This window comes from Pogona vitticeps, chromosome 2 (assembly GCF_051106095.1).
Source record: "Pogona vitticeps strain Pit_001003342236 chromosome 2, PviZW2.1, whole genome shotgun sequence".
Lineage (NCBI taxonomy): Eukaryota > Metazoa > Chordata > Lepidosauria > Squamata > Agamidae > Pogona > Pogona vitticeps.
The window spans coordinates 294,825,035-294,969,213 of NC_135784.1; the positions used below are offsets into that span (position 1 = coordinate 294,825,035).

A 144,179-nucleotide genomic window follows, 5' to 3' on the forward strand; every position below is an offset into this window, starting at 1 on the left:
TTGTTTTCTGTGTATTTACTTGGTGAAGAAATGGTTGACCTATACTCTAGAGTCTAAAAACTAAGAATGTGGAAACATTATGTAAACTTACATAGTTATGTTGGCAAAGGGAATAATTTTTCTCCATACAAAGGCCTAGTTGATATTGAAGTGAAAAGTAATGAAACGGGCACCATGTAACATCCAAATATAAACGGATTTTCCCCACTCCCCAAATCAGAACTCGGCACCCCCACACGAAGACATTTTGACACCGCAAATTGATATTGATGTTCACACCAGGCATTCTTGCATCTCTGCCCACATGGATGATCGTAAGTCTCTGTGCTGGAAGCATTTTGACAGATGTTTCAACAAAAGTATTTGATGTGGAACATGACCGTGTCATTCCCGTGACAGGGCAACTGATGTGGCCTGCCTGTCCTGTGTTCCAGCTGAAGGGTTCAGGAAGGCCAGTGGCAGGCGTTACATACTAGAGGTAGCTATGTACAAGAACCACCGTTGACTTTGTTTTGACTGCCCTTGTTACCACTGCCAACATCAGAGAGCTGGGGCAGGATGGAACCCTCAAGGACAATAAGGAGAAATAAACAGCTTGGCTGTGTTTCTTGAACCCACATATATATCTGTGATTAAAAACTGACAGCACAGGACACTTCTCTACAACTTACAAACTGTGCCAGTAGGATGGCCAGGAAGCCTAGAATGGGGGCATAGAGAGAAGCTTACGTCAGTTGAGGGTTATTTTTGTTTTGTTTTGGTCTCCATTTCTGTCCTGTTTTTAACTTTAGACCTTTAGCGGTTGGATGTACATAAGGCCTGCAAAATTAAACAACAACAACAACAACAACCTAGCAATGCATTTCTAGAATTTCTGGGCAATACCCTGGTTCTGTCACTTGAACCAGCTTTAGTCTCTGTAACCTGGTCTAGAAGACAAGACTAAGGTCTCATCCAGGTACCTATTAAATTGACCTTCCACAACACAGCACTCTCCAGATGAGACAGACTGCAGCAAAGCCAGTTGGGATCATATGGCTTGCAATTCAGCATATCTGAAGGATACTAGGCTCTGAAAGGCTCATGTAAAGTTTCTGCCAACTATTGCATCACTGTCCACATTTGAGATGCAAGGCCAATAACTGCTCCACCCTTTCCATATTGCAGTTTACAAAACCTGAATGTGGATGCCCATGAAACAGACAAACTCATCTATCCATAGGGCTATGGGTGCTTAGAGAATCAGATTTTTTTTTTAAAAAAGAGGCTCCACTAGCCCAGACTTTGATTCCATGTGTAGAAGCAGTGCACCATTTCAAGGAAACGAGGACCAGTTTATTCTAACAAGAGCTTCTCTTGTTTGTTAGACATTTGGCAAATGAGCTTGTTCCTGTTTTATAATGAGGCCAACTGGGGAATTGTATAACACAGTTTGCACGGCTATCACATTAAAATATTTGCATTCTGTGGTGGAATAACTTTATAAGAAGAACAAGTACCCCTTTTCCTTTAGTGTGTGGTCTTTTCCTAAAGGTGCAATCAGACAGTGATGTAAGGGCCATGTCTCTGGATACCATCTTAAAAGCAAGCCTTTAAAGTGACCCTTCAATCCATGTCCACTCTGGTCCTGATTGCGGCAGACGAGTTCCTAAGAAAGAGCAACCCTGTCACTGGACTAAAAACGTCCAGATCAGGCATGGAGCAGGCATCTGAACATGTGCCCTGAGCACTCCAGAAGTGCAGCCAAAATTGCCATCTGATCAAACCCTAAAGCAGGGGATGCAGCAGAGCTGCTGAAGCTAAATAAGTGGACCTCTAGTCAAGTGTCTTGTGAAAAGAACCACTTGGGAAATGTATGCATGCTACCAAATTCCACAGAGGATGGGATGCTTTTAAAACCCATTAACTCAAAATGTACTTGAGCATCTGGAGTGAATAAAATGTTACATTGTGAACCACATGGTGCCATTAGTGTTCATTCACATGAATAGTTTATATGCATAACTAGAGATAAAATGCTCCTTACTCAGCCATGCTTGGGAATGCAACTTCTAAAGATTCTGGAGACTGAAGGCTGACCACTTTAGCAACTCACATAAACAGAATTTTAACAAGGTATTCCCAGAAGGTAAAACCAGGGACAGTATTTTAAGAAGCATTTTTTTGAAAAAGGAAGGAGCCTGTCCCATATAAACGGGGACAGTTGGAGCAAATACACCAGGTTCCTTTCCCTATAGATCTTTCATAGCACAGTTCTGCTATATTCAGCAAATTTGTTGGAATGTATTGGCAGATATTAGTGTCTTCTCTCTCTTTTCACTGACAAAAGCTAACATGGCATCTATGTTTGGCTCATCCTGCTGAGCCACTGCATTCTCTACTACATGTTCTTGAATCAATTGCTATCTTTCAGCCTGATCTCACCACAGGGTTGCTGTGAAGACCGCATAATAAGTAAATTGCAACAAAACGCAAACTCGCAGAAGAAATACAATAACAATAATAATCATGTGCTGTCAAGCCAATTCTGGCTTGTGGTGATGCTTTTTCAGGATTTTCCAGGTACGATTCTTTAAAGAATTGGTTTACCATTCCCTTCTTCTGGGGGCATCCTGGAATTGTGCAGCTTGCCAAAGCCACACAGACTGGCTCTACTCACAGAAGGCACAGAATTAGACTCCCAACCTGTGGCTCTGCATTCAGACACCTAAACCACTGAACTTCTCCAGCCAGTATGAGAAGAAAAGTATGGTGAAACTCAAAGGTTGATACACTCCCAGTTTCTTCTGGTTAAAAAGGCATCACCCTAACCCTAGTTTGTAATAACATTCTAATCCAGGATGCTTTTATAAAGCATGCTAGTTATAAATTCTTTCCTTCCACCCCCTTCCAATTTAGAGCAGTACTTCGTTTCTGCATATTTATTTTAATATATTTGGTTTTCTGAGTAGAGGCCCCTTAGAAACTCTCCCGCATCCCACCCCCTGCAGAAAAGCATTTTAAATTAAGACTCAAACAATAAAGAGAATGGGAAGAAAATATTTGTTTACTGGAACACATCTGTTTGTCTTTAAAATAATGTAAAACTTTACAGAGGACTGCTAAGCAATGCCTTCTGTATTTATAGTTCTACTTGATTTTCCATTCACATATATAACATTACAGATTCCATGACTAACCCCACAACTGTGTTTGCAAATGAAGCTTGTTTTCACTCTGACCTAAATTTTGCAAGAATTAAAAAAAAATCTAAAGAAAACAAGTACAGAATGGCACATCTGTTGAGGCTGCCTGAGGACACATTGCCTGATAAATGCCTATATTTTTTAAGACGTGGGAACTCTTGAGCAAAGTGGGATGCCTGGCATGACTCAGCATGCCAGTGCCCTGTGTGCTTTTTCAGTTCGCAGCCATTAGATTTTTTCTGTCTGAATTCAAGAGGATGAAGCAAAAAGGTCAAGCTTGTTTGTGCAACATGGACAGAGAATGCTTTTCAGGTGCACCACTCAAACCAACAATGTCTTGCATCATTACAGAATCACAAGCTGAAAAAGGCCTGTAAGACCATCAAGGCCAACCCCCTGCTCAAAGCCACCTTATTGGAGTGGTATTCAGGGTAGTAGTGGTGCCTGTTTCAGCAACAACAAATACAAGGTGAAAACAAAAACAAAAATATTGTGGTGCTTGAAGACTGAACAATTTTATTTGAATGTGAATTTTTGTGGATTGCAATCAGCTTCTTTGGATACATTGGCCACAAACTGAGGCATCGCTATTGTCTCTAATTCTGTCCTGTCTTTCAGTCCATCATACTTGGGGATGCTTCCTTGTGGGAGCTGCAAACATGTTCTGTTTCCGCCCCGTGCGCCTTGTGCATTGTTACTGCAGAGTCATTTTTGTGAAGGGAAAACAGAATACTAAGGCTAGGGTGGGCACATATCTTGCTGTAAGGAAAACAGTCCTCTGTCTGAAGGATTGTCAGAAGACCATTCTCTGTTTAAAGATGTTTTCTGATCAAAGAGCTGTCTAGATTATAATAACTGTGTGTTGTCAAATCAACTCTGACCTGTGGTGATCCTTCTCAGCATTTTCTAGATATAAAATACTTAAAAGTATTTTATGAATCCACTTCTTCTGGAGATGGTCTGGGACTGTGCAGCTTTCCAAGGCCACACGGCTGGCTTTTCTCCTGGGTGGCATGCTGGGGAATTGAATTCCCTGCTTCCTTGTTGATGATGCATTCCTTATTTATTTGGTGATTCACCCTAATTAGGGCTGGAATAAATAGTGATGTATGGTCTATTCAGCAGCACACCATGCTCCTATCATATAATAACATGCTGTCTAACTCAAAACCTCACAGAACGTACAAAACCTTCACCTAGAACAAAATACCAAGACATGATGGTAAAAGTAGTAAATGGACTGTAAATGTTGAAGAGGTTTTAAAGGAATCAGCTTGTCAGTAAAAAATAACACACATAGTTTGCCCTATCAAGCTATTGGATGAAAAGGGGGCAAAGTATGAAGCACATTATGTGTTTTCTAACATCTTACTTCCATTATCTTCACATAACAAATCTGAGTCAGATTGAATACTTCCCCCCAAAACTTAAATTCTTTCAGATGTTTTAAAAACTATTCTGTCCCCCACACCTCCACAGATCCATCCCATCCTGCTAAGCCCTCGCTCCAAAACATCCTGAGATCACCAAATGTTGGTGAGGCTGCAGCAGTATGACTTATCTACATTAGAAAGGATATTTTAATATTGTACACTGTATAAATAGTAACATCTATGAGCACAAATGCACAGACAGGAAGAATGTGTGTGTGTGTGTGTGTGTGTGTGTGTGTGTGTGTGTGTGTGTGTGTGTGTGTGTGTGTGTGTGTGTGTGTGTGTGTGTGTGTGTATGCGTGCACACCTATGCATGCACATAGAATGCTCAAAAAAGTAGTAACAATATAAGTCGTCTTGGTCTCTCCATTTTGGCTTTCCTTCCCATCAGCCTGCAGATGGCACTCTGTCCTCAGTAACTTCTTTCCTTTAACCTCCAATAAGCTTTGCAAATCACTTGCCAACATTAACTGGAGAATACTGCAAAATCAAGAAATAAAGGGTACAGGCCTTATCGCTCTACAGCCATTGTCAGTATCCCCCATGGTTTTAGAACATTCAAATTGTACTTACTGAACTTCAGAGTAAAAGAATGTCTTGCATGCCAACATCTACCTTTGTTTGCAACCTGCAGCTGGACAGACCTGAAGAACCTGGCTGTGATATTTTGGCTTGACAGTGACTGACATCAGTTTACCTTATATTAGCCAAATGTTGGGGGGAGCACTTTGGCTTCAAGCAAGAAGTGAAGATTAAATGTTACTTTTGAAAGCAAAGAGTTTAGACCAGAACTCGACCCTGCTCTCTCACTTGTAACATGAGTAACATGAGCACATGGATACACCCTTTTTGTACCTTATATTCCACCCACCAAATACCATTGCATGATATCACTAGTCATGGTGATCCTTAAGTAAGTACATCATGGTAGTACTGAAGAGTTCAAATGAAACACAGGCTTTGAAACATCAACAAATAGGCAGTATCTTTGCTTTCAAAGGTAACATTTAATCATGTCTGACTCTTAAGTCATGTCTGACTCTTTGTGACCCCATGGACCAGAGCACGACAGGCCCTCTTGTCTTCCACTGCCTCCCGGAATTTGGTCAAATTCATGTTCATGTCCTCTGTCGTCCCCTTCTCCTCTTGCCTTCACATTTTCCCAACATCAGGGTCTTTTCCAGGGAGTCTTCTCTTCTCATGAGATGGCCAAAGTATTGGAGCCTCAGCTTCAGGATCTGGCCTTCCAGTGAGCACTCAGGGTTGATTTCCTTCAGAATGGATAGGCTTGTTCTCCTTGCAGTCCACAGGACTCTCAAGAGCCTCCTCCAGCACCACAATTCAAAAGCATCAATTCTTCAGCGGTCAGCCTTTTTTATGGCCCAGCTCTCACTTCCATACATCACTACTAGAAAAAACATAGCTTTGACTATGCAGACCTTTGTCGGCAAGGTGATGTCTCTGCTTTTTAAGATGCTGTCTAGGTTTCTCATTGCTTTCCCCCCCAAGAAGCAGGTGTCTTTTAATTTTGTTGCTGCTGTCACAATCTGCAGTGATCATGGAGCCCACGAAAGTCAAATCTGGCAGTATCTACAAACAGCCAATTCATCTCACAGTCATAGTCACAAATGTTGTTTTTACATGCTGTGAGTGCTATGAATGAACAATCTCCAATGTGTCTTGTCCTCAACAGCCTACTCTGCTCTTGTAAAATCAAGCCTGTGGTTTTCTTTAAGGAGTAAATCCATCTCGTATTTGGCCTTCCTCTTTTCCTGTTGCCGCCTTTTCCAACATTATTATATTTTCCAGAAAATGTTGCCTTATTATGATGTCCCCAGAGTAGGACAGCCTCAGTTTCATCATTCTTGCTTCCAGAGATAGTTTATTTCTTTATTTTATTTATTTATCATTAGACTTTTACCCTGCCCCCCCCCCCAGACAACGTCTATTCGGGGCGGCTTACATGGATAAAAACACAACAATATGACAATATAAAAATAATCTAAAACATATCCCGGACAACCCAGACAATATAGTTGCTGACCTTGAGCCAGACATCCTGGAGAGTGAAGTCAAGTGGGCCTTAGAAAGCCTGGCTAACAACAAGGCCAGTGGAGGTGATGGCATTCCAGTTGAACTATTTAAAATCTTAAAGGATGATGCTGTTAAGGTGCTACATTCAATATGCCAACAAGTTTGGAAAACTCAACAGTGGCCAGAGGACTGGAAAAGATCAGTCTACATCCCAGTCCCAAAGAAAGGCAGTGCCAAAGAATGCTCCAACTACCGCACAATTGCACTCATTTCACATGCTAGCAAGGTTATGCTCAAAATCCTCCAAGGTAGGCTTCAGCAGTATGTGCACCGAGAACTCCCAGAAGTACAAGCTGGATTCCGAAGAGGCAGAGGCACTCGAGACCAAATTGCCAACATGCGCTGGATTATGGAGAAAGCCAGAGAGTTCCAGAAAAACATCTACTTCTGCTTCATTGACTATGCAAAAGCCTTTGACTGTGTGGACCACAGCAAACTATGGCAAGTCCTAAAAGAAATGGGCGTGCCTGACCACCTTATCCATCTCCTGAGAAACCTATATGTGGGACAGGAAGCAACAGTTAGAACTGGATATGGAACAACGGATTGGTTCAAAATTGGGAAAGGAGTACGACAAGGCTGTATATTGTCTCCCTGCTTATTTAACTTATGTGCAGAACACATCATGCGGAAGGCTGGACTGGAGGAATCCCAAGCTGGAATTAAGATTGCAGGAAGAAATATCAACAACCTCCGATATGCAGATGATACCACTCTGATGGCGGAAAGTGAGGAGGAACTAAAGAACCTTGTAATGAGGGTGAAAGACGAGAGTGCAAAAAACGGTCTGAAACTGAACATCAAAAAAACTAAGATCATGGCCACTGGTCCCATCACCTCCTGGGAAATAGAAGGGGAAGATATGGAGGCAGTGACAGATTTTACTTTCCTGGGCTCCATGATCACTGCAGATGGAGACAGCAGCCCTGAAATTAAAAGACGCCTGCTTCTTGGGAGGAAAGCAATGACAAACCTTGACAGCATCTTGAAAAGCAGAGACATCACCTTGCCAACAAAAGTCCGAATAGTCAAAGCTATGGTTTTTCCTGTAGTGTTTGTATGGAAGTGAGAGCTGGACCATAAAGAAAGCTGACCGCCGAAGAATTGATACCTTTGAATTGTGGTGCTGGAGGAGACTCTTGAGAGTTCCCTGGACTGCAAGGAGAACAAACCTATCAATTCTAAAGGAAATCAACCCCGAGTGCTCATTGGAAGGACAGATCCTGAAGCTGAGGCTCCAGTACTTTGGCCATCTCATGAGAAGAGAAGACTTCTTGGAAAAGACTTTGATGTTGGGAAAGTGTGAAGGCAAGAGGAGAAGGGGACGACCGAGGATGAGATGGTTGGACAGTGTCATCGAAGCAACCAACATGAATTTGACACAACTCCGGAAGGCGGTGGAAGATAGGAGGGCCTGGCGTGCTCTGGTCCATGGGGTCACGAAGAGTCGGACACGACTAAACGACTGAACAAACAAACAAATAAACAGCATATTACCAAGATTACCTAACTCAAGAAAGAAACAATATGGATCAGCTAATTCAGGCTTTATTTGTTCTAGGAGCCACTGGTGCATCTTTCTGGCAGTCCAAGGCATCTGCAAAGCTCTCCATAAGCATCATCTTTCAACCAAATCATTTTTTCCCTGAGCTTTCTTTACTGTCCTGCTTTCATACCCATGCATGGTGATCAGGAATAGAAGAGTATAGATGCTCTTGGTCCCAATTACATAATCTTTATTAGCTCATCCCACTTGATCTGTATACCTAGAGGAAGGAAAACTGTTTAATGGGCTTGGTTTTAGGTAAGAAAGTTTGTTTGTTTGTTTCCTGTATAGGGAATCCAAGAATGGAGTTCACCACTTGTGTTTGCTTAGAGTAGAAGTTAAAGTACAAGAACTTTACTTGACAGAGCTTCTCTCCCCAAGACCTGTTACCTGATGTAGTGTCTCTCCCCAAGATTGCACATCCAGGACACCCGGGGCCAGCCAGATGTCACATTTGTGGGGGGCCACACCTAGAAGCCTGGGAAACCACCACCAGGAACAGGGCCTTCTCAGTGGTGGCCGCAATGCTATGGAATGAGTTACCCACAGATATATGCCAGGGTCCCTCCCTCCTGACATTCAGAAAACAGGCAAAAACCATAAGGTTTGAAGGAGACTTTAGAAATATCTTTCCCCTTTGTCATCCTCATGAGCCCATGACTTGAACTGAGAACTGAACTCATTATTGATTCTGATTTGCCATCTGGGTTTCTTTCTTTTTTAGACATCCTGAGTATTAATGTTTATTAGTTCTCTTTATTTATGTCCTTGCAGATAGGCTTGGGTAGTTGAGTTTTAATTGTTGTTAGCCGCCCAAAGTAGTGTCTAGGCACTAGGTGTGTCGGATATAGAGTAAATGTAACAGATAAATAAATAACTTCAATGTGGCCAACCATAACTCTTTGTTTTAAAACAATTGAGTCTGCCTTTACTGAACAACTCAAGTAAAAGGGAGGAGAGGCCACTAGGTAGAGAAACCAAATATTCAGCAGAAACCTTGGACTCATGATTGAGGAAGAGGCTAATTTCTCTCGATTTGTTGTTAGATGGATTTCTAAGGAAACCACATCCACTCGCAAAGAAGGAGTTGCCATGTATACTTGTATCTTAAAGAAACTGGTTATGTATACTAAAATGTGTTGCTCCTGAGTCTGCTCCACACAGGATGTCAGTATGATGCTTAAAAATTTCTCTGGCATTTCTTATTTATTTCAATGGAACTTGTTTTTAAATATCTTTGGGATCACCGCTTCATTGACTAGCAAGTGTTTTGATCAACCTTTGTTCAAATAGTGAAAGTTACATTGCTTTGAAGCAACTGTTATATAGAAAATGCAGCATAAAGTTGAATATCTGCTGCAGAGTTGCTTCAAAAAGCATCAGATACTGTATTTCCAAGATTGCCACTGAAGTTATTGAGTGTCCTATCAGATTTTGTATGAACAAGCACCATGACTGTTATCAACAGTATAAACTACCATTGAAAATTGTATGTACTGCTTTCATTTTCATCCTACGTTTCTCCTATAGAATTCAAGATGTAAAGATAATGTTCCTATGTAGTCACTTATCTGGGAACTGGCCAGACTGTATAATTTACAAAAGGTGCTCATCTGATCATAGTAGTAAGATGTACCTGGCTATAGATGGAAATAGACAGCAGCTTTCTCCAACTTTGTGCCTTTCAGTGAAATATAGATCCCATAATCCCCAGCCACACATGATACAGATTGGGCAGTTTAGGACCTTCCACATCTGGAAGGTCCTAAACCGGAGAAAGCAGATATATACTGATACACACAAAACTGCCATCATTGGTTTTATCTAATATTTAAGGCTTACTGTAAGCCACCTTGAGTCCCCATTCAGAGAGAGAGAGAGAGAGAGAGAGAGAGAGAGAGAGAGAGAGAGAGAGAGAGACTGTGATCTTAACTTGATGTACCAGAATGTTCCTCAACATGTTAAAGAGCATTTTCATTCTCAGGGGCCAATGGTTGGGCATCACATAGCTTGAGGAAAGGCTACCCCTATTTTTCATACTTCAGGCGTTGATCAATCTCAGGTCTCTCTCTGTTGCAGAGGCAGAAGAGAAGATGGAAAGGCGTTTGTAATGCAAATTACCATTCTGGGCAATTTAGGATTTAAATCCAATGTTCCACTGGCAAAACATTTGAAACATTCTACCCCTGCCCACTCTGATGCAAAGCCAACAACAAGCACAGGAGTGTGTGTGTGTGTGTGTGTGTGTGTGTGTGTGTGTGTGTGCGCGCGCGCGGGTGCATGCGCGCAGAGGAGGCTGACATGGGTTAGAGGACTGTCCAATTCCTAGTTCTGCTAGAATCTGCTCTTCCACCACACAATGTCTGCCACCAATCCTGCCCCAGGTTTTATATTCCCCTTACAAGCAGAAACAAGAATTAATTAAAACATATCAGGAGAACACAGCCTTTGATATTGGAGGTAACACAGAGCCATCATTAGTAGTTGTTAATAGATTTTGACCACATTGAATTGTCTATTTCCTTGTTAAGAGGGTTCAGATTCCTGTCTGTTCTTACACCTCACAGCAATAAATTCCACGATTTAACGATGCACTCTGTGAAGTATTTCCTTTTATCGGTCCATAATGTTACACTACTCAGCTGACTGGATGAGCCTCAGTTCCAGTACTGTATGAGGAATAAAGGAGAAAACAAATGCAGCAGACGATGAACCATGTCCAAGGCTGTGGATCAGGAAGGACAAGCATTCTGCTGATTCAGAGACTGGATCATCTGCCGTCTCTTTGATGCAGACATACTGTGAATTGCACTAAAATCAGTAAAATGAAATTGGCATCAGTCCAAGTAACACATCCTAACTGTATGATCAGACTGTCACATATTTTCATGAGCAGCTCTGATTAGAAGAAATCTGTTTGTGAAACTCTATGCACATATTTGGGAGGAAGCAGTTTTGAGCTGAGCGACATTTACTTCCAAATAATTGCATACTGGACCAAAATCCAGAAGAAATTAGCTGTTGGTTTTATGATACCATATGTCATATTTCTCATGACTCATCTACACATCAGTAACAGCTATTCACAGCAAATAATATACAGCTGATAAGATACATAATAAAGGTCAGGAGGGACTAATACTGGTTTTTGGGAGGGCGGAATTCCCATATCATTTTGGGGAAAAAAAAATCTGAGTAATAAATTTTTAAACTTCATTCCCGCATGCCTTTTTTTTACTGTTTCACTTCTAAATTTTATTTTATACCTTATTGCTGTTACCCAGATATTTATGATCTGTTACTCCACTGGGATCATATAATGTTCTATATGCAAGGAAATAATAATATCTGCAGCGTTTGATTTAGAGGTGCAGTAAAAAATGTTTGACTTCAATTCTAGTTTTCAGCCTAATTGCTGATTTTGGTGGGAACGAGAGCCTAACTACACACGGTGTCTGCCATGGCTTGCGGAAAAAAAGAGGGGAAAAGCTGAGCACAAGTTTTCAACAGCTGTGGTGAACTCCTCACCCAGAAAGGGTTGATGTGAACCACTCAAAATGAGAGCATGATCTTTAAAACAGCCCTCATTGGACCTAGCTAGCTGTGTATGACTTGTCAGGTCAATAAGCTCTCAGCTGATACTGATTTCCTTTGCCCATATGAGTTAAGATTCAGAGCAAGTTTTGAGACTGGAACTGCTACGTTGACCCAACTGAAGGATCTCTACATGTATGATTCCATCATCCCCTCCTGAGCGTGGGATGCCAGGAGAGGGAGACCCTCCACCATGGGCTTCATTGACTCAGCAAGGTGGGGTTTCAGATGCAACAGGCTTCATTTCAGCTACAGATTAGGAAGTCCTGCCCCTATTCCACCTGTGATTCCCAATAGTTCACCAACTTGGGTCCAAGTTGCAGTCACTGGCCCCAAGTCTGTTCCAGTCTATGGCTGAGGCGGATTTGAAGTCATTACTCCCAACACCTGGGCATTCTTCAGAGAAGGATGCTATGCCTATACAACAGCTGGCCCTCCTGCCACAAGGGCTCCTTGGGGTCCTGGGCCAGCTGCATGAGTTGCTGATGCTGGCACCTTTAGCACCACTTCTGTGTGAGGGTTGGCCATCCTGAGATGGGGAGATGTGATGCCCAGTTCATGAGACCCTGGTCCCAGGTCAAAGATGATGCACACCCCAGCCCAGGGGTACTTGAGGACAAACTGTGTGGTGAGTCAGCTCCTCTATAAGTTCACCTGATTCAGCTGCCTTACTCTAGTTGTGGCTTACCTACTGAATTTCAGGCTATAAACTGGAATTAAGTTGACAGCACATTAAAAAAAGAAAAAGAATCACCATTTTGGCAGAGAACGTGGCTTTAAATGATATTGAAATGAAGCAATAAATAGTTATTTTAAATATAAAATACGTATATGCTTTCAAAAATACAATTGAGTTGCAGATTGTCTTGAGAGAACTGTGTGGCAGCTGTGGTACCCAACGGAGCCTGATTCACTAATCTAGACCAGTGGTTCTTAACGTGGGCGATAATGCCCCCCAGGGGGCAATTTCATTTTTCAGGGGGGCGGTAGAATGAAAAGGGGCGGCGTGGGGGCACTGGAGCAGAAGGGGGGCAGTAGGGGGCACTGGAGCAAGCCAAACCTGTGAAGATGGCTGCAGCCTTTTTATAGTGTGCATGAATATATATTTTCCTCCAATTTTAATTTAGTTTCAGACTTTTTGTCTTGAAAGTTTTAGTTCCTGCATTTGTTTTTATGCCCTTTTTATATTTCTTTTTGCATCTTAAAATTCACTTGCAACTAAATCATTAAATGTTACTTTTTTGGGGGCATTTCATTTTCTTGGAATTTAATTTTGTTTTCAGGGGTCATTGGATTTAAGTGTCTTAAATAAATAAATAAATAAATAAATAAATAAATAAATAAATAAATAAATAAATAAATAAATAAATAAATAAATAAATAAAAAGATATCATCACCATGGGGAGGGGGGCGATGATAATTTCCTCAATGGCTCAAGGGGGCGTTTCTTTCAAAAAAGTTAAGAACCACTGATCTAGATAAACACAATTATTTTAAAAATCTTTCTTTAGTAAGAGCAACTTGATAAAGGATCTTCCCTCTTTTGATGAACTATACTGGAAGATCCTGGAAGGAGTAAGTACCACTGAATTCAGTGGCAGAGGGGGTTCTGTCTTTGAGTAACATAAGATGGCAAGCATATCAGACAAACAAAAAATGTTGTGGCACCATAAAAACATATATTTTAATGTGAGCTTTCAAAGATCAACTCTACTTCTTCAGACATAAGAGTGAGACTGCATGACTGCTATATTCATACATGACAGCCATACAGTCTCACTCCTATGTATGAGAAGTGGATTTAAGCTCACATTAAAATACAGCAGGTAGACTTTAAGGTGCCACAATGGTTTTGTCCTTTAAAAAAAAAACTTGTGTTTTTCTGTCTCATATGCTTGCCAAGACTAACATAGCTACTTCTTCAAAAACTGTATGATTGTAAGGTGAATACAATCTAAGAGACAACATATCCTCAAACAGTATTCAATGGTAACTCCTACCACATTCCACAAGATTTGCAAATGCAAGGATCTCCCATGTTCCTCAAACAGAAGACGAAAAGCTGGCCTTCCATTATTTACTAGGCATTTAGCATGCCCATCTTCGCTTCCATATGGTTCATGCTATTACTATATTTTTATCTGGGCCAATTCACAGACAAAAATAGTATGCTACCTCTACAGAAGGGATGGATTCATAAAGAATATTGACTTAGCTGTATGATAGATTCCCTCCAATGCTTTTTTTCCAGCCTGCCTCTTCAATAGAAAGCACTTCCAGACTTGATTAATTTTGAGCAGTATCTAAAACCAGGAGGTAGGAGAAACAATTCCTGCAAGGATTCATGGATTACTGTTGTGATGTATAAGAGTCAGTGGGCTAATTCAAGTTGATTCTGGCTTATCCTGAGTGAACAACCTTCTGGTGCATGCTGCTTCATCACTCTTGCTTGCTTGATTTCTGAACAAAACAGGAAGTCTCTGTCCATGGTTTGTTAAGGCTTACATCTGAACTAAGTTAGCAAAATTAAGAGAAAAGAAGTGGGGGTGGGGGAGGGGGAAAAAGCAAAGTATTGTGGCTTTTTAAATATGAACAGATTTATTTCACTGTGAGCTTTAATGGATCAAACCCCACTTCTCTAAAACACATGGAGTGCATATACGGGTCCTCTCTATTTATATACTGTATATATATGCCCATGATCAAATAGGTATAAATACAGAGGATGTCTATTTGCATTCCTTGGGTGTGACAAAATGGATTTTGATCTACGAACAAAATGTTACTCTTCAATGTGCCACAATATTTTGTCGTTTTCTCCACTTTGCTCTACTTTAATTTTGTCAACATATCAAGACAGACTAACATAGCTATTTTGGAAACATCTAAACCACTATTCTTGGCTTGTTCGTTCCCTAATTGGTCATCTGATAAGGTTATGGGAAACCCTAGTTTATAATTCTGGTTTATTAGGAGAACATAAAGGCAGGGACTTCAGTATAATTGTCAAATGGCCCTTCCACTGTGCAGAAAATAGCAATCCTGTGGTAAGAATGGATTAGAAACCTGTCTCCATTTGTAAAGCACAGCTTATTCCAGAAGACTGCCGAAGAATTGATGCTTTTGAAATTGTGGTGCTGGAGGTGACTCTTGAGAGTCCCCTGGACTGCAAAGAGAACAAACCTATCCATTTTGAAGGAAATCAACCCTAAGTGTTCACTGGAAGGACAGATCCTGAAGCTGAGGCTCTAATACTTTGGCCATCTCATGAGAAGAGAAACCTCCCTGGAAAAGACCCTGATGTTGAGAAACTGTGAAGGCAAGAAGAGAAGGGGACGACAGGGGATGAGATGGTTGGACAGTGTCATCGAAGCTACCAACATGAATTTGACCCAACTCCGGGAGGCAGTGGAAGACAGGAGGGCCTGGCGTGCTCTGGTCCATGGGGTCACAAAGAGTTGGACACAACAACTAAACAGCACAATCATTTTTCTTCTTCCATTGAGTTCAGCAGGATTACTCTAATCATCAGAACAGAAATAGACAGGGGTTTGTCAACGCAATGTGAAACTGTGGAATTCACTGCCACAAGATACAGTGAATGCTGCTCAATCTGGATAGCTTTAGAAGATGATTAGATAAATTCATGGTTAATCTGGCCATCAGTGGCTACTAGCCAAGATGTCCACATATCCTTTTTACTATCTGAGGCAATAAGCCTATGTGCAACACTAGCCATAGTATGTGAGATGATAATGCAATTTCATTCGTGTTCCAATTGCAAAGTTTCCTTTAGGCAACCAGCTGGGCATGATGTGAACAGAATGTCAGACTAGAAAGGCCCTTGATTGTGTTGTTGTTTGATATAATCCAGCATGTTTTTTCTTTTCTCTTTAAAGTGAGTAGGCTAATAAAGAACTTCCTCTGAAGCAGTCCTATTGATTTCAATATGACTTCTGCAATTTTCATTTTGTGAGCTTCCCAGGGCATTGTGTATCAATAGGAAAGATAGATTTGTAATTGAAATAATAGAGGAAAAACACACAAAAGCACATCAATGCAATTCAAAATGTTTTCCAATAATTTAAGACAGAATACACATGTTGAAAATGGTCAGTTAGAGCACTGTTGCTCAACAGGACTTCCTTTATGGAAAATGTTGATTTAAAAATAAAACACAAGCACTTTTGTGCTGCTTTTAATTAGGCATTTGCTGAAAATAAACACTGAGCATGACATAAATTTACAATAAACAATGAAAACAATAAAAAGATGTCATTTGCTATTGATTTTTTTACCACAGGAAACATTTGCTCTGTTAAGTGTGGAGCTATAAACCTCTCTCCATGGATTGGAACTGCTTAGAGGTGCATCTTGTAAGCAACTTGTATGAATTCACTTTCCACATTGTTTTCATCATCCTGCAACTGCCTCCTGCTCCCACCAAAGAGAAGAATACAATCTCTTCTTTCCTGCACTTGTAAAATTTGGAATCATGCTATCAGTCCACATGTTGCAGTGTGAAAGGCTGAAATGAGATTCAGTCCACCATCCCCAAATCCAGGAACTTTCATTCCATCCCCTCTTCTCTCAAACCAGTTCCCCCAACAGATGGCAATGCTTAAGTCTTCATTAAAATGCTTGTGTCCTTCCCCCATCAACTGGTTCTTTAACAATCTTTTCTTTCAGTAAAACTTGGAGATAGCCTTGAGCTCAATACTGTCCCTCTTTCCTGTACAAATGGTGCTGGGATACTGAGTTTGCTATTAACATAAAGGACTGTTAGCATCTCACTTGGATTACTATGTAAATTACAACCCAGGATACTTTCAAATACCATTGCTTAACCCTTATCTCTGATTCCTATCTAAAAGGTCCCAATCCCATTACTCCTGGCGGAGAAGAAAACTGCTACAAAGGGCTTGTTGGTCTGAATCAATACTGCTGCCTCCTCCTTGGGGGCATAACTAACTATACGGGGACTGCCCCAGCCAGTGGACCTTCTTCTAAATCCACTTCACTGAAATTAATCCATGACTTTCATACACATTCAAGGTTGACGTTGTATAAGCCTCCAGATTTATTTATTTATTGAGCTTATATGCCACCCACTTAGACAATAGTCTATTCTGGGCGGCTCACAAACACGTAATGAAAAACAATTGATATAAAATTAACACACTACAATCTCTTGACACAAAGATTACTTTATTTAAAGAATAGTGCATTCTTATTCCTCAATGATCATGGGAGGAAGCAGTACCACTGTACAGCGACCTCGGAAACGCGACGTTTTGGGACTAGATCTCCTTATAGGTCACGCTGGCTGGGGATTCTTCCCAAAAAAAAAGAGGAACGCTTCTGGTTGTGTGCGAGCCGCTGAAGAAGTACCTCGACAGAGCGGTCCTCCCAGCGAGGCACCCAACCCCACTCGTGGCCTGTTCGCTCGACGTCGTCGTCCTGCGGGACACGCCTTCCTCCCCGCCCGCCGGCCGCTTTCTGACGGCACGTAAACAAGCGAGCTACTCGCCTCACCGACCCGGGGCCAGCGGTCGCTCCCGGCGGGAAGCCCGAGGGCAGGGATAAGGCGAGCGCTCTCCGCCGAGCTCCCTTCCGAGTCCGGAGGGTGCCCGGAAGGCAGGCGGCTGCTAACTCGGTGCCGATAACGACACCCGCGTCCCCACGGCGCACACCGGCGTCCTGCAAACCCCTGCTTCGGAAGCCAGCTTCCCAAGTTAGTTCCACGGGGTACCAACTCCCAGACGCTGGCTCGTTGGGGCACTTGCCTCCCGGAAGTAACTTTTCCAAAGCCTGGTCCACCCAAGTGGACCCAAAGGCATGCGCGCCACCGTCGGTTGCCGAGATTCCAAACACGCGTGCACACCGGATCGCACCCTGAATCGCTACACTTCCGATATACCTTCCCCCACCCCCACCCCCCACCCGTCCCAGGCAACATCGCCCCAGGCACATGCACGCCCGCGCCCAGTTTTCCTTGACCTCATTGCGCCCAACAGCGCTCCAGAATCCCCAAGCAAAGCGTCGGAAGACACCGCAGACGGCGACCCGCGGCATCCAGGAACCGCCGAGCAGGGGGGTGGGGGGTGGGATGCGGCAGGACGGAGGGGGGCGGGGCGGGGCCGGGCGGGGGGCACGTGAGCGCATGGCTCCTCCTCCTCTTCCCTCCCCCCCCCACAACACCACCCGCCCGGGCTCGCAGCGCCCTGTGTGGCGGCGACCGGGCGCGCGGGCTGCTGCCACCCTATTTAAACAGGGGCTATGAGACCAGCCGGAGCAAGGGAGGTTCCCTCACACCGCTCGGGAGGCAGAGAGGGCTGGGGACCGCGGAAGAGGGGGAGGCGGCGGAGGAGGAAAGGAAGGCGATGCCGGTGCCGCCGCGGCCGTCGCTCCAGCTGCGCCGCCAGGGACAGGGCGCGGGCGAACGGTAGCTGAAGTACCAAACATTTCCCCCCACCCCCGTTTCAACAACAACAACAACAACACAGCACCTTGGCCTCTAGGCATCCAGAGGACGGAAAGCGGGTGTGTGTGTGGGGGGGGGGGGTGAGCCAGGCAGGAAACGCCCCCTTCTAAGCAACCCATACAAACTTCTCCAGGGCTTCCCAGGCTTCGCTCCTGCTTGCTCGCCCGCCCGGGTTTTGGAGGCCAAGCCCTTTTCCGCGCAAGACCCGCGGAGGCGCGCTTCCTCGCAACGGCCACCATGCCCTCGGGGCTCACCGGTCGCCTCGTCGCCTGCAGCCTCCTCATGGCGTGGCTGCTCTTCCTCGTCAGCAGCAACAGCAGCAGCCGGCCCGGCGCGGAGGAGGAGGAGGCGGCGGCGGAGGGGGCGGACGAGGAGAAAGCGCTCCGGGTGCTGGTGCTGCTGCCCAAGGACAACGCGTACCTGTTCTCGCTGGCGCGGGTCAGGCCGGCCATCGAGTACGCGGTGCGGAGCCTGGAGGCGAACGGGACCCTCCTGCCGGCGGGCTACAAGTTCCGCCTCTTCTACAACGACTCGGACTGCGGCAACGGGGCGTTCTTCAGCCTGGTGGACATGGTGGCCCTGAGGCGGCAGTGGCCGGACCTGCTGCTGGGGCCCGTGTGCGACTACGCGGCCGCGCCGGTGGCCCGCCTGGCCTCCCACTGGAACGTGCCCATGATCTCGGCCGGCGCGCTGGCGGCGGGCTTCAGCGCCAAGACGGGCGAGTACTCGCACCTGACGCGGGTCTCGCCGGGCTACGCCAAGATGGGCGAGATGTTCCTGGCGCTCTTCCGGCACCACCAGTGGAACCGGGTCCTGCTCGTGTACCACGAAGACAAGGAGCAGCGCAGCTGCTTCTTCGCCGCCGAGGGCGTCCATGTGGTCTTCCGCGAGGCGGGCTTCCACATGGACGACTTCGCCTTCGACGAGAGCGCCAAGTACGCGGAGGACGTGGTGCGCGCCATCCAGGCCAGCGAGAGAGGTGAGCGCGCGGCGCGGGATGGCGGGGAAGGGAGGTTCCCGCCGGAGGGCCGGCCCGGGGGGGGGGCTCCCGGGGCAGGGAGGGGGGGGGTCGTCGTCTCGGGAGAGAACCGACGGCAAAAAACCGCCGCTGGAGTTTCGGCGCAGCAGCGCGCACTCCGGGAGGTGCGCCCCCGACTTGCTGTGGGGGGGGCTGAATCTTTTTTGTGTCCAAAGCCAGGCGGGACTGTGTCCAGGTGGCCCGGCCGGTCAGAGAGCGCTCGCCCTTTTGGAGGCAGCTCTGATCTGCAGCCTTTGTGACCTTCTGCGCCTTTGCCTCCCCCGCCCCCTCGCCCCTCCGCCCCGGTTACTGGCTGAGCGCTCTTAGTCGCATATCGTGCAACTCCGTCCTCTGCGGGTTTACTCAAAAGTAACTCCCTTCCAGTTCGGTACCTAGAGATCGCTGCCTTGGGACGTCTGAGCCACCCTCCCAGGAATAGGCCAGCGTTGTCCTCATTTTTAACGGGGGTAAAACTGGGGCTGCAAGAGAGGCAGCAGTTTGCCTGATTAAACATACAGGCGCCAACACAGGTGCAGCTGGAATCCAGATCTCCCAGGTATCAAGCCCCCCCCCCTTTTTTTCTTCATTCCTCACTCTTGTTACTGTTCCTTTGCTTTCTGGCTCCTTCCATCTGGTGGACTATAAATGTGAGAAATGAAATAAATAAATTACATGATGTGTCGTATTCTGAACAGCAGTTAGTGTTCTGGGGAAAGCTGTAATTATCCTCGTAGATTCATGTGTAGGGAAAAAGATGTACAGGAACTCTGACAATTGTGTATTTATTACACAGTACAGGAATGGCTGACAGATCCTAAAGAGACAGGAGTCAGTCAATAACATGAAGGATTAGTCTCATCAGGGCATCTTCTAGATGGAACAGGATCTGATACAACGCCTCTTCCTCTGGATATTCATTTGCCCTTCAGTAGGTGTGTGTCATGTATTGTCAAGATGCAACCCAACTTGTAGTAAGCATAATAGGACTTTCGGAGTGAGATATTTAAGGAGTGGGTTGTGCCAGCCTCAACCACTGTGCGTTTCCATGACTGAGTTGTGATTTGAACCCAAGTCTCCTGAGTTCTAGTGTGGAACTGTATCCAGCACACTACACTGAGGATCCTTAGTAATCCTGGCATCTTTTGCACCACCACCACCCAACAGAATAATGTCTGTTACTTTTGAAATTCTCATCCAGCTTCTTTCAGGTATAGTCTTTTTGTCCAAAATGTTGACCTTTCCTTCTCCTTCATTTTCACTAGGACAGATTTTGGTGGAAGCCTTTTTTAATTTAAAGAACACCCTTCCTAATGAATGTGAACCAATTTCTTCTGAAGTTCTGTTTGTCAAAGAAGAGCTGTACTGTAACATGTTTCAACCCCCACACTGAAGTCTTCCTAGATCAAGTCTTTTCAGAACACTCCGGCTTGCAAAAAAGTACAAAGACTTAATAGATTTTCATATGCTAATTGATGATTTCCTACATACAGTACTTTTTTGTTGCTGTGAGCAAGTGGTCCAGATGGAAATTTTTTTAAAATGGGTGCAGCTGGACTGCAGAATTCTGAGGTGCTGTAGACTTTCTCCAGCTACCTTGTACTGATGCATGTGTATAGCTTAGCACCTTGCAGTGGGGGTGGGGAGCCTTCCAGATACTGCTGGACAATAACTTGACCCTAGGTCACATTGCATGGTCCTAATGGGAGCAATGTGTGCATTAGAGCAAAACTGTGTATATGTGTGAGACAATGTAAAGTTCAGAGTGGATGCTAAGCATGAATTCTTCTTACAGCGTTCAACTGGAGGATTTCTCCCTCATGCTGTTTGAGGAGAAGTATTGTAGCAAGTGTTTGGGATCATTTTGTTTAGAAAAGGAAATGAGTTACCTTGACTTAATTTTGAAAAGCACTGCTGTTTCTATAGTGTACTTGCACTGGACTGTGTACAAATGGGGAAAGTTAGCAGCTATAGCCTTAGCAGGTTTTGCTCTCAAGGAAACATCTAATGCTCAAGTCCATCTTGTTACTGCTGCTCAACAATTAGGGCAGTATCTTGTGGACCATCCAAGGAGCATGGACTTTCCTACTCTTTGCATGACTTCTGTTGTATTGGTAGGATTTCCAGAGGAAACCCATTCACAAGCATGGGACTTTCACTAGCCCAGTGAAGTACTGGATATCTCCATGTGCCAGCTTTGCAGATATTTTCTTGCTCATGCTGCTGCCCACAGTGCAAGCAGAAACATCAGACAGAGGTCTGCTCCAAGAACCCAACAGCCTTGGAGATCTGCTGCAATTCATTCAGAAAACTACCTGTAGATGTCAGTCAACTTTCTGTTCTCTCTGTCGGTCTCCGACACAAGTGGCTGCTTTCAGACCAGTAAGATTACAATTACAATCTTGGGGTTGGCGTAATATGGAGAGTAAACTTCAGCATGCTTTATGTGAGATTAAACAAGAAATTTGAAAAAATGATTCCTTCTAGAAAAATGCCAAGATGGGAAAGCACGAATGAGTTAACTCCAAAGTTCAGAGTTTCACATATTTCTGTGCTACCGTCTCAGAAGCCATGTTCCTGTCCTTGCCAGCCTTGCTCATTTCCATTTTCTGTTTGTTTATATTTGCCGGAGAAGAACTGGCAAGGATTTCCCTCCCTTGTGCTTCCCACAAAATATGGCACATGCAGAACTTTTTTTCTTTTTTGTCCGTATAGATGATGGATGAGATCACATTTTCTGAGACCATCTTTATTTATTGTTTTTCCTTTCTTTTTCATATATGTCTTGTTTGGACCACTCTTAGTATCAGCAATGTCTATTTTTGTGGTGTTTCCTGTTTTTATTCAGAATAGGAAGTTGTTTTCCAGCGGGTCATATGTGTACAGCTTTTGGACTCCTTTAGTTCAGCAGGGATAGCAGAAAGCCAGGAAACCAGACTTAGAATGAATGGGGGTTGGGATAGGCTCCACTGAAACATTAGATAGCAACTGTGAGGATGTACTTATGCATATGGCATTATATATATACATTACTCCCTCTTGCATGAAATAAGATAAATGCTCCCTCTTACATGAGATAACATATCAGAAGGGTTGACCTTACCTCTGTCTTGGGCTGTGGAGTAAACACACAGTGGCTGATGGTTCTGTGTTCCTGATTATGTATACACACTGATTCTTCATTTATCTCTTTTGAAAATATGTGCACAATATCTCCACAGGTTGTAAGAGAAGTGTTCTAAATACAAGACTAAGAAAAATTAACAGAATTTCTTATGACATATCTTCCTCCACCAGTATTACTCAGATAATTTCCTGTTTTTTTCAGAGCAACATATCTGAATAAGCCTAGAGGGCATCTTTTCACAAACAATTTAATGTGTGATAGGATCCAGGTCCATTAAAATAATGAACAGCTTCAGCCATAATTGTAGAGGAATTTAGATAATATCCATGAATACGTATTTCCTTTAAAGCAACAGCTGAATGTTAAACTATACCTACCAATACACTGTTTTACAACAGACAGAAATGTGCTTTTCGGTCATGTAATCAGTGTACAGATAAAGGGTTCACTGAGGGCAAAAGCTGAGGTAAAACAGCTCTTCTGCAACATTGGGGAAGGGAGCATATGGAATACAGGCATTAGTGGATGTTTGTCTGTATCCTTGAGCCCAAGTATTTGAATGAGAAAGCTATCCAGCTTTGAAAATATTTAAAAGATTATCCAAGCTGCATCAGAGTGAAAAGGATGCATATTGGTACTGCATCAATTGCAGTTTTTAGAAAGAAGTAAGACAGAAACAGGCTGACTTGCTGGAAGCGCTGCCTGCATCCAGACCTCTCAGGGAGTGAGGAGATTCAAAGAATGAGTTGTTCAAGTAGTATTTTGATTTATGTTCAGTTGCAGCAGAACGATAAAAAGCGGGTTGCACTTCCACACATACTTAGATGGATTGCAGTCTGATGACCATTTGCTACACTGAATAATGATGAGGGAGGGTGCTTTTAGCTCCTACTCTGGAACTGCTTTTTTATTCTGTATCAGCGTTTATAAACTGATGGTCAGACTAACATGGGATTTCTAGATATGTGTTTGATGCCAATACATGACATGAAAGGGGGCATTTAAATCACACACCTAGCATGTGCAGGAATGTTTTTTTTTTAAAAAAAAACAGACCAGTCTCTTCCCTGCACATGGTTTATCTTTTGCAAGTTCTCCCCTCCCCCAGCATAACTTCCAAGACATGTTTCCATTTTAAGTGAGAAAAAAATATATAGCCAGAGGTGAGAGGTTATAGAAGTAATGCACCAGAGCAAACAAGGTTTAAGTACTCCTCACCTTTTATATGTCCAGATGCCCCTGTTGCACACATGTCTTCTGTCAAATATCTAGCTGGATTCTTTGATACAATATGTAGCTAAGTAAGAGTATGCTAGAAGTGGGTTGAGGAAATTTATTCCCACCCCTACTGCAAGCTAGGAACACTTCCTCTTGGACTAAAGCAACTCCTTTTGTTAATAAACTGTATAGTGACAGTCCCTTAGCAATCAGCCTCTGTTTCAAGATTTTCAGTTCTAAGCCTATGAACACTCCCAAAGTATACCCACATAGAAATGCTGGATGGACAGCAACAAATCTGATCCTTAACCTTTCCTCTTTTGTAGTGACTCTGCATATGTTAAGAGGCTGAATGGATTCCCCCCCCCGCCCTGCTGAATAGCCAGTTGAGTATTACACAAATAACAAAGGCATTTTGTGGACGCAGCTATGGGGGCGGGGGGGGGAGAGAATATTCCCAACTCCAACACATATTCACAATATGGCCAGCCATTGAGCAAAATAAGTAGCTAGGAGACAAATAGGTCCTGAAAACATTTTTTTTAGAAGCTAGAAGAAATAGACTTAAGAGACATGTGTTTAACACATAGTATACATTACAACAAAACAGTGACATCATTGCAGGTGAATTTTGGGAAAATAGGAGGCTTGAATGGGAAGGAATGGCAGCGGACCCATTGACTTGAAGAGGCAATACCTGGAGTGGGATAGCCATTAGTGTATGTTTCTGGCATGGAAGAGAAGTGTGGATGAGAAGAGCCGAATTTCCTCCAAGCTGGCTGATTAACAGTCCCCTCCCTCCCGCATTTCTTTTCTTCCAGACAAGCTCACTTTGATCTCAAAAAAAAGGGAAAATGCAGTTTGAGAGAGAGGCTGTCACACTCCATTGAGTGTCCTTTTGATTTAAAATGGTATCTCTGCTTCCACTTTATATCCAGAAGGGGCAGAAACTCAGTTTAAAGAAAAGCATCCACTGTCTCGCGTAGTTTCAGCATCAAAGAAAAAATAGATTTGAAGCAGAAGAGTTGCATGCCACTACATTGTCTGCTTTTCTTATAAGTAATTACAGGCATGGGTTAGGGGAGGTTTAACCTCTCCCTGCTAGAGATGGGCATGAACCAGTGTTCACTGACTTTGCTAATAGGATGTTTTTTCCTAATTCCTGTACCATGACAGATTGAGTAAATTGTTTATGCGCTGGTGGCCTGCGCAGGAAGGAATACATTGCAATCCTGATCATAGTCATAGGTGCATGTGCATGATGAACATTTTCATATTTGTTTCTTTTTAAGTGTTTTCTGAGGTTGCCTCTTTCATTTACATGTTTTTTTGCGTACAAGTCCTTTTGGTTTATATTAACGAGACCACCTCTTTTAGGTCATTTCATGTTTAATAATTCAGATTTTCAGGCATTAGTTTAAAAACCTTAAAGAACTTGTAAAAACTACTCCAGAAAAGGAGAGGCAAGGCAAAAGAGAATCAGTCTACTCCGAAAGCAAGGAACAATACATGAAAAAAACCTCACCATCGGAGCTATGCAGAGACTTGCTTATATTATCACATTCAAAACATTGCTAGACATTGGCTACCTGGCACACAGATACACCCCCACACTAGAGCAACCAAAAATAACACAAGAACAACAAGAGAGAAATTCCCATGCTGTGCCCAGGTGATAATATAACGGCCCAATTAAAAATTCACCTTCTTAGCTGATGCACAAACAGAATCAAACTAAACAGTCGCAAACAACCTACCAAAATATGTACTTTTAACAGAATGAATACACAGTAAACTGACAAAAATAACAATTTTTAAAAAGCAATCACACTGGGAAAGCAGCTTCCCCCAATACATGGGAGTGTAGAATGACAAAATCAATGAACACACACACAAAAACCCCTCTCTCAAAAACCAAGAAAGGAAAGCGTATAAAGACAAAAAATATAACCTTAATCTAAGAGAATATGGAGTGAGTTGTCTCCCATGTATTACATGATGTCTTCTCATCTCTTCTTTGAGTCCAGCAGGCAGTGCTAGGCAGTTGCAAAATAATCCCAAGGAAGACGGGGGAATCTGCACAGGCAGTCTGCTTGTTGATAGCAGCAATAGTAATAATAATAAATGGGAGGAAAATCCCTCCAAAAATAGAAGGAAAAAAGAAAAGATAGACAGGACAGCAGGCAGGACAGTCTAAGATGGAGGGCACCAGGAGTTTGCATACTCACAGGCACTGAAGCAGAAAGTAAGCTCCAGCCACTCCAAGTCCTTTTACAGATTGATTGTAAAATGTTATTGCAATTTTACAGATTATTGCAATTTTACAGATTCAAAATTCTCACTCCCCCAGACATTGAAATCGACTGCTATTATTAGCCCTTGCATTGGATGAACAATTTCCTGGGCAGTTTGACAGATAAAGGGTGAAAGAAAGGTGAAATGAAAGAGTGAAAGAGGAAATAAAAACCTTGCATGTACCCTTTTCAGATGAATCATTCATATTCAAGAGGATTCTTGTCTGTAACCAATGAAAGAGCATGAACACAAGAGAGAGCCTCTTTTGTGTTCCCCCCTTTTAAAAAAACACAAAAGGCCCATCTCTAGTCATAGGAGCCCTGCACTTATAATTGATTTTCAAATGAAAACATAGAGGCACATGTTACTCTTTCAGTGTAATGTGTAGTTTGGCCTTCAGTTAACTGCACATTAACTGGTTCATTTACATGTAATAAAAATAGGTCCCGTATTTGCCGGCGTACAAGATGACTTTTTGGCCCTGAAAAATATGCCTCCAAGTGGGGGGGGTCATCTTGTACACTGGGTGCACATCCAGCAAACACTCCCTCTCTCCCAGCGAAGTCACTTACCTGGTAGTAAGACCGAGTAGAGCCCCGCTTCTAGCCTGGGAACAGCCTGACTCTAGCGCTGAACAGCTGACTGTCGGGAACAGCAGAGAGGAGGCAGCCATTTTGAGATGCGACCACATGGCTGCTGCCTCTCAAAATGGCTGCCACCTCTCCAAAATGGCTGCCGCCTCTCTGCTGCTTCCCGACAGTCTGCTGTTCAGCGCTGATGCTGTCCTTCTTCCAGGAAACCCTCGCTCTCTCCAAGCAAAAGGAACCAGAATCACACATGCGGAAGAGGGAGTAGTCTTATACAGCAAGTATATAACAAACTCTACATTTTGAGTGAAAATGTTGGGTCGTCTTATACGCCCAGTCGCCTTATACACCGGCAAATACGGTACATTCCATCTTGGACTATGTTGTACAAAAACAGTATCAAATGAGCATCCTAAATTACATTTCATTAAGCAAATGGCAAAGTAGTTAAGTGTTGGTTTGATCATGTTTCTCTATGGCTGTCACTTCTTATTTGTTGAGGGCTCTTGTAGAGCTTAGTCTTCACAAAGCCAATAGGGGAGGTTAATTAGCAGTTAATTGAATTAATTGAATTTTAATTTAATTAATTAAATTTGAATTAGTAGCTGCCACCTCCTCCCCCACCTATATCAATCCAAGATGAAGGAAATCCCTTTTCATCCAATTGATGGGATAAGTTTTTTATGGGTTCTGCCCTCTTATCTAATTTTGGGAAGTATAATAAAGGAAAATCAAAAAGAAATCCAGGCCTTAGGGTTTGCTTTTCCCTTCTTTAATTACAGGACTCTGTAATTAAGCAGATGGGTGGTGAATGGGATGGATTATACCTAAAAAAGAGTTAAGCTTTATTACATTTTAAAGAAAAGAGTTTGCTGTTGTTAAGTCGTGTCCGACTCTTCGTGACCCCATGGACCAGAATACACCAGGCCCTCCTGTCTTCCACTGCCTCCCAGAGTTTGGTCAAAAAAGAAAAGAGTTATAACACATTAACAAGGAAAAAATTGACTCAGAGTTTAAAAAAAAAAATACAGAGGTAGGTCTCTGGGCACAAAACCTCACATTTTAAAAATATAGAAGACAGATGCAGGACAGATGCAGAAATATTTAGATAATCAGCACAGCCAAAAAGAATTATAATCCCATGATACAAACTAGTTTACTATAACCCCAGTTCTGTTTACAGCCATCTAGTTGTTTCTTGTCCCACTTAGTTCTGGAAAGAGCTCTGCCACATGACCAACTGAAGAGAAGTGAGCCACCAAGAAGCACAAAGGAAACGTTTAATTTAAAAAATCCTTCAATGAGTTGGATTATCTGATACCTGTGAGGCTAATACCTGTGAGCCATCATATTCTTTCCAGGTATGTGTGTTGCTGCATACTTGTTATGACAGCTTCTAGGCCCCAATTGATTTCTATGAACCCACCTCAGGGCTCCTAAAGGAAATAAGGGAGTTCCCCCAAAGGATAATATCCTATGTGTGCTTTAAATGTTCTGTTAGTGCATGGCTAGAATTCAGTATTTTCACTGATCAAACAGACTTAATTAAAACGCAAGAGTAAAACACAGAACTGTCATTTACTTTCAAAACTTGAACGCAACATAAACAGCGCTGATCTGGTTGACTTTCAGACATCCAGTTTTTCTTTCCAGTGTACTATTATTATTATTTATTTATTTATTTAATTTATATCCCGCCTATCTAGTCGTGGTGGACTACTCTAGGCGGCCAACAACAGAGATAAAATACAATAACATAAAACAGCATAATTACAACAACAATTAAAAATAGGGAAACAATAAAGGAGAGAAGAAAATCAAAAGTAATCTGGAGAGAAGGCCTGCCAAAACATCCAAGTCTTTAATAGGTTCTTAAAGGTGCCCAGCGAGGGAGCTCCGCGAATGCCAGGAGGTAAGTTATTCCAAAGGCGAGGAGCCACCGCCGAGAAGGCCCTATTTCTTGTTTTCTCTTTTCGGGCCTCCCTCGGCGTTAAGCTCCTCAGCCTCACCTCCTGGCTCGCCCGTGTGACCCGGGTAGAACTTGGTGGGAGTAGGCGTTCCGCCAGGTATCGAGGCCCTAAACCGTTTAGGGCTTTATACGTAAGCGTTAACACTTTGAAGTCGATGCGGAACCTGATGGGCAGCCAATGCAATGCGGCCAGAGTGGGCGAAATATGTTGGAATTTTTTCACTCCACTGAGTAATCTGGCCGCCGCATTCTGCACCACCTGTAATTTCCGCAGCAACCTCAAAGGAAGCCCCACGTAGAGCGCATTACAGTGGTCTAATCTTGAGATTACGAGCGCGTGTACTAAGATGGTGAGCGCCCCCACATCCAGGTAGGGCCGCAGCTGGGCTATCCGCCTGAGGTGAAAAAAGGCGGTGCGGACCACCGACGCCACCTGTGACTCCATGGAGAGCACCGGGTCCAGATGGATCCCCAAGCTGTGTACACCATCCTTTGCAGGGAGAGTCACCCCCCCAAAAGAGAGGGAGTTTCCCAAATCCCCAACTGTGGGAGGGCCCACCCTCAGTACTTCTGTCTTGTCCGGGTTCAGCCTAAGCCCGTTCTCCTGCATCCATTCCAGTATAGTCCCCAGGCAGCGCTGAAGGCACAGGACGGCTTCTCCTGCAGTTGGCAAAAAGGAGATGTAGAGCTGCGTGTCGTCCGCATACTGGTATCTCTTCTATCTTTTCCCTAAACTCTCTCAACTGCTGCCTCCATCTGTTCACCACACCAAGTGATTTCCCTTTCTCCTCCGAATCCAACACCCAACAACACCACAACCTCCCTTGCTTTTGTATTGTTCAGTTCACTCTTTAACCCCCCCCTCCCATAGCACTCCAGTGGCTGTTATCAGATCAACCAAGAGAGGATGAATGCCAGTGCGGTCTGTCACACTTGTATTAAGGATCAGCAGCTGGTGGGTTTGGGGCCCAGTGGAGCTCCCTGAAAGGTGTCTTAGATGCCAGTCTAGAGGAAAAAAGAGGGCCACAGAAGAGCAGTCAAACTTAAGATCAGGATACTTTGGAAGGTTAAAAAATGAGTCTTGGACTGTTTTGCATCCAAGACTAACCATTTTACTAGGCTGTTGTAAAGGCAGCATGTTTCAGTTGTAAGTGACTAGAAAGAACAAGCATTCCAAGTATATTTACCTCAGAGTTATTTCACAGTGGAAGTCATTGCCTTGGGAGCAGGTGGATTGTTTCCAGTTGACGTTTTCTGAACAGAAGTTGGATAGACATTTGCGGGGGATCTTCAGCTGTGGGTTTTCTGCATTAGTAGGAAGTTGGACTGGAAGACTCATAAGGACCATGTCAACTATTCTGTGATTTTAACATTCCAATTAGTATCTCATTGACAAAGCATTAAGTATAATTCAAAGGTTTCTTTTATGTAACCCACTTTAATGCAGATGTAGCCTACAGAGTTATTTCTTTTGGAATCACATAAAATTTAATTCAATTACTATAAAATTTGAGGTATTGTACAGTGTTTGCAATTTTTGCAACTGTTAGGGTTCTGTCTGTTGTAAGTGCCTCCAGGTTTGAGTTAACACAGAGTAGTTCCACAGACAAAGGTAGAATATTCTTAACTATGTTGATTGAAACATTGGTCTATCCATGAAGTGACCACCCTTTCTATTTTTAGACACTTTCTCAACAAACTATCAGAAAACCTCTGTTAAGTTATATACAATTTAATGGACCATTAGAACTTCCCTATATTCATGGTGTTTTCAGAGGAGCCTGTAAGAATTTGGAACTTGCACAATGTCAGTGATATTTGCAACTACAATTGCTATATTTTTCTTCGAAACTCCACATTATTAAAACAAAACAAACAGATAGAACTGGGAGACAGTCTGTCATTGTCTGCAGCTGTGCCGAAGTTTGAAAATCTGTTCCCTGTGGTTTGAAAAATAGTTTCTTATCTGTGTTTTCCATTTATTTTCACCAGTTGTAATCATGTGTGCCAGCAGTGACGCAATAAGGAACATCATGTTGGCCGCGCATCGGCAAGGAATGACCAGTGGAGACTATGCTTTCTTCAATATTGAACTCTTCAATAGTTCATCATATGGTAATGTTTTTTCCTCTAGTGAGTTACGAGACGTTTATAAATAAAATCATATTTTAGAGATTGTTTCAGTCTAGTAGAGCACCTTAAGTTTGAACATGTGCCTTGTAAGTCTTTAAAGTATAAGTCATAACGTGTGTCTTTGTTCACTTTTTGAGATAACATCTGTTTGGATTATGAAATTAAAAGATAAAAAGAAAAAAGGATGAAATTCTTAGAAGTCTTTTTTTTTTCTGAATTTGCTGTGTTTGCTTCTTATTCTGTTTCCAGACATCTGAGCAAGGTTTGATCTCCACTGCAGTCTTGCACGAGAGGCTGCTTTGCAGAACAGGAACTTGGCTATGACTCTGAGACCATCTAGTGAGCTTCCTAGCCAAGCCACCATGGACCTGAAAGTGGGCTTCCTAGGTTCATACGTAATTGCTCTGCTGTTCATTAGAGTAAACTAAAATGAACAAAACTGAATAGCTGAATGCAACAGGGCCATCTTGGTTCAACACATTAGTTGTCTGTTGGAGTAGCCTTTACAAAATTAACATGGTTACTTCTGAGCAGCAAGTAAATGCTGATGAGAATGTCATAACCCGTTCCACCATACATGCTGGACTCAGACTAGAAGTTCAACAGTGATGGGGGACCCATGAGCATGACACGAGAAAATACTGTAGTCAGAAGAGTTTTCTCTTCATTCTTTACTAGCCCTGTCTTTTATGCATAAACTTACTTACTGTGGTGTCATTTGGTTGGAATGTAGGCAAATAGTAAATTTACCAGCGGCTGAAATGTTGGAGTTCCTTGCTACAGAATGCCTGGGCTAACATGTCTGGATGTAGGAGAGACTGCCAGCTGAGCAAGTGCATGCGGTTTGTGGGTCTTGCAGGCTAATTTAATGTACAGTTTCCAAAACTTAAGTGTTTGGATTCATTCAACATTATTCTAAGGAAGCAAGTTGAACTAAATCACCCAATATTTTTCATCTTAACTGGCTAATGAATCACATCCGAACTACTACACAAAACATTTTCTTTCTTTTAGGGGAAAAGTTTAAGATACTGGCCACACTAGTCTGTTCCACAGACTTTGCCTCACCTTGTGTGTGCTAAGGTGCAGGATCTGTGGATGTGTGATTACACAGTTGTGTACTCTTCAGACTATCATACTCTGTACTGGGTGACTGAATGTACACGGCTAAATAGGATTAGTAGTAGCATGCAAGGGACACAAGCCTAAAACAGAAATGGTCATTGTGCTCAGAGGCATCAGCACTATGAGCCATAAATGGTTGAAGTGCCAATTTTGGTTCATAATGTTGGTGGAAAGAAAGCACCAGTCTTAATGCAGTAAGACGGTACACAGTTATAATCGAGCTGCATGAATGTGTTTCAGTGTACTGTATTCACTTATTTGCTTTGAATCTTTGTTTACTGTCTTTGATAACAGATTATCTCGGGGTACTTCATTATTTTTTAAAAATATATAAACAATAAAATAACAGCAAATTAAAAATGCACTTAAAATGACATAAGTCACACAGTCCTTTTGCACGACAGTGGTGAAGTCAGGTTTTCTGAGTTACTAGCCTTCTTACTTATTACATAATCTTGTATGACATCAGAGTAGCTAGGATAGGTGGGAGCACCTACACCATTGATAGTAGTAAATATTGATCACTAGAAACATCTGTTATCTTATATGATATTTTGTCCTCTGTAATAACAAAGAGTGTTTCATACCAAACAGTTGATTAATAGCTGCAGATGGCACTTCCCATTTCTAGTAACAGGCCCTTGAAGCCCATGTACCAAAGGTCAAAACATAGTCTAGTAGGACTTGTTGGGAAGAAGTAGGCAGGATTCCCTATCAAAACAAGAGCCAACAGCTCATGTGTTTTTGTAAGATGTTAATTGCTTGATTTCACTTGCCAAAGTAAGTGTTCCTTTTGGATGAGTGTGATGCTCAGGAAGCCAGCCCTCCTCTCCACTCTGTAACTTGGAACGTGACAAAATTGTCTTCAGAATTTTTGCAGTTCTCTGAATTCCAGTGTAGTTAAGGGGAAGCTCCTGACCCACCCCTTTCAGATTCGAAGCCAAGAGCGAAGGAGGTGGTTTGTCCCTGGCTTCTAAGGTCATCCATAAAGATATGAGAGGTTCCTGGTGGCTACAGGTTTTTGACTGGGCTATTAGGGCAGTCAGACATTGCAGATCTCAGCCCAATAGCTTATTCACATGGTGAAACAAATGGCCTTTCTTCATACTGGAACAAAGAGCAAGATGTCCAGCGAGAACCATAATTTATGTCAGGTTCATATAGGAAGAGATGGTCCTTCAGATATCCTGATCCCTAATTGTTTCAGAGATCTATAGCTAGCAGCCAACATCTTGATTGGGCCCAGAAACTAACAGGAAGTAAATGCAGATGATGTAGCTAGTATAGTTAGAAACAAAAACCCAGAAGCCTTCTGACTACTACATTTTGTACCAGTGGGGTTTCTGGATGCTCTTCAGAAGTTATTCCAAGACAGAATATGCTATAGTAATCTGTTTGTTGTTGTTGTTACACAGAATTAAGGCAATTTGTGCAACTTTTTAAAATAGAAAAAAGCTCTTTCATGAATCATCTCTGTAAATGTGAAGTTACTGTTCCAAGCAACTTGAGGTTATCCTACTTTTTCATTTGTGTCTTTTGAGTTTTGCAAAACCAGAGCCTTCTCTTTAGAATATGAGAAATTGACTTATAAGAAGTCAGAACTTAATCTAGCTAGGTAGTGCCCAGGTCTTTTCAGCACTCTTTGCAGAATAGCTTGTAGTCTCCTGTGTAATCCAGGGACTCCTATTCTAAGCTACAGTTTTTTCTCATTAGCCTCTAAGTAGACCTGACATAGACCGGCATGTGAGCAGGGATTGGACTAGGCAGGCACCTCAGGTGGAAATGATCACTTTTCACTTGTATGATCCCCGTACAGCTGACCAGCCGTGTTTTCAGAATTTAATAAAACCTCTGTTATGCAGGAAGGGACGTGGTGGCGCTGCAGGCTAAACCGCAGAAGCCTGTGCTGCAGGGTCAGAAGACCAAGCAGTCATGAGATCGAATCCACGCGACGGAGTGAGCACCCGTCGCTTGTCCCAGCTCCCACCAACCTAGCAGTTTGAAAGCATACAAATGCAAGTAGATAAATAGGGACCACCTTGGTGGGAAGGTAACAGCGTTCCGTGTCTAAGTCGCACTGGCCATGTGACCACGGAAGATTGTCTTCGGACAAAACGCTGACTCTATGGCTTGGAAACGGGGATGAGCACCGCCCCCTAGAGTCGAACACGACTGGACAAAAATTGTCAAGGGGAACCTTTACCTTTACCTGTTATGCAGAGCTTAGTGTGGGGCTAGGACTGAGAAGCCTGGATTGGAAATCCCTATTGGCCATAAAGTTTACTGAGTGATTTTGGGTGAGCCACTGTCTCACAGCCTAACTTCTCTCAAAGGATTGTTGTAAGGATAAAAAGATGGAGAATATCATGTATAGTAGATAGCTCTCCTCAGAAAGGGAGGGATATGCAGGTAACAAATCAACACACAAATACAGTTATATTCTTGCTCACAATCGCAACTCTCAGTTGGATTCTGCCATTTGAACCTTTGTACTTTTAGTCATGGCTAGAGATGGGGATATTCGTATTCGTAAACAAAAACGAATATCCCCATCCAAGCTAGAACTAATGAGGGTCTGGCCCTCAAGACTGGACCATCCAATCATGCATCCTGGCACCACAAAGGTCCCGCTATTACCGCCAATGGCACCAGGAGCTCAGCTGTCTCCCTGTTCAGCAATCCTGTGGGGAGACTCCTCCTCTCCCCCCCCCCCCCCCCGTTGCCGGAGATTGAATTCTAGCTTTTGGTAGAAACTGTTTCTGGTACCCAAGAGAATAGTATATCATGTTTTGTTTTTCCCTTTCTTTTTCCCTTTCTCTATCTGGCTGGATAACCCAGTGGTTTAAGTATCTAGGTATCTGACTGAGGAGCCAGAGGTTCGGAGTTCAATTCCCCACTGTGCTTCCTATGAGTAGAGCCAGTAGACGGGAATGGTAAACAACTTCTGAATACTTTCTACCAGGAAAACCTTGAAAAAGTGTTGCCATAAGTCAGAATTGACTTGATGGTACAATGATAATGATTCCTTCCTTCCTTCCAAGAACTTCATGCTTCTGTTATATGTTTCATCCTACAAAATCACATGCTTCTTCTTTGTAATATAATGTATAATCCTTTATTTTTTTAAAAAAGTCTCATAATCATCTGTGGTGCAATCCAGCAATAGATAAGTAATTTTAAAAAAACATTTGTTCATTTTATTGGAGAGACTCCAAGATGTCCCACTGAATTCTGTGCGTTTCAGAAGTGCTTAGAGTATTGCATTAGCAGAACAACATACTTCACATTTCTGGCTACCCCTGGCAGCACATAGCAGCAGCAAAGGGGAAAACGAGCTCTTTATGGTGACTGGCTTGGAATTGTAAATATTTTTATTTCTCCCTTAGGAAATGGCTCATGGAAGAGAGGTGACAAATACGACCTTGAAGCAAAGCAAGCATACTCTTCCCTCCAGACAGTCACACTACTGAGGACAGTGAAACCAGAATTTGAGAAGTTTGCTATGGAGGTAAAAAGTTCTGTTCAGAAACAAGGAATCCATCATGATGATTACGTAAGTACCTGATTATTGGGCTGTAGCTTTTAGCATCTTCAAAACACCTCTTTAATTAAATCCAAGTTAACAATATGGCCTTTTCTGAAATGGGCCTAAATGGCTAGCAGTTGTTTCTGCTAGACAAGAAAGACAGACTTGCAAGAGAAAAATGTCTCTCTCTGTAGGTATTACCATTATTTGGAACAGAGTGCTTTTTATCTTTATCATCTTGCTCATTGAAGGGCTTCTAAGGTATTAAGCGGCAAATTCGCAAACTCCGTTGCCCTTAATGTAGAGTGGAGGAGCTGGTGTCCTTCTGGAATGTTGATTAATCACTGTGAACTTCATTGCTCACAATTAGGCATGCTGGCAAAAAGTGATGGGAGCTACATATTCACTTGCTTGTTAAGGACTGATATATACTTGCAAACCTATTTTACCTTCAAACAGAATATACACGTCTGGGAGACAAATGGTTTTGAGAAAATCAAATGTGCTGGGGCAGAAATGGGCAGAAGTTAGATCTGGAGCACCCAGCAGCAGGATGGATAAAAATCAATGATTTTTTAAAAATCAAATTGATTTAAATCATGAGTTAAATTTAAAAAAATCAATTTTATTTAAATAAGGTAATCTAAAATCTGATTTTTAAAATTTAAATCATCTATGCTTCAGTATAGGCATAGACAACCTATACATCAAACATTATAGTGGGAAATTATGTGCTCAGAAGTGCTAGATATTCCCAGTATTGGGGAAGCTTTTCCTGTTGCAACCATGGCTCTTTTCTGAGGGGTAGTTCATGAATCTTAGTAGGGAGAATGCCTCATGCAAAAATTTCAGGCTGAGCCCCTTCCTTGCCATATGCGTAGACCATGAGCAGTCTATGTCTGTTCTGCTGGAACAGATCTGCCTGCTGCTGTTGATCTAGTATACCTGGCTCAGAAATTAGCACTAAGCAAAACATACATGAGCCAAGTGTGAGAAACAGGAATCTTTAAATTAATATATATGATTAATTAACCCGGGTAAAGTATCCAAGCCAGTGATGTGGGTAAGGCCTGAGCTTTTTAGGAGTTTCATATAATAAAATACTGTACCAGTTAAGTGGTTAACTGCTGAAGGCTTTTTAGACGGAGAGAAAGGGGATAATTTTTGCTATGGCTGATCAGTGTACCTTTACTTTCCCAGGGAGAGGCAAAGGGGGGGATTTTCAACATGACTTAGAAAAGTAAGAAAAGACAGGGAAAAAGAGGTAAAGACAAGGAAGGAGAATTATTTGTGATTGTTTTTTAAAATTGGGGAGGATGGGGCAATGACACAGCAATACAGTTCACACACTTTGGGGAAGGGAAGGAGGAGAAAAGGGGACATGAAGAACCATGAACTGTTAGGAATAATAACATAGATGTGTGGAAGTGCTTCAGTTGGAAGATATAATGTGTGTGTCCTCACAGGTCATTTCCTGTAAACACAGAATAAGGGATCATTTGATAGAAAGAGGCACTCAAGATGAATTACAGCCCTTGAAATGCTCTGTCATGGTTTCATATAGATCATCTAACAGAGAAGGTGTCAGAGATATTTTTATAGACTGCAACTACACCCCAGAAGAGTTTTTCCCTCTTCAGAGGCATGGAACTATAATCTTCTCCGTTCTACATTCGTTGTCCCCATGAGAGCATATTCTATGGAACTGCCTTCAGAATAAAAGTGTTGCCTCAGCCATTGCACAGCCCTCATTCAAATTCCACTAAATTCTTACACTTTCAGATAGTGGAAGCAGTCATTTGGAATTAAATCTGTTTTTATGCAGTTTCCCACAAACATTTAATGGGACACAGCATGTACAGCAATTTCTAGGACCTCCCAAAATGCAAATCATTTTTACTAGCAATCCTTGACACCTCTTTGGTAGAATAGGAAGATGGAGGTTTGTACAGTAGTATCACTGCATTCAGAAAAGAATCAAAAGACCACCTCAGGAATTGTGGCCTTTGCCACCTTTAGACAATATGAGCAAAACCAGCCCTTTCCCTTCTAGGGAGTCATAAAGAACAGGATTTATACATGGAGATGTCAGGCCATTCAGGAGCGGGGAGCCTGCTGCAATCCTCTGTTTAAAAAAAAATCAAAAAATTTTACTTCCATCATTGTCCTTTTACATTTACAGCCATATTGCTCAGAAAATTGGTAACTTCTGTATTAGAAACTGCAGGGAAGATTGAGAATTCAGCCACACTAGTCACAACAGAAAGAGAGTGGAGAAAAGAAAGAATTCCATAAGCAGTAAACCCAGTTTGAGAATTGAAAGGCAAAAAAGATGTTGGCTGGGAATTGTCCTTCAACTGTGAACTAGGAATTTGCTATGGTCAGATGGAAGGTGGCTCACAGATCAAATGGGGGAGTTTCAGGGGTGGGGGTTACTATAGTCAGAAGTCACTGGTAGTTAGGCAGCATCTTTATTATAGCTCATTAGTTCTAGGTCTCATCAGTGGAGACTGGAGGAACAAACTCATGTTTTCTAAGTACTGTGTTTCCCTGAAAATAAGACAGGGTCTTATATTAATTTTTGCTCCAAAAACACATTAGGGTTTATTTTCAGGGGATTTTTTATTTTTTTTCATGTACAACAATCTAAATTTATTCAAATATAGTCATGTCACCTTCTGGTTGCTGCACAATGGTGGAGGCCAGGGTTTCACTTAACTAGGGCTTATTTTTGGGGTAGGGCTTATATTACGAGCATTCTGAAAAATCATACTAGGGCATATTTTCAGGTTAGGTCTTATTTTTGGGGAAACAGAAGACTGCTTTTTTTCAAAAAAATATGGCCGTTTGGCTGATACCTTATTTACAGACTTTATCATGACTTAGCCAGAAGTGTGTGAAGCCAGAGACAAAGATGGATGGAAATATGGATCTCTACTTTATTTTTGCTCTGTACCTAACAATAAAAAAGAAGATATTTTCATTCCAGTTAAAGACACAATTCTCTGTATCACCTAAACACTGTAAATTAGATGAGACAAGTGCATCATTATTAGGGCAGATTCTTGCATTAAAATCCTCCATTAATGTCACATAAGCTTTGGATTCTAAATCTATTATATAAAATTCCAACTGTCCCCAAGTTTGTTTTACATAATTTGGAGGAGAGTGGGGGAATATAAACATTAATAAATAAAAAAAGACCTAGTTCTAAGCTTAAGTAAGCCAGCCACTGTAGTTCAATCACATGGGACGTTGAGTGGAATGGATTTGTCACTGAAAAATATAAAACTGAAGCAGACCAAAAATACACCCCTGAATTCTAGGGTGTGATGGAAAGTGCTTAACAGTGAATAAAAACATTTCTTTATGTGTTATTTCCAATCCTGGTAACACCAGAACAAGAGAAATGTTAAAACTGAGCTATTACTGATCGTGTTCATTATTTCATTAGGCAATATTTCATTATTGTCATATATATCTTCATAACAGACAGGGGGAGTTGATTTACTCATCTCTATCTGGTATCGGTGCCTGCCTTTCAGAGTTCTGGAACATAAAGTGCATAAACTTGAACAGTTAACTGTTCTCCAGAATTGCTGCACAGTCTGTTTCAGGCATTAGGATGGAAGCAAGCAATATATTATCTTAGGTCACCCAGTAAAATGCAGCCCTTAACTACAGCTGATTAATTGCAAAACCTACCGTGGTTCCAGTAGCAGCAAGCTGCCAGCATAAATACACCTTAACTTTTGACTCTGTTGATTCAACAAACCAAACCATTAGAAAAATGCCACAGGTGAAAGACAGACCCTCTGAAACAATACAACAATTCACTTCTGCCTATTCCCATTTGGTTAAAAACACGGTGATATTAAATAATGTAGGCAATAGAAAAACCTTCTGAAGAGACATTAACAACAATAATTGCATGTTGTCAAGTTGATTCTAATTTATGAAAGAATATGTTTTATAATTCATATGGAATTTTTATTTTCTATTATATAGCTCCAGTATTCATGTGACACAGTTTTGCCAAAGTGTAAGTTGCTGCATATGTTCCTAAAAACTTCCTTAATCACTGATTCAGAAACATTATATATTAAGTGCAAGATATATTAGCATTTTTAAATCATGTGTTGTCAAGTCAGTTCTAGTTTAGGGTGACACTTTTCAGGGTTTTATATGTAGGTAGAGAGCACTTGGAAGCAGTTTATCACTCCTTTCTTCTGGAGATATCCTGGAACTGTGCAGTTTGCCCAAGGCCACATAGGCTGGCTACCTATTGGTGGTAAAATTACAGTGAAGAAACAATTGTATTTTGTTAAAATCAGTGAAAATAGGCATAGACTTTACTCCCAGACAGACTACAGCATCATGTCCTGAATATATGACATTTCTTAACAATCTATTTTTTATTTTATTGAGGAAGGGGGCTGTGTCTGAAATAACTGGCTCTGCTCCTCTTACTTTCACCTTCAGCTCCTGAGAATTTTGATCATTTGTCATGCCAGCTGGTGCTTCTGGTTCAAAAGGTCAGCAGAGGGTTGGGCAAGTTTAAGAACCACTACTTTAGATTGTAAGCATTGAATTTTTAATTATTAGGGCCTGTAAGATATTTTAAATCCACAAATTAGATGGTATGTTTGAGTAGCAGACAGTAGGTACAGTATGTACACTGTGTTCTCTTTGAATCAGAAAGATACAAATTCTCTTTTAAATGTAAGTTCCCACTTTTGCCATTTGTAGCTTTAAAAAAAAAAAGAGGCATGTTTATCAAAGCCAGGAACTTATCACTGGCAAAATGCAGTTTCCTTCCAAAGGAAACGCCATGGGAGGTGCTTATATCCCGACTTAATACCAGAGCTATGAGATTCTTCACACCCTGGGGCAAAGCCAGGTTGCTGCATCCTAGTTAGGACAGAGAAGTCCACACAAACCACTCAGCAACGCTACTCACACTTTTCTGGCATGGGTGATTTCCAGGAGGGTCAAGTGTGCTGCTAGTTGGGGGAAATCTTCCTCTCTGGTCCCCTCCCAACACTGTGAGCCACCCGTGTCCCTTCAGCGCTCCAGGGATATACCAAAAATCACAAGGTTGCTTACTTAAGACCAGAAACCAACCTTGCCAGGCAGGATTACCAAAGTACCCACACAGTGTTCAGGATCCTGAGAATAAGGCATCTTCTTCAGTGTGACCAGCCCCTTCTTCTCAGAATAACCAAATAGCTTTTTAAAAAATTATTTTATTAAAGGTGTTGCAAAACAATTTAAAGGTTCAAAACAAATTCAGAGCTTCAAAGGAAATCAAAAGGATGGGAAATAATTCCATATCAAACATTTAAGAAACTAGGCAATTCTAGAATTGCCCCCACAGAAAATAGGAAAGCTAGCTATCCTGCACCAATACTTAAAGTATAGTTAAATTGAAGTATAGTTCCAGAGCATATGCAGAGTGCAGCAGAATAATAGGCAAACATAGCATTCTCCTGAGAGAGACTAGGTAAACAGCTCCATAGTCTCTCCTATTTTTATACCCATCATCCACTTTTCTTGGTCTTTCAAAACAATTCCACCAATCGGATCCCAGGTTACCTTGAATCTTTTAGAAGGGAGTAAGGTAAAGGTAGTCCAGTCGTGTCTAACTCTGGGGCGCGGTGCTCGCCCCGTCTCCAAGCCGTAGAGCCAGCTTTTGTCCGTAGACATTTTCTGTGGTCATGTGGCCAGCTCAACTAGACACAGAACGCCATTACCTTCCCACCGAGATGGTACCTATTTATCTACTCGCATTTTTATATGTTTTCGAACTGCTAGGTTGGCAGGAACTGGGACAAATGACGGGAGCTTACTCCGTCATGTGGATTCGATCTTACAACGGCTGGTCTTCTGACCTTCTGCAGTTTACCCCGCAGCGCCACCACTACCCCCTTATCTAGAATAGTGCTGCATTAATAGGGGACCTTTAAAAAAAAGTTGAACAGAAAAATGATAATAAAGGAGTGGTGTTTCCTGCTGTCCTTTAAAAGTTCCAACCCACCTGTATGTCCCAGGGTTTCTGCTCACAGCTCCATTTGAGTGCAGACTAATGATCTACAAAAGAATAAGTAGGAGTGTGCTCAATCAAAAACAAGACTGTGGCCTGGTGCTGTGCCAGAAAGGAATGGGACACCTCTGGAAAAGTTCAGGGTGGATATCTAAGTCAAAACGCATGTGATGCCGTAATTTCATTCAAACAAAACTGTACCCGAAACAATCCAGATAGCGAGCTATATACCTGTCTGGACTGGCCCACATCTCTTCCACCTTTGTCATAGGAGGGCTTGCGCCCATGGCCTAAGTCAGAGTGGGGGAGAAATGATACCACTTGCTTCAAGCACCAGAATGGCTGTTTGCCACCCTCAGTTACTTTGGGACACAGTGACTGGGGAGCATTTGTCTTGCCCCAAGTGAATCCTGGTTGTCCATTCTTTATGCTTTTGAGTTTTCTCTGCTGTCAAATCAGAACCAACTTATAGCAACCCTAATAGGGTTTTCAAGGGAAGTAACATATTTAAGGAGTGATTTTGCCTGTTCCACCCCCCCAGTGAGTTTCCACGGCCAGGTGGGGATTTGAACCCTGTTTTCCCGAGTCCTAGTCCATCGCTCTATCCACTACACTACTCTTTCATGTTCTAAAACCACAATCTGAAGAGAGAGGGGGGGAACCTAACTATCATAAGGGCATGTTTTGAATATGCATAACAAAATGGATAAACAATGATGTTCACAGTCATTATAGGATATAATGCTTGCAAAAAAATAATCCCAGAGTAAAAATAGATCCTGATTTATCTGGTTTATCCAAAATTGTTTTTCAGTTAAAGTTCAGGCACAGTCCACTTTCTATCAAATAATTTTGAACTCTTACAGGAAATTGGCTTAGGCTTTGCTTTTCAAAATTCTTAATGCTACCTCTGTTACTGGTTTGGGGGGTAGATTTTAATAAATGCTGCTTTCATTTCTGACCCAGTATTCTGAGGAGGGATGATTTTATAACCTTGGCTACTTGGCCTTTTGAGGTTAGCAGGCCACCCATGGCTTGTTTTTCCTTCTTGTTTAAAAGCTGGAGGAAAATTAACTAATTTAACAAACATTCCGGCAGGGTTGGTTGGGTGGAGGGGCACATTGTTTGCTGGGATCGGAGATTGTCACTTGGAAAGGCCATTTGTGAGCACTCAACCATGATGCTGGCGAGACTGAACAACAGTCTTTCAACTATATAACAATTCTTGCCCATGGCACAGTTGCATTAAATAAAAATTAGACACTTTTGTTTTTTAAATTAGCAGATCAGTTCCATAGCAGTCTTGAGGGAGAGGTAGCAGATAGTCTTTTGAAACAATTTTTTTTTTTTTTTTTTTGCATTGTGTTCACTTTCTATAAAAGCTACATGGGAGGCAACAGAGACCAGAATGCTCATGAGCTGATCCATGTTTCCATGCCAAATTCTTCCACTTTTTCCATCCCTGATTTCCCCAAATGTTCCCCCTGTCATACACAAAGAATCTAACATTATCTTTTAATTGGAATTGTAAAGTCAAGAGAACAGAGGCACAGAGGGGGAGGCGGTTAAGCACTAAAGCAAAATCTTTGAAAGAGAAGTAAAAAATGTTACATGTTCAATGGGTATGCCTTACTTGTCTTTCTCCAAAGCAGCCAAGTAGGATTAATGACAGGCAGGCTTTTGTGTTCTCTTTCTATACATCAGTAAAGAAAGGAAAGGAAATTTAAAAGGCAGCTGCCAGCGAATAATTTGTACAAATGAATAGATCTATTCAGTTTCTGAAGTGCTTGCTAATTGTTTCTAGAAGAGGAAGAAGAAATCACAAATTGGCTTGCAGTGACAAGAAATAACAAATTCACATGTCAGTTTAAGCTTTGGTAATAGAATTGATCCACTATTAATTACAAATTTGGGACATGGCTGTACAGTTCCCAAAGTCAACTGGTTTAGCAGAATGAAGCCCAAAGTGATTTTCACTAATAAAGAAAATACACAATCTTTTTATGCACCTAGTTTAATAACTTTCCATGCATCTTCCTCCATTTATTTTATGGATGTTTTAAAATACAGTACTATTCAATCCAGGACTAGTCTTTGATAAATTCATTGTTCTGGGTACAGTGGTGCCTCACTTAGCGATGTTAAATCCGTTCTGGAAAAAACATCGCTAAGTGATTTAATCACTAAGCGATATTAAAAAGCCCATAGGAACATATTAAAACACGTTTAATATGTTCCTATGAGCTAAAAACTTACCTTAAAGCAAAATTCCGCCATAGCGGTGGCCATTTTGGGTGCCTCTAAAGCAAGGCAAAACAGCGGTGGCCATTTTGGAAGTGCCGATCAGCTGTTTAAAAAAGTTCGCTTTGCCATGATCGCTTCCCCGCGATCATCGCAAAGCGAATTTTAGCCATAGGGGACATCGCTAAGCGATCGCTCCAGTGATGGCCAAAAGTCCATCGCAAAGCGATTTCATCACTCAACGGAGTGATCGTTAAGTGAAGCACCATTGTATATGTTAGCAATCTTTGCTTGCCTTAAATATATTCATAGCATTTGTAGGTTTCCAGCACACTGTCCCAACAGTAGAAATACTCAGTATTAATTTATTTTGAACATAACTTCTTTGGAGCAAGTATTAGTAGAGGTATTTAATACTGAGGAAAGAAATTAACCTGGTAATATATTCAGTGCATTGCTACTAACTATAACATAGTACAGTGGTGCCTCGCATCACGATGATAATTGGTGCAGCAAAATTCGCTGCAAAGCGATTTTGTCGCTATGCAATATTTAAAAGCCAATAGGAATGCATTGAACCCCCTTCAATGCATTCCTATGGGCTTCAGACTCACTTTAAAGCGAAAATCCTCCATACGGCGGCCATTTTCGCTGCCCGGTAAGTGAGGAATCCGTCCCAAAAAACAGCGGGTGACCATTTTTTTACCCGGCAGCCATTTTGGAACCGCCGATCAGCTGTTAAAAAAACCATCGCTTTGCGATGATCAGTAAGTGAAACAGGGTACCGATCATCGCAAAGCGATTTTTCCCCATTTAAAACATCGCAATGCGATCGCAAAAGCGATTGCAAAAAGTTAATCGCTTTGCGATTTCATCGTTAAACGGGGCACCTGTTAAGCGAGGCACCACTGTATGGTGTGAGGTGAATCTGTCTTCATGGGAAGTATAGATTAACACATAGTAGATGGGGAAGAATAAGATGAATCTATAACTTAATGAATTCATGTTCTGAAGGCCTTACAAATGTAATTCATACTACAGTGGTGCCTCGCTTAACGACGATAATCCATTCCTGGAAAATCGCTGTTAAGCAAAAACATTGTAAAGCAAAATTTAAAAAAACCCATTGAAACCCGTTCAATGTGTTCTAATGGGGTAAAAACTCACCGTCCAGCGAAGATCTTCCATATGGCGGCCATTTCGCTGCCTATATAGCGAGGAATCTGTCCCTAAACACATTGGGGAGCCACTTTAATTACCTGGCACTCATTTTGAAACCGCCGATCAGCTGTTAGAAAAACATCATTTTGCAAAGAATGGGTTCCTGAAGCAGGGAAGCGATCATCGCAAAGCAGAATTCCCCCATTTAGACCATTGTTTTGCAATCGCAATTGCGATTGCAAAAAGATCGTCGTAAAGCGGATTCGTCATAATGCGGGGCAATCGTAAAGCGAGGCACCACTGTAATGCGTTAAATCTGTGTCAGTGCTTTCGTGTATTAATTATTTATTTAGGGTTCACAAGAATTTGTGCTGGGTTATGGTTACATATCATGAAATACAATAACAACCAAAAATCAAAATATATTTTGTCAGATAAAAGCAATGGCTTACAATACAAATTGGAAAATCTCAATTTTAAAGAGTCTGGGAGTTGTAAATCTGGCACTGTGAAGGAGGCACCAAGGAGTTTTCATTGGGAAAGGATTCTGCAGTTGTTGTGCTAACACAAAAAAGACAGCAAGAAGAAGAATGTGCCTATTCCTTGTTCAGAAGACAATTGCAGAACCATGAGGGTTGTTAGAAGAAAGGTCCTGCTCCCAGTGGAAGCTGCCGGCAAGGTCGAATCCAAAACAAGATCCACCTATAGATCCATGTTGTTTCATGACATCTGTAGGTGGGTGGTAAACAACAAAAACCAGTTCAAAACAATTTAGAACATTTAAAACAATTGGGCCTTCTATGGGAGAGCACTCCAAAGCCAAGATGCTACAGTAGAGAAAGACCTCTGTGTGCTGCCTTAATCCTATGATGTCCTCCCTTTCTCCCAAGAGTGGAAGTCAAAGTGATTTAAAATAAAATAGTTCGAATGCATGAAAATGAAGCTTTATAATTTAAAAAACACAGTAAAAGAAAAATTCAGCCGTTAAAAGCCCCCCCCCCCCCCCATAGCAAGTGCCAAAGCTTTTTAAAAGTGTCTTATCTAACCAGGGTTAGGATTTTTACTAAAACCACACACATTTCCCTCAAAAAAGGATCCAGATCTGTTTAAATCAATTCTGATTGGGCCACACAAAGTGCAATTGCACCCTCAGTTGTGATCCCTGTGTTCAAAAATTAAAAATAAAAAAAAAATAGGACAACTGGACACAACCCAGTTTGTTTTGAAAATCTGTACATTCTGTTGTGTCATTGAACTGGTCTCATTAAGCTTTTTAAAAAATTAACTAAGATAATATTGAGTGAGCATGTCCCCACATTATACTTAGACATGTTCACCATAGTGTTGTTGTAGAAGCTGTCATTACTCATGTGATTTTTTATAAAAAGTAGAGTAGATGTAGTCTTCCATTTATGGTGTATTTCAAATGTAGCCTCCAGGGCTGAACATGTTGTACCCCAATGAAGAAACCTATAGTAATATTTGAGTCAAATCTGTGGTCTGATTCTTTATAATGAAATGCTGTGTGTTTTGAGCTCCTGGTTCCATTAGATGCTAAGAAAGTTTGTTCCAAAGAGAAATCTCCTGAGGGCAATGAGACCTTCCCAGTAGTATGACCTTTTACAGCTGTGACTAAACGTTATATATTTAGGAAGGTTAGGTTTGGAGAAACATTGCACTGTCTTGTATGAATGTCTGTATGCTTCCTGTACAAATTCTGTGACTAGCAGTAAATTAAGCTTCCTTTTCAGGCGACTACCATTTTTGAAATCTGAAATTTAGGACAAAATTAATGGTGACAATAAATGTGTCTCTGTATTTACATATATATGCTTCTTTTAAAAAAACTGAGTAGATGCTGATGTGATTGAGAAAGCTAAAAATTATTGGAGTTAGAGCAGAAGGAGAGGGGGAGTTATACACTATACCTGTATATTGAGAAGAAATTTCCACACTGCTGGCAGTGGGAAGTCCTCCTCTCAGTTTCAAAGGAGGAATATTTGTCACTTCCAGAATGGGAAGAACAGCAAATAAAATAAAATAAAAGCCTATTTTTTTATTTTTAAAAAATCTCCATCTGCTCAAATCCTGATACCAGGTGCCCTCTAGGAGCAAGTATTTGCATTTTTTTTAAAAAAACCTGCATCTTAATTGAAAGAAGACCTTGATGGTGATACCTGGTTTGATTCTTCTTATATCTTGCTTCATTTAAATATGTTTAAACTGCTACTATAAGAAGGTCAGAGTTTTAAGCATGCTGCAATAGTACACAATGCTGTTGAAATAGAGGCAGATGCTCTATGTTTGTACTGTACTCTGATCATGGCACAGAATAATACAAGAAGTGTTCTGCTACCCTGTTTCCTCAAAAACAAGACCTCACCTGAAAATAAGCCCTAGTAGGATTTTTCAGGATGCTTGTAATACAAACCCTACCCCCAAAATAAGCCCCAGTTAAGTGAAACCCCACCCTCCATCATTGTGCAGCAACCAGAAGAAGATGACATGACTGTACAGTATTTGAATTAATGTAGATCGTTGCACATGAAAAAAATAAAACATCCTTTGAAAATAAGCCCGAATGCGTTTTTTGGAGCAAAAATTAATATAAGACCCTCCCTCTCTTATTTTTGGGGAAACACAGTAGATATCACACCAAAAATACATCTTTTTGATTTCTCTCACATGCTTTCAGGAAGCAGAAAAGAATATAGATATGAGGACTCTACTATTGCAAATTCCTTCGGCAACTGGTGTTCAGACTTACATTGCCTTTTAACAATGAGGTTCCATTTAGCTACCATGACTAATAGCTGTTGATAGGGCAATCCACCATGACTGTGTCTAATCTTTTTTTAAGGCAATCTGAATCTCTTTTAAAGTGTATATATTTGCAATTAGATTCTGCCTTCCTTTGCTTTTGTAGACTGGATTTTTCCCCGAAGGACGGGGAAATATAGTATCCCAGGCTAATAATATTAAAGAATGTGTGTGCATACATGTAATCTATTCTCATTCTTGGTTCCTATCTATATTTGCATGCATATCCAGTCGCGCCCAACAGCAAATCTATATTTACAGAATTAGTTTAAAATGCAAAAACAGAAGAAATAACAATGTATCGGATAAGAATTAAAAACCCAACCCTCTTACTTCGTTCCCATCCACTCCAAAAGAGGTCTTATGTTTGATTACATTTTGATCCTAATTTTTTTTCAAATGAGTTCATAAATGTGGTCTTTCATAAAAAAGATGCTCTTTTTTTAATAACAGAAAATCTTAGGCACCTTCACATTTTACCCTGGGTAATTTATCACTTTAAAGCATCATAAATAGTACTAATGTCTGCCTGAATATGCATTCCAAATGCAATTAGTAGTTCTTGTGATGAATTAGTAGTTCTTGTGATGCAGTCTCAAATTAAGAATATGCTTACTGCAAAAGCGCTTTGTGTCTGTATATACCCTGTTTCCCTGAAAATAGACCTAACTTGAAAATAAACTCTAGTATGATTTTTCAGGATGCTCATAATATAAGCCCTACCCCCAAAATAAGCCCCAGTTAGGTGAAACCCCACCCTCCACCACTGTGCAGCAACCAGAAGATGACATGACTGTATTTGAATAAATGTAGATTGTTGTACATGAAAAAACATAAAACATTCCCTGAAAATAAACCCTAATGCATTTTTGGAGCAAAAATTAATATAAGACCCTGTCTTATTTTGGGGGAAACATACTATTGAATGAGTTAAAGTTCCTACATCCTTTAATCTCTTAACTTTTGCTTGCTTTCTGTGTTCTGGCTTTTAGAACTCTCATGTGATCTCTGCACAGAGTATGGGATTCCATTACTTGAGCATTTGCATCTTTTGCCAAAAAAAGTCTACCAGATGTATTTATAGTAAAATGGTCGTCACTGCCCTCAACCTAACAATCTAGGAATTTAACGTACATTACAGATAACACATCATTAGAAGACAGAATCCCTCTATGCTGAAAGATGTCTGATTGTTACAACACAAATGTTTCACACTTCCTTTAGTTTGCAAATCAGTTTTATTTGCTTTGTGATTGGTCATTGGGAGCTAATCACAGCCTTTGTCTGTAGGTATGAAGTCACAAGGTCTGCTTCTTTGCTCTTTGTAATTGCTGCAGATTCAGCTGTGCCATTATACAGCAACATAATGAAAAGTATTTGTTCTCCATGTTAGGGGTCTACTACATGCCAGGCATAGGGACGTGGCGGCGCTGTGGGTTAAACCGCAGAAGCCTCTGTGCTGCAGGGTCAGAAGACCGGCAGTCATAAGATCGAATCCACGTGGCGGAGTGAGCTCCCGTCACTTGTCGCGGCTCCTGCCAACCTAGCAGTTCGAAAGCATGTAAATGCAAGTACTGTAGATAAATAGGTAGCACCTCGGTGGGAAGGTAACGGCGTTCCGTGTCTAGTCACGGTGGCCACGTGACCATGGAAACTGTCTTCAGACAAAACGCTGGTTCTATGGCTTGGAGACGGGATGAGCACCGCCCCTAGAGTCGGACACAACTGGACTAAATGTCAAGGGGAACCTTTACCTTTTTTTACATGCCAGGCATATATTAATAATCAGGGGGAAAGTAGTCAGTGATGTCAGTGGTGCCACTCATGACAACTTATACACAACCAATCAGGCATATTCAGGCATCTGTAAACTACCACCAGGGATGTTCTCTTTCCTCTTTTGGCATAATCATGAGGCAAGAGGGACTGTTCTGGGGTCCACACTGTGACAATGGCTGACAAGGACAGAGAAAAGCCATGTTGGGAGTAAGGCAGGCACCATCAGTGAGACATGTGAGGGATTTTTAATTCATTGGTTGGTTAATGAACAAGGCTCGGATGTGTTTTATTTTTAATTAATTTGTCCCTAGGATGAAATCCTGTGATAGGATTCCACCTATGCATTCACCTTTTAAAAAAATGAATATGTCATGATCTCTGTTTCCTTTAATGTGCAATAAAACTGAACAGCTTTTCAGATAAAATCCAGCTTGTCCAGTGCCTTTTCTGCTTTGTTTGCATACCAAAGACTTCTCTAGTTGAGAAAGAGCAAGACAAACCTCAAGCCTGGACTTTTGTTTACTGAGTCTCCTGGTCACAGAGAGGAAAACATTATCACAGTGGGCACATTCTTTTTAGCCTCTTTTATATAAAGAGGGAAGCAGGACTGGTGGCAGCAGCTTTACTACTAATGAGGCCCTTTGTCTTCTTAAGAGTGGCCGAGAGACAAACCCATGTTTGTACCTGCCGTAGTGTAACTAGGTCGGTCTACCATAGCTTCTTATTTGTTGCATTCCTAGAAAGGTAAATAATGCAAGCAATTCCCAGCTGCGATTCTGTTCTGTTCACAGCATCCTAGACAAATGTTTGTGTCCTTACATGAATATATATGAAGGGCATCAGTGCCTGGAAGAGCAACTTCTTTTTTGTTACACATTTGAATAAACTTATATATGGCATGAACAGGGATTCCCCTCTTGACCTGCTTGTGAACCCTGATGAGTTTGGGTTGTCAACTGCTGATCAAAATAAATTGGGTAGGCTTGATTTTGCATACTACTTTGCAACCAAAAAGTGACTTTAGCTTAGTGCTAATGTCACTGAAGAGCTGTGGGATGTCTGACATGGAAACAGAAGGATTTTTTTTTCCTCCTGGAGACATAAGGATTCAGAGACTATTCAAAGCCATGGGAAAAAAAACCCCACCAAACCTCCAGTTGAATCTGGTCCTAAATCTGATGAAGTGGCAGTTTAACTTTCAGTACTAGGAAAACAATATAAGGAACCTTTCTGAGGGTAATATTTATGGGATTTATTGTCCAGTAAGTTGGCAGGCCGACATCACCAGGAGCATACATCCATTAATTTTCTGGCTGATAACCTTAAAAAGAATGTGGTAATAAAAAAGGATACAATGAGAAACCCTCTAGCATGAACAACTGTTTGTAGAGATGGGGATTTGCTTCCTTGTTTTTAAACTATTTGTCACTGTGATATATCCACACATTTTTTAACCATAGTCTGTAGATTAGAGGCAGGTTACATTTAGATTTATTTCCAGCCACATTGAAAGGACAACCAGCAGCTGTATCCAAATGAATTTTGGACTTTGAAATGTAAGGAAGGAACACAAGTGAGTCAAACCAGAGGAATTTTCCTCAGAGGGTGGAAACAAGCTAAAGAGGCAAAAGAAACCTATTGTTTAGGGCAGGCATTAGAAACTTCAGTCAAGGGCTGCATTCCATTCAGGGTGATGTATTGAGGTGCATATACTGGTGGTGAACAGGTTCAGAGCCAGTGGACAGTGGGTATGCTCTTTCTTTCTGTTACCCCCTTACCACTCTCTATTTTTGCTGCCCCTTCTCTCCCTCTGTCTTCCTGGTCACCCAGTGAATAATGAGGAAGGGACAGATTGGTCCTCATAGATGTCTCATTTGATCACTCGCCAAGGGTTTTTCAAATTAATCTAAAGATTTACATGAGATTAAGAAAGGGCTGCATGTTATCCATCCAATGCTAGGGCACATTTGTACTACCAGTCGAAGACTTGGTTAAAATTAAAACATATGTGTCTCACCTTTCTGTTAAAGGAAAAGTATGTGAAAGAGCTACAGTAGTATTATTACTACTTTATGCTATTGCTGCTCCTAAAGCACTGAATCTCTAAAATAAATTGTAGTGAGAATTTACAAGAAAAAAATACAGTCCTCAATGAATCCACTTTAAAACTGATATAGCATCCTTCATAATGCTGTTTCAAAACAAATCTGCATGCAAACATCTGAATACTAGTATGTATAAAAACTGTAGATGATATGTGTCTTTGTTTTGAAAAAAAGCATTCCCTTTCTCTCACAACGAAGACAATGCCTTTTTGCAGAGGAAATATGTTATTAAATAACTGTGCACCATCACAAAAGAAGGTATCCAGTTTGATTAATAAGTTAATTTTCTACAAAGTGGAACGTTTTACTGAAAAAAGCATCATTCTTTTGCACCTATATTTTGCACAATATCCCGTGCCTTTCATGGTGCTTATGCTATTGTTGTTATGTATATTCAACTTGTTTCTCGCTTCTGGCACCCCTATGTATGACTGACCTTCAGCATCCTTTCAGACTAACAGAAAGTGGAAGCTTGGCATTATTGTGTCCAACAGTGTCCATAGTAGGCTATGGGTTCCTTTTGATGAGTCAATCTATCTCATATTTATACTGTTGGAAACCAAAATAATGCCAAGCTTCCACTTTCTGTTAGCCAGTGGTTCTTAACCTTGGGCCACTCAGGTGATTTTGGACTGCAACTCCCAGAAGCCTTCACCACCAGCTGTGCTGGCTGGGGTTTCTGGGAGTTGCAGTTCAAAAACACCTGAGTAACCCAAGGTTAAGAACCACTGTGTTAGACCACTGAATGTTCTAATCTAATTTAATAATGTCTGCTGACATAGGTAGTAGCTTTCTAGGGCCTTTCTCCCCACCTCTGTTGGACATGAGGTTTGTATATTTCTTCCCTGTTCCTGCTGCTAATATTTACCATGATGACTTCATCTCAGACCTCATCTCACCCTTTGGAAATCTTTAAAATAGACTGCTAAAGGAAATGCCATTGACCTTAGGAGGAGATAAGGGCTCATCAGCATGCATAAATATTGCAAAATCTCCTGAAGTGTTCACAGTGTACAGACATAGTGTAATTTTATCACAAATAGCATTCTCTTCAAGGTCCCTGAGGGCCGTTTATGATATCTGTGTTTAGACGTATGGTAGAATGAAAGCTGTATTTGAAGAGGTCAGTGCCCCAAATCTAGGCCATATTTTTTCAAGGTAATGAGATGTCAGCTGCTCCTACTGATTTTCATTAGAATGGCAAACCTGGGTCTGGATTATACCACTTCACATTGGAGACTGGGATATGTTCATATGAGTGAATGCTGTATGAATTCCATATAGAAAAATCATGTATTGGAGGGAGCATTATAGTATACTTTTTCATGCACAGGAGACCCAGGGTGGTGTAGTGGATAGAGTGGCGGTCTAGGAGTCTGGAGACAAGGGTTTGAATATTGGTCATAGAAACTCACTGGGCTGTGGAACTGGTAAAACCACTCTTTAAATATCTCGTTTACCTTGAGAGCCTTATTAGGGTCACTGTAAGTCAGTTCTAACTTGATGGCACATAACTTTCATGCTACTTTTCTAGAAATATACTTACTTCAAAATAGATAGACCAAAGATGGTTGAGGTGAACATGGGGCCAGAAAGTTTATCCCAGTGATCTTGAAGGGGAGTGGAACACTCACATGAAGTGGTATATTAATATCTACATCTAAAAAGATGTTCAAAGGCTGTTTCTGTTTCGAACGTGTTTCTGAATCAAAAGTGAGGCATATATTCTGGCCCATATCTTCAAAGTAGACTTCAGCACCAGCTGAATTGTTGTTGTTTAGTTGTTTAGTCATGTCCGACTCTTCGTGACCCCATGGACCAGAGCATGCCAGGCCCTCCTGTCTTCCACTGCCTCCCGGAGTTGGGTTAAATTCATGTTGGTTGCTTCGATGACACTGTCCAACCATCTCATCCTCGGTCGTCCCCTTCTCCTCCTGCCTTCACACTTTCCCAACATCAGCAGCTTTTCCAGGGAGTCTTCTCTTCTCATGAGATGGCCAAACTATTGGGGCCTCAGCTTCAGGATCTGTCCTTCAAGTGAGCACTCAGGCATGATTTCCTTCAAAATGGATAGGTTTGTTCTCCTTGCAGTCCAGGGGACTCTCAAGAGCCTCCTCCAGCACCACAATTCAAAAGCATCAATTCTTCAGCAGTCAGCTTTCTTTCTGGTCCAGCTCTCACTTCCATACAGCACTACAGGGAAAACCAGCTGAATTACCATGTAGCAAAAAGTCTTTTAAAACTCTGATAGACAGGTGGCCTGGAAGCAAAAAGAAGAATTAACATCTTCCAGTTTATTATTGGACTTTCACTGCTCAGTCATCTGAAGGCAATTATAATTTACAAGGAATAGGGAGCAGCATTTTACAAGGCAGTAGCAGAGAGCTGTTAATGAATTGTTATGAATTTCAGTCCTTTGTTACCCACCTTACAAGCACCACATCAACACTGGAACAAATCTTGAGTTGTATTTTTGAAAGATGATGAATGAGCAGTCATTTCAGAAAGGGTAAATGAGGCATTGGCAGGGAAGCAAAGGACTAAGGTCTAGAACTGGGACCTTAGGCAAACAACTGACAGCCTCTTTGACCACAGTCATTTTGTCAGTTACCCCTGCAGTCAAGAATCTCCTTGTGTGTGTGGCACTTCAACTTACTTATTTGCTCATTTCACTTCAGCTTACTTATTTGCTCATTTGCATTTTTGGCTTCTACACAGCTAGACAGGGTGCAGGTGTCCTCTTTGCTTCTGGCCACCTTGTATGTAGTGGCAGAAGTGAAGGCTCCTTCCTTTCCTTCCCTCCCTGCACACATGAGAGTCTCTCCCATATATATAAACCTTGTTAGAAGTAAGTGTGACAACCCCAGACCTACTGGGATATGCCACAGTTTCACTAAGCTGCCACCAACCATTCCCTGTAAGGAGTCACACAGACCAGGAATGGATTTTTAACAAATAAAGGAATAAGGTTTATTTAAATAACACACAGGGAAAAATAAAATGATCAAGTGAATAAGATACAGTAACGTGGCTTAGTCTCAATCATACATACACCAGTCTGGTTCACACAGAACACCTTTAAATAAAGCACAGACCCTGAACCTATCAGTTCTGGCTAACCATACAGACACCTGAACCTATCAGGTTGGTACTGACTGACACACAGTAGTACCCTGTCTGACACACAGACTCCCACTCCAGCTTCTTCTCTCAGCTCTCCTTCAGCTCTCCTAACTTCTCCACACAAACTCCACATATATATACAGTACAGCCCCTCCTCCTGATGTCCCGCCTTCCACTCCCCATAGGATGGAACTTTCCCTCCAACCCATGACAGACAGGTAACATCAGTGCTGTATGTAACAGTAAGCACTCCCTATCCTACAACTTCTCTCTTCTCATGATTAAGTCTTATAATACAGTTTGTTGCCTTTTCAAAATAAAATTTGCCTTATGAAAATTTCAGGGGTCTGCATCTGTCTTTATGGTTACCCAGTATGGTATAATGAATAAAGTGATCAAGGACTCTGGAGATCTGAATTCTAATTACCACTTGGCCATGGAAACTCCTGGTGGTGGGCTACATGTAAAGCCATTATTTAAATATCTCAGTCATCTTGAAAGCCTTATCGGGGGTCACTGTAAGTCATTTCTAAATTGGACAGACAGACAGACATACGCACGCGCGCACACATGCACGCACGCGCACACACACACGCCTCTTTCCCTCCCATGGACAAAGAAGTATTTTAGGGTGATTTTGACCTGGAAAATGACTGAAGGAGAAACAGCTCAGTAGTTTCTCCCCCACTTCTTTTACATTCCCACCCCTGCTTTGGAGGGGGGGAAATTAGGGCAAACACAGACAGTCATCACACTAGCATAGGTTGCAGGTCTCTGAGCATTGGGATTGCTATGGAGTTAGTTGAATTTACTCTGAGGAAAAATAGCCCTCTTGCCCTCAAAGGCATATTTTGTTATTTGCATCATTCTTTCTGTTCTTTTCTAACTGTTCCAATAAATGGATGCTTTAAATACTTGACTATTATTTGAAAATACTTGATCAATTAAATACCATCTCTAACTGAAGTTGCTAGAAGAATGCTGGATGGATAATAATGCTGTCTTGGCAGACCTTTTCTTTCCATAACTGCAGTTTTTCCACGGTCTTCTTGTAGGTTTAGAATGACTGGAAGGGTGACTCATGTGTGTCTTTTATCTTAGACCCAAAAATGAACACATCCTTACTCATCGAAACATAGGGACGCATGTGGAAAAACTGTAATTAATTTGCTTTCCCAAGGAATACAAAATTATTAATATTTTACTGAATATTATGAAGATGTGTCTTAGAATCACATCATTTTTAATGGGGGAGGGGGGAAGCCAGGGCACTTGTACCTTAGGAGTCATGCAGAAGAAGTGGTTTGAAAAGGTGTAACATATTATGCAAATAATATTTGCTAAAATGTCTTCTTCACAGGTGCAGGAGGCCTGTCCTCCAGCATGTTCATGCACCTTTGCTTTGTTTCAATCAACCACTAAAAGAGAAACACTTAAAACTGTAGAATAGTAGATCTGAAAGGAGCACCAACAGGGGTCATTCTGGTCAACCCCTTGCAGAAGCAGGAGGTCCAGAGCCAAGCCATTTCCGAGAGATAGCTGTTCAACCTTTATTTAAAGTGAAGAATTGAGACAGACTCTACTGTCAGAAAGTTCTTGCTAATATTCAGAAGAACTTAAGTCTTCGGGCCAAATGGGTATATTTTTAAATACCTTTAACATGCAGATATCTTACAATGTAAATTGCAGTAGTTTGAGAGATTTAATAATAGAGTCAGAGCAGGATGGAAAGCAAATGTCATAGTTTCCTCTTTGCTATCATCTTGAGTAACATCATTCCTATAAAGTTAGTGTTTTTATCTGCTCAGCTCTACTTTGGCTATCCCAGATGACCTTAGTTGGAACTGCTGTTTGGCAGCTGCCCAATGCCAGCAAAGAAGATTTATCTCCATCATAGAATCAGCAAATTCCAACCGCTTAGTCCTGCTTATCATCATTGAAGGTCTTCAGTGGCTTTTGTTGCATAGCAGATGGATGACCAAAAGAGACCACCAGAGCAGGAACTACATGTTTCAGATAACATACAGTCTTTTAAAAATTTATTTATTTTGCTATGGATTATCAGAAAACAGGTGTGAAAGTGCCTGTTTCACATGTCCTCTTTTAATGCAAAACCTTGCATTAAAGTAGGATGTGGAACAGTCCCCAACCCATGGGCCTCTCACTACTTCTAACAGTGCTGGACTCAAGGCAGGCTTGCCTGCTTTCCATGTGGGGAAGACTTGAGTTCCCTCCCCCCCCCCCGGCAAAACCAATGTTGCCAACAAGTCAGTGGTGAAGTAGCCAGAAAACCTCCCCAGCAGTGGCTGGGTAATTAGATTGTTCTTACATGAGGGGGACCTCCAGCATGTTTTTATTGCATGCTGAGCCCCAACCTGGTCAGTACCTGGGAAGAAGCCTTCCAGCACTGGGCAAGTGGGACAGAAACCCTGGTGGGGTTTTTAAATGGCACCAGTGTACTCTTTTTAAAACTGCACCAGGGCTTGTGTCACAAAACGACCAAGTTGCTGTGAAGCCGCTTCAGTCCTTTCTGAGAGAGTGGTTGGGGCCCAGAAAAGATAAATGAGAATAGCATGAAATACTGACTCAACAAGTATGGAATCACAAATGTGCTAGAATATTATTGTATTGCCACAATATTTATAAGCTGCTTTGAGGCTTCCATGGAGAACACAGTTGGATAGAAAACTTAAAAATAAATAAATGAATGCAGTTTCATTGGGAGACAGCCTCACAGTGTCACCAATTGGATATTTCTCTTCAAACAAATATCAGCTGTAGGGGACTGGTTTTCCTAAGGAACAAAACAGAAAGTTAAGTTCTGTCCCTATGCCCGGTCTGATTCATAATTTTTTCCCTCACTTGATTTACTACGTATATTTCAAAAATTTGCATGGAATAGTTCATCTGTAAGAGTTAACATAAAACTAGCCATTTAGCACTGAATAGTGAATATATTGTTTACACATACAGATAAATTCATATTCTTTTTTACATTTTTTCAGGATCAGCTTGTTTAGGCCTTTGGTTAATAACTGTAGGAAATATTATAATAAATCCGACATTAGTCTTATCTATACCATGTTTCTCTGAAAATAAGACAGGGTCTTACCTTCATTTTTGCTCCAAAAATGCTTATTTTCGGGGGATGTTATATATATATTTTTATGTACAACAATATATATTTATTCAAATACAGTCATGTCATCTTCTTCTGGTTGCTGCACGAGGTTGGAGGGCGGGGTTTCACTTAACTGGGGCTTATTTTGGGGGTAGGGCTCATATTACAAGCATTCAAAATTTATGAAAAATCATACTAGGGCTTATTTTCAGGTTAGCTCTTCTTATTTTAGGGGGAACTGATCAGGGTAGTAGATTGATTACAGTTACAACTAACTTAAGCCCCACTGATTTCAACAGGTCTATTCTATACTGTTGAATTTAATGGATTATAGAATCATAGAATAAATGGGTTGGAAAGGGCCTATAAGGCCATCAAGTCCAACCCCTCTGCTCAACGCAGGAATCCAAATCAAAGCAAATCTGAGATAGGGTTGCGGGGAGTCCATTAACTCATTGCCTGAAATGGGTTAGAGATGTGCTACATCTGCCACAGTGTATCTGTCAGCCTTCCAAACAGGAAAGATGTTTCTCCACATATAGGTGGAATGGCTGATAGGAAAATGGGAAAGCTTGGAGTGAGGTGAACTGAGTTTCATAAACAGAGATTCTCCATTTATCTGCAAATTCTCTGGTATTTTTCTGACGATTCATAGTGTTTGAAAGTTGTGCATCAGTGTTTCATCAGTTTCATGAAATCCTGGATTTTGAACCCTCAGTTGCTTCCAAAGCTTAGTTACTGCTCAGACATTTTAAAATCACATATTGAATTACTGTCATTCTAAATGCTTCTGTTCTACAAAACCTAAGTGTTCTTTAAAAAAACACAGCATCTTTATTTCTGGCCTGTCATGCAGATAAAATGAAGAAACTGCCTTCAAGTTATTCGTCTATAAACATTCAGTTCACATGACATGTGACTCTCTTTTGGATTTTCTCAAATTTGCATAGTTGTTTGAATTAGTAAATACAAAATATTACTATTGGCGTCATTTATTTTTGCTAAAGTTTGAGATAATGTATCTTTTACATTTACTTTATCTTTTGTTCCTGCACATGTGAAAAACATTGGCCAGAACCCTTTTGGCATTCAGGTAAGGTTTGTGTAAATTTTAGTTGCTAAGTGATGAAGTGCCTGTTGCATCTCAGTCACATGCCAAATTATACAACTGTGTGCCCCACACCTTGTCATTTAGCAGCCGCAAGTTATGCAGACCTTAGTTGAAGAACAATAGGAGTCCAACAATTATCATTCATTTTTAAAAGACTCTTGTTTCATATTAAGTTTTATTCTACAGCTAAATGAGTTTGAAGTTTCAAATTTATAGGAGAAAAACTAGTCTGTATTTTATTTTTTTAATTTTTGTTTGATTTTTATCTGATATGCTTGCACAGACGAACATGGCTACCTCTTTTAAGTCAACAATACATCTATTTTGATGTTGGAGATATACCTATCAATCTTAAGGGCTGTTCTTTTCTGAGTCTTCATATGTTGACAGTCTAGCCAACGGTAGTGAACGCAACCCTAGAAGGCCGAACATGCAGCTGGATTCCTTGTAGCACAGCACTAAGAATACTGCTACAAAATGTAAACCTACTTAATTGTTTTGTGAATTTGCAACAGAATGTGTCGTTTTACTTAGTTTGAACTATTTACTGAAAGAGCCACAAAAATAGGGTAAACTGTTGGAGGTATCCCTTCAGTCACTTCAGAAGATAAGTTATAGAACAAGACTGCATTGTTTCTCATGTTATAGAAAAGCAAGAATGTGTTGAGCAAGAATTGGGAGAAATGAAAGGTGGTAGAAAGCTGAATGTAGATGATCACTAAACAAACAAATCACCAAGTAGAGTCAGGAGAAAATCTTTGTCCCAAAAAGGTTAATGGAGAAGAGGCTTTTCATAACCAATTAGGTGTACTTTGTAAAACATGTACAGGTAATTGACAATTTATGCTGTCTGTCATAAGTAATGATAGACTATTAAACTGTTACTGTATCCCTAAAGGAGAAAGTAGAATTAGTGGATTCTGTGAGTAAACATGTACTCAAGCCAAGCAACTGTTACAGACCCAAGGAGAGACCTTAGGAGACATGATTTCTGTTCACTTTGACAATCTATTCCTTGCAGTGAGCTGAGATTTTCCTAGCTGTCCCCAGTTAATTTTTATAAGCATGTTGACTATATTAAAAGCTGCCTTATTTTATTTATTTATTTATTTATTTATTTATTTATTCAATTTTTACCCCGCCTCTCTAGACAGCATCTACTCGCTGTCCTTTCCTTCTGTTGGGCCAGTTTTGTTGGCTGATGGTGTTGGAGATAGGTAGTCCCTCCATTTTAATTGGCTGGGAGCAACTGAAAATAAAAAATACTTTATTAAACTCCTTTTATATTCATCAACCTATGTCTGATTCTGGATCAAAATTGAAATAAGAGTGGTGGATCACCATCACATGAGAAGGAAACACTAGATGAGTATTTGAATCATAGAACCATGAAGTTGGAAGTGGCCTATAAGGCCATCAAGTCTAACCCTCTGCTCAATGCAGGAATACACATCAAAGGATATCTGCCAGATGGTTGTCTAAATTTATCTTGAATGCCTCCAGTGCTGGAGCACTCACCACATCTCGAGGTAATTGGTTACATTACTGTACTGCTCTAACAGTTAGGAGGTGTTTCCTGATATTCAACGAAAATCTGGCTTTCTGTAACTTGAGCCAATTGTTGTGTATCCTGCACTCAGGAATGATTGGGAACAGATTCTGCTCCTCCTCTGAATGACACAGCCTTTCTAGTATTTGAGATGTGCTCTCATATCTCTCATACCTCAGTCTTCTTTTCTCAAGGCTAAACATGCCCAGTTCTTTCAGTCTTTCCTCATAGGGCTTGTTTTCCAGCCCGCCTACCCCTTCATCCTTGTTGCCGTCCTCTAAACTTGTTCCAGTTTGTCAGCATCCTTCTTGAAGTGCTGTGTCTAAAACTGGACACAATACTCAAAATGAGGTCTAACTAGTGCCAAATAGAGGCAAACTAATACCTTGCGGGTTCTGGAGACTATTCTTCTGTTAATGCAGCCTAAAATAGCATTTGCCTTTTTTGTAGCCACATTACACTTTTGGCTCATATTCACCTTGCGATGTATGAAGATTCCAAGATCCTTCTCGCTTTTAGTATTGCTGAGTGTAACTGTGTATCTCGTTTCTTTTTTCTAGATGCAGTACTTTGCACTTATCCCTGTTAAAGTTCATTCTGTTGTTTTCTGGCCAGTGAGCAAGCCTATCCAGATCATTTTGAATTTTGTTTCTGTCTTCCAGGGTATTAGCTAATCCACCTAATTTTGTGTCATCTGCAGATTTGATTAGCATTCCCCATACCCCTGATTCAGGTCATTAATAAAAACGTTGAAGAGTACAAGGCCCAGGACTGAGCCCAGGGGGACTCCACTTGTTACCTCCTCCTAGTTTGAGAAGGAGCCGTTAATTATCACCATCCAAGTACAGTTCTGTAGCCAACTATGTCCACCTAACAGTTGTACTATCCAGCCCACACCTAGTTAGCTTGCTAATCAGATTATCATGGGGCACTTTGTCAAAAGCTTTGCTGAAGTCAAGATATATGATGTCTATCCTTTTATTTGTATTCCTGCATTGAACAGGGGGTTGGACCTGATGGCCTTATAGGCCCCTTCCAACTTCACTATTCCATGATTCTATGAAAAGACTGAGCTAAAATAGCAATGGAACACTTCTGCCTTGTCTTGTCTTCTGATATAATTTTCCCATTTCCATTGAGTAGCTGAGCCACTCTTTTCATTGCCTTTTGCTATGCAAGTACCTGAAGAAAGCTTATTTGTTGCTTTTAGTATCTCTAGCTAGCCTCAGCTCATTCTCAGCTTTTGCCATTCTAATGCGATCCCTGCAATTCCTTGCTACTTGTCTACACTTTTCCTTTGTAGCCTGGCCTTCCTTCCACTTCCAATATGTGTCTTTTTGTTTTGTTTTCAGGTCCTCTTTGAGCTTTTTGTGAAGCCACACTGGCCTTTTTAGCTGTTTCCCACCTTTTTTTCTTGTTGGGATTGTTTGTAGTTGTGCATTTAGAATTTCCCATTTTAGAAACTCCCACCCTTCCTTGACTCCTTATTAGGATTTCCTGCCATGAGACTTTATTTATCTGTGTCCTGAGTTTGTTACAATTGTTTTGAAAGCCAGTGTGTGGCTACACTCTGCTGTGGTTTCCTTTGAGAACAAGAATTCTAGTAGAACATGGCCACTCTCTTTGGCCACAGGAGGCAGAGGGCACCAGGGACAGGAGACAAGAGGGCAGCGGGGGCTGCTTTGAATTTCTCACCCCTTCCCCCTGCATTTCGTAGGTCGAAGCTCCGGCCGCAAGTCGAACTGAAATTTTGCGGCCGGAGCTTTTCGTACCTCGAAATTTCCGTAAGTAGGGACCTTCGTAAATCAAGGGTCCACTGTATTTCAAAGTACTGAAATACTGAACAACACCAGCAATCATTACGTTAGACTGCACAGGGAAGCCATTGAAATTGAAATCCACAAACATCAGCAGAACCTCAACAAAATGGAAGAAAGTTTGAAACTCAACAAAGCTTGGCTCCCAGCAGTGAAAAATACAGCGTGCAAAAGGTCAACAAACTCTACCCAGCCACAAGGACCAGTGATCACTACACACAAAAAACCAGCTAAGGACACCCATCAATCACAGTGACAGATAATCTCTCCTCCTTATCAGAACAATACACCCACAACAAAAGCACACTGATCACCATAATCACCCATCTCCTGAAAAGGACAAAAGCTGATCTCACAGCCATAAATACACAACTCCCAAACAAACTGCACCAGAGGACATAGTGCTGTCCTCTGAAGATACCGGCCACAGAGAGTGGCGAAACGCTAGGAAGAATAACCTTCAGAACACGGCCCATGAGCCCGAAAAACCCACAAGAACTATTAGATCCCAACCGTGAAAGCCTTCGCAAATCTTTAGCTTCGGATCCTTTCACTGCTAGTTTCTCAATTTCTGTTTCTTGATCTTCACATACAACTCCAAGTGCAACTCTGAGTGCACACTTACTTTGCCCAGAGCCACTGCCTCTGGCAGAGCCTGTGCTTTGAAATACCTATAGGGTTGGAGAAGCAAGATACACATGAGGGCTCAGCTCTTTCTTGTTTGAGGTCACCCTTTTTCCATCCTCCAACAGCCCCAGCCTTCCACTCTGGCAGAGCCTTTGCTTTGAAATACTTGTTAGAGCAAAATAAAAATTATAACTTCTTTTTATAACTCTTCAGATATTTCTGGAAAAATATTACACAGCCCAGCTTTTACATTGTTAGAAATTCAACTTGTATTTGAATAACCTTTTGACAATTTTATCGGTTGTCCTCTGTAAAATTAATGTAATAATGCAGCAGTTTTAAATCAATGAATCTATGTATCACTCAGAAATACCATGAAGAGAAATGAAGTGCATATGTGATTTAGATACTACAAAGGCTACAGAACAAATCTGGTATGTAAGGTGACATATGAAGAATTACGTTCACCAGAAAGTATCTACCTAGTTCTGTATAGTTTTATATAGTGCTTTAATGAAGATCGTAAATTTACAAAGCTTGTCTGAAGTTAGCTAGTTTATATGAAATTGTGATTTTGGTGAGCTTTCCAAATGGACCATTTTTACAGCTTTATATTAAAGAAGATGTGCTTTCATTCTAGGTCAACATGTTTGTGGAAGGATTCCATGATGCCATTGTCCTATATGTTCTGGCTTTGCGAGAAGTTCTGAAGAATGGGTTCACTAAGAAGGATGGAGAAAAGATTGTCCACCAGACATGGAACAAGACATATGAAGGTAAATTACAATCACATGTTCTACACAATTTTGTTATAACCTGGTTTTGGTGAAGTCTCCAACTCTTTTAACTATAGTAATTATGTGCTGTCAAACTAATGCTGACTTACAAGAAGACAGACAAAAATTGTCTCTGAAAAAATGCTATGAAATAACAGCTCTGAGAAGAATGGAATTAAATCTGACTTCAATATGTTGCTAGGCAACAAAAGACCAAAATGACCTTGTAAAAGAGAAATGCTGCAAGAATGCCAGGCTAGGTTGGTAAAAAAAAGATAGAAGTAGTTTTAATTTTGCAAAGATAATACACTTTATGTGTAGCGATTGCTAAGACAAGAACATTTCAGAACTGTCATAAAAGAAATGGGAAAGATAGAAGAGTTTGCACCTCTGACTAGATAAAATGTCTCTTCCCTGAGGTAGCATTAAACTTGCTTGAATTGTGAACTTTAAAGATGTTTCATGCTGACAGATTAAATATTTCTAAGCTTTTTTTTATCACAAGAACATACAGATATCAAGGCTATCAACCAGTTAAATCCAAGAAAATGGATGCTTAGGACATATCGCTTAGAAAGACACAATACAGTAATAATAAAATATTTTGTAAGTTCTTAGTAACAAGCATGTTAATTCATAAGGACAAAGAGATAAATATAATATTAGCTAGCCTATAGCTAGAAGGGCAAATAGATAAGGAATAGCTGCTGATAGCCAGTAGATATTGAAAACAAGCCTTTTTTTGCTTGAGGATAATATCATTGGTTGAAGAAATAGATAATGGTGTGACTTGCAATAAACAGACATAAATGTAGTATAAAATGAGCAGATTTAAGGCGAAGAAGAAAAAAGGAGACAGCTGATCAACTAATAGATGCATTCATTGGTTGGCTTTTTGTATATCTAGGATAAGAGCAAATACCTTTTTATAATCCATCTAATGGTATGTCGATAATTATAAAATTTTGCTTATGGCTATAAAAGAATTGTAAAAAGTGGCTAAAATATTTACTATTAGCTATCTTTGGATTAACCTTTTACTTTCTGGAAATGATCTTTTGTTACTGCATTTACAGTAGTCACTTGTTCAATAAAAAGAACGCAATAGCCTCAGCTTCACTTTTACTCAGCTCATTTTTCTGCCCCGGTTTAGAGTGGAAGTTATAGACAACTATGCAAGATGATTTCAAAACTGCTATGAATTATTTTGGGTCTCATATAGACAAAATGTCTTTGTTTGAAAGATTCAGTTTAGACTACATGAGGCTTGCCTGCAGATATTCCTGGTCCTTTGATGTCTCAAATTTATAATCTGTATTTGTTAGGAATTAAAAAGAAGCAGTACATTGGGCTGTACCTATCATTATGGCACCTACAGATGGAAGCTTCATATTCGTCTTCTAGGGGAGATGAACACGAAGCTCGTCACCACACGTAGCCAGTTCCCCCCCCCCAAAAAAACCTGGGTATCGAATTACCACTTGCACACAAGGGTCGTCTCCTTCATACTGCACCAATTGCAAACATAGCCCAGCTGGATCTTCCCCACCTCCCTGCGCTGCTGACCAGTCTGGCAAGGGAGTGGGATGACAAGCCTCCCCACTAAGCAGCTGATTGTTCAGCAGTGCAGGGAGGCAGGGAAGACCTAGCTGGGCTACTTGTGATTGGCATGACACAAATGATGATGGCCACACGTACTGCAAGTAGTAAGTTGACACCCAGTTCAGCAGGGAGGGTTCAACTGGACTGGCCACTTGTGGTGGCGAGCTTCATATTCGTCTCCCATGGGAGACAAATACAAAGCTCCCATCTCTAACGGCAACCCTTGCCAGGGTTTCCAGAGTATAAAGTACTCAAAGTATAAAGTCATTATTTTCTGTTGGCCCTTCAGACTGTGCAGCTTGTCAAGGCCACACTGCATGGCTCTTCTCTAGGGAGACACAGTGAGGGAACGAATTCTAAAACCTCGGCTCTGCAGCCAAGTATGTACTCCAATTCACTGGGTACATCCAACCAGCTTTTTTAATATAGAGGAACATAATAAGTGATCTAGTTCCCAGATTGTATTGATTCAGATATTTGAAATAAAAAATCTGATAATTGCCTATTGATACAGTGCCATGAGTTGAATATAGTTGTATTATTTATTATTTGTAATGTTTTAAGATAAAGGAACTTGTAAAGAAAAACAAAACCTTTCTCTAAGTATCAATAAAAATCACTGAAAAACATTACAACAGTGTAATAAAATAATAAAATACTGTAATCTTAAAAATCAAACTAGCATGAAACCCGAAGGTCTTGAAAAGTTTAACTGAACAAAAATAGTCTTAATAAGACACTGAAAAGAGAGCAATGCAGGCACCAGGCAGGCTTCCCTGTGGCAGGCGGTCTGCTATGGGATTCTCCCTGAAAGTGTCCTGTCTCTCATAACTGTTTACCAGACTTGGGGTTAAGGGACCACTTAGTAGAGGGAGTAAAGATTTCATCAGACCCCAGCTACCATGCTGTGTAGAACTTTGTAGATCAAACCCAGCTTGTTGAATTGGATCTGTTTTCAAAGCAAAAAAAGCATGCTGCTTATATACCGCCCCATAGTGCTTCAAGCACTCTCTGAGCAGTTTACAAGTTAATTATGCAGGCTACACATTGCCCCCCCCCCAGCAAGCTGGGTACTCATTTTACCGACCTCGGAAGGATAGAAGGCTGAGTCAACCTCGAGCCGGCTACCTGGGATTGAACCCCAGGTTGTGAGCACAGTTTTGGCTGCAGTACAGCGGTTTAACCACTGTGCCACAAGGCTCCTCTTTCAGATGGAAAGCCAATGCAAGAAGAAAGGAAGAGAAGTTTTATGCTGTACTGTTCACAACAAGAAAATAACATACTATTCACTGTAAAGAAGAAAGTTAAAAGAAAAATTTTATAATGTGATCACAAAAAAGTGAGATATAAACGTATGGCCCTTAATTCTTTGTATGTAATTTTTAGTACAGAAAAGAAGCAGCTAACTTGGAAAAAGGAGATATACTATGAGAACATTTTACCACCTGCTTTAGCCCTTATCTACCACCTTATTCCTCTTGTGTTATATTTGGAAAGTTCCAAACCGCCTCTGGATATCAGGGCCTCCCTATAAAAAGATGGATGACTGTGACATGCTTTAGTTTAAAAAGAAAGTGTAGATAACATGTGCACCCTTTTTTAACATGTGGTCTCTTAAGAAATTAAATTAAATAGCCCATTAAATTTTATACACACCCACACTGTATATAGTGTGTATGTGTGTGTACATTTTTAAAATGCTGTCAGAAATATTCTGCACAAAGAAAGCGCTTATAATAATATAGTAGTTGTAATTTAGGTCCCTGGCTCCTGGCTCCTTCCTTGTTTTTGAAGATTGCAGCTGTTTAATTGTTTTATGTGCATATATTAGCTGAACACATTGTGTTTTTTCATTATTGTATCTGAAAACATGGTTTTATTAAAAAGTTCTTTTTCCAGTCCCTCCCCCCTTTCCCCCCTCCTTTTCAGTGGTATTATGTTTTGAAGTGCTTTTTGTATGAATATGCATGCTTGTGTTTGGAGATGTTTCAAAACCTCCATTTGATATTTCAGATTGAATGTGCCAAAATTTTATGTGTCCAGCCTGTTGATCCCTTCCCTCACTTTTCTGCAAAATTTAAAATATGTCAGTTTTAGGAGGTAACATACACATGCCTTAAACTTTAGACAGTTAACTTTACCGGTAGGAAAGTTGCTCATGTCAGGTTCATCTGTCATTTCTTACAGGGTAAGATTACCAAGATTTCCAATGGAAGTACTTAAACTAAAGGAAGTGTTTCCTTTAGATAAGAATCCAACAATGAGTTCAGAAACTGGAACAGCTATGAAAAACATAACAGGCAATTTTCTCAGCTGAGGTTTTTCTTCCTCACAGTAGCAGGGACTATTGGGTTCAAAATATGCATACTGGAGTATTTCATTAGGTTCACACATTTAAGCAAACTAACCTATGAGTTGCTCGGGGCAAATTTAATATGCAGATCAGAATGTAACTGTCTATCGTTTATATTACCCACCGAATTGTAAACAAACAAACAAATTAAATAAATAAATACCAATTCTAAAAAGTGTATACACAAATGCATATTTTAGAGAGGAGTGTTACAATACAAATGTTTGTATATCTTTGAAAATGGGGGGAACAAGACACTTCAGATTTATCACTGAATACATGAAAAACTAACACTGACTGAAATGGGATGATCTGACCATCACTAGTTAGAAAGAAGGGCGTATACTGAGCAAGAAGGCTCCCTACACACTTACCATGCATGTTAATCCACATGGAAGGGATTGTCACTCTTGAATTGGCCTTCTCAGCCACACTAGACGCTGTTCCAAGACCTCTATTCAGAGCACATTACCCTAGTCTCTTGAGATTGAAGGATGCCTACACATAATCCGGGCCTTGTGCAATTTAATTTTCTCCCCAAAACTTTTTAAATTTTTAATTTTAGCATGCCAAAGGTTCTGGAATAAGAATTCATTTTCCCTCTTACTCACCCTCTGAAAAACAGACTGAGATTATTGCATATATTTTAAAATGAGAAATGTTAAGAATTTTAGAAATGTAGACACAGAGATGAAATTACAATTTCTTTTGGAATGCCAGCAAAAGTGTTGGAAGTCTGATGATGTTTCTTTCCATATCAGTGTATAAAAAGTCTGTCTGCTCCTTAATTCTTTTGTTTTTCTTTGAAACATTTTGTATTTTGAACTTGTGTTTTAAAAAATTTCCCACATGCCATTCTTTAGGCATTGCAGGCCCAGTATCCATAGATGCCAATGGAGAAAGATTTGGGGATTTCTCTGTGATGGCAATGACTGATCCAGAAACTGGAACTCAGCAGGTAAGCATAGCCGTAGACTTGAATCTAATTGGTAGATAGGAACAAGGGCCGCAAGGGGTAGTATAGAGAATAGGAAAAAAGAGAGAAACTATGCCAATGAATGCCCCAACAATCTGATTGATTTAAGTAATCACATTTACTGAAATAATAATGAATAATTAGCTCATCTAGTTTCAAAACTACTAAGTGTTCTTGAAAAATTTCCTCCAGTGACCTAGATCAGTGGTTCTTAACCTTTGTTACTCGGATGTTTTTGAACTGCAACTCCCAGAAACCCCAGCCAGCACAGTTGGTGGTGAAGGCTTCTGGGAGTTGCAGTCCAAAACTCCTGAGTAACCCAAGGTTAAGAACCAGTGACCTAGATCACCCCACTTCATCCTCGCAACTAAGAGAATCTGGCTGTCCAACAGTCACCTAGGAAATCCAGGTTTAAGTCCTCACTGTCTCATAAAAATCATTAGGTGACCTTAGGTCAGTCACTTTCCCTCAGCCTAACCTATTTATCTCACAGGGTCGTGGGAAGAAAGCCATATGCACTGGCTTGAACTCACTGACAGAAAGGCAGGATATAAAAGTAATAAACAACAAGTAAGTTTCATGTGGAGCTATGAAACACCTTCCCAACCGATATGCAGTTGTCCCTATCAGTTCTGGCCCTCAGGTAGACTTTGAGGATTTACGTCTCTAAAGCCTTCAGCTGAGATGATTTTATTTAGTTTGATTTTTGGCTTTTCCACTACTTCTGTTTTTTTTTTTAAAGGCCACATTCAGACACAGACTCTCAGAGTAGAGTACTGTACACAATTGAAGATGCTTGTAAATGAAAGAACTTGAAACAAAAAAGTTTTGACATAAAGCAGCAAAACATTTATAGTTGTAGGAATTGTTAGTATTTTAAATATTACTATTGTGTGACCTGGCTTTTCAGTGTTTGCTTCATGTTTAAAATATTAATATTTATTACACTATGAATTTGCAGTGATTTAGAAGAAAATGTTTTATTGAGGCAGTCCATCTCATATTTGGTCTTCGTCTTATCATGTTGCCTTCAGCTCTTCCCAGCATTATTGTCTTATTCAATAAGCCTTGTCACTTCATACTATGCCCAAAATACTATAGCCTCAGTTTATTCAAATTTGTCTTTAGAAAGGATTCAGACTTGATTTGACCTAATACCCACTTATTTGTCTTTCTGGAAGGCATGGTAGCTGTAAAGTGCTCCCTCAGCATCATATTTTGAATGGATTGATTTTCAGATTTGGTCCAAATACCCACCTGATTTATATGGGACGTGGTGGCGCTGCGGGCTAAACCACAGAAGCCTGTGCTGCAGGGTCAGAAGACCAAGCAGTCGTAAGATCGAATCCACGCGACGGAGTGAGCTCCCGTTGCTTGTCCCAGCTCCCGCCAACCTGGCGGTTCGAAAGCATGCAAATGCAAGTAGATAAATAGGGACCACCTCGGTGGGAAGGTAACAGCGTTCCGTGTCTAAGTCGCACTGGCCATGTGACCACGGAAGATTGTCTTTGGACAAACACGCTGGCTCTGTGGCTTGGAAACGGAGATGAGCACCGCCCCCTAGAGTCGAACACGACTGGACAAAAATTGTCAAGGGGAACCTTTACCTTTACCTTTACCTCTAATAATTATTAATTTATTCTAAACGTCACCCCATTTTAAAGCAGTTAACAATCCACAAAGGGCACCTCCTCTTTTATCTTGACTCTGGTGAAACAGTGCCTATTGGAGCATCCATGTCTATATGCTTGCTGGCACTCTTAAAGAACTATGGAAAGATTTACTGACACAGGGCATCAGTTTGCAGAATCCATACAGATTCTTTTTCAGCACGGCTTGTCTTTCTATATGCTTGATCATTTTACCTTTAAAAAAGCTGTCAAACAATTTATCTACAATACATATTCAGCTAAAAGCCTCCATTTTTTGGATTTCCCTAGTTCTCCTCTTGAAAATTAGAGCTATACTGCCCACTTTCCAGCCTTCTGGCACAAGGATAAGTTTTTGGGACTTGTTTGTTTGTATATTTGTTTGAAGATTAGCATTGTAATGTTAAGAATTCTCAGACTGATAACATCTAGTGGACCGAATGATATGTTTGTCTTCAGTTTGCGAACAAGATCTGAATGTCATCTGTTTTCACATTATGTCACAAGTCCCCAGACTGCTTCTGTGATGAAGACAGATAAAAAGAACTCATGCAGCTTCTCTAAAATGTCCTTTTCCTCCTTCAGTACTCCTTCTTTACCATTTGGTAACGATGTAAATTGTAATCAGTGCCAGATTTTGGTCCATATTATTTCGTCTTGATCCCTGCCTGCCGCCCATACTGTGCAGTCGAACACCTGGGTAGACTGGAGGGGTAGGGGAGTAGCCATTGTCTATAAAAACACTCTAGAGGTTGTTAGGCACTCCGCAGTGGAGACACCATGTCTCTTTTTTAAAAAAAAATTTTAATTCTATAACTATAACATAAACAAAAACATATAACATATAAACTAAAATACAGTTTAACTGTGTTCCCCACCACCGTATGTGGGACCTCTTGCCATAATCTTCCTCTTATTGTTCTTGTTCTTCTATTGTCCTCTTCTCCAAAACTGCATTGATTCTTGATTTGGAGCTTTCTCTTTTCCTCTTATTAAGGCATATTCCAAAAATTTACCCCATATTTCATAAAAAATGTTTTAGCTCTCCTTTCTTAACCTTTAAATTACAAGTTAATTTATCATTTATTGCTATATTCCATATTTCTTTGTGCCATTCTTCAATTTGCAATTCAACTTTTAATTTCCATTACCTAGCTATAATCAAGCTGCTGTTAATAAATTGGTTATCAATCTTTAGTCATTTTGTCATATTCCATATTCTCATATATTGATAACTAAGCAATCTCAGCATTAAATTCTATATCTTTTTCACATATATAGCTTAATTCTTTAAAAAATTGTTTCCAAAATTTTTGCACTTTTTCACATTCCCACCACATATGAAAGTATGTACCAATTTCTTTCTCACATTTCCAACAGACATTCGGATGACTGGCATTAATTTTATTTAATTTTAACGGTGTTAAATACCATCTTAAACTGAGTTTAAAATTTTTCCCTTATTCTCACTGACATAAATCTTAAAACCCTCATTTTCTATATCTTCCTCCATTCATTTATTCTTTTTCATCTATTCTTTACCTGTAGCCCAGTTATCTCTCCAAGAAACCGGGCTTTCTCAGCAGTGGCCCCTCAGGAACAATCTCCCCCCAGAAATTTGTCTGGCTCCCTCGCTGGGTGGCCTTCTCAATACCTAACTTATTTCACCATCTTCAATTGTATTAATATTGTTGTTACTTGGAGTGTTGTTAGCTGCCCAGAGTAGACTTTGGTCTAGATGAGAGGGGTATAAATTAAATAAACAAATAATCTTTACAAAAAACTCATCATTGTCAATCAATTTCTGGACACAATTCAAAGTGTTGGTTCCAACATGCCAAGCCCTAAATGGCTTAGAATTAATGGCTTAGCTTTTGAGCTTGCTGAATGAGATGCCAAGATTTGTTGGCACTGCCCTTCTTAGGGATTGGGATGTAAATGTATCTTTTCCAGTCCTCTGGCCACTGTTGAGTTTTCCAAACTTGCTGGCATATTGAATGTAGCACCTTAACAGCGTCATCCTTTAAGATTTTAAATCGTTCAACTCGAATGCCATCACCTCCACTGGCCTTGTTGTTAGCCATGCTTTCTAAGGCCCAGTTGACTTCAAAATACATTTTGGATTTCAGCCTATTGAACTGTAAGAACAGTGAACTGATTTAATTTGATGTATACCAAGCTGTTTGTACGAATGGACTATTCGTGTATGCTTGAAGATCTTTTGTAATATTGTGGTGGCTATGACTATACACTATGGTGACTGAGTGATAAAATGGAAGCTGTCAGAAGGTAACTGTGAACAAGATTGAAGGTCCAAAAGTCATCTGAGGAAAGCTGAAAGGGACAATATGTTAAGCCAAGGTCTATAAAAATGAGGATATTCAGGAGAGATCATATTGACCCTCAGTCTCTGCAGATGTTCATGTACAGATCTTTTCTAGGACAGGAAATCCAACGATTGTATGACTAGTGTTTTTGTATATCTAGTATATCCTTTCTGTTTCCTTTTAAAAGCCTTTCTCATGTCTGATTCTGGTTTCTTTTCCTTTTGCATTTATGGACATCATTCATTTTGCTGCAATTGCCTTTGTCCCGATTAATAAAGCTGACCTCTCTTTGATGATGGTGGCAATGTTTGTTTATGTGGTAGTTTCCTTTCCACTGGTCATGACCATGTAAGTTCCTAAATGGTATGAATCCAAAGTAATGTTGTCCAGCAAATTGTTATCTGAAGGTTGGTTGTTTAGAACACGAAGGGCTTTAAAAAAGATAACAACCAAAAATGAAAATTAAACAAACATATTTTAGAAGAATGTAAGAGACAGCTGCAGGAAAAACAAAGCAATTTGGGACCACACACATACACAAAAGAGATACACCGACATTGCAGTGCAGCCTCCCAAAACAGTTAAGTGACCCATTTGCTGAAACATAGTAACAAAGTTACAACATGTACATTTGATCATGTCATCACCTGCAGCCATATTTTAGTAATAAAAATGGTCATCCTCCTCCCCAGGTTCTTATGATCCCTTAGGGTTCCTTTGGTCTTGGGGAAGCCTTTGGGGTCTGCAAGACTGGAGAAAGTCTTGAAAGTCTGCAATTTGTTGCCCCGAAGCTAAGACTGGCAGGAGAGATTTTCAGACATTCAAGACATTCTGTCCCTGTCCTTCTGCCCAAAAAGTCTTCTCCGGGACTAAAGGGATCCTAAAGGAGCCTAGGAAATGAGAGGGGAATAGGAAACTTTTAATTACCAAAGTACGGGCATGGCTGATAACATCATCAGTCTTTACACAGTGTAATTGTACACTACAGTGGGGTCTTGACTTGAGAACTTAATCCGTATTGGAAGGCGGTTCTCAAGTCAAAAAGTCTGTAAGTCAAGTCTCCATTGACCTACAGTGCATTGAAAACCGATTAATCCCGTAACAGGCCGTTTTTGTTCCATTTTGGTTTTTTTCTGGTGTGTAAGTCAAATCTCAGTCTGCAAGTCAAACCTATATTTTGCGGCCAGAGAAGTCTGTAACTCAAAAAGTCTGCAAGTCAAGCCGTCTGTAAGTCAAGGGTCCACTGTACTAGATTTCAGCCATTGAGCCATAGCTTCAAGAAGCAAAGATGTGTGGCTCTCAGACATTAAGAAATGAGGGTTACAGGGGTGGATTACTCTAAAAAAAGTTATCCAGTGTCTACATTGTTTCTTTGATTCTTTTTTGCAGAGCAAAACTGAGATACGTACTGTGACTGGCCTGGTGTTGTTGATGAAATCTTAATCAGTTCAAAGAGACTTACAGTGGTACCTCGATTTACAAACTTAATTCATATTGGAACGGTGTTCGTACATCGAAAAGTTCGTAAGTCGAGGCAAACTTTCCCACAGGAATGCATTGAAAACCATTTAATCCATACCTGCTGTTTTTCGTTCATATGTCAAGGCGCTGTTCGTAGGTAGAGGCATTAGTTCCCATAGGAACTAATGTAAAGCCGGTTAATCCATACTCTACCACTAGGAGGAGAATTTTTCTTCTTTTGACCTAAGATGAACTTCGGTCAAAAAAAGGGCAGGAAAGGTTCCCCCCCCCCCGTAAGTTGAGGCTCCATTCGTAAGTCGAAGCAACTTTTTCCGGTACCATTATATGTTGGTATGTTGATGATGTTCAAGATTCTAGAACAGGCAAATGAGACATTTTTTATGTAAGGATATAATGAATTCATAGATTTCTGAAGAATGTACTGTATGTTATATACAGAAATTGAAGCAGCTGAATATGCTGCTGTTTCAGGATTTCTCTCTTTCTCTTTATCTCTGTGAAATATATTGATTGGAAATATATTGCTATTTTGCTACGTTTTTTCTCCCTATACAGGTTATTGGGAACTACTATGGAAAGCAGGGACAGCTGGAAATGTTTCCAAATGTGAAATACCCCTGGGAACACAAACTGAGAATAGATGACAGCCGAAGTTCGGAGCAAACAAGCAATGCAGCATGCAAATCATGTAAGTACAGTGCTGTTAACTTGTGCTTTCTAAGCCCGCAACAATGGCTCTCCCAATCCATATTGGGAGACTGTGCTTATTCTTAAAGATGGTTCTGTATCTTGACAGCAGTATTACTTTTTTTTGGGGGGGGGGGAAATCTTTATTTTATTAAATGAAAACATATTATATAGAAACAAAAGAACAACAAACAGAACAACAAACAAATAAAGCACAATAATTATACACAAACAAATTGAAACAAAGTGCTCCCCTCACCGGGACCTATGGAGAACTAGACCTTTTCCTTTATTTCAAGGATTTCCATTCTCCTTCAAAAATTGTAACATTTCTTGTGATGGTGCTCTTTCCTTCCCCTTTATTAATACATAATCAATAAAATCTTCCCAAATGTCTGCAAAAATATGCCTTTTAAGCAGTCCTTTCTTTAAAATTACAAGGTAATTTGTCATTGATAGCTATATTCCATAACTCTGTATACCATTCACTTCATTGAAAATTATGTTTTATTTTCCAATACTTGGCTATAATTAATCTAGCAGCTGTGACTAAATTAGAAATTAATTCTATAGTTGCCCAATTATATTCCACCTTATCAAATATTGATAGAAGTGCTATCAATTTAGGAGATACTTCTACATTTTGTTCGGTTATTTCTCTTATTTCCTCAAATACCATTTGCCAAAATCCCATCACACTCTCGCATTCCCACCACATATGAAAATATGTGCCAGTTTTCTGGCATCCCCTCCAGCACAACATAGAGTAATTTTTATTTATTTGATTTAGTTTCCCTGGAGTTAGATACCATCGCCAAACAATCTTACAAAAATTCTCTTAAATTCTTATAGACATGGATTTCACTATTTTTACATCCCATATTTTCTTTCATCTCTCAGCGTTTATCACTGCCCTCATATCATGTTCCCATAAAATGCTCAGAGGGTCCTGTTGATCCTCTGCTTCAATTAATATTTTGTAAATTTTACTAACTGTACCTTTCAATGCTTTATTTTCTTCTAGATTTTCCTTTTTTTAATAACATTTCCTTAAACTTTATAACTTCCCTATAATTAGCATTTTCCCTCAACCAGTCTTTTGTCCAACTCTAATTGCATCACACTGAACCATGACAATTTATCCCATTCTAATATGTTTTTTATTTGCTCTTTACTCCTCATCCTTTCTACCCAATCCTTTAATCTAATTATTTGCTGTCCTTTTAATGCACTCTCCAGATTTTTCAGATTCGTAGGAAAAGTTTTCAGTTCAGTCACTGGACATAATAAATAAAATAAAAATAAATAAAAATAATGGTGATATTAGTAGTGGACTAAGCATATTCTTCTACTTATTCCAAATTAATAACATGTTTTTCAGGAAAGGATTGCCAATTATTTTCCCTCTATTTTTATTGTATGGTTCGAAAATAATATTCTCAAAATTTAGATCTAGCTCAACTGACTCCAAACCCCACCATATTAATGTATTCTCGAAGGCTTTCTTAGCCGGGATCCAATGGTTATTGTAGGTTTTTTGGGCTGTTTGGCCATGTTCTTAAGGTTTTTCTTCCTAACTAGTCAACAAACACTACCCAGCCACAAGGACCGGTGATCACTGCACACAAAAGACCAGCTAATGACACCCATCAATCACAGTGACAGATCATCTCTCACCCTTATCACAACAATACACCCACAACAAAAAACACGCTGATATTGAATTTTCCCCTGAATAGATATTTTTCTTCCTTATTATAATTAAACATCATTATCTCTGATTTCTGCCAATTTACCTGTAGCCCAGTTATCTCTCCAAACTCTGCTAAATGTAATTTTACCCTATCCATCACTCTTAAGGAATTTTCTATTGATAAAAGAGTATCATCTGCAAATAAATTAATTTTAATCTTGTCATTGGTCCCTATGCCACAGATTAAATTATCTTTCCTAATAGCATTCGCTAAAATTTCTATAAGTATTGTGAACAAAATTGGGGAAAGGGATCATCCCTGTCTAATACCCCGGCCAAGGGATATTTGTTCTATTAGACCATCATTTACAATAATAGATGCAGTTTTTGCTGAATATAACTGACCCATCACACCTCTAAAATATTGGCCCAATCCTAATATTTCTATTATCATATTCAATGATGGCCATTCCACGCAGTCAAAGGCCTTAAAATATCTAACAAAATTATACCAGCTTTCAACTTTTGTTTTCCTATTATGTGTATGATATATTTAGAAGTCTTCTCGTCAAATTGGCCATTTGTCTCCCTACTATAAAGCCACACTGATCCTCTTTAATATACTTATCAGTATACTTATTCATCCTATCTGCCAATATTGCAATAAATATCTTTGCATCTTGATTAATTAGAGAAACAGGTAGATATGCTTCCGGGTCCATTAACCCTTTATTCTTTTTTGCTATTAATATAATGAATGCTTCCATGATGCTGGAATCGCATCTACCTTCATTATATTATTATAGAGAGTTTCTAATTTGGGTAACAGCATTGTTCTGAATGTCTTATAATATTCTGGCCCTAACCCATCAGCTCCTGGTGTTTTTATCCCATTTTAACTTGCTAATTACTCTTCTATTTCTTCCTTTATTATAGGCTGTGCTCTTAAATCTCTATCTCCCTCTTGGAGACTGGTCCCTAAAAATTTTTCAACATACGTAATTCCTCACACTTTCCTTTGTGGGTTTGCCCTCTGTATATAGTCTTTAATAAAATTCTTGGAAAACCAACAATTTTTCTTTCATGAAGTTGCATGTTTTTCCCTTTCTATCCTTAATTACTTCTATAGGAACCTTCAACTTCTTGACTTGTATAGCTCTTGACAGCAATATTACAATTTGCCTTCATCAAACTTTTTAACGTTCAGTCCATATAACTTTAGGCAATTTTATGGGTAGTTCATCTTCATAGGTGCCAAACCAAGAGTGTGAAGCATCAGCCAATTAGATATGTGCAAACGGTTTTGTATTATTTAGTGACAGTAGCTTCATGATATCCCTGTTAGGGGAGGGGTCCCAAATCCCCAGTCAGCAAGCCGGTGCCGGTTTGTGTCCATGGCAGGACCAGGCCACGGAGACAGATCTCTCACCACCACCCCTGCACACACTCCCCCGCATGCAAGGCCTGCCACTCGCATGCATGGGTGCCTCGTCCCTCTGTGAGCACAGACCACCCTCCACGCATGTGCCCAAGCACACGCCCTCCACGAGCATGCCGCACCCCTCCGCACATGCATAGGAGTGCTCCCCACCCTTCCAAGAGCACACCCTACCCCTCCGCACATGCATGCAAGTGCCCCCCGTGGACCCCACCCCCCCAACCGGTCCACGGTTCAGAAAAGGTTGGGGACCACGTGAGATTCATTGTCTTACTGGTATCTAAAAAGCATCCTTGGCTTTTCAGGGTCTAGTGAGCTAGAGGTGATGATGTAGTTGAATGTGATGTGGAGGCATATACTGTATTTTTCCATGTATAAAACAACACTTTTTCCTAAAATCATTAGAGGAAAAATTGAGGATCATTTTATAGACGGGAGGCAGACACACATATCTCTTGCTGCCGCCGCTACCGCTACCCAATTGCTTCTTCCAGAGCTCACGGCTTGTCCCCGCCAGTGGCCAAGGCAACAGCAGGAGACGGAGGCGAAGGGTCACTCACACACACTCGGGCACCTCTTGCTCAGGCGCCTCTTGCTACTGCCTCCCCCGCCTGCCAGATCACCTCCTCCAGTGGGACTGATGGGGCTCAGCTCACATCACTGCCTTGTCCCCTCCGGTGGCGGAGGCAGCAGAAGGCAGAGGCAAAAACGCAATCTTGTGCTCTCATGCGCTTCTTTCTGCTGCCGCTGCCGGATCACCTCCACCAGCAGTCGTTTCCTTAGGGCAGGGGACAACACAGCAACATGAGCTGGAGGTGAGCCCCGGCAGTCGCACAGGAGGAGGTGATTGGGCGGGCAGCAGAGGCAGCAGGACCAGGAGACGAAGATGGAGGAGCAGTTGCCCATTAACTGCTCCTCCACCTCCATCAAGGGTCAAAATTGGGGGCTTGTTTTATACATTGGGGGGTCATATACACAGAGATACAGTTAAGAGTATACAAAACAGTTCAGGGAATAAATTATAGTGCCTGCAGCTGTGGTATATAGCCAAGTGTGTCAGTGCAGTTGGCTATCAAACTAGAGATTAGGAGTTTGAATCCCCACTGTGCTTCTTGGGAAAACAATCATCCTGTGGGGCCTTGGGCAAGTGCCATACTCACATAGCACCACTAGAAGAAGGGAGCGACAGATCACTCCTAAGTACTGCAAACTGAGAAGACCCCAGGAAGATTATTGTAAGTCAGAAATAAGCCTGATGATGTATAAATATTATTCAGTTCTTCAAAAACCCTCCAGTTTATCAATGTGGGATATTGTTAAACTGTGTCCACAATTAAAAGAGCCTGAGAGGCATAATCAAAACACTGGTAGACTCTGCAAATTGGAACTGTGAAGCTTAATTACTCAGCACCCAACTCAACCATCTGAATTGGGCCTTACAGGCAAATGGATATTCCAAGAATGAAATCACAAGAGCCACCAAACCGAGAAAGCAACACCAAACTGAAGAAGAAAAACCACCCACAAATAAAGTATTTCTACCGTACATCAAAGGGGTCACGGACCGCATGGGGAAACTGTTGAAAAAACATAACCTACAAACAGTATTCAGGCCCACCACAAAAATACAACAAATGTTACGGTCAGCAAAGGACAAAAAGGACCCCCTCACTACTGCAGGAGTATACCAGATAACTTGCAGTTGTATCCAGGTATATATCGGGACCACAAAATGCAGCATCTGCAGCAGAATCAAAGAACATGAAAGACATTGCAGACTAAAACAACCAGAAAAAATTGGTAGTAACTGAACATGCCCTGAAACAAGCTGGACATTAAATTCTATTTCAGAACACAGAAGTACTGGACGACACCAGCAATCATTATATTAGACTATATAGGGAAGCCATTGACATCCACAAACAGCAACAAAGCTTCAACAAAAAAGAAGAAAGTCTAAAACTCAACAAAGCCTGGTTCCCAGCACTGAAAAATACAGCCTGCAAAAAGGTCAATGAACTCTACCCAGCCACAAAGACAGGTGATTACTACACACAAAAGACTTGCTAACGACCTCCATCAATCACAGTGACAGATCATCTCCCCCATTATCACAACAATACACCCATAACAAAAAACACCTTGATCACCATAATCACCCCATCTCCTGAAAAGAACAAAAAGATGATCCCACAGCTACAAATATTCAACTATCCCAGACACTGCACCAAACACAGACAGAGTTCTAACTCCTGTCCTCTGAAGAGGGTGGCCATAGAGACTAGTGAAACGTTAGGAAGAAAAACCTCCAGAACACAGCTAAACAGCAAAAAAAAAAAGAAAAAAGAAAAAACTATAGCAACCATCGGATACTGGGCGTGAAAGCCTTCAAGAATACAAAGATGAATAGCATCTGCTTATTGGTATCTTTGAGAAACAAAATTTTTGATTCTTTGAATGTATTTTATAACAGAACAGGCAACATCTGAGTGGTTGGGAATCCTTGCTTCCCACCCAACCACCCCCAGTGTTTGGTGGACTGTACCACAGCTTCTCAATTTTCACATCTCTCAAAAATCTTGGGAGAATCATTTGCCATTTAAATGCAACACATATACCTTGGCTAGTCAGAATTAGAAAGTGGCAGGCTGGTCACTTACAGTTTCTTAAAAAAGGCTAACTCTGGGTTAAATAAGGCTTGAAGGTAAAATTACATCATCATCATCATCATCATCATCATCATCATCATCATCATCATCATCATCATTATTATTATTATTATTATTATTATTATTATTTATCTATTTATCTATTTATCTATTTATCTATTTATTTACCAAACAGAAATTGTCAGGGTTGCACATCATATCCAATTTTTTGCACCACTGCAAAACCATACACTAGGGGACCCATGATTTCTTTGGTGTAGTCTGTGGGCACAGATGGGCACTTTAATTGGATAGTGGCTTGGGGATAATCCTATGTAAAAATCATGTGGATCCAACAACTGCTGGATAGCTCAGTAGTTTAGGTCCCTGGCTTTGAAGCCAAAGGTCTTGAGTTCAATTCCCACTGTGCCTCCTTGTTAGAGACTGGAATTGAAGTTCCTTAGAGTCCCTTCCAGCTCTGCAGTTCTAAGGTTGCTAATGTTATTGTCCATGCCTTAGATCAGTGTTTTCGGACCACTGCAAAGCCCATGTGCCCAGGGAACCATGATTTCTGTGTTGTAATCTTTGGGCCCAAATGGGGCCTATGTCTGAACAGTGGTTGGGGATGATCCTACATAAAAATCATGTGGATCCATGAAGATCTGTGCAACAGATCCATGTTTTTGCACCACTGCAAAGCCATGCTTTTGGAGAGCCATGATTTCTGTGGATCACAGATGAGCCCTATGATTTGATAGTGGTTTGGGGATGATCCTATGTAAAAATCATGTGGGTTTGTACTTTGGATGCATGTTTTTGGATGCATGTTTTTGCATGCATCCGTACTTTGGATGCATGTTTTTGCATGACTGCAAACCCATGCACTGAAGAACCCATGAGGATCCCATATGTTGGATCCATATCTTTATACCATTGCAAAGCCCTGCACTGGGGAATTCATTACTTCTGTGGTATAACCTATGGACACAGCTAGAGTCTATGAGTGGTTTGGGGAAGATCCTGTGGAAAAATCATGTGGATCCATGAGCATCTCTGACTTCTATTGGTGTTTTGAACCACTGCAAAGCCATGTGATGATATGACCCATGATATCTGTCTTGTAGTCTGTGGGCAGAGATGGGGCTTATGATTGGACAGTGTTTGGGGGATGGTCCTACAGAAAAACCATATTGATCCATGAGGAATTGTGCTTTGGATCCATATTGATAAGGAAAAAACCTGCAAATCATTCTAAAGTAATTCATAAAATTTTTTGCCTTTCTCTGAAAATCATTTCCAAGTTGGGACATCTCTGTTGTAATTGTCAGTGAGTTTCAGTGGTTTGGAAACTTTTTTTTTTCATTTACTAGTCTCAAACTAAATATAAAACACAGAGATACACACACAATACAAAAATAAATCTGGAAAGAGATTTATTTATAATACATTTCTCAGTGATTCTGTGCAGTTCACTATATTTCTCTATGAACTGCTGTTGCTTACTTCTTCTTTCTAATTTTTCAAGCAGGTGGCCTAGGAGAATCAGCAGTTACAGGAATTGTTGTTGGTGCATTGCTAGGAGCAGGATTGTTGATGGCTTTCTACTTCTTCAGGTTGGTTCTATTTTGGAAGAACGCTATGTATGTGTGTCTGTCATCTTTAACTCATGCAATAATGTAAGGTATTGCCCACCAGATATATTTTTCAAAAATAAGAAAATATGTTCCCTTTTTGTTTATAACAAAAGATCAGTGAGGCTCATTTGCCTTTTGTCCTCTTTATGTGATCACTTCCAACTAGCATTGAGGCTACACACTTGCACAGGCAGTAACAGAAATTTGATGCAAGCTCTACACAGAGGTTTCCCAGTGATTACATCCATGAACACAAAAATGGCTATCAGTTCCATCAACTACACATGGTTTTATTTCCCCAGCTAATCATCGCCACACATTTAGTGATGGAACTGCCACATTGTGGATAGAGTTACAGCTTGCATTCACAGAAGCTTAACATACACTTTGTTTTTCTCTAATGCATGCCAGAACCAGCCAATATATAAAGAAAGGCCCTTAGGACCCCATATCTTAGTAGGGCTCTTTAATTACACAGCCACCATAACAGCATTCTAGTTTTCTAGAAATCCCCCTCCTTACTGGGTTATATGGCATCCTAGAGATACAGCATTCCCCCTCCAGTCAGAAATTCTGACTGGCTGTCAAGAGCCCTTGTTGGTCACACCACCAAGTCTTCAGAAGACACCCTGCAATGCTATTCAATGACAAATTTATCAGGCTGACATACAAAGGGTGAAAGAAGCATCACATACAAAGTTTGGAAGAAAGATTAAATAAAAGAGGAAAAATGAAAGAACACCAAACTTTTGTGTACCCCCTTATGTTAACACGAGTGATGCATGTTTCAGAGGCTCACTTTTGGAAAACAATAAAAAAAACCCCACAAAAATGAAAATCTTATGTCTGTGTTTTTTTTTTTCTTTCATGTTAATCTGAAAATCTCATCCCTACTAGCATTTAATTGGATATGTAGATATAGTGCTCTGTGTTTGGTATTGTCACTTTTCTTAAAAGCTGTGATTTGAGGAATCCCTCAGTCAACTGGCTGGGGAATTCTAGGACCTGTTGTCCAAAATGTAACATTTCCTAGCTCTGTATACGGTATGTTTGAGTATTAGGTGTAATAGGATTCTGCATAGGGCTTTAATGGGGGAGTAATGATTTAGCCAGAGATAAAGAATACAGTAAGTCAACAGGAAATTATATTTTGCAGTTTTGAAGCAGTTCCATTAAATGTTTGAGGGAGCTAACAATTGAACAGTTTCACTATTTGGTAGTCTTAATGCCAAAGTATCAGTTGTGCTTTATACTGATTTCCTGATCATTGAAGTTTCAATATTTTAAAAGAAAAAGAAGTTTATCTGAGATATTTGGAAATAAGTTTTAGAGTATGCAAAAGTGCTCTGATCTTTTGGCAGCCATATTCTTCCATTTTATATGTCATAAAATATGTCCATCCTTGACACACATTCTTTTGTGGAGCGAGTTCTTATCTGAAACTAGAAGGCATTTTTTCTTACTCTATGCCACCCATTCCTTTTCTACAGGAAAAAATACAAAATAACTATTGAGAGGAGAAGTCAACTGGAAGAATACAATACTGGCAAACACCGACAGCTAAGAGAAGACTCTATACGGTCTCACTTTTCTGCTGCATGAACACATTGCTTCTGTGGGAAAAGTCTATAGACAAATCAAAACTACCAAAGACAGCTGCAGAAAAGAAGCTTATTAAGGACTCGTCATTCTAAAAGTAGAGTAACTTTGTCTTAATTTCTTTCAGAAACTCAGGAATTATTCACACACTACAGTATGCTGCATGGCTTTTTAAAAAAAATCTCTGTGAAAGGAGAATGACAGTTCAGTTTTTATATTGGCAAGATGGTTTCAAAACTATTCTAAGACAGGTGATTCTGGTCAGCTGCTTTGTTTCTTGGAAATGTGAATGGTTCTTTGTGATGACTTCTTTTGAACTTCAGATGATCCTTCATTGACCATTTCTTATCCCAGATCAGATTATCAAAAATATATATGTGATTTTGGAAAAGCAACTGCTATTTCATATCAGAAACATGAATATAGGTTGACCTGTGAGAGCAAGATATGAATGAGAAGTACATGGTGGATATACATTTGTAACTGGAATATAAGAAACCACAAGATTGAGTAAAGGGAGGCAATTCTAAAGAGCTATTTATGTGACACATTGGTTTTCAGTAAGCTTGCCATAGCAATCCTTATGAAATGATTTATTCACTGATAAGCTTGAGATTGATATCAACTGAGTGACTGTTCACAGGTGTGTCTGTGAAAAGAAATTTTGCTGAAGAGAAATTCTATTTACATGAATATTTTCATGGGATTTTTATTTTAAGAAATGTCCTCCACTGCTAACATTTCCACATCCTATGTATAGGAATTCTGTCAGAGATCTCTGGGGTTATGCATCCATTGCTACATGTCCTTCTCTTTTGATTTTTTTTTAATGCTGCTTGCACAAAATGTTTGCAGAAAAGATTAGATCTAGTCTATAAACGAAGTAGTATCAGATGGTTGAATAACTGAGGTAATAAGGTGGATTTTCAACTTTAAGAGTACAAGTGTGTGGATGAGGGTGCATTTCTGAATGTTCCCATATTTGTTTTAAAAGCTCAACAATAACAATATTAGTAATTTAGAGAAGATGTTTTAGTTAGTCCTCTCACTGTCTTGCTTGCTTTCTACTAGACTTTTAAAAATAGAATCTTTTTAAAAAAATCTCTTTCTTCTACCTGTACTTTGCAAATTATACCAGTCTTTCTATGAAGCCATTCCCATTCCATTTTGTTTAATTGTAAACCAGGTTGTGGTGGTGCTAGTGACTAGAAATGGGATAAAGCACCTTATATTGTACATCGATTGCTGTACATGTGTGTATTTATACACACATGGCAGAAGACTGCAGAAAGTTCAGATGATGGTCTGGCTTCCTCTCTGCCCTTCCTCATTCAGACCAGGTTCCTCTGCTGCTCCTTAAGCCTTTTGGTTACCACCACTGAAATTTAACCTGGTGAACAAGTTGAGAACCTTGATCTTTGTAGTCATGCATATGTGATGTCCATGCAAATAGGATAGTCCTAATGACTGCATAAAATAGCTGTTACTGAAAAGCAGGCGATTGCTCGGAGTATGTTCCACTGAAGCCTGTGGTGCTTAGTTCTGAGTAAATTATTACAAGATTGCCAATGGCTACATAAGATAATCCCTTTTAGGGATTCTTGAGTAGGATGCAAATATCCCACTGCCATCTTTGAGACCTGATTGGTTTAGCTATTGTAAATACTAGGTGTAGTGGTGCATTTTGTACAGTAAAGACAACTGAAAAGTTTTTTGTTGTATAAAAGATGACAGTTTGGGTTAACATTTTATTTTTAGGTATTTTAATCTTATATTTTTGTATTGGAAAATGTCTATTTTGGATTGTTTTATTTCACAATGGAAAATCAAGGTGAAAGCACACTTGTAGAGCTTTTTTTTCTCCAAGTGTGAATAATAGAGCATAGAATTTCTTAGATGTATATAACAGTAATATCTTTTACCATTGCCTATTAGGCCAGTCTTCCTCCTTCCCTTCCCTTTCTTTCCCCAAGCATGCCTCTCTGATTTAGTGGCCAGATTCTACTGATTATAAAGAAACCGAGACGTTGTGCATATATTCCCAGTCTTTCTCTATCAAGATTTTTTCTTAATACATCCATCTCTCATCATAAGGTTATATGAATCTTTAGCAACAATAAGAAACTCTCTTAGCATTGTTGGCTATTCTCATGTTTTTAGTGTGGCTCTCTTGCTTCAGACTTTCAAGCTTTCACAGTCAGTTCCTCACTTCAGTTTATCTGCCAGTGACCATCTATACACTTGCCAGAAAAACCACCTCCTGCCAACCAGAGAGGCAGAGGTTGTGCTAGGCACACCTGTCCGTTCCCAGCATCTGTACACTTGCAAGGTTCTACCTCCAGCTGACACCTGCGTTTTCTGCTTTTCATGTTTCCCACTATTGAAGGTGGCAGCTCTATTTGGGTGTGGCCCCATCTGCCATATTCTTCCTTCTTTGGAGTGTACCACCTCATTGGCTGCTAACTCCAGCACGTATCCCATCACCAGCACTCCTAGAATTGTCACATACACTGTGTGTGTGTGTGTGTGTATGCAAATTTTGCTATGCTTTGATGAGGGCCCTCCAAAGTGTGCTATTAAAAAAATAGCCACTTGCAGGGCATAAGGGCTATTTCAGTAATAAAAACCATTTTGGTATGGACAAAAAAAATTGAGGGAATGTAAGATCAGGTGTGGCCCTCCAAAGCCCATAGATGGACGTGTGAGAGATTTCTCTGGAGATTGCCCATACGGAGTATGTACATACAGAGTATGTACTCAGGTTGTGTTGAGCTCATTGCTATGATATGTGAAATGAATTGTGATCTAGAACTAGGGATGGGCAAGAAGTTTGTTATGCATTTTAAGGCAAACATACCTACTGTCGGTTTTGAACTGATATGCAGTAGAGTCCTCTGATTAAAAATTCTAGACAAAAATGCATATATAAAGAAAAGAGCACACAAATGAATATGTTAGTGAAAATTATGCTAAAATGTATACTACTAGGAAAATTCTTGAAAAAAATGTTCCTGTTGGGTAGATTTGCATATATATTTGCATGTAGTATGTGCAGTTGTGTACACTTTAAAAGTTTTTAATGAAATATATTTAATACTAAAAAAACAGAAATCAAAGCATACGTTTGTAGAGCTAAAATACACCTGTCTTCTCCTGTGGCTGTACATTGCAGGAGGAGATGGACAACCAGCTGTGTTTCAGGGAGGTTTTATTGTTCTTGCTGATCCTCTCCTGAGGAAACCCTGGAGATTTCCAGGCAACCCACATTATCTCAGAGAAGAGTTTGAAAACCACTGGGTTAGGTTGTAAGTAATCAGGTTTTCTTTTCAATAATCTGCTGCTGTTTCACTATCAGTTATTTTTAATTTCATGTTATTATTTTATTTTTATCAGCTTTCACAAACTGAGAATATACACTGTTTTTTTTAGGATAAAATCTTTTCCAGGGATTTTTTTTTTAATCATCAAAACTTGTTTTACAGAAATGCATCATGGATCCCCATGAACGTAAACAGTCAGTTAAACAGAGCTATATATCACAGTGTTTTTTGGGACTAATTAAATTAAAGCAAATTGCTTTGTTCAGCTGAAATCAACAGATGCATTATTATCTAGATTGTTGTCATGTGCCATCAAGTTACTTACTGATCGACTTTCGTTAGAACTTAGTTTCTTGCCACTGAAAATATAGTAATGCTTTTTTTTTGCCTAATTGTTGTTCTTTGTTATAAACCATCATGTTGTTTCCAACTTAGGATGACTCTGATTGGGTTTTCAAAGTACTGTATGTGAAATGTTCAAGGAGTTTACCATTGATATCCCCTAGTGACTTTCTATGACCATGCAGTAATTTGAATCTGTGGTGTCCTAAGTCTTATGGTATGACAGCACTGGCAAACTGAATTGGAGTGATTCAGCTTTGTTGAAGTTTGATTCTCAGACTGTTTTATGCTTCTATTCGGATTAGGTTATCACATGAAAGCTGTGGATTGCTTCGGTGGGAGTGTCCACGCTGGCCCCTCAGTCATCAGATCTTTGATGCTTTAATCCATACCACAGTCCCCACTTCCTTTGGTCCCACCCCTGCTGATCCTCAGCTCTTCATTTACGGTTCATTGTAAAGCCAGTGGGCTGTTTAAAGTGCTGCACGGCACTAGGAAAAAAGGACAGTTTTCAAAAGTTTCCCATAACATACAAGCACATACACACATACTATACCACAGAAACATAATAGTCTGCTGAAAAAATAGAAGCTCCAACAACTACATCCACAGCAAATCCCACAGTATTTGGCCATATAGTTGCAGCCTTAGTCCAGTACTATTCACTACAACAAACTGGCTCTTGTGTGCTCTAGATTAGATTAGCAAAATCTACGAACAATAAAATACACTGAAATGTGATTTGGGAACGTAATAAGACTATAACTGCTCACATCGAGGCAGCTGAAAGATTTTAAAAAAAATTGGTTGGATGCACATTTTACTGAACCAAATCATACTAGAGGAAATTTCTAATTTTCCAACTTGATACAGCCCTTCAAGATTGCTCAGATTTTTACATTTGCCAGCAGAAATTGGACCAATGTAAAGTATCATTGCATCCACTTTACAATGTAAAGTATCACTGCATCTGTTTCTTTTTAGGTCTTTTGAAGTCAGAAAATTGGTACAAGCACAGTATATCTGGAGCCACATGGCGATGTCTGTATTAAAATACATGCCAGTGAAGTGCTGTACATGAATCATCCTTTAAAAATCTGGCTTCCAAATCTTTTTAAAGACATTATCTTACCTGTTTTGATAGTACAGTAAAGTAGCATACAGCTCTTTAAGTTCAGTCAGTCAGTTAGGAGTCTGAATTAGGAATGACATGATCAAGGCTTGCCAGAGCATTCCCTCACAGCTTTTGTGTTAAAAATGAACAAAATACCTTGATGAATTTTATGCTAAACTTTTAATGCCAAATCTCAAATTTCATTTTACAGTCTTAGAAATACCTATGTAGAAATACCTATGTAGAAATACCATAATTTAACTTCTTTTTTTAAAGGTAGTTGCTAAGTTTGATGAACTACAGCTATACAAATCACTTGACTCTGTCATATAATAGTGTGAATTTAATTGACAAGCATTTATTAAATTGTCATCATACGGCAGGAAGTGTCTCCCTGTGAAACTTCTGGGTATTATTCATGCATATATCATACAAAGTCCACTACACTACATGAAGGTGATCTGTTTCCAGAGCCAACAGAAGAAGTGTATGCCTTATCTAACCCCCTACTGTTGCAGCATGTTTGAGTAAGGACTGCACTATCCTTTGTGCAGTCCAATCCTCAATGGACAGTGAAGGAAGGATGAGAGATCTTTAAAATTAATGTGTGTGTGATTTACAAGCAAGTCCTTTGATAAAACATAGAAATTTGGCTAGTAAGTGTCACTGGAGGAAAGATATTTTAAAATATTAATAACATTTCTGAAAACTATTTGAGTATCATTACAGTCAAAAGACATTTCCAGGCAAACTTCAGTGAGGATGAGGATCTTAATCCTTGTAGATTTTTCTCTAAAGAGAGCAAGGAATATAAATAGATAAATATTTCTGGTTAAAGAATCCTTGCAACACTTTGGAAAATAAAACTAAAACAAAGCTTTCTGTATCCAGTAAAGTGTTATGTAGATACTTTTCCCCTAATAAAAATATCTTTATTCCAAGACTATCTTCAGTTCTTTGGGCATGCAAACATTTAGCAGAGTAGAAATGGTTTCTAAGGGTGCTGCTTTAAAATTTTACATAAACCATTAATCCAAATGTTATGCAGCAAGAGCAAATTACACTATTAATGTTATTGCTGAAATTCATATATTAAGTTGTGATACTTATATAATGAAGCTCTACAAGGTACTGCAATATATTAAAGATCTAAAATGCATCCTTGGTGTTTCCACTGTATAATTTTCCCTAAAGGACATATGAAAAGAAAGGAAATAGATCCAACAGAGCATTTTTGAAGAGGTTTATAACATACTGAAATATGAACAGTGTCCCAGACGTTTTTAACTAAAAGCCATTTTACTTCCTCTTATTATTTCAAGTGGCTCTTAGACCACATGGCAATGTTTATATCAGTCTAACCATGTGGCAGTTGATATATGCTAGAATAATCATTACACTGTCTTAATGCTGGGTTCTTCTGAACAGCAGCATGTTAACTTATTATAAAGGAGTTCTGAAAAATGAATGGAAGCTATTCTAGCATAAGTGCTTCAGGACTTTGTTACAAAGTCATAGCCTGTGCCCTCTGAAACTTACAATGTTGTGCCAACAATGAAAGAAACATGTTTTAATTAAGTAAAAATAATCATGAGGCATTTTTGCATTCATTTTTAGTATCATTCGTTGCTCGTGTTCCATTTTGACAGTTGCAGTTTATACATGCTTAAATAAACACAACCATGAACATTGCCTATGAGAGTAACAAGGCCAGAGGGACTGACGGCTAGAATAACTGGAATTAGAATTTCACCACTGTGGGACAAGTGCCAGACTAAACATTCCAGTTTCAGTAGCATTCCAAAAGCCATGTCTCACAGTGGCCACAGTCAAGAGAAATTAAGTCTATGTGCACATATGATTCACATTTATGCCTCCGGGCATTTTCTTTTGAATTCCACGTGTCCGTTCCCTATGGGACAGTTACAGGAGCTCTTCAAAAAAACTACACAGTCCTCAGATCTCATCTCTCTACTAGCATATCTGGTGACTGCTTTTACCAGTTTTCTACCAACAACAAGAAAGGAAGGCAAGAGGATAGAAGTATTTGCGAGGCTCAGATACCATTGTTCTGAGCTCTTGCACTGGCTCAGAAAGTTGTTCTGAGGTTTCCAGCTTTTTCCAGGAAACCTTGGAAAATTCCTGAGCCATGCAGAATTCCTCAGAGGATCTATCGATACCTAATTAGGAGCAACTGGACAGTATGTGTACTACTTGTACGTTCACAGGTGCATAAACCTTTCCCATGTTTCAAAGGTAGTTTTGAGAGGCATTCCTGTGAATAAGAGTTGTGATGCAGGATGAAGCCCTCAAAATGACATCTACAAGCTATTTAAACTGCTTTTTGTCCCACTAATTTAAATACATAAGATAAACACATAATCTCAAGTGGCTTGTAATCATGCTGTGTTGCAACCTAGGAACAACCTACAGATTGTAGCTGCACCAATCTGTGCTTGGATTTTACTGTACTGTATATGCTTTTAAACAACTGCTCAGAGTTTGTCACCATACGCATTTAGTTTTTTCCTAATAGCATAGCAACATAGGCCTACAGTTTTCCTTTTTAAAATCATTTTGTGGAACATGTCCCTAACTCTACCATTGGTCCAGAAAACAAATACATTTTGGTGAAAACGTATTTTAATTGATTCCTGTGTGACATACATAGTTTTTAGAAAATTAAAAGGGCTCAGAACAGAGTCCTTTTATGGAATTTTGATTTGGTCTGCTTCTCCCCCTTCATTATGGGCAGTATTAACAATGCTGAAAAATATACTGGATAATCTAGAGGCATAATAGTGGTTTGGTTTAAAAAATGGAAAGCTGCACATCTATTATACTGAGTACATCTCTTGTACTGATGTAAGTAGAACTATTTGCATATGATGTGATTTTATTTATTGTACTTCTGTAGAGATAGAACTCATGACTGTGGATTTATTCTTTGTGATTTATTTTTATTTCTTGTATAAGTTCCTCATTTAAAATATTAATTGGTGCCCATTGATTAATAAATGTGTACAGTTTCAACTAATAGATTACCATATTCCCATGTTACAACAAAAGGCTCCCATTAAACTTTAATGATTAAAGAGACTAATCTATATATTCGCTTAGTAGTGTGTCTGCATGATGTGAAGATTTTTGTTCTGCATCTGAGTAAATGTCCATAACATCCGTGAAATGCAGTTGAACATCTTACTCTACAGTTCCATGCATGTTTACTCAGACATAAGGCCTGCTAAACATAATGGGGCTTACTTCCAGATACAGGGTTGTAGCTTAATATGGTAATAACCTGTTGTAAAGGTAAAGGTTCCCCTTGACATTTTTTAGTCCAGTCGTGTCCGACTCTAAAGGGCGGTGCTCATCTCGTTTTCAAGCCGTAGAGCCAGCGCTTGTCCAAAGATAGTTTCCGTTGCCATGCTGGCCAGCGTGACTAGGGAATGCCGTTTTACCTTCCCACCAAGGTGGTTCCTATTTATCTACTCACATTTGCATGCTTTTGAACTGCTAGGTTGGCGAGGAGCTGGGACAAAGTGACGGGAGCTCACTACGTCGTGTGGATTCGATATTACGACTGCTAGTCTTCTGACCCTGCAGCACCACCACGTCCCTAGTAACCTGTTTTAAAGAGATGGAGAAATTCCATCAGCTGTGAGACTATTGCTTTTCCAACATTACCCAAGAAATTCTCATTCACATAAGGAGTTAAACCTAGTCCATGCTAGAAAATATGCTAAACTTTAGATCACAGTGCCCATTATTGTTTGATGCCATGGATTATTCATAACAAAGATGGATGAATATTCTCTCAATACCATGCTAGCCTTGTACCGAGACAACACAAGGCAAGAATTGTGAGCAGATTGATGGTGGCTTGAAACCAGTCTTATATTTATTTCATAACATAAGTATGTTGAACTTTTAGGAGATCTAAGTATTATTTAATATGTTCACACTACTATATATATATGATGATGATTAGGGGAAGGATTTCTATGACATGTCATTTTTTTTCCTGCAACCTGTGTTTGAGCTAATGGGTGGGTTTGAACATGTTTCTGAGCAATCTGGTGAGAAAGGCCAGATTACTCATAATCATGTTTGAACTTCCTTATCAGTTCAAACGTAGGTTGCAGAGAAAATACAAAATGTCACAGAAATCCTCCCACTAATTGATGCTTTTAAATTGATTTATAATGTTAATTTGTATAAAACAAGAATACAGGCATAAGGTGTGTGAACGAACATAAGAGCAGCAGAAAAAAGAGTTTCAAAAGTCAGAGTCAAATTATCAAGACTTAATGTTGAATATAAAATTATTTGCCTAGAAAACAGGAAAATCAGTGCCGGGAGAATCTTCCTAGAGAGGTTGTTCCACAAGTGAGTCACGTGGCCAAAATAGGGCCCTCTCTTGTGGTAAAATGCCTCACTTCTAAGAGAGGAGATAGTTGAAGCAGGGTATTATCTGATTATATTATCTGATTATAATCAGCTAATATTGCCTTCTTGTGAAGGCAAGAGGAGAAGGGGAAGACAGAGGATGAGATGGTTGGATAGTGTCATCAAAGCGACCAATATGAATTTGACCCAACTCCGGGAGGCAGTGGAAGTGCTGTGGTCCATGGGGTCACGAGGAGTCGGACACAACTAAACGACTAAACAACAACAACAATTATCTGATTATCTTAATGCACAATCAGGTTGGTATGGGAAAAGGTGGTGATTCCTTAAGTACTTCAGTCCCACGAGCATTAGCATTTTGCACTTGGCTAAAAGTGGTGAGGTTGTTAGAAGGCACAAAAAGTGGTCCCATCTAGCAGTGAGAGTCAAAATTCTGGCCATTGCATTCTGTACCAACTGGACCTGCTGAACTGGTTTCAGAGGCGTTGCAAGAAAACCAAAGGACAAGTTACCAAGACAATGGATAACTAAAACTTGACTATTTTCAGCAAGGGACACAGCTGATAAGTGAAACGAGATAATATTGAGGATCCCTGAGCTGTGAATTTGTTTCTTCAAGAAAAATGGCACTTTTCCCATAACTTTTTGGATTGTATCTCTCTGGACTGAAAAATCAGCATCTATCTGCAGGAACTTGTCCTTGCATTTTTAATTTATCGGCCTTCATCCTTCCTATTAGTGAATCCAGGCATTCAGTGAACACCCACCACCTTAGCTGTCTCTCATATAAAGGAAGAATGGAATTAAGTAGCTACACTACTGGCACTTCATCCCAAGTCCTTGAGTAGGTGATCCCAAAGTGCTTCTGCATGCTTCATACAGATATTAAGTAAAATGGCTGAAAGACCATAGCATAAATGCACAGAGCAGGTAGACGCCCCTTGTTAGAGCCTTCTAGAAATGATAATATAGATAGTGAAATTCCCACAACACAACATCACCAGAACCCAGTTCGCCATGCTGATCTAGAAAGATTTTGCAAAACCTCCAAAGCAGCCCAAGAAAATCAGCAGAATTACACATCTTTCTGTCTTCCAATAAAGTTCTTCCACCAAAAATGTGTTTGTGTATAACCGTCCACCAACAGTTTTATCAAAGTTTTTATAAACTATTTGCTAAACGTGCTACCAAAATGATTTGAAGAGACCTTCTGGTTTCTAAAAGGGATCTCACAAAGTGCAATCTGTTCAGCCTAATGTTTGTTCCAAAAGAACTAAATGGAATGGGGTCAGGGCTCTAATTTTTAAACAAACAGAGGATCCAACACAATTCCATCAAGGCAAGACATAGATGCTTTCCAGAATTAACCCTAAGCAACACGAGGTGGGGCCTCAAGTGACCAAGCATTTCCTCCCACCAAATGTCATTTCTCTCCATTCCTGCACACAGAAGACATCCTCATTGAGACGGTGAGGCAACCGGCCAAATATAAATCCAACGAAAAGATCCTTAGGCAAAGGTGGGTTATTTTAACAGTCCATAAACAGTTTGGTATATAAAAGCTGCAATTTCAAGCTTAGAAATGTACTAAAGATTAAAGCAATGGTCCAGTTGGTCTACAAATTTCTTCCCCAGAAGCTTGCTGTTCCTTGAATGTTTATAGGTAGCCACTGGCAGGTAGGTCTGTCACGATGCAAGAATAAATATCTTAAAGGCTTCATTAATAATTCTCTCCAGAATGTGAGGCTCAGAGCTGGAAGACGTATCAAAGCATCAACAGCTTGAGGGCAGGGCTGAGGCTGACACTTTGCCTAGGTCAGGAATGTACTAAAAATTCAAGCTGACTTGCAGCTGCGGTAGGGAAACAATAGTTTAAGTAGGTCCAAAAAAATCTTGAAGTCTTCCTCACGGATCCCTTGTGGCATCAAGAAAACAAAATACTAAAAGCAAAATAACTCTGTGTGTGGGTGGGTGGGTGTGTGTGGGTGTGTGTGGGTGGGTGGGTGCGCAGCTTGTGCATGACCAAGCAAGACAGCTTTGTTTTTATGGTTTTTCTCCTAATTTTTTTCAATCTGCCCTTGTCTTCTTGTTTCTTTCATTATGTCGTTTTGCTGAAAAGCTGTCATATGCTGGGGTAAAGGGGGTGCTTTTATGATCCACTATGGTCTGACTTGCAACACCTGGGCTTTTTAATTGGACCCACAGCAGTGCTCACTCAACAAAAGATAAAAGACTGATCCCTGCATTCCAAACACAGAAGTCAAATGTTTTGACACTACTGGTGGAACAATGTTTTCCACCATACCTGAGGACCACAGCTTAGCTTAGACACACAGGAGAGGCCATATAGCAACTCTGTTGCTTCCTACTGCCCACCTTCATCAACCACCTGAGAAGTCCACCTTGTTTAATCTAGTGGTAGAGCTGTCTTTGACCCTCAAGAATTGCCCTTTCAATTTCCAAACTGAACTGGAGCATGTCAATGTTCTTAGCTTGATACACACACATATGAATCATTCATCGACAATAGGAGGACAATTTGTTAAAGAGAACCTGCTGAGAAGCCCAAATGGCATCAGTAGTAGGGGAGGCTTTTCCCCAGCTCTGCTTAGTACACCAGCTACAGTGTTTGCTAATCAGAGGTAATGTCTTTCAGTCATCTGTGCTCTAGTGACCTTTGGATTAGACTGTACAAGAGGGTGGCCTTGCAAAAACATCTCGAATTTTGAAGTGGTGCAAAGAAGTACAACCATATCATTGACTGCTGCCAGGGGCTTTGAAAATATTAATATTGTTTGAGTTATATTGATTGTCAGTGTATTTCTGGGCTCAATTCAAGATTCTAATGTTAAGCTTTCAAAGTCCTAAGTAGTTAGAGATATGTATATGTTGCTATAGAATTCCTGCCTGTACTGTACACTTGCTTTTAGATGATAAATAGGAAAGTCCATAAGGTGCACTTTCCCCAAAATGTGCTCTTTTTGGCAACATAAAATATTAAACTAAAACTAAAAATACAAAAAAATTCCAGCTTCGTTCCACCTTGAGCACTTGAAATGTGGTCCATAAATTCTAAGCATTACGTTGATGATAAATGAATGCTAAATAACAAAGCTGGCAAAATGTTGCCGAACTTCATTGCTAAGTCCACTAATTAAGTTATAAAAAGTCCTTTGGGTGTGCGGTTCCACTGTCAATAGCTAGACAAATTAGGTTGCCCTGAATATCCATTAAAATTTCACTAGGGGTAACAGTAGATAGAAGAATGTCACATGTCTAGATCATGCCCAACATAGAACATACTCTTGCTGCTTGGGCTTTAGCAAGAGAACCCTGTGATCCCAAGGAAAAACACGCAGCTGCAAACATGCAAAACATTCAGACTGCTACTATCTGTAGAGTTCTTACTAATTTATGGTAAAAAAAATCCTGCTAAGATATCCTGTTTGTTTATTGTTATTAGCATAATCACATTTTCTAAGCCTATTTTAAAAATATACAGCAAGCTGGACAAAAATACATTGCTTCATGCACATCACATATATCAAGCATTCACTTGTCTGACACTGCACAGACCAATCAGTCATGGCCAAGACTAGAAAATGTACAATAAAATCAGTTATACAATTGTACTGTCAGGGCATTGCTCTTGCAGATATACAGGAAGGGGGAGGGAGGATAAAACATGGAATTATTATGCACTTTTCTCTAGAAATTAATTGTATTGCCAACTACCTACCGATTGTGAATAGCCTTGAAAAGTTACCTTTTTGGACTACAGCTTTCATGGTCAATAGGATATGTTGTTAATGGTTCTTGGAAGCTGGGGTTCAAAATAATAACTTCCCAAGCTTTAGGTTCAACAATGAATTCTGAGAGAGAAAATGTACAAGATGCCAGCTTCCCCATTTCAGCAGAAATTGTAATCTTTTTTATGTTTTCATGTTTTAATTGTATTTGAAATCATATATTGTTTAATTTATCTTTAATATTCAACTTGTGTTTTAAAATTGTGTGAATTTTAATGTTGTGAGCTGCTCTGGGTCCCTTGATGGGAGAAATGCAGCATATGATGATGATGATGATGATGATGATGATGATGATGATGATGATGAAGAAGAAGAAGAAGAAGAAGAAGAAGAAGAAGATATTAGTGTTCCAGAGATGCATTTTTTGAAAAATGCTATGCTTGCACAATCAATTTATAATGAAACCAATGACCAAACAGAGCTGTGGAAATTATTTAATTGCAAAGCTGAGGTCTCATATACTTAGACCCTCAATTCAACAATGGTCAAATGACATGTATAATTAAAGTTCACATACTTGCTTATATGCCATATTCAGTTGTTGATCATTGTATAATCGGAATACAACTGAAATATCAAAGAAGGGGACCATTATTCATCCCTTCTTCACGCCCCTGTAAAAATCAACAAACAAGCAAGACTCTGTATTTGCGAAGGCTTTCATGGCCGGGATCTAATGGCTCTTGTGGGTTTTTCGGTCTCTTTGGCTGTATTCTGAAGATTGTTCTTCCTAACGTTTTGCCAGTCTCTGTAGCCGGCATCTTCAGAGGACAGCACTCTGTGCTCTTGTGTAGTTTGCTTGGGAGTGGAGTATTTATGGCTGTGAAATAGGCTTTTGTCCCATTCAGGAGATGGGTGATTAGTGTGTCTTGTTGTGGGTGTATTGTTGTGATAAGAAGAGATTATCTGTCACTGTGATTGATGGGTGTCATTAGCTGGTCTTTTGTGTGCAGTAATCCCCGATCTTTGTGGCTGGGTAGAGGTCCTTGACCTTTTGCACGCTGTATATTAAAGTATTTGAACAAAACTTAGTTCAAATATAGTGGTGCCCCACTTGACGATTACCCCACTCCACGACGAATCCGCTTTATGATGGGGGTTTTTGCGGTCGCAAAATAATGTTTCAAAGGGAGATTTTCGCTTCACGGCGATTGGTTCCCTGCTTCAGGAACCGATTCTTCACATTACGATGATTTTAAAACAGTTGATCGTCGGGGTTCAAAATGGCCGCCCACTGTGCAAAATGGCTCCCTGCTGTGTTTAGGATGGATTCCTTGCTTAACAGGCACTAGAAAATGGCCGCCCTATGGAGGATCTTCGCTGGACGATGAGGTATTTCGCCCATTAGAACGTATTAACCGCTTTTTAATGCATTCTAATGTGTTTTTTTTAACTTTCGCTTGATGATGATTTCGTTGTACAACGATTTTGCTGGAAGGGATTATCTTCATCAAGCGAGGCACCACTGTACTTCAATATACAATCCAACTAAGTGAACAGGAGACAAAAACGCCTTCATAACTTGACAGATGTTGATTAGCAAATTACCGAAGGGTAGTAAAATTAAAATAGCAACAGTGGGTCATCATAAGGTATCTGTAAACTATTAATAATGAACAAACAAAAAGGGAAATGTTTTATGCTTTTCTTGTACTTAAATTATTCCGTGTCATTTTTGCTCTCCTGTGTAATGAAGTGTATTTCTATCAGGACGATTTGTTATTCAATAAGAAATAGACACGCTGTGTTAATAACCAAGACTATCTGAAGGGATCACATCTTTCCAGTGTTTGGTTTCAACATTTTTATCTCCAAAAATAGTTCAGGCTTGATTTGATCTAGGATCCACTTATTTCTCTTTTTGGTAGTCCAGGATATCCACAAAGCTCTCGTACAGCACCACTTTTCAATGAATCTTTTTTTTTTCTTTTCAGCCTTTTTTCCAGTTCTATTTTCACACCCATACATGGTGACTACAAACACATAGTGTGGATGATCTTAGACTTAGTGTCCAGTGATAATCTTTTCTCGTCCCTTCATTGCTGCCCTTACAAGTCTTAGTCTTCTGATTTCTTGGCTGCAGTTTCCATTTGGATTGATGAATAATTTCAATTTCTTCATTGTCAGTGTTAAAGTTGTGTAATGCTTCTGTAGTCATGATTTGGGTCTTCTCAGTGTTCAACTGCAGTCCTGATTTGGCACCTTCTTTAACTTTCACTAAAAGTTGTTTCAAGTCATTGATGCTTTCTGCCAATGCTACACTAATCAAAAAGATTTCAGCCATTGGGTCCTAAAAGTTATAAAAGTTAAAAGGTTGTTTTTAATTCATTTTTTAAAAAAACAGGATAGCAGGTTAGCAATAAAAGATAAAACATTGAGGATTGTTGAGGATCAGTGAATGCTCTCGGAATGAAATATGATTCCATAAGAAATCAACCTAAACACATTTAGACAAATTTCTGAGCATGTATTTTCTTGTTAGGTGTTCTTTGTTTGACTTGAAAGCAGTTGGAAATGTATGGTTGTATAGCTGTACCCAAAGGTATAAGAAATAATTTCTCATAGGAAGCCCTGAATTGCTAAGTGTTTTTATCAGACTCTCTTAAAAATCTCTAGCTAGTACTCTATTCAGAATGGATGGGCAATTGTGTGAGTTCTCCAGTTTATGACTGTTCCTACAACTTGTTGTGTGACCATTCATGCAACTAATGTGAGACTAAAGATTCAAAGAAAAACCAGATGGAGCAGGAGAGATACTTGTGCAATTGTTCTTCCATGATCATGTAACTCAAGTAGATACTGGCCTCTGCCTTTGGAGTGCCTGTGGTTTCCACCAAGAAATTTTCTTTCCCATATTAGCACAATTTATTCAAAGAAATAAGATACACCTTGCTCAGTGGGGCTTCTTAATCTGATTGGCATTGCAGCCTTATAGTGAAAACCTATACACACATACTCAAAAGTAAGTACCACTGAGCTTACCCCAAGAAACTTGGTTAAGGATAGCAATCTTCTATCTACTCAGAAGTAAGAGCCACTGAGTTCAATGGGATTAACTTCCAAGAAAGTGTCTAAAGTACATCTTTAGTATAGCAAAATTGTATCTTAAAAATGGTGGAGCATATATGATTGAATATGATGCTATGTAGTATTTCTTATGTACAGAAGCCAGAGGGGATTGTGCCTAAAGCCTTCTGAGCAATGCATTCCAAAGTATTTCAAGCACACAGAAGTTTCATCTAAGTAAAAATCACTTGAGAATTGTTTTAAATTAGGAACTTTATGAATAACAAACATTTAAATTATGGGCATATGTAATTGCAAGTTTTGCTGCCATCAATGGGTTTTGCTTGCCAGTAATTAATGGGATCCAGAATTGATAACAACTCCCTCAAAATCAGACAAACACAAATAAGCAAGGCAGTGCTACTGCTGCGGCCTCCGCTTATTTTCCTCTTCATGTTTTCTGCAGCTGTTCTGGACAGCAGTATCTTTTGTTGCCACTGGGAATTTCTTCTTGAACAATGGATTTTGACAAGCAGTGCTTAGGGGAAAGGCATGGATTTTTTTTCTCTCCTACAAACAGCAGAGTCATTTCATCAACAAATATAATTACTATGATAAGGAACTAAAATACTTTTAAAACAAGCAGACTGCTTAATTTCTATTGACTGGTGTTTTTCCTGGCAGAAGGGTAACATAAACATGTTGCTACTGATTCTATATTTGCATAAAATTAAAGTTATGGCTTCCTAAAGAAATGGAATAGGGATATGAATCAGGTCCCCACTTGCATTTTTTTCCAGACAAATTGCATCTGATAATAATGGAACAATGAAAGTGTAACTTAAATAAAACAAAACAACAACAGCAACAACAAAAACACAAGCCTGTCCCTACCGTTAAGCAGATTGAAGCAGCTACCTAAGGTAACACATAACGGTGCATGCAATGCGGTCATAAGGAAATGGAGAACTGAGTTGCATGTGCCGAGCACATTGCTGTGTACTCTCTAAAGTAGCCTGCTGCTCTCAAGTGCAGTAAAAGATTCGGACCAGCATCCTATTCAGAGCTATTACACAGAGCAATTGCAAAGCCATTCCCCTGCTCCTACATGCAACTGATCTTACAAACAGTTTGAGACCAGGGAAATGAATGGGAATAGTCCATCAGTGGAACAAAGCTTGTGAGTTGTCCGATCGGAATCACACAACTAAAAATTGTAGAACTGCAGAGCTGGAAGGGGCTCTACGAATCATCAAGTTGAGCCCCTGACAAGGAGATAGAATGAGGAATCAAACTCCCAACCTCTGGCTCCACAGCCAGATACCTAAATCACTGAGGTATCGAACAGTTCAGAATACTGGTCATTGCCCTGTCGCCAGACTTGAAGGAAAATTCAGCATCCAATTCAATCAGCCTTTATGTGGAATTGTGAGAGTGCCATCTTGTTCTTTGCCTCAATCATCAAAAAAAAAATAACTATGAGCCAAGATAAACAATTTTAGCAATTATAATCTCCAATTCGGAGTCTAACTCCAGTCGAACACAGATGCAGTTTACTAGTAACAGTGTTGGGGCTGCAAGATCTGATTGCATCAAAGACACCACTCAGAGCACTGAAGAAATTATTAAAATTATTTGAAATAATCTATTTATTAGAGATGGGGACGAATATAAAAACAGATTTTTTTTAACGAATATAGCCAATTTGTCAAATATTTGTTGGTCCGAATTCATATAAACATAAATCTAGACAAATATTTCCTCGGTTTTATTTGTCACTCCATCAATCCGTTAATATTCGTATATATTTGTTACCTTTTGGGGGGTCTCTCTGAGCTTGCTGGTGCCAATTAGAAGCTTTGGCAAATCAGGACAGAGATTGTGGATTGGCATGTCCAGCAGCCAATAGCACTGCCAAAAGGTGCCGAGAGGCTGTATATAAGCTTTCCCCCTCCAGGCGTTGCGCACATCTGTTCATGCTCTCTGGAGTGAGAACAATTGCTGCTGCTGGCTTGCTGTTGCTCTGGTGGTTTGGTTTCACTTTTGTGACAGCAAAGCAAACAAACCCGTCGCTTATATTTTTCTTTTTCAAAATTATCATTCATCATCATCAACAACAACTGTACTGGGAATTTGGGAAGGGATTTTCAGGTAGCTTAGGCTACTTTATTTTTATTTTATTTTATTTTATTTATTTTATTTATATCCCACCTATCTGGTCGGGTCAGGCTTTTTTCAAACTTTTTTTCTGGAGGCTTCTGTCATGTGTGCCGTCAGGCAAGTGGAGGCTTGCATCTGAGCACAGTGGGTGGGGGAGATTTTTTTTTAATTTTTATTCAGCCACAGTGGGTCGGGGGGTATTTTTACTAATTACATTACACTGGGGGGTTTTTGTTTAGGTAGGGAAGTCACATTTTAGTAAAAGAATTAGTCCACCACCCCATCATTCAAAAAATAAAATTTGCACAGTCACTCCCTTTCTCCATTGTTTTATTAATTAGATTTTTATTATTGTTATTTGTTTATTTGATTTGGTAGGCAGGCAGTAGAAAATGAAGGGATTTCTTCATGGTCAATCCAAGGGGAAGAAAGCTGTGAAGCTGCGTAGGCTAGGCAGTGGCAGCACGTCCATCACTACCACGTGTACATCTACTACCATCACCATGACCACCACTGTTTCTCCTCTGGTGGCCTTGGAGGCAGGCATGGAAGCAGAGCTTCCAGAGATGCCTAAAGAACTACTCTTCCTAGAGGAGTCTGAGGAGTTACTGGTTGTTTCTGAAGATCCCCAGTCTGATTTGGAATGAGTAAGGGCAGTTCTAAACAAGCATCTTTGTCGCCCCATCGCCTGGCTTCAGATTGCAGAGCTGATCTATTTCCAACAGCCTTGCAGCCTCATGGATTAACCACTGTTAGTAGCACTGACCCTGTTCATCTGATGGTGCCGCTGGTGCTATTGGAAGTTGCAAGCAACCTCAGTTGCCTCCTGGGAGCAAAAACCTTTCCTTTGCAGGCAAATCTGATGTTGCTGAAGAAGACCAGAATCTGCTCTGCTGCCTTTTGCTTCAGGGCCCCGATAGGGCCTAAACGTCTGCTTTCTGGCTGCCAACTACCTCAGTGCCCAATGGGGCAAGACACGGTACTTTGCTGCTGCCAACTACCTCAGTGCCCAATGGGGCCAAAAACTCTGCTGTGCTACCAAATACCTCCTTGCCTCCAGTTCTCCTGAGGGCAAACTCTACTTCACTGGCAAATGTAATGTTGTGCTGAGCTAAAGACAAACTCGATGCCTCATGCATGCCTCTGCCAAAGGGATCTCTCATTCTGCTGGGGCTAAATATAACTCCCTCAATGCCACGGGCTTCTGTGCTGTGTGGGAAGCTCTCCTGGGGGGACCCAATTTGTGGGTGAATAACTCAGAGTTATGATATCCAGTCTTCACCAAAGTGGGCAGGTGTGTTGGGAAAAGACATAGGAAGCTCCATTGTGATTCTGGATTCTCTAAGTTCTTGGGGGGAGCTTTCCTGGGGGTCCTATTTGTGATTATATAACTCGGGGTCCATTATCCAATGTTTACCAACCTTTCCAGAGTTGTAGGAAAGTGTTTGATGAAGCTTCCCTGCACATTTGGTGCCTCTTGGTCATCAGGGGCCAGTGTTATAGCCGTTTAATGTGCAGATGAATTGACAGATTGATCCATCAATTCGTTGATGAATATTCATATATTTGTATTCATTGATTCGTTAACCTTGATGGATAACGGATCAAAACGAATTGCCATTTTTTAAATTTGTCCCCATCTCTAATCTTTAGGTTTGAGGAAGTAGATTTTGGAAATGTCACAATGAAGCAAGTCTTTAAGTTGCCATAATATTTTGTCAAATTTTATCTTCCTGGGCTCCATGATCACTGCAGATGGAGACAGCAGCCCTGAAATTAAAAGGCGCCTTCTTCTTGGGAGGAAAGCGATGACAAATCTTGACAGCATCTTGAAAAGCAGAGACATCACCTTGCCAACAAAAGTCCGAATAGTCAAAGCTATGGTTTTTCCTGTCGTGATGTATGGAAGTGAGAGCTGGATCATAAAGAAAGCAGACCGCCGAAGAATTGATGCCTTTGAATTGTGGTGCTGGAGGAGGCTCTTGAGAATCCCCTGGACTGCAAGGAGAACAAACCTATCAGTTCTAAAGGAAATCAACCCTGAATGCTCACTTGAAGGACAGATCCTGAAGATGAGGCTCCAGTACTTTGGCCATCTCATGAGAAGAAAAGAGTCCTTGGAAAAAACCTTGATGTTAGGAAGGTGTGATGGCAAGAGGAGAAGGGGACGACCGAGGATGAGATGGCTGGACAGTGTCTGCGAAGCAACCAACATGAACCTGACACAACTCCGGGAGGCAGTAGAAGACAGGAGGGCCTGGCGTGCTCTGGTCCATGGGGTCACGAAGAGTCGGACACGACTAAACGACTAAACACACACAATATTTTGTCATTTGTTTTTTTTTTGTTTCACTTTAATTCTGTTGATCTGTATACAGTTAGACAATTTACAACATTGTTGTTGTTGTTTAGTCGTTAAGTTGAGTCTGACTTTTCATGACCCCATGGCCCAGAGCACGCCAGGCCCTCCTGTCTTCCACTACCTACCAGAGTTTGGTCAAATTCTTGCTGGTGGCTTCAATGACACTGCCCAACCATCTCGTCCTCTGTCATCCCCTTCTTCTCTTGCCTTCACACTTTCCCAACATCAGAGTCTTTTCCATAGAATCTTCTCTTCTCATGAGATGGCCAAGGTATTGGAGCCTCAGCTTCAGGATCTGTCCTTCCACTGAGCACTCAGGGTTGATTTCCTTCAGAATGGATAGTTTTGTTGTATTTGCATTCCAGGGGACTCTCAAGAGCCTCCTCCAGCACCACAATTCAAAAGCATCAATTCTTCGGCGGTCAGCCTTCTTTATGGTCCAGCTCTCACTTCCATACATTGCTATTGGAAAAACCATAGCTTTGATGATGCAGACCTTTGTCGGCAAGGTGATGTCTCTGCTTTTTAAGATTCTGTCTAGTTTGTCCTCGCTTTTCTCCCAAGAAGCAGGCATCTTTTAATTTCGTGGCTGCTGTCACTATCTGCAGTGATTATGGAGCCCAAGAAAGTAAAATCTATCACTGCCTCCATATCCTCCCCTTCTATTTGCCAGGAGGTGATGGGACCAATGGCCATGATCTTAGTTTTTTGTTGTTGTTTTTTGATGTTGAGTTTCAAACCATTTTTTGCACTCTTTTTTCACCCTCATTAAGAGGTTCTTTAATTCCTCCTCACTTTCTGCCATCAGAGTGGGATCATCTACATATTGGAAGTTGTTGATATTTCTTCCAGCAATCTTAATTCCGGCTTGGGAATCATCCACTCCTGCCTTTCACATGCTGTATTCTGCATATAAGTTAAATAAGCAGGGAGACAATATACAGCCTTGTCGTACTCCTTTCCCAATTTTGAACCAAACAGTTGTTCAATATCCAGTTCTAACTGTTGCTTCCTGTCCCAAGTATAGATTTCTCAGGAGATAGATGAGGTGGTCAGGCACTCCCATTACTTTAAGGACTTGCCACAGTTTGCTGTGGTCCACACAGTCAAAGGCTTTTGTGTAGTCAATGAAGCAGAAGTAGTTGTTTTTCTGGAACCCTCTGGCTTTCTCCATCATCCAGTGCATGTTAGCAATTTGGTCTCTAGTTCCTCTGCCCCTTCGAAATCCAGCTTGTACTTTTGGGAGTTCTCAGTCCACATACTGCTGAAGTCTGCCTTGGACGATTTTGAGCATAACCTTGCTAGCATGTGAATTGAGTGCAATTGTACAGTAGTTGGAGCATTCTTTGGCACTTCCCTTCTTTGGGATTGGGATGTAGACTGATCTTTTCCAATCTTCTGGCCGCTGTTGAGTTTTCCAAACTTTCTGGCATATTGAGTGTAACACCTTAACAGCTTCATCTTTTAAGATTTTAAATAGTTCAACTGGAATGCCATCAGCTCCACTGGCCTTGTTGTTAGCCATGCCTTTCTAAGGCCCACTTGACTTCACTCTCCAGGATGTCTGGCTCAAGGTCAGCAACCACATTATCTGGGTTGTTCTGGTATAATTCCTCTGTGTATTCTTGCCACCTCTTCTTGATGTCTTCTGCTTCTGTTAGGTCCCTCCTATTTTTGTCCTTTATCATGTCCATCTTTACACAAAATGTTCCTTTATCTCCAATTTTCTTGAACAGATATCTGGTTTTTTCCTTTCTATTATTTTCCTCTATTTCTTTGCACTATTCATTTAAGAAGGCCCTCTTGTCTCTCTTTGCTATTCTTTACAACTTACAAAACCACAAATCCATTCATCTTACAAAAAAACTTCCAGAATATTCTCCAACTGTGATTCTTAGACCCTAAAAACTATGGTGACTGACCATGTTTTGGCACTTATATGAAATTAACATCTACATCACTCAAACCTTCATGGGAGAGAATTTGGAGCTGAGGAGCTGTGGGCAAGAAATCCCTCCCCAGCATCTCCACAAAAGGAACCATTCTTAATGACGGAACATGGAGGAGGAACTTCACAGCATATCTTAATGATTAGCCAAGTATCTTAGGGAAGATGCACTCCCCCAGATATTCAGAGTGCAAACTGTGTGAGGTTTTGTAATTCATCACCAGCACCTTGAACTCAGCCTAAAAGCATATTGACAGCTTGTGTAATTCTTTCAGAATTAGTGTCACATGGGCTTTGAAAAACATTTCTTCCAGCAATCTAGCTGTGGCTTATCTGCATCAGCTATAGTATCCAAGTCACTTTCAAGGGAAGCTCTACATCAGGGGTCAGGGAACTTTTTTACCTTTTACCCCCCAAAACATTTATATACGCTGACATTACCCCCTTGATTCGAAAGGAAGGAAATCATACATTATTTGAATTAAAAATATTATTGAATCTACACAGGCTGTGTACTGAACTAGCAGGATGCACCAAATTTGATAAAGATGTGCACTATTTTTGCTGGAACACATTGCACTCCAGCCATGGTGTGGTATAGGTAGTAAGGTGTCCAACGTGCCTAGCAAGTTGCATTAAATTTTTGCTAGCTTGCAGAGGATCATTAGTGGCTGCCAGAGTGGTGCTAGCAATGACATGCTTGCTAGAGACTGCCAACGCAGAACTGGGTGTGTGTGTTTCCCTACCACTTTAATCATTCTATGTGTGGTGTGCAAAAGGGAACAAACCAGGCTAAAGGTCATGTCACCCACCCTGTTGCCACAGCCCAATATCAAAGGACCAGTGTGCTTTTTTTATCATCATCAATGGAAAACTCAACAGTGGCCAGAGGACTGGAAAAGATCAGTCTACATCCCAATCCCAAAGAAGGGCAGTGCCAAAGAATGCTCTAACTACCATACAATTGCACTCATTTCCCACACTAGCAAAGTTATGCTCAAAATCCTCCAAGGTAGGCTTCAGCAGTATGGGGACCGAGAACTCCCAGAAATACAAGCTGGATTTCAAAGGGGCAGAGGAACTAGAAACCAAATTGCTAACATGCGCTGGATTATAGAGAAAGCCAGAGAATTCCAGAAAAACATCTACTTCTGCTTCATTGACTATGCAAAAGCATGGCAGAAAGTGAGGACTTAAAGAAGCTTTTAATGAGGGTGAAAGAGGAGAACGCAAAAAATGCTCTGAAGCTCAACATAAAAAAAAACAAGATCCTGGCCACTGAAGGGGAAGACATGGAGGCAGTGACAGATTTTACTTTCTTGAGCTGCATGATCACTGCAGAGGGTGACAGCAGCCACAAAATTCAAAGGTGCCTGCTTCTTGGAAGCAAAGCAATGATAAACACAGACAGCACCTTAAAAAGCCACCCTCTCCCTGCCTTAATTCAGTTTCTCTTTTGCTTGACTGGCTGTTCATTTTCACTTTTGAGTCAGTCAGTCAGTCAGTCAGTCAGTCAGTCTCTCTCTCTCTCTCTCTCTCTCTCTCTCTCTCTCTCTCTCTCTCTCACACACACACACACACACACACACACACACACACACACACACACACACACACACACACACACACACACACACACACACACACACACACACACACACACACACACACACACTCCATTTCCTCCCTCCCTCCATTTTCTCCAATTACACACATTTAAATAAGCCTGATGAAGTCCTTGGTCTCTTGCACCTTTCTTTCTTCCCTCCTTTCCTTGCTTGCTTCTTTCCCGCCTTCTGCTTGCTCTCATTCACTTCCGGAAGAAGCAGTCATTCAGAAGCCCCGGATTGATTGATTGCCTGGGCTAATCCCCAGCTGTAAGGGAAGTTTATCTCCCTGATCTCTGAACAAACGGAGCATTTAGAAGTCCGCTGCTGCAAGGAAGTAACAGGACTAGGTAGTTTACAATTTGAGCTTGGCTGCAGAGGGTGGGGGCGGGTGGGAGGGAGGGGGTACCAGCTTGCTCATTACCCCCAGGATTTTCACTTTTACCCCATTTGGGGTAATTTACCCCGGTTTCCCGACCCATGCTCTACATAAAGCACATCGCAGTATTCTAAACATGAACTACAGTAGCCAGACTGTCCCTATACATAATTGATGTAACAATGTAGGTATTATTATGACAAAGATTCACTCACACTTCATTTACTTTTTATAAAAATGAACAAATAATAAAAACAAAATTCAAAGATGTCATGATAGGATCTAGCACCGAGCTAAAAAAACCCAGAATGATATTTAATGAAAATAAGTTATATGCTCCAAAGCAAGAAAAAATAAAACAAATGCAGTTATAAGATGGGGAATACTTGGCTGAATAATACCATGAGCAGGAAGAATCTTGGAATTGTAGTAGATCACAAGCTGATTATAAGCCAACAGTGCAATGTGGTCACAAAAAAGGCAAATTTTATGATAGGCTCTAGATCACAGCTCGCTCCCCTCTATTCAGCACTGGTTAGGCCTCATCTTGAGTACTATGTCCAGTTCTGGATACTGTATTTTGAGAAGGATGCAGATAAATTTGAACAAGGTCAGAGGAGGGCAACAGGAATGATCACTGGACTGGAATCTAGACATGGTATATTTGTATGTGTATCCCTGGGGATATAAATATGAATATCGGCAGCACAGGTGCCCGGGAAGTCTAGTTCCTCCCTCTGAACCGGCAGATCCAATTAACCTGGGCACTGCACAGTTCTGGCGTCGTTCTCATTGTGCCAATTTGAGGAGTAGCCTGGCTTCCCCACATAACCAACTGCTCAACCCGAGCAGGGAAATTCACCATCCTGCCTCCTTACCAAAGTGGTCGGCTGCATGGGGAGGCAAGGTAGTGCCAGCCAGTCTACCTCTGCAATTGGCATGACAGTAACGATGCTGGCCACATAGTGACCAGTAATTGGATCTTTTAGTTTTGGGGAGGGAGGAACTGGGCATCCCTGGTACCTGTGGTGCCTATATTTGTATACGTATCCCCAGCGATACAAATACAAGTATTCCATGTCTACTGGAAACTAAATCCTTTGAGGAAAGACTGAACGATCTGGGCATGCTTAACCTTGAGAAAAGAAGGGCGAGAGGAAATATGATTGCATTTTTTAAATATTTGAAAGGTTGTCCTCCAGAAGAGTGACAGAATCTGTTCTCAATTATTCCAGAGTGGAAGACATGTAGTAATGAACTAAGGCCATAGGAAGCCAGATTTCAGTTGAATATCAGAAAAACGTCCTAAGTGTTAGAGCAGTGGACAACAGAAGAAATTATCTTGGGAGATGGTGAGCTCTCCAATGCTGGAGGCATTTTTAAAAATTATATAGCTGTCTGTCTGATATACTTTGATTTGGATTTCTGCATTGAGGGTTGGACTCAATTGCCTTATAGGCCTTCCAACTCTATGATTCTGTGATTCTATGTGTTCTATACCTGAAGTATGGATGGAGAGCCCAGGAGAGTAGGAAGAATGGAGTAACTAGACTGTGTCATATAGGTAATTATCAGATGTAAAAGTGGTTAGTATATGCACAAGCATGTATGTCTAAATTAGCACTACATTTTAAAAATATGAATTCCATTTCAATTACTGTTGTAATATATTTCAAAGCAAACTTACAGTGGGGTCTCTACTTAAGAACGTCCCTACTTAAGAACAATCCAACTTAAGAACAGCTCCATTTGCTAAATTTTGTTTCTACTTGAGAACAGAAATCCAAGATAAGAACAGGAAAAAAAACCTTTCCTGCTCTTTTTTTGACCTTAGGTCATCTTAGGTTAAAAAAAATTCTCCCCCTAGTGGTAGAGTACGTATTAACCAGCTTTGCATTAGTTCCTATGGGAACTAATGCTTCAATGTACAAACGCACCTCTACATAACAAAAAAAACAGCCAGAACGGATTAACTGGTTTTCAGTCCATTCCTATGGGAAATTTTGCTTCAACTTAAGGACGTTTCAACTTAAGAACACCATTCCAAAATGGATTAAGTTCTGAAGTAGAGGTTCCACTGTAGTTTCTATGGACGGAAAAGAGCAGATACGGATTAAATGGTTTTCAATGCATTCCTATGGGAAATGCAGATTCAACATAAGAACTTTTCAACTTGAGAACCACCTTCCAATACGGATTAAGTTCTTAAGTAGAGACCCCACTGTACCTCCTTTTACATATCACATTTCTTAAATCATAAAAGGAAATTTGAGAAACTGGTTTACTGAAGCTGCTAAATAATATTTTTCCCCAAAAATACTATATACTTTTATCTAAAAATGTCACTTATTGCTGTAAGAAAAAAAATTCTCACAGATAAACTGCATACACAGATGAAGCAAATTTGCTAGAAGTAATCCTGCATGTGTCTATGGCAGGGTGCCATGTTTCCTTTTGATTAAGAAGATTATATCTGGAATACATTCTGAAAACAGGAAGGCATGGCAAAAGTTTTTTTTTTCAATTAAATAGTTCCCATATAAACACAGGAATTCCACTGCTATCAGTCTTATTGTACAGAGGGCAAATTGGCTGGGTAACAAGATTTGCTTTGTACTTTTAAAAAAGTCACCAAGACATGCTTTGCACTGATATTTGTAAGAGCTCCTGTCAGAGTCACATAAACTATAGCACTGAATCAGCAGTCCCTGTGATAACTAGCTAACATAGTTACTTTCTGATAAGTGCTTTGCTACAGTCTATCTTAATCATTCATTCATTCATTCATTCGGAGCCTGTGTGTGTTCAAGCATTGTATAATAAAATGGTGTTCATTTACTTAAGATATGCAATCATGAAACCAGCTTGTGTTATCTGCAAGTTGACTCATGGCAACTAGACTTCTTTATTAGGTTGAAATGTTTTGCTCCTCCTCCAAGCCGCCTAGAGTGGTCTTAATTGACTAGATAGGCGGGATATAAATAAAATAAAATAAAATAAAATAAAATAAAATAAAATAAAATAAAATAAAATAATAATAATAATAATAATAATAATAATAATAATAATAATAATAATAATAATAATAATAATAATAATAATAATAATAATAATAATAATAATAATAATAATAATAATAATAATAATAATAATAATAATAATAATAATAATAATAATAATAATAATAATAATAATAATAATAATAATAATAATAATAATAATAATAATAATAATAGGTTCTTCAGCCTGAGGAGAGTTGGTAGGAAACCCCTGATACATCCTCCACCTTGGTTTCACTTCCTCCTGGTTTGAATAGTCTTGTTAGAAGGACAAAGGACTGGGGGTGAGGGTTAATCCCACATCTGCAGTCCTTCTCCACACTCTCATCACTGAAATGTAGTGAAAGACGAGGAAAACCTAAATGGTGGAAATGCATCAGAACATCTTGTGCTACTTTAAAACTTGCATCCATAAGGAAAATATGTCAAAATACACTGAGATAATTCTACATACCTGATGTTGGTAACATAGCAGATTGGGACAAGGTAGGACCTATTCCGGGGAAGACTATGAAATATTGGTCTCCAAGGCACACTGAACAAGAGAAACCACGACATGGTATATATGTTGGCCACCAAGTGTGACCCTTGGGCAGGAGTTAATGAAAAAGGAATGGACTGTTAGGAACTTGAAGCTATTCTTTGTGGATCTCTGTACTGTACTTCATAGCTCTGCAACAGTGCTGGTCACCGTAGCTGATATTAGAAGAGTCTCTCCAAGTATTTCAGTAACATTATGCAACAACAAAGGAGGAAAACTTCTCTGCTTGAGCACCTTAACTGTGGAATCAAACTTGCGTGATATCAACCCCACAATTTTTTTTCATATCATGCAAAATCTTTTTTGCTTCCTCAGGCATATTAATTGGTTGGTATCATCTTACATTTATTATTTTTTTCCCCCTGATATTCTTGCCACCGATGATGTTTTATTATTTTTATGATATAATCTTTATCTATCTATCTCAGTTTATATTCCAGAATACCAGCAAAACCCACAACAACCATTAGATCCCGGCCATGAAAGCCTTCGCGAATACATTATTTCTGAATTGCTTCAGAATTATGTTAGGAATATTTCAGTGTTGAATTGGATGACATATTTACTACGATATTCCCAATCTATTTGCAGTGAATATCCCCAATCCTTAGAACAACAATTACAGAAAGGAACACTCCACGTTCCTTTGTAAACAGTGCTTAGGAAAGGATTATGCTTGATTGATTAGCTGTAATGGTTTCCTCTGCCTCATCTTTGATGTCATGAAATTCTAAGAGCCAGCCTTTCCTTTGACAGAATAAACAAGCATAGTGTACACATCAAAGCCGTTTGCGTCAATGAATCCTTTTAGCATTAGCACATTCTTTTCTTGCAATGTGAAAAAAAGAGTAATCTGATGGACTCGACACACCTTCAGTATCCAATTTTGCATAATTTTTGGGTGGAAATTTTGGGGAAAAACTTGAGGAAACAGCATTGTCAGAATTTCTGCACCCAGGTCATAAAATAAACAATTACTTATATGTACTTCTTTACATATGACACACTGGTTTTCATTATGCTTGAGCTTTCTGAGAAACTCAGTATAGTTACCAATATATTTACTTGGGAACAGCTATGTAAGTCCATTGCAGAAAGAACAAAAATCTTTTAAAAATCCCAAAATCTTGTGGCACCTTAAAGATGGTAGCATTTTTTTTAAAATTAAGCTGCATGGCTTCAGCTTACTTCCCCAAAGCAATGAAGTATTTGCATATATTATTTATATTAGACAAATATTTCTATAAAATGTATTAATTATTTATGTATTCATTTGTATCAATAATATATAAAGAAATGTATTTACTCCTGTATGTAAATGTCAACATAGTTTATTTTCAAATACTAATTTTTTTAAAAAAAAATGGGATGCATTTACAATTCAAAGTTTTGTTTCTAACCTATAAAACCTTTGGCATAAACAAAACAGAGGATCTTGTCTCCCACTATGAATCTGCTCAGGTACTAAGATCATCAGGGGAGGCCTTTCTCTTGGTCCCATCATCTTCATAAGTGTGTTTGATGGGGACACAAGAGAGGGCCTTCACTGTTGTTGCTCCCGGACTTTGGAATTCCCTCCTACAGGATGCCAGACTGGCCCCATCTTTGCTGCCCTTCCACAAAGAGACAAAATTCAAGCAAGCTTTCCCTTATTGACTGGCTGCTTGAGTAGAAGTTTCAAATGGATTGTTGCTTTCAATATGGTTTTGGTGTTGTTTTAGTTTACCGTTTTTTACTGTGATATTTGTATGATCCTTTTTAGTATTTATATACTTACTGTTTTTAGCTTTAAATATTGTCTTTTAATGATGTAAGCTGCCTTGGGTCCTTTTTAAGGAGAAAGAGAGGGTAAAAATATATTACATGCATGCATACATGCACACACGCACACACAGACTTAAACACACATTTTTCATTTAACCCTTGTAAGCTGATACAAATGCCCCCATGCACTATGTTGCTTATTTGGTATTGACTCTGTGCTTGCTTTTCATTCACTCCTGTTGTTAATAGTAGCAAAGTTACATATTTCTTTATAGGAGACCAGTGTATAATTTTATAAAGTGGAGCACAGACTGGGTTTCATATTTACTCTAGCATGTCATGTTAAAGTTCATAATGTATTATTTGTCCCAGCAAAGGGATGGACTGAATGCATCCTGTAGCTCAGGCAGTTACCAAAGACCTCACACAGTCTGGAAGGAGAGACACATCACCCACATGATCCTGGGGTTATGACCATGGCACTGATCTTAACCTTTCTGTATGCATAGGGTCATGGGAAACATTTACAGAGCAAGCTCCTAGACTTGAGGAATCTGAAACACAAAACATGGCTGATTGCTGTTGCTTCTTTGTCCATCAATAGATGTCTTTCAATGAGTTGGAATGAACGAATGTTCCAGTTATCCAAATTGTCTTTAAGTTTCTATTCTCAATTTTCAATCACAGGTTTCCTTCTAAGAGACCAAACTACCCTGTTTTCCCGAAAATATGACCTAACCTGAAAATAAGCCCTAGTACGATTTTTCAGGATGCTCATAATATAAGCCCTACCCCCAAAATAAGCCCTAGTTAAGTGAAACCCCACCTCCCCACCCTTTTGCAGCAACCAGAAGATGACATGACTGCATTTGAATAAATGTAGGTTGTTTTACATGAAAAAAACTAATAACATCCCCTGAAAATAAGCCCTAATGCGTTTTTTGGAACAAAAATTAATATAAGACCCTGTCTTATTTTCAGGAAAACACAGTGTTTTCCTTCACCATAGTACTATCAGATTGGTTTTTCCTTCTTTGCTATTTTATCAGCTGAAATCGGCATTACTACGCAATCAGTGATGTTTGAACAACTTTAGGGTACTCTCAAAGTCACTTGAATTGCTCCATAAGTTTGGGAAGAAAAACCAAGTCAAGAAAAGTCAAGACAAAAGTCAGTTCTTAAAAATATCTTACTTTAATGCACGATACCAGGCCTTATGAGATTAGAAAGAATGTTGAATCAACATATTATATTCTGAATTTGGCAAGTCAAGTATCTGGGCTATTGTTGCAGAGTCAGAGTTCTCTTAATCTGAAAATAGCCTGCCTGACAATGGGAATAAATGAAAACATCACAGGACCAACCATTTGGCAGAATGAAGCAGTTGCTTTGGATAGCCAGTTGGAATGCCATTCTTAGTTATTTAGTTTACTATATTTCTAATTGATGGAGTTTGGAAATACAGTACCTGGTTAAAGTTAATTATGTGTTTCTTTTGTGAGTGCCTTCTCTCATGAGACATAGTGGGTTAATTTATTGGTTAACACTCACTAGCAAAGCTGAGACATAACTAGTTAAATTTAATTAGTTACATGACAACTCTTCTCCCCACAGATACACACACTTCCATCCCTCCCTCCCACCTTGTTACTCACTCCAGGAGGTGATCCCAAGAGGAGGACAATTTTTGGAAAGCATTGGAAGAAACACTGAAGTTGTTACAACCTGGAAATGTCAAGAAATGAACTGGAAACCACAGAAGAAGTGAATGCCCTGCATTTTGCCAGAGAAGCAAAATTTAATTCAAGATGTTGCTAAATTCTATGCTTTAGAACAGTTTTTCCCAACCTGGCTGTTTCCAGATACATTGCACTATGCTTAGCCATTTATCAGTCAGAAAGACAACTACATGGATTCTAGATCAAACCAAACCTGAACTTTCCTGAGAAGCAAAAATGACTAAACTCAGACCGATGCATTGGGCACATCATGTGAAGACAAGGCTCATTAGAAAAGACAATACTGCTGAAACAATAGGGAGCAGTAAAAGAAAAGAAAAGAAAAGAAGATGAAGACCTGACATGAAATAGATTGACTCAATAAAGGAAGCCACTGCTTCTGTTTTCCAAGACCTAAGCAGGGCTGCTAATAATAGAACCTTCTGGAAGTAAGAATAAATTGGAAGTGATTTGACAGCACACAACAATAGCCATCAATCAGATTTTTTTATTTAGTAGTCCTCATCTGGAACTTCTGAAAGAGCCTGTAATAAAATATGGCATTAGGGGGCAAAAATGACAGTAATAGTATTATTTGTAAGGCTTTAAAAGAGGTAGCCATGTTAGTCTTTGCTAGCAAAACAGGTGAAAACAAAAGAAATATAAAAAATAAAGAAGACAAACTTGTTGTGGCACCTTAAAAACTAACTGCTAAAATTTAATATGAGCTCTTGTGTACAAGTCTACTTCTTCAGATATAGGAGTCCCTATGCTACAACATTTTTGTCTTGTTTGCTTTTTACATTTCTTTTGGTTTTATCTGTTTTATAAGGCTTGTTAAACCAATGATTTAATTAACAAATTAATGGCAGAAATCCTGTTGCTTAGCATATTTAGTAAAACTACAGCAGTTCACTGTACTTTAGTGCAGTAAGCCACAACTATAATTGGACTATTTGAATCAATGGAGCTCATGGAAGAGCTGATTCATCAAATCCCCACTGATTCAATGGGCCTTTGTTAAGCAACAGGTTTTCAGCCAATTACTCATGACAATGAGTTGAATTCCAACTCTCCCAATAAAAACATAAAGTTCATTTCTGTGAATGTCCATGAATTAATTTTAAAATCTAATACTGTATTCTGAGCTTTAGTATTCTACTGTCAGGAAGGGGAGATGCTTGTAGGATTTCCTGCTTTATATGTCCCAATGATGTGGTTGATGCTAGGTACTAAAGCACCTTGACTTAGGTAAAAAAACAGCATTGTTTGTTGCTATATTTCAGATAGTAGAATGTGTTGGCTGGATCTACAGAATCAAGGTATTTGTTTCTGGCACATAATGTTTGAAAGCTTTTGAATCCATACACAACTTGAAAATATTATTCTCTAGAAGAACACTCATGTAGAGTTTTAGGAAAAACTATAGAGAAGATACCAAATTCTGCTTTTTCCTGCTCACAGGCCTTTTGTAAAACATCTGCTCAGTGATCATTTGTAAAATATATGCAATTGAGAAATCCTGGTGTAATATCTGACCCACAGTTACCATAGGAATAATACAAAAGCATTTGTTTGAATGCAAATATCATGTCAGAAAAATAAAAGGTCTCCTTTTGGACTTCTCTGTTTCAAGAGTATGGCCTTTCTGTCCAACAGGGCTCTCTCCACCCATTCAGTGATCTCTCTTTTCTGCCTTCATTAACACTTTGGCAGAAAAATTAAGTATAAATGATCATAACAATAAAATAACATTAGCAAAGAGTCTGCAACTGACAACTGTTCTATTAATGCTCCAAGCTGTACCAACATATTAGAAAAACCCACAAAAGGAACAAATGGAATGTGCAGGAGGGGTGGAATCCTGCAGATCACAAATTGTGTTGAGTGATCAACAAGAATGCACTCCACCCCTTTGAAGCTCATAGAATGTAGAACATATGCAATTAGAACATTTCCTACTGCTATGCTACATTCTTTCCTTTACTGTTCCCACATCTCAGCACAATTCTTGATTTCCATTACAAGCCATATACACTAACTTTCGATCCCTTGGCAATTTTCTCCTTAAAGTAACTTAAAACATAAAACAGCAATGTGAAAACAATTTATGAACCATGCATTCTTGATCCCGACATTGGATTTGTTTCAGCTTCAGAAGTGTTTGTTTCATCAGAATTTGAAAAACTGAAAAAAGAACAGTTTTGTCCCAAATGTATATGAAAATGAATATTGTTATTTAGAAATGTCCAGCTATTTTACGATCTGTCTTCCCCCCCCCCCAAGAATGGAAAGATGCTTTATCTGCTTGTCTAAGGTTATGTCCCATTCTTCATTCTAGTGATCCCCAAACTTTTTTTTTAACTTGCGGCTTCCTTGACTTACTGGTCACTGATGTAGCTCCCCAGTACAGTAGAAGTGCCATATCCACAGGATCAATACCCATGGTTTCACTTTTCTGCTGTCTGAAAATAATAAAATAAAAAACCCAAAACTTAGACATACACATTCCCAATGTGTATTACCAGGACTGGCCACTAGATGGAACAACGTAAAGGTAAAGGTTCCCCTTGACAATTTATCCAGTTGTGCCCAACTCTAGGGGGCGGTGCTCACCTCTGTTTCCAACCCATAGAGCTAGCATTTGGCCAAAGACAACTTTCCGTGGTCACGTGGCCAGCACAACTAGACACGGAAAGCTGTTACCTTCCCATTGTGGTGGTACCTATTTATCTACTTGCATTTTGCATGCTTTCGAACTGCTAGGCTGACGGGAGCTGGGACAAGCGACGGGAGCTCATTCTGTCCCGTGGATTCGATCTTACAAATGCAGGTCTTCTGACCCTGCAGCACAGAGGCTTCTGCGGTTTAACCTGCAGTGCCACCACAGGTGGCTTAATGAAATGCCCTGTCTTCTCAGATTAATGGAGAAATTGCATTTTTGTGAGGTGGGGGAAGCAAGGAAGGCTCCCTTGCAAATAGGAGAACAGGAGACACAGTCTTTTGGCAAGACTGGGGCAGGCTGTCTCTCTCCCCCTGCATGAACACCAGAGAAATTGCAAGTGAGTGCTATATGATACTTTGGATTGCATGGGGAGAAGAGAGGTGAGAAGGATGAGAGGATTTCATGGTGCCCTGGGTGGGATTCCTGGTGCCCCCCCCCCCCCCGGTATCACGCTGCACACTTTGGGAAACATTGCCTTATTCTAAAATCCTCACATTCTGTTATAGGATGAATGTTGAGGAAGTACAGACAGGATAAATATTTAGAATGTAGCCCGGTAATTGTCACAGTTTCTATAGGCACATGTGCAAGATCAATAGATCTCAAGTGTTCTGCCTTTGTGAATACATGCACACACACATGAAATAAGTAGTTGAGGGATGGGTTCAACCAAAGGTGGGTGCCATTATTTCCATGCAGTTATAAATGTGTGTAATGCTATAGATCTTATAGTTTTGTGGGTGAGGACAAGGTATCACTGTTTTAATTAATTTAAAACTGGACCTTAATTTAAATAGGTCTCAGCAATCCTCTTTTGCACTATTTCTAAAGACATCCATAATGGTCAAATACACATGATTAAGTAGTGTACATAAAGTATTGTCAATCATCATTTCAAAATTGTAATCTAAATGTACACAGTAGTGTTTGAGACCATTGTAAAGTCTCCAGAAAATCTTATTGCATAACATTTGTTACAGGACCAACAGATTTCATTTCTAAAAAAACAAATTAAAAAACAACAACTATTGATGATAACTACAACACATGTAAAAGATTCCATGTTCTTTTTACTACATAATTTTAATTAAAGTGTTAGAGAATCCTCATGTTTCTTTATTAAGATAGTTTATTCCAAACAAAACAAACCCATACTTCAAGGCTTTTCTATTTTGGAAGTATTGTATCTTCACTACAAAAATGTAGAAACAGGTCCAACTCTGACATTTTTGGATTGATTCACTTCTACAAGATCCAGTTAAAAATTATACATGACATATTCCATATGTAATTGCTCCAGAAGATTTGTAAATCCTTCCAGAAACAGGGGCTTGAGGAATGCCTGTTGTTTCCATGAGCAAATGGAAACAAAAAACATTCTGATGCATGCTGAATAACATTTAATTAACCCTGCCTATCAGTTAGCAGAGGGATACATTGGCTTTAGCTAATCTGGAAATCTGATTTAGGCTGATTAATATGAGATCCAGATCAAAGAAAAATGGACTCATTCATTACTAGGGCAAGGCCAAGAGTAAGCCTTCTAGAAATGATTCAGTGACTTGAACTTGTAAAAGAGGATGGGCAACCCCCAGAAATTTGGGCCACATAGAAATTGCATGGCCTTAAACAGTGCCCCTATTTTTTCCACACGTTCTATTTTTTGTTAGACATTTGTCAATGTAAGAAAGAATCACAACATTTTGTCTTCTCAGATAAGCAGTCACCACTGCTATAATTTCCATTAAAAACCTTTTGTGCTGTGGAAGGGGAGAACCTGGTACCTCCCCTTCCCCATAGGGCAAACAGAAGGTATATCTGATGTCAAGGATGTATGGAATAAGCATCCTTCAAATCAAAAGTTACAAATCAATTGCCTGCACCACCATTTAAAAGAGTTTTGTGCTTATAAAAGCACTGATCCATCAAAGACTTAAAATAGGCCACAGCCCTCACCTTTCCTGGGGAGCTTCCTGTACCAGGAATAGCTACTGATGTGACGGAGATGTTGAGGAATATTCTCAATCACTTCCTTGCTGAGGAGAGTACTGATCTCCTGTGGCAGGATATTAGTTGATGCTGCTGAACAGAATATGTTCACTGGCAAAAGGTGACTGAACTCAGTTCAGTACCCCCACTGTACTGTACCAATCAATCATTAGTGCTATTATCCCAAGCTCAAAGACATGGGTCCTGACGCAAAGATAATAGGTTCAATATAGATGCAGGAGGCCTGATTATAACAAATGTTCTCACAACTGCATATGTCATTTATAGCAAGATACGAGATAAAAGTGCTGTTCTGTTAATCAAAGCCCTTTATGTATGAGCTTTGAGAATGTCTGCTGAGATCTGGAGGAGAATGAATTGTCTTGACAGTATTAACAATAAGCCTGATGTTTGCTCCAAGATGGTTTCCTAAAATGGGAGGCAGAAAGCAGGACTCTCTTTTTTCTGTAGGTGCCAGCTAATTTGTGGTCTGCATCCAGTTTCTTTACTTTCCTTACTGTCCAGCTTTCACACGCAAACACAGTGGTCAGAAATACAAGAGTGCAGATGATCTTGGCCTTTGTCTCCAATGATTATTTGATGATCTTTTCTAATTCCTTAATTGCTGTATTTGCAAATCAAAATCTTCTGATTTCTTTGCTGCATTCTTCATTTGGATTGATGACTGAATGAAGGTATATAAAATCTTTAACAATTTCAGTTTCTTCATTGTCAAAAAATATGATCCCAGATACCTCTATCTTTTTGGAATCCAGCTTGAATGTCACGTATTTCTTGATCCAAGCCTTTGTTGCAACACTTGAGCATTGCTTTCTTTGTATGGGAAATTAAAACAAATGGTTCTGTAGTTACTGCACTCGTTGCTGTCCTCTTTCTTGGGGACTATAATATATATTGAATATTGCCAGTCTGTAGACTATTGTTTTGTTTCCCACATTTGTTGACATATCCTTGTTAGGATTTTGACAAATTCAGTCTTTGTAGTTAGAAATATTTCTATCAGTATTCTATCTACGCCTGGTAGAGGACTGGTCTGGGCTCCTCAACTTTACCAATAGGAAGCTGATAAAGATAACTACATCCTTTGCAACTGATTTTGGGGAGGGGGCTACAATTGTAAGATCCATCAGGCTAAAAATCCTGGTAAATCCAACTTTCCTCCTTTCCTGAATGAATTGTTGGGGAGGGAGCGACAGGTGTAAGTCCCATTAAATTAAATCAGTTTCCATTCCAATTTAGTGTGCACAAGACTGCAGCCCTTTTATCATATCCCCTAAAGATGAATATCTGATTCAAAAGTTGATTATTAGTTGCATTCATTTAAATTCATTTGGAGATTTGTGATATGCCAATTGCTTCTTGTCCAAAAACATCAAAATAACATAAAGCTAACCAAAAAGTCTGTACTGATCTTATGAACAAGCCTCATTGACTTTTCTATGGCTTACTGCCATGGATTTCATTCCCTGGAAATTGGGCCTTTGTGCTGTCATTTTATCTGCGCACAGCAAACACAACAGTGTATATTTCTCCTCCGGTGGCATGTTCCATTTCTCTGCAGGGGCTTAAGGCAATGGGATATCAGGTCTAGAAGGTCACATTACTGTTGTGCTTAAGCCTGTGTAACCCTGTCGAGTGTGTGGGAGTAAATCAACAACAAAGATGTCCTTATCCTGTCTCCAAAGGTACGTGCAGTCTGTCTCACATGTACCTTTCCTTTATACACAACTTATTATTTGAATATTGTTTCTCTATTGTTTTTCACAAAGCTGTCTTTTCTTTTCTGCTCACCACAAATATCAGTACTGTGGGAAAAGCTCCAGATGGCATTTGTTGCTTGTGCTTTCTTAATGCAACACAACCTACACCATAGAAGCAGAACATTTGCTTTATTTTACCATGTCTGCCTTTGGGAAGTATAAACAAATTGCAGACCATGAATTCATGAAATGTGATCCAAAACTTTAAAAGAGAATGTGGTGACCATGCACACTGTAAAGCTGCACAATGTGTGCTATTATTCTCTTCTCTAAGGCAATTTACTCTAGTACAGTGACCCTCAAACTTCTTATGGCTGAGGGCGCACATTTTTCTGAATAAAAATCAGAGGCATGCTTTACATTGAGAAACTACAACCTTAATCCACTCTCAGAGTGTGTAAGAATACAAATTACCTACCAATAGAAGAGGGCATACTCTCTGTATCACAAAACCAGGCATACTATTAGGTAGAGGTGGTCACCTCAGATGGCACATTATGAAATGGGTTGACAGCTTCACTAGACATTCTTCCTGATTACCCCTCCCCAGCTGTTCTCTTCTGAGATGTAAGAAGTGGTGTTGATGATTTATCATTGATGGCTAGTTGTGCCACCTACCTGCTAGAATGATCCTTTACAGAAGATGATCCAAAATCTCTAAGGTCAGATGGTGCTGAGGAACAAACTGCCTCTGGAGATACTGGTGTGTTAGGGGAGAGGATGGTAACTGTAGTAGATTCCTGTACTGATGTAGTTGTGGATAACAACAAAATGAATGTTTGGTGCAATATACCACTCCTAAATCTGTAAAGAAAAGGACAGGGGAATATGAAAATATCTGTCCTCCACTGCAGAGCTAGAACATCAGTGGTGTTGTCCATGGGAATCTGGACAGTGTGCTCCTCGAGTAATGCTCTGGATGCTTTCTACACTGCTAGCAGTTGTAGGGCATTGATATGAAGTGATATATCTTCCATGGACCATAAGCTATTGATTGTGAACTTGCCTAAGTGAGCCATTCACCTCTGAAATGATTCATTGGTGGTTACTGTTCTGGCAGGACACGGGAGTAAAAAAGGTACTCCTGACTACGGGCATGGATCTCTACCAATGCTGCACTCTCAGGGAGAGAACCAGAGGTTGGTTGTATTGATCCTTTGCAGGGTCATAATGTTGTAAAAACTGCCAATGAAGCAGTCATATTTGTAATCAAGCATGTGAAAGGACTGGGATGTGGTGGCGCTGCGGGTTAAACCGTAGAAGCCTCTGTGATGTAAGGACTGTAGATCTTCAGCTGTAAGACTGAATCCACGTGGAGTGAGCGCCTGTCGCTTGTCCCAGCTCCTGCCAACCTAGCAGTTTGAAAGCATGCAAATGCAAGTAGATAAATAGGGACCATCTCGGTGGGAAAGTAACAGTGTTCTGTGTCTAAGTCACACTGGCCATGTGACCACAGAAGATTGTCTTCGGACAAAACGCTGGCTCTATGGGCAGTGTTTTGTTACAGGTCGGTACAGTATTCCCCAGATCCTCAGTATCAGAGTGTACCAGTAAACTAACCACTAGCTCTTTGTGACTCATTTCATGCACAACCTTTATGCAGCTTGGCCTGTTCATAAATCATGAAAAGTCTGATTAGTCCCCATCTCAGACCAGGAAATTTATCAACATGATACTAAACCCTTGTCTGTCCTAGGCGTATATCTCACCAAGCCACAATATCACTTTCTAGAATTAGAAACACACACACCCTGGGATGAGCACCACCCCCTAGAGTTGAACACGACTGGACAAAAATTGTCAAGGGGAACCTTTACCTTTATGTGAAAGGACACCTACTGTTGTGGCCATGAAATCCAACAGAACCTGCACCTTCTGTGTTATGGTGCTTAATTCTAGAAAGTGATATTGTGGCCCACTCCACAGTCATCCAGAATTCCTGATTCAGTCTGTATAGAGATGTTTATCTGAAGACAGTGCACATGCTGAATTCAAGCATTCTTCCTAAATACACTAAATAATTGAGAAATGCCACAAGGTCAGTTTATGTTTTTGTGCTGTGTGCTTTTTTAATGATTTGAAAGTTGCCTTCACTTGAATCAATTTTAAAATAGACACTTATACCCCCAAGGTAGTTTATGGCCACATTTGAGGCTGTGGTGGGCAGTAAGTGGCCTCTGGGGTACACAAATCCTCCATTCCCTGCTCTAAATGCAAGAATTAAAACATACATAATGCAACAAAACCATGGACTCAGTAATCCTAGCATATGAACAAAGAAATCTGTAAGTAATCACTATGTTTAAGATTGGGTGAAGTACAATAGTTGAAGATTCATTATAATTATATTGAACTTAAAATACTGCCTACATCTTACTAGCTCGTGGTTAATAGTCTGTTCAGCAACCTGTCCTACTGATGGTACATTGAAAACAAAGTAAATGTTTCATTAAGAAATAATTAAGGATGGGCCTACTTATCCACAAGGCCTGTAGTGAATTCTGCCATTAGTTCTTCCTTCTTTCCTTATTTATTGATTTATTGGATTTCTATCCTGCCCATCTAGACCAAAGATCTACTCTGGGCAGTTTACTACAAATTTAAAAACAATAAAACCAAAAAACATATATATTATAGATCCAAGGTGGCAAAAGTACAAGAAATTAAGATACGGCAGGATGGAAAGCCTGCCCAAATAGCCAGATTTTAAGTTTATTCCTGAAAACACCCAGAGAGGGAGCCAGGCGGATCTCCACTGGCAAGTTGTTCCAAAGGCATCTGTCTGGTTTTTTTCTGTCTTCTCCCAATGTGCCTGTTGTTGTGGCACAAAGAACAACCAGATTGTCAACACTGGAATGTAAGACCTATCATCTTAGAAGACCTAGACATCTGTCTTTCATGAAGCTGACCAGTGGGGCTTGGCCCAGATGCCAGCTGGAGCAAGCAAGGGAGCTTCTGATAACATTTTGGCAATCTAATTACTATCTTGATGAAATTTCAGTTGCAATATTTTAAATAAATAATCTCTTGGCAACTTCATAAAGGTACAGGAAAGTTTATAAATATATTATAGGAATTGGAAGGATATGTTGAGATAGGAGGTAGGATTAGATAGTGTGCTGGGTCATTTCAGCTTAATTCACTAAATTCATCCCTGAATAAGCTCAACATTTCCCACTTAAAAATCATTTTCCTTTTGGCACAAAAGAGAAATTTAGACAATGGAAGATAAGGTCCAAACATTTTTGCCAACTATGGGAAAGATTATGCTACTACAAATTGAAAACTGAAATACAAGGTATAAGTGAGAGAAGAGACACGGTACAGAGAGAAATCTACACGTATGACGATGCAAAGGAAAACTCTATCCAAATAAACCATGTCTGAGTTCATAATCTATTCCAATGTACAAAATGCACGAAATAGCTGCCTTAGAATGCATTATATAAAATTATTTCGTATATCTGAAAGCCCTTTTCTTAATGTCATTATATGCTGTTCTGCTACATCTTTCCATATGATTTTCACAATGTTCCATACGTTACTGAACACTGGCTTGAATAGGAATGTACTCTATGTACAACAAAGAGTTGAGAGGAATGTCTGTAGCCGAGAATCTTAATTCTACTTCTGACAATTGACTCAGTTATGTTGACTCAAACAATCGATTCATTCTTCCAGCTTCATTTGGACAAGGGCAGAATGAATGGCTTTACAAATATTCTTATCTCTTCAGTTAACCTTACTACCTCATGAAACTGCTGTTCACTTTTTGAAGGGTCATTGGAATTGGCACATAGCAAATTTTAATGTGCTTTGAATGTGCTAAGCAGTTTATTCCATTTATTAATTTAGGTATTTCAAATCCACCCTATATTAGCTGATCTTAGGATAGAATACTATTGTGTTAAATTATGTTAAATCTCATCCATCACTCAAGCAAAACCAAACTTGGAAGCTGGTGAAGAAAACCAATCCATGATCTCACCAGGCACCAAATGCTCTGATTTAGAATTGCCATTTTGTGTGGGGATTAATTGTTCCAATGCTGTTCTCTCTAAATGACATCCTGCTACTAGCAGTGACCCAAACAAATTTAGAAATTACTCTGAAGTTGCTGTAAACTGAAAATAGAAAGGGCAGGACTTGGAAATGCAACCATGGTTGCCTGTATATAATACAATTTGGCTCAATTACTGCTTCCCTTACCTTCAGAAGGACTTGGATTCCATGTTTTTTCCCATACATAATCTTATGTCACATTTAGTTTCAAATTGTTCTTGTTGGTTTATCACTTCAAAGGGATGCAATTGTTTCTAACTTTTGATGTGCTATAGTATTTTATACCGAACACACAGAAGATCAAACAGAAATTTATTTTCCTAATATTTTTTTCTAAATTTGGAATTGTGCCTAGATGCAATTCATCTTGTTAAGTGTATGCATGGGGATTCAGGGACCTCTAATACATTGTTCAAACTACATTGTGTTTTCTTTCCACAAGCTGAAAAGGAAGTCATCAGGGAGATGCAAAATCGGCCATGACTTTGCACACAATTTAAGCTACCAATTTTCTAAATATCTATGAAAAATAGGAGAACATAAATATCAGGAACAATCTGCACTTGCTGGCAACAAAGGGACCCTGAGCATCTACTCATGGTAGTCAGAGCATTTGTATCATATAACTATGATGAAGGTGTTGGAATTATTGCACCTTCATATGTTGCCTTTAAGAGATTTTGGCTGGGAGTGGCCTTTCTGGACTGGAGTTGCTGTCAATCAATCCAGCCAATTGTTCCTTCTCTCTCAGAATTTTGAAGCGAGTCACATCTCTCTCTATTCAAGTATTTCCCCCACCCCACCCCGCTCTTTTTCACTCAAGCTAGTCAGACGGTCAGAAGACAGAGCAATGTTTTTCATCAGTCAGCAGGCCATGTTGTTAGTCAGCCATAACGCATGCTAACCATTTAGGCGCTGCCCATGTAACCAGTTATTTTTTTTCTACAGAATGCTGTTTGTTTTTTATTTATGGAGAAATGTGAATAAAACAAAACTTCTTTTTCTCTTATCAGTGCCTCCGAGTGAATTATTGAGACAGTAAGTGACAGTTGAAGAAAACCAAGCAATAAGGGGTGATATATTGGGGGGGGGGGCTTAAAGCTAATTCTGCTCTGTAGGTTCCTGAACTTTTACCCGTTGAATATCTAGAGATGTTTAAGTCATAAATTTCTACATTCTGCCAATACAGTGGGGTCTTGACTTGAGAACTTAATCCGCATTGGAAGGCGGTTCTCAAGTCAAAAAGTTCTCAGGTCAAATCTGCATTTCCCATAGGAATGCATTGAAAACCATTTGATCCGTATCTGCTCTTTTCTGTCCATAGAAACTAATGGGAAGCTGCTATTTCACCTTCGACCACTAGATGGGGGATATTTTGTTTCTTTTTTTCTTAGGTCAAGAAAGGTTCAGGGAAGGCAGGGAAAATACAGTCCAGGCAGGACAGTACCAGGCAGTCTGAAGACTGTCTCCCAATCCACTCTCTAAACGCTGGGAGGAGTGAGGAAGCAGACAGGCACCCTTTTCACTGGCCAACAGTTAACTGAAAGTTCAAATTTTGCACTTTCCCTGCCTCCCACGTGGTTTTTTTCAGTTCTTAACTCAAATCTAAGTATGTAAGTCAAGTCAATATTTTCCTATGAGAGTGGTTCTTAAGTCAAAATGTTCTTAACTCAAGCCGTTCTTAAGTCAAGACCCCACTGTAGAAGGTCTATTGTTAACTATATCCTGTTTTCAGTTAGCACAAGGGGACAAAATCAATAGATCCTCAGTACTAATCTAGAAACAAAAAAAGTTTAGAAAGGCCACTCAAATATCTGTTCTAGCTTTTCAATGCTGTTTAGAAACCAGTACATGCATTTAGCTATTCCATCTGTAGAGTGGAAAGAAGATAATTCATTCAACTTCTTTTGTGATGTCTTAGAAGAAATAGATTGTATGACAAGTGTCCTATCTATAAAGAGAAGGCAAAGCGACAGAAAATATCTGTGAATCCAGAAGAAGTCAGACCAAATGGAATGTCCAGAGAGAAAGCAATTTTAAAATTAATGAGCTTCTTTTTTTGTCTTTCACAGATTAACTGTTTTACATTTTTATATACAAAATATGCACAGCAAGGGACCACATATTTGAATTCCCTGACGTGTGTCCCATATCTAGCTGTCACATTATTTTAGTTTGCATTTATAATATTAATAGATTAACTGGTTAATAATCATACAGCTGAAGAACAGTGATTACAATTATAAACATTGTTCAGTGGGGAAGAGTGTCTCCTCATTTGAACCTCAAAGCATCAATAATGAATAAACCAAAACAGAATTGGGGAAAAATCCAAAAGCAAGGACTTTGGCCATCATTAATATTATCAGCTGACAAGTCTACAAAATTAATAAGGAGGTTTTCCAAAAAAGAAGGAAGCACAGAATGGGGGTGGGGGGAAGACATTTACTTGCTGTCACTCTACTAATTAGCATTGTTTCTCCACAGAAACTAATCTACTGATGCCAAAAGGTTGTATCATGGTAGCGCTGCGGGTTAAAACGTGGAAGCCTCTGTGTTGCAAGGTCAGAAGACTTGCAGTCATAAGATCGAATCCATGTGATGCCCATGTGTACAAAGATCAGATGAATTATACTTTCCTATTGTATCTATAGACATCATTATCTAGTGCTGTTTGTGTTTATTCTTTGCTCTTCCCAATGATTGTGCACCTTTGGGTCCAGATATGATGGCAAGAGTCAAAGCTGCTGCTCAACACAACTTTATTAACTGAGCCAATGACAGAACACAACACTACTCCCATTACATTCATCCTTCTCTGCCCCCTCCACTGGTTCTGGTTCTGATCGATACTTAGGTGTCCCAAGTTGGGGAGTGGTTAATTCATCCTCTCCAAAAGTCTCCAAAGAGGGAGAAAAGTCTTATCAGTATCCTAGTTACTGTACTCCTCTATGAGAGGAAATCAGCATCTTTGGATGATTCATTCCTCCACTTCCAAGCATTAGACAGTGGAAGACAGGAAGGCCTGGCATGCTCTGGTCCATGGGGTCACGAAGAGTTGGACACGGCTTAAGGACTAAACAACAAGAAGAACTATACAGCATTTTCTCTGGCTTTCTCTAGTGGCCAGTTCTGGTAATTCATGGAAATACATATAAATATGTATTGATCAGAGGTGGCCAGCTGAAGTAAAAGTATAAACATGTATTTCTGGATTTTAAAATTAAATATTTTAAATATATTCAGACCGTAGATAACTGAAACCATGGATATTGAGCACAGTAATATGGAGGTCCTGCTGTATTGTACAAGAAGAAGAACTGACACTTGCCTGTACTCATAATAATTTAGGGACACATTAAAATCTGGAAGTTAAAATGCAATGGACATTATATAAAAATATGCATTCAGACCAGAGCAAAGTCCTCTACTCCCAACCACTCCCACCCTTATTTTAAACTTGGCTTATCTAAGATGTCCTACACCTCCATTACTGCCACTCTACACAGCTTCACCAGCCTACTTCTTTCTTTAAACTGCTATATAAACAAATGTTTTGAAAATCATTGCAGAGAAAGCCATTGGAAGGCCAACGTGAAGCTGAGAATGTGCAGGCTGGCCATACTAGGACCCTATTTTAGGCAGCACATTTCAGGTATCGTCAAACAACAGCAAGTTGTTAGTTATTTTATCTGCTATTTCACCACCAGAGATGGAAGGATGTTCTTATTTGATTTTCTGCTCCATGTGTCATAATAACTTTGGGTTTGCCCTTCTGCTTAAATCACCATCTTTCAGAGTGCCTCAAAGAGAAGACATAAAACTTCATATGACAACTAAATTAATTCTTATAGTTAATGTAAACTACAAGATACACCACATGAAGTTGCAGCATCTGAAGGAGTCTGATCAAGAATAAAGAAGACATCAGATGATTGAGAACATGGTGATATTTAGCTGGGTATAGTATACGTCCTTCAGTAAACTGCTTTCTAGTTTTTGTGGTTTAGAACTAACTCCAAAAGCCACTGTGTAAACTTCTCTGATGGCTGTCTAAACTTACAGCTGGTACAATGTCACTTTCTTTCACTTACAAACACATCTGGAAGTAACACACAAAGTTGAAACATTCCAGACATATTTCCAGTCAGTCCTATTCATGCACTAGGGAGATTTTTAAGAAGTCTTTTCTGCCAATATTATACTATTTTAAATTCCAAGAGTACTATTTTCATTCCATCCTTCATGGTTTCCACAAAGGTCACACAAATGTAAAAGAGGATGTAAAAATTAAAAGATACTTTATGGGTAGTAAATCCACAGAAAATCTACTAGTGGGAGGATCTCTGAACTTACATCACTCTACATAGTATGTAAACGATATGTACATGTGCAAGGACATCCATGACTTTGAACAGAGAAGATTTGTATAGACCATCTGGGTAAAAATCAAAGGAGAGAGAAACGACATGGCCTCACTATAGGGGGAATCTGACCTCCAATCCAGACTGAATACTTGGGTGATGACCTCTTGGCTCAGATTACCAAACATGCAAAGAGGAGACATGCAGTAGTGATGGGAGACTTCATTTACTGTGATATCTGGTGAAACTCCAACTCTGCCAAAAATGAAAGTCAAACAAATCCTTTAATTGCCTTGCTGACCACCGGTCCTTTCAGAAAGTAGAAGAAGCAACAAGAATGATCAGCTGTCCCGGATCTGATTAACACCAGAAGGGAAAAGCTAATCAACAAGGTGGAAATAAAGGGGACTGAGTAGAAGCAATCACCTCTTCTTGGATGTATTCTAGTAGAGATTTTCACAATGGAATTTTTCATATTTCTTTTGTGTGTGTTCTTTTGGGGGGGGTGCCTCTTTAGTCTTCATATTTTTCTTTCAGTTTACAAAAAAAAAGGGAAAAAAAGAAAGCATATTTTGGGTTTCTTATTCATATTTATCCATTCATGGTTTCTGGCACTCCAAAAGCCCTAAAGACTGATTGTGTCTCTTTGCTTCTGCTTTTTAGAGTACAGTAGTTTTAAAAGATTAACTACTCTAAAAAGCCGAAGCAAAGAGACACAATCAGTCTACTCCAAGCAGCAGTACATGCGAAATAATCATCAGAACCATGCAGGCATTAGTTTATATTACCACCAGTGGGAGTTCAGTGTCCCCACCACAGCAGAACAGAGACCCTATTAGCATAGGCAGCACAATAGGAAACAAAAAGGCAGGTACTGCAGTTAACCAGGCACCGACTGCCTGGCACACAGAGCAGCCACTCACTGAAGCAACTAATAACAACACCAGGAACAACAGGAAATGTCTGTAGAGCCCAGTGGCACACTGGGATATGAATGAAATCCAACCCTCTGACCAACACCCACACCCCAAAGAAGCAAAGGAAACAGCCCTCCTGAAAACCCACCAAAATGCACATTTGTATACAAGAACCCTCTATCCCCCACCAAAACACAGTTGTGATTAGCCTGACAGACAGAGTAGAGGTTTGGGTGGGTTGTGTGAATTCACAGAGGGCCACTCAAAGAACTACAGTTACAGGTGAGTAACCTGTCTTTCTTCTTCAATGTTTAGATAGATATTATTCAAACCTTTTAAATACCTTTTTGCTATTGAATTAGCAAAGAGTTTTGATTATTTTTGTGCCTTCAAGTACATTTGTAACTACTGCTGCTGAATATACTTTCAAAGAGGACAAGGAAAGATCTTTTTCTTGAAGATAAACTGTAAGAAATAATGTAATACACAATGCATTTACATCAGAAGATTCTATAATTTTTTTACATTAATAATAGTAACATTTTCTAGCAGAAGGAAGGACTATATTCAACAGGAGAAAAGGAATGATGAACAAGAAAATGTCAGGGTGGTGGACGATATATGCTAACCAAAGGAGGGGCTGGAGGCAATTGGAGGAGAAAATTTAGGAGAGCTAATTCTAACTCTGGAGTCAAAGGGAGTCTTAGGTGTGCTAAAGGAAGATAAGGGGAGAGAACCAGCAGATTTAATTAAAACCAGCCTGGAAGATCTAATGGAGTAAGTGCATAGAATGATCTCAGATGGTACAAGGGAAGGCAGAATATTTAGAAAGATAGGAATAAGAATTGGGAAAAGGCAAATTAGAGAAAGTTACTTAGAAAGATGTATTGTAAAGGAAAAAATATTAAGGGGCTTTCAAAGTTGAAAGCATGTATACACCTAATTTCTGGAATTGTAAGGGGACATATCTTATATATTAGAAAAATGATTCAATCTGAAATAAGGGATCACTAATCAGGGTAAAGGCATAACAAGGTGGCTCTTAAGGTAAATTGAAGCTAGATATAAGAAAGAGGTAAAACAAATAGTACTTAATTAACATATATTAGATATTATATTGATATAGACATGACAGAAACTGTGGAGATAAAAATGGTTAGAGAATTATATAAAGGAAATGTAAATAAAATGTTTTAGACAACATTGATTATGTGTTAGAAAATCTATTTAATTATTGAGACAAAATACAAATTTAGCCAGTTAAATTACCTCAAATTATATAGATTTGAAACCAGAATTGCTTTTATTAGGTATTTTATTAGAGGATTTTGAGAACATTGCATATTATGAGACCAATATTATGATAGTAGTCAGCATTATACACTAAAATACACATATGCTTGGTTCAAATGCTTTAAAAATGTATAGATTTTGAAGAGACAACTAAGAAGACACCAGGACGCCCAAAAATAATAACTGTTATTATTATAAGCAACCCATGTAACATGATGCTTAACAAGGATGAACTGAATGTAGATATAGTGAAAACTAATAAAATGTTAATTTAAAAAAAGATTATGCACATTGCAATTTAACATTGTGGTGCAAGCAAGACACATCCCTGGGTTCAATAACAGCATAGCTGTTGTCCTGTCACATCAACAGATGGAGAAGTTCAGGGAGTTAGCTCCAAGAGCCAGGGAGTGTCCAGAGAGTCTTCCTACGGAGGTCTGGCTAATTGGTGAGATGAAGCTTAGCAATAGGACTGGCATTGGCTCCAAGTACACGTAAAGGGTATTTGGCTGTGAGTACGGATTTTGGAGATATTTTTGCAGGATCTGCAAACGGGCTTGCATTTGGAATTGGACAGTTTGGTGGCGGGCAGGGGGACATAGCCGAGCTAGTTCCCTGCAGTGGCGGGTACTGTGGAATGAAGATGGATTGGTGAGTTCCCCGTGGAGTACTGGCGAGGTATAGTGTGAAGGACAAAGGGCTAGTGTGCCGTCCTCGGCAGAGGATACACAGGAGGAGACATCCAGATGTGTAGAGGGAGAACTCATAAAGATAGAGAAAGATGAAGTGAAGGGCGAGAAGGCGACAGAGATATGCTTGGCAGAAGACAAGGAGGGAGACAAAGGGGAGGAGCAAGATCTGATATTATGGGAGGAGGTTATAAAAGAGGAAGAAGTGCACGAATTTAGATTGGAAACAGGCATGAAAGAAAGAAACAGGAGAGACAGCGCGGTGCAAACAGAGTACAGTGGTGCCTCGCACAGCGAGGTTAATCCGTTCTGAATTAACCCTCGCTGTGTGAAACATTGCTGTACGGAAAGAAAAAAATCATTGGAATGCATTAAACTTAGTTTAATGCATTCCAATCGGCTGATTTACTCACCGTACAGCGATGCTTCCCTATGGCTAGCAGCCATTTTTGTGCCCTCCCCTCACTTAACGAGGGCGCGAAAACGCTGCGCGTGGCCATTTTGGAGCTTCCGGTGGCCATTTTGGACCCGCCGAACAGCTGATCGGTGGGTCGCAAAGTGAAGGTCGGTAAGCAAACTGCTTACCGACCTTCGCTCTGCAAATTTCGGCCATAGAGGCCATCGCTTGCATTAGCGATTGCATTAGCGATCGAAAAAACGTCCTCGTAGAGCGAATTCATCGCTCTATGGGGCACTCGTTGTGCGAGGCACCACTGTACTGGCGAAGTATAGCGTGTCCGAACCCTCAGAGCTGCAGATCGCAAGATTATGGTCCCGGGAGAGGATGCGCTGGGGACACCTCCGGGCTGAATGCCGCCAATAGACGGGGGGCTAGAGGCCCAGGGATGGTCAGATTATGGATGGCCAGAGCCACGCTATCATCAGGACCATGCAACCTTGGGGCAGGACACTCACCCGTTGTTGTGAAGAAGGGGGTCCTGTGAGACCTCCACTACCAGCAGCATTCTGCACTTGTTTTGAATTGGACTACGAATTGATGAAGTTTTATGGTTAATAAAGTGTGGCCCTGTTTCATCCCATCATTTGAGTTTCACCTCTTTATTCCAGAGCAGGGGGGGCGGGAGGAGATCTTTTAGATTTAGGTGGTTATACTGGTCATATCACTGGGACGTGGTGGCGCTGTGGGCTAAACCGCAGAAGTCTGTGCTGCAGGGTCAGAAGACCAAGCAGTCGTAAGATCGAATCCACGCGACGGAATGAGCGCCCGTTGCTTGTCCCAGCTCCCGCCAACCTAGCTGTTCGAAAGCATGCAAATGCGAGTAGATAAATAGGTACCATCTCGGTGGGAAGGTAAACAGCGTTCCGTGTCTAAATCACACTGGCCATGTGACCACGGAAAGATTGTCTTCGGACAAACGCTGGCTCTATGGCTTGAAGAGCAGGATGAGCGCCGCCCCCTAGAGTCGGACACGACTGGACAAAAATTGTCAAGGGGAACCTTTACCTTTACCTTTTTACTGGTCATATAAGTGGGAAGTATAAAGCCGTTGATTTTTACAACACTGGATTTGTCCAGTGAAATTATATGTTCTTGAAGTTCTATGTACCAAATCCTTTGCTTGATGGCTGATTTGGCATTGGCATATCCCATCACTATAAGGGTATTTGGGGAAAGATCAGTTAGCAAAGATTCATTTGTCAGGTGACACTTCCATTCCGATTGGAAGCTGTTGGAAAGAGTCAATGGTACCAAACCTTGTGGGAAGAAGATAAGCTTTAGCCAATGATTGAACATGTAGAACTTGGCACGCGCTCTGATGGAGACTAAAGCTGCCTCTAGGCATAGAGCTGCGTTAGGGACACAAGGAGGCACTGCCAGTACAGCTCTCAGAAATTTGGACTGGACAAACTCAAGGGGGTGCAGACTGGAATATGCAAATAACTGGGAACCATAGAACATTTGTGCAATTACTTTAGCCTTACACACTTTAGACGTACACACTTGGATCACACTTGGATGGAACATGTTGCTGGCCTTTATTGTAAAAAAAATTAATTAATACAGTAGCACTTTTCTGTGCATTAACTGCTGCATGCTCTATGTGGGAGAGCCAGGATCCAGAGGAATGAAAGACTGTACCTAAATATTTATAACTTGACACCTGCTCTGTGGGATTCCCATTGTTGAACTATTTGTACAGTAGTGCATACAGTGGTATTTGTACAGTGGTGCCTTGCAATGTGAAAACATCGCTGTACGGAACGGGGAAGCCCATTGGCCATCTGCCAAATGGGCAAAAACCTCACCGTTCAGCGATGTTTCCAGGGTCCGGCAGCCATTTTCGCGCCCTCAGTAAGCGAGGGCAGGGCGCGAAAACGCTGCGCGCGGCCATTTTGGGGCTTCCGGCAGCCATTTTGGAGCCGCCGAACAGCTGATCCGCGGGCATCGCTTTGCGAAGATCGGTAAGCGAAACGCTTACCGATCATTGCAAAGCGATTTTTGCCCATACCTCATCGCTATGCGATTTCGTCGTTCTACGGTGCGCTTGTTAAGCGAGGCACCACTGTACTTGATTCTCCTTCTGCTAACAACCAACATTGATGTGCATCATTCTAAAAGAAAGGGACTGAGAGCAGACCAATTGACCCGAGAGGAACTTGTTGCAAGAATGCAAGGAGGATGTGCGCTGTATGAACATGCTATAGAAATGCAACAAAAATACATTCTAGTGAGGCTTCCAGCAGAGTAATAATGTTAGCCTCCTGCACAAAACAAAACAAAAACAAAATAAACAACAAAATAAAAAACTTTATGGTGCCTTAAAAACTAGTAAGCATTATTTGTCATAAACTTTTGTGAACTATAGCCATTGCATATGATGTATGCAAATTTAAAAAAAAAGAAAAACACAACTCAGTGCTCTGAACAAACCATACTTAATACAGGGGAAAAATGATAAACAAAGAGAAGTGAAACTGACAGATGTGTCTGTTCCTGAGAGAAGGAAGCCGCCTCTGATCATGAAGGCTGCATATAGTTGACATGACTAGTAGCCATTAATAGCCTTACTTCCATGAGTTTGTCGAATCCTCTTCTAAACTTATACAAGTTGTGATTTCAAAAGACTACACAAAGTCCTTTTGTCTGCCCTGAATCTCACAAAATTCAGTTTAACTGTTTGGCCTCCGTTTCTAATGAGAGGAGAAAAATGGTATATATCCCCTTTCTTTACATCATGGGTAATTTTAAAAGTTCTGATCTTGCCCCCTCTTTACATTTTTTTCCTATGGTAACCCCCTCCCCTGCCAACACTATAGTTTTGCTTCATAGGGAATGATGTTTCAGTAGTCTACCTTATTCTGATTTCTTTTGTTTTAAACCTTTCCCAGTTCTGCAGTTATCTTTTTTGAGATGCAGTGACCAGAACTCTACACACAAACCAAATACAAATCCATTTGCTCACTTAGACTACATGGATTTATTATTACTAATAATGGCAGTTCAACTTTTAGTCCCTTTTCTAATAATCCCTAATACGGATTTCACTCTTTTCACAACTGCTGCACATCAGATTAATATTTCCCCATTGAACTAATCACCAAGATTCCAAAAGCCCATTGCTGATCCATCAGTATTGGTTCATTAAAAGGACAAGATCAAACCCATTACTGACCTGTCACTGGAATGTTTGTAGAAAGAAGACTGGTAACACCAGTTTTCATAAACATTAATATTACTGTACTAGAAACAGGAATTGGTAAACCATAAATCAGGATCTCTATGGGGACTTATGCTGGTGTAAGTGCAACTGACGAGAAGGGGACGACAGAGGATCAGATGGTTGGACAGTGTCATCGAAGCTATGAACATGAATCTGACCAAACTCCGGGAGGCAGTGGAAGACTGGAGGGCCTGGCGTGCTCTGGTCCATGGGGTATTAAGAGTCAGACATGACTAAATGACTAAACAACTACAACAAGTGCAATGCATAAATCACAGTGATGAACTGCTGCTAATCAATGAGTTGCTGCTTGCAATCCTGATCACATGCGGAGTTACAGAACTAAGATATAACCAGGAATAAGAATAGCTACTCTACGGCAAGAATCCTGTTGCACTACTTTATGCTGCAGAACTGTGACGACGTCATCAGTTTTTGATGGAAAAATTGTTTCCTGTTTCTCCCTGCCCTTGATTCCAGTGACTCCTAGGGGTTACAATTTATGCATGTACAGTTAGGTTGATATAAATCTTCAAGAACACTGTGACCAGAACACATTTTTGCCCACATCAGCTAGTAATCTAAAGTATTTTTCATCATGTACATATAAACTGTATTTCAAATGAAAGCAACTATTATAATTCTAAAAAATGTTCAATTACATTAAAATATTTTCTGGAATATTATACTCCCTTGTGAGCCACCCACCCTGTTCTTGTCTTTTGTGTGGAAATAAAGTTTAGGTTTTCCTTCAACAGAGAAAAATGCTTCTTGTACATTACTTCAAATGTATGTTTTATTCAGTATACATAAAACCAGGCCTCACACTTCGCAATTACATAGCTTTAAACAATGTCGTTCTCACCGCAATTTACTCAAAATCACCAGGATTAATGACCTTAAACTCTGTAGGCTAAATTCCGACCTCAACTGCATACTAATGACGTCAATTGAGTTATTTGAAGTAACTGAGGGCAAAATGTGGCCCTGGCTCTTACTCTTTTTAAAATGATTCCATATACAGTTATTATCTTATCACCTTCTTTAGTTCAGAAAACATTCATAATGAGACTTTGGTTGCTTTTTCAGTATGTTTCAGAAATTACATACTACTTTCCAGGAATCAATGCAAAAAATGAGGGAAGGGAAGGGGGAAAGAAGGAAAAGAAACTGCAGGTTAATTATATCAGAAGAGTTTGGAGATGAGGGGTTTGGAATTATTTCTTTAGTGACCTTTTCAAAAACTGAAAACAGCACTAGGGATATAAAATGACTCCACAGAACTTTTGCAAATCATGTGGGAATACAGAAGGACTTATAGATAATACTATCCTGCCCAAATGAAAACAGAATAATTTTAAATTTTCACAAACAAATCATTAATTTGTTAATGATTAACAAATTAATTTTCATCATTGCTTTACAGCTTGAATTGGGCAATAAAAACTAGGCCCCTGGTGTAAGGGATTATTTAAAAAAAACTAATGTCTTTTTTCAGAGTGTATGGTACTATTTGCTCTTCAGTTAATTTTTTCTGCAAAACAAAAACATACCATTAAATCAAACTAATCAACATGTGTTTTGCACTTTGTGTGATTGTTAAAGCCCATGTGGTTTTCAGAAAATCTATTCTACATTTATTAGGAAACAGAAGCCAGCATGAAGTATGCAAAACCTAGATAATTCAACTATAAAACATAAACACTGTTTCCATAAAGGATACATTTCTCCTTAGAGACACAGGTTAACCTTCTTCATCCATTTAAAGATAAGTTGATATGTCACTACAGAAAGAATTGCATAGTTGGGAAGGAGGTAAGAGACTTACTCATGAGCCAACATTATATCAACAGGCATTGCTCTTTATTTCATTCTCCCTGGGTGTACTCATATTACTGTTACGAGGCAGAAAACAGTGTCTTCGCTAATAAACTGGACACAATCCTCATTACAAGGTTGGACAAAATGATCATCCAACTAAATGGAATGGTGGAACTTTCAGGATAGAAAAAAGTGGAATTTATTTTTACATAGCACATAGTTAAACTCTGCAAACCCCCTGTGAGGAAAAATCACAGTGCAGCTTAGGGCCAGAAAAGAAGACATGCTGGAGGTGTATAAAATTCTGCATGGTGTGGAGATGATTTTTCCCCTTCTTAGCCATCAAAATATATTGATTAGGAACAGAAAAAAAATATTATTCACACAATGTACAATTAATGTATGAAATTAACTCACTTAAAGTGTAGTGTTGGCCACTACTTTAGATGTCTTTCAAAGGGTATTAGACAAATCTGTGTTATATGAAAAGTCCAGATACAACGATAACACACTTCTGAATAAGATTTACTGGGACCAATATTGGGAAAGAGATGCTGGCTAAATGCCCTGCCATGCAACTGTCCAAAAAAAGTGTATGTGTTAGATGGACCTTTTGCCTAGGACCCAGCAGAGCTGTTCTGCTGCTGAAAGATATCCCATCTGCAGAAGCATCTGCGGGATGGCCCCTCCCTCCCCTAGCACCCTGCTGCATGCTCTGGAAACTGCCCTGGAGGACTGTGCACAGAGCAGGTCCTACCATTAGGTAGGGTGGAGCAGCTGCCTCAGATGGCAGGGTGCTAGGAACAGCTCATTGGCTGAGAGGGCCTCTGCCTCTGCTGAGACATTGTCTCACCCTCCCTTGTCCACCTCCATATTTTACCTTGCCCTTTATGCCTTGTCACTGTGTGGTGTTGTCATCTACTCGCTGGCTCTTTGCAGATGCACTGGCCAAGCACGAGCAAGAGAACTGCCACTACGAGCAGTTGCAATTTCTATAAAGAAGACCAGCTGTCCGCTGACAAAAATACTGACAATAAGCAGCTGTAGCAGCAGCAGCAGCAATGAAAACTATAACTACCAGAGGCAGGTTGGTGTGTAGGTGAATGGTAGGCACTACAAGAAGAAGGGCAGCAGTACTATTTCTCCCAGCTCAGCCAACAGAACATCTTGGGCCGCCACTGGCTTCGAAACCCTTTGGAGGATATCACTGAGAATTTTCAAGAGTCAAAGGAAGGATGAAATAAAGAAAAATGATGTGGCATCAGTAAAAGTACAATGGCATACAGACTATGACCTGTCAGCTGGCTCTCTTTCCAGAGTAACAGCAGTGAGAGAGGAGCAGGCAACGATCTCAGTGTGATTAAGGTGGAGCTAGACCTGGTCCAGACCTGGGGTGTTTTTAATGGTTTGCACTCATAAAATTCATAATTAATAACATCAAAATAACAAGATACTAAAATATTAACATATTAATAGCCAGGAAGGAAACACATACCAAACAGATAATAAAAAACACAAATTAAGAATTAAATCCTTTCAGGAATAAGATCGTATTCTTGAATTTAGTAGTATAAAATGCCTACAAAATTAGTTTTCAAATTCCAGCTGTAGCCCATTTCAGATTATTTTCATTGTTCACTATGTACATCATCATAATAACTATGAGGTGTAAAGTCAATTTTGACTTATGGCAACCTTTTTTAGGGTTTTCAAGGTAGAGAGTATTCAGAAGTAGCTTACCATTCCCTGCTTCTTAGAGCATCCTGGGACTGCGCAGCTTGTCCAAGTCTACACAGGCTGGCTGTTCTGGGATGTACAGTGGGGAACTGAACCTCCAACCTCTGGTCCTACAACCAGATATCTAACTGAGGAAGTGGAATTAAATGCCAAAACAACTTCCATTCGTACATGTGCAGATGAAAGTCAGAACAGATCTTACTACTGTATACATATACAGCTGTTTGCATGTTATAAGAACGTTGTCCATTCTATTTTTGTTTAATTTGACTTTCAAATAAATGGATGTAAATCAGAGATGAGGCTTGATGCCACAATCCCCTCCCTTTTTCTACAAATGCTCATGGAACACACTGCATGTTTTCTGAAAAGAGTTCATTTATCTTTCAGCTTGCACTGCATATCTGTGAACACTTGGGCCTCAGTACTCCAGACATAATGAAATTAAAGACAAGACAAGACCAGCTGGTACTGCCAGATTATTGTGGCATCATAAGGACACAGCAGGGCAGGGACTGGGGAATATTTTGCTATGCGATATCCTTAGGGCATTTCTGCATGCAAAGCCAGTTTTATTGTCCAGGCTTGCGAAAAGCTGCTGGTTTACTTGCTTCTTGGAGTAAGAAATGCTTCCAGGTGACCAGGATTTTTATTGATCTTTCTGGAAATCTGTACAAAGTAGATTCTTTGTTCTTTCAAACTACTTGTATGACAAACACGATTTATATTGTTTTTGTGGGCTGGCAGGCACAATGGTTAAAAACAAAATCCTTTGAACTAGAAATCTGGGGCCAGAACATACTTGCGAAAGTGGTGTTGGCCCACACCTACAATACACTAACAAGTTCTTACAATGCTGCTGAAAAATAGCAGACCGGGGGGAAAAATCAAAATCATGTACACACTCCCTTTTTTCCTTTTCCACTTGTTATCATGTTTGGAGAGGAAGTTTAGAGGCAGGAAAAAGGTGCCACTCTGTAATCTCTCTTGAGCAATGATTATTTTGCATTGCTTTATGATAAGAGTGGCCTGGAGCAGAATGTACAATTTTTCCTCACACAGAATAGGAGAATGCCACAGCTATACTACCCATTATTCTCTAAGACTATGATCCCCAAACCATTTGCTCCTGAATAGCATAAACAGCTTTTTCAAAAGAGGCTAATTCCAAGTGGGTGGATTAAAGACTGCAGATTTAGCAGGGTGTTATTTCTCAACATTTTCATAACCTCCAAATTGCAGCAGTACAACGTTTAATTTGAGATATTAAATAAATAGGTAATAAAAATGTCATATAACGTTTACTTATTTTTAAAACCTGCCATAAAAAGGATTTATAGATAGAACAAAATGTAAAAAGTAAATATTATTCTAGCTGAAACCTTCCATAAATGTAAAGTGTTTGCATTTACTGTGGTACAAGAGATTCTGCAAAATGACAAGCCATGTAGAACTGTTTACGCCTCGAGGAGGAAAAACCAGGATGTGTCAAGTGATACTAACAAGACGTCCATATGTTTAAGAGCTCAGAGCTCTTGCTGGAAAATAACTCATCAGATCAATGGAATAAAATATCCAACTCCTGTCTTTCCATAGGCTTTCTTCTCAGGCCTCTCTAGAGTTACCATGAGATAAAGCACTTTATTTAGGGCCAAACTACATATCACACTGAAATCCATATAACTTCCTTGCCTCCCATGTACTAGGTTTAAAAACAATTAAAAACAATAAACTAATAGAGATTCGAGGAACCTTTTAAAGGTATTTTTAAGGCTTTCATGGCCGGGATCTAATGGTTGTTGTGGGTTTTTCGGGCTCTTTGGCCATGTTCTGAAGGTTGTTCTTCCTAACACTTCACCAGTCTCTGGGGGATCACTACACACAAAAGACCAGCTAATGACACCCATCAACCTCAGTGACAGATAATCTCTTCTCCTTAGCACAACAATACACCCACAACAAGACACACTAATCACCCATCTACAGAAAAAGATAAAAGCCTATCTCACAGCCATAAATACTCCACTCCCAAGCAAACTACACCAGAGCACAGAGTGCTGTCCTCTGAAGATGCCGGCCACAGAGACTGGTGAAACGTTAGGAAGAACAACCTTCAGAACACGGCCAAAGAGCCCAAAAAACCCACAACAACCAACCATTTTAAGTCTTAGATGGTCAGAGAAAGGAGAGGGTGAAGCCAGAAATGCCGGAGCTCAGTCCAGAACCAGCAGAAAAGACTGATGGAGTTGAGGTCCTGAGAAGTACGTACAGTACTCTTGAAAGCTGTGGTCAGTCAGGAACTGCTCTCCTGACCCATCCCCTTCTTTTTGAGCAAAGATCCTCACCAGATGTCTTTTTGGACCAGATATCAAACACTGGTAGACAAAATTTAGCCTACAGATCAGAATCTTCCCATGGATTAAACTAGATGCCATAATCAGGAGCAGAGGACGGGAAAGGAAGTAAGTAGAAGTTCTTCTTCGTGGCCTCTGTGAATACACACATATGGGTTTAGTCTGCGCCTGCGCTGACATTCTCGGAGCATTCTAGAGCTAAAAGTAACAATTTTATGGTGTGATCCCCCATGAGGCACAAGCTCCTCCCACCCAAGATTCCCCTCAGTTCCTTTTTTCCGCCGTGCTGTAAAGTTCTACTGAGCATAGAGCTATTTCCACAGGGGTTTTTCCCCTTAGCTTATTGATCAATTCCCTCTAAATTGGATTCTTTCCCTTCTCAGTTATCTAATCTATGATCCCCCGTGAGTTGTTTTCTTTTTTGCTTGCCAGCTACTTGGCTTACCCCCCCCCCCCCCCGCACACACACACACACTTTTCAACTGTTTGCTTCTTTCTCCTTTCCTGCCTTTTTCGGCCTACTCATTTTGACTCTCAGGCACATTAATGATTTTCTGCCTGAGTAAGCTACATCTTACCCAGATAGGTGCAGGCCGCAGTAGGGGACCCGACAATGCCAAGGAGTCCTTAAAATCGAAGTCTACATCAACAGAGGAATCCTCGCCAGAGGCTAGCGAATTTGCCTCTGAGGAGACGACGTGCCAGCTCTACCTGCACAGACTTCGGATTGCCTGATAGCCTCTCTGCTCCAACTGGCCATTCAGTGACTGCGCTACCGTCCAGTCCGGCCATGGCCCTTTTTAGCCCTACATGAGGGCGGGCATTTGACGTTCCTGAGTTGGAGCTTAAGTCTCTCTATCTCATGAGGAGAAGAGAGTGAAAAGGAGGCATGTCTCACCACACCCTCTCTATGAGCAGCCATGAGAGAGGCTGGTGAATCATCGATGGATGATTGTTTCAAGGGGCTTGTTCAAGGGACCCTGCAGGAGTTAGGGCTCTGTTGCCCTGTCCCTAGGAGAAGAAGGGCCTCCTGTTGCCCCGGTCACCTTCCCTGACTGTCAGTGATTCCTCCTGACATGGGAAGCGCCTCTGTGTGTGAGTGCCGCACACCAACCCTCCTTCGTGCGCCTGCTCATGTAGCTGCGACTTCTGGAGGGAGCTGCACGCCCAGGCTGCCAATGTGCCAGCAACATATGGTAAGGCTTGGGTTTTCCCTTTGGGGATACAATGGGCCCCTTCAGCTCCTGCGGCTAGCCCTGCATGTCAGTGCTTTGCCTGTCTGGGGTAATGCCCTTGGGTGTTTGGTATATTGGGCCTGATTTATCAGAGGCCTTGTTCACGTGGCTGCTATTTCCAAAACCAGGTGCTGAGGCGAAAGCTTTCTGGCAGCATTTGACAGCCCTAGTTTGCCTCTGAAAGGGGGGGCTACAGCAACTCCCACCACTAGCCCTGCTAGTCGGTGATATTCCTGCCTGGGGTAGCACCTGCAGGTGGCTGTTAATTTGGCACAAAACAGCCCTCTTTATCAATGG

The 144,179-nt window shown here is 40.1% G+C and overlaps 1 protein-coding gene and 1 long non-coding RNA gene across 6 annotated transcripts; one reads left to right on the forward strand and one right to left on the reverse strand.

Annotated features, from left to right (window-relative positions):
• Nucleotides 1-18,422: 18,422 nt before the first annotated feature.
• NPR3 (natriuretic peptide receptor 3) lies at nucleotides 18,423-115,809 on the forward strand. Of its 5 annotated transcripts, none has more exons than XR_013541156.1 (9): nucleotides 18,444-19,316; nucleotides 30,541-30,663; nucleotides 35,193-35,359; nucleotides 63,470-63,605; nucleotides 68,424-68,518; nucleotides 74,550-74,682; nucleotides 81,986-82,073; nucleotides 83,585-83,790; nucleotides 115,129-115,809. XR_013541156.1 is itself a non-coding variant. In XM_020807108.3 (8 exons), exons 1-8 carry the CDS (start codon nucleotides 18,575-18,577, stop codon nucleotides 83,694-83,696), a joined length of 1,596 nt encoding a protein of 531 aa, XP_020662767.3. In that variant the 5' UTR covers nucleotides 18,423-18,574; the 3' UTR covers nucleotides 83,697-87,881. The 5 variants fall into 5 exon arrangements, 3 of the variants coding, with proteins under 3 accessions (XP_020662767.3, XP_020662768.3, XP_072848966.2); XR_013541157.1 differs by having other exon boundaries at nucleotides 81,989-82,073; XM_020807108.3 differs by lacking the exon at nucleotides 115,129-115,809 and having other exon boundaries at nucleotides 18,423-19,316; nucleotides 83,585-87,881.
• Nucleotides 67,662-69,691, reverse strand: LOC144586371 (uncharacterized). The gene is made up of 2 exons (XR_013541158.1): nucleotides 68,877-69,691; nucleotides 67,662-68,732 (listed from the first exon to the last, which is right to left on the reverse strand). It is a non-coding gene; the product is annotated as an uncharacterized LOC144586371 (long non-coding RNA).
• Nucleotides 115,810-144,179: the final 28,370 nt, after the last annotated feature.

Coding starts and splice junctions, on each gene's coding strand:
- NPR3 (XM_020807108.3), top strand. CDS start 18,575: ATGCCCTCGGGGCTCACCGGTCGCCTCGTCGCCTGCAGCCTCCTCATG. Junction 19,317..30,540: donor CATCCAGGCCAGCGAGAGAG/GTGAGCGCGCGG, acceptor TATTTTCACCAG/TTGTAATCATGTGTGCCAGC. Junction 82,074..83,584: donor ATGGCTTTCTACTTCTTCAG/GTTGGTTCTATT, acceptor CCTTTTCTACAG/GAAAAAATACAAAATAACTA.